The following is a 106,882-nucleotide window of genomic DNA, read 5'->3' as shown; positions in this document are numbered from 1 at the left end:
TCCCCCAAATTACATTTTCTGTTTTATGGCTGGCTTCTTCTTTCATATAGAGAGTTGGAGAATTTCAGAAGTGGAGAAACATTAGAGATTACCTAATGTCTTCATTTTCTCGATGAAGAAACTAAGATCCAAACATTCTGTGGCCAGCCCAAGGTCAACCAGAAATAAAACTCAGATCTGACCTTAACTCTGTTTTTTTCCATCCTAGCACATAGCCAATGAAATAATTTTTTTTTTTCAGATTTTTAAAAGTTTTTTTTTTTAGAGTTTACAGCATGATTCAGATACTTCAGGAAACTGAGCTTCCAAATTTCTAGGGACTGTATTTTCCCCATTCCATAGGAAAATGTGAGTCAGTTTCTCTCCTTCAGTTTTCCTGTACCCCAGTGCTGTTCCCGTTCTCCAGTTTCTGTGGCACTCAGCCCCCATATCTTGCCAGTGTGCATTCGACCATAGCACAAGGATTGTTACGCTCTGCTCATTTCATGAAATTGTCTGCTCTTCTTGGCTCCTTTATCTTTGCCTAGATACATTGTACCACCTAACAGTATTTCAATCAATGTATGAATGAGAACTTGCAGGTTGATTAGTTTGTCAATTGTCTTCGTTTTGCAAGTTAACTTCTGCTTTCAGCACTTCTTGATCCTGCTCTCCATGGCCTCGGGCAGGCTGCCTGTCCACTGTAGCAACCTGCTTAGGCTACAGTCGTGTGTCATTCCCCTTCCAGCTATCTTCCCAACCATCAGAGTTAGCTCACTATTAGTCTCTTAGGCTTAGTTGCTTTGTTAACTTTGATGATCATATTATTAGGTATACATGGAGAGTGTCTGTTTCATATACTTATTGCTGCATCATAAATCACCACAAAATGTTGTGACTTAAAACCACAGGATTTTATTGTTTCTCATGAGTCTACGACTGAGTGGCCCTTCTGATCTGGGTTGAGCATGGCTAATCTTGGCTGGGCTTGCTCATGCATCTGTAGTTAGCTGGCAGATCAGCTGCAGACTTGTTGATCTAGGATAACTTTGCCAAAGATAGCTTGACTTGCCTCTACATAGTCTTTGGTTCTCCAGCAAGCTAGCCCGAGCTTGTTCCCATGGTGGTGAACACGCTCAAATAGAGGAACAGGAAACTCAAAGGTTCTTTTTCTTTCTTTCTTTTTTTTTTTAGACGGAATCTCACTCTGTCACCCAGGCTAGAGTGCAGTGGTGCAATCTCGACTCACTGCAACCTCCGCCTCCCGGGTTCAAGCGATTCTCCTGCCTCAGCCTCCAGAATAGCTGGGACTATAGGTACGTGCCACCACGCCCAACTAATTTTTGTATTTTTAGTAGAGACAGGGTTTCACCATGTTGGGCAGGATAGTCTCAATCTCTTGATCTTGTGATCCTCTCACCTTGGCCTCTCAGAGCAAAGGTTCTTTTTCTAACTTCTGCCTGCGTCAAGTTTGATACTGTCTATTGGTGAAAAGCAAGGCAGAAGCCCACAATCAGTGGAGAGAGTGGAGAAATCAGATTCAGGGGGGTGTGAAAATTGAGGTTTCTAGTGCAATCAATCTAGTACAACATCCATATCAAAATAATTCAAAACTATCCAAGGCCAGGCACAGTGGCTCACACTTGTAATCCTAGCACTTTGGGAGGCTGAGGTGAGTGGATCACCTGAGGTCCAGAGTTCGAGACCAGCCTGACCAATATGGTGAAACCCTGTCTCTACTAAAAATACAAAAATTAGCCAGGCGTGGTGGCAGGTGCCTGTAGTTCCAGCTAATCAGGAGGTCGAGACAGGAGAATTGCTTGAACCCTGGAGGCAGAGGTTGCAGTAGCCTAGATCATGCCACTGCACTCCAGCCTGGGCAATGGATCGAGACTCTGTCTCAAAAACAAACGAACAAAAAACAAAACAATATCCAAGCTGGTTGGTTGTCATATATATGCATATATGTAAGAATGCATATGTAGATAAATAGATGATAGACAGAGAATGTCTATATGTGTGCAATTTTAATCCAAAATAAAAATAATAACCAATGGAGTAGTAATCAACAGAGTAGACATTAGTTGTTTTTTATCACCCTTCTCCAGTGTTCATTTGTCCCACTTCTTCTAAAAGTACCTGATTTATTTAGAGGTGAGTGACTCCTCCTCCTCTCTTCATGTCTGTAGTTTTGGTGGAGTGACACATGACCACAATTAGTCAAAGCACCGCTTTCCCCTAGCAACTGTCATTGTTCAAGAGATGAGTGGATGTCTCAAATTAGGCTACTAAGTGACTCAATTCCAGGTCTTTATTTAACACAGGCTGCCCTTCCAAACTTCTTGCCAGGACCTGAACTTAAAAGTAAATAGCACGGGAGCGGCTTCAGTCACTTTGCCACTGTGGAGCCAAGAGATGGAGACAAACTCAATTCTGGGGACATTTTCTGAGCTGCTAGATTCATCTGTGTCTGAAGCCAGATGTATGATTCATTTATTGATATTTATTGATGGTAATCAGTAAGTCTTTTTATTTTATTTAAATGTTAAAAGATTAATACATATAAAGTACTTAGATCCATTTCTATCAATAATAAGCACTCAATATGTGCTATCACTTGTTTATAGCAATTTGAGTTGGATTTTCTGTTATTTGCAATCAAAGGAATTCTAACTTATGCAACCAATGACAGAACAAGACATTAAAAACAGCCCATTTGTAATAGTAATGGGGAAATTACAAAAAAAAAAAAAAAAAAAAAAAAAAAACCACCAAATCCATAGGCATTAACCTAGCAAGAAATAAGACCTATATGAAGAAAGTGACAAAGCTTTATTGAGAGACCAGAAGAAGATCTGAATATTTGAAAGGAAACAATAACCTAGATGGGAAGACTCCATATTTTAAGTGGGTCAAATATCCATAAGAAAATCTACAACTTTGTCTACTGATTGATTCCTTTTTCTCCATGTCCCACACTGTGATACACCTACCCCAGTCTTTCAAATGCACACTCTTCTTTCTCCTGTAATCGTGTACTCCTGATTTAACCTTCTCAATATTTTCCGAATCTGTTTCTTCATCTATATACTCACTTCCACAATTCCAGTTTGGGCCCCCATAATATGTCACCTGGAATGCACTACCAATCTCCCAACAATCTTGCTGTTTCTTTTTGATGCTTTAAATTCAGCCTCAAGTTCCAGCTTTTTTGTTTGTTTGTTTTTTGTTTTGTTTTTTTGAGACAGTGTCTAGCTCTGTTGCTCAGGCTGGAGTGTGGTGATGCAATCAATAGCTCACTGTAGCTTCAAACTCCTGGGCTCAAGCAATCCTCATGCCTCAGCCTCCCTGGTAGCTAAGTCTACAGGTGTGTACCACCATGCCTGGCTGATTTTTTTTTTTTGTAGAGACAGGGTCTTGCTTTGTTGCCCAGGCTGGCCTCGAACTCCTAAACCCAAGAGATCCTCCTGCTTTGGCCTCCCAAAGTGTTGAGATTACAGGCATAAGCCAACATGCTTAGCCAAGTTCCAGCTCTTTAAGCCATCATCCAAGATCTAGTTGCCATGATATATGATAATGATTTGTGATCCTAATGTCTGAAAATGGAGTCACTCACGTCAAGTGACATTGAGCCCACAGTGAAGTTGTTTACATCTCAAAGTGATAAACATATATGTGATGGACTGAGAGTAAGATAATACCTGCTGTGGCCTAGAACCACTGAGACATGAAACGAACCAATAAAAAGTGAATTCAGAAAGGTGGCTGAGATACTGAGAATGGACATACCTCTGGAGGACCATAAGTATAGCAAGAACCTGACCTTGGACAGGACACCTTTTGACCCTCTGACACTGAGGCCTCCTCCCAACTTGGCTTTTGTCCCCTCCCCACCCACTCCTAAGCCTCTGCCTAAGAGAAGTGGTGACTTCATGGCTGATTGAAGTCAAGGACTTCGGACCCACTCAACCACATGTTGGTCTCCCAACCCATTGCTGTGGTTTGTTACCTCCAATTACTGCTTCTGTGGATGTTATATAAGATATTATTGTTTCGGCCGGGCGCGGTGGCTCAAGCCTGTAATCCCAGCACTTTGGGAGGCCGAGACGGGTGGATCACGAGGTCAGAAGATCGAGACCATCCTGGCTAACACGGTGAAACCCCGTCTCTACTAAAAAATACAAAAAACTAGCCGGGCGAGGTGGCGGGCGCCTGTAGTCCCAGCTACTCGGGAGGCTGAGGCAGGAGAATGGCGTGAACCCGGGAGGCGGGGCTTGCAGTGAGCTGAGATCCGGCCACTGCACTCCAGCCTGGGCGACAGAGCAAGACTCCGTCTCAAAAAAAAAAAAAAAAAAAGAAAAAAAAGATATTGTTTCATTAATCGTATGTGACTCTCTTGCAACAAACTGTGAATTTGAGCACGTTTAATAGGTTATTGAGTCATTGTGAAAGTCAGAGTTAGCATACCTAGACTGCACGAACCTAAGTAACACAACACCATTTTTATCCCATGCTCTCTGCTCTCTGACAACACTGAAGAGCTTGTAATATTCTGTGCTTTTTCTCACCTTAGTGCCTTTATTCATGTTGTCTCCATGCGTGGTCTCTCCCATAACACCTAGGGCTTGGTACCAACCATTGCCCTCAGCTCACTCTAGCATAATGAACTGTTTATATGTCTGTCTCTCAACTCCTGGACCTGCGAGCAAGGAGTGGGTCTTATTAATCTTGTATCCAGGTACCTAGCAGAATGCCTGGCATGTAATAGGCCCTTGACGAAGATTCGTCGAAGCCTGGAAAAAAGAATGCAGGTTCCCCAGCCCTCTGATTATGCCAGAACAGGAAAAATGAACATGTCTTTGAGGGATATTCCTCGCATGTTACAGGACCAAAAGCAAGTCGGCCCCACAGTGCGTGAAGCTGATGAGCGGGAGAAAATAAAGACACAATATTCAGGGGTGAGCAGTGAGATGGAAAATGAATATGGTCACTTGTGCTAAAACTGTCATTCCTTGCAGCAGTGATAATAGCAAGACATAAATATTCATGATGTCATTATTTAGAGAGTTATGAAGTGTCAGCAGAGGATGTACTGTCTGGAATTTTTGCTTCAGTGCCTAAATTTATTACTGGTAAAATTAAGCAAAACAAAACAAAACGTAAATAAAAGCCAGTGGTCTCTGAGAGCCAGCGAGACGATGACAAACTCTCAAGGTCATGGCTAAGCAAAAGGAGGGCCCTGGTCGGTGCCAGCCCAGGGGGCTCCTCTCTGACGAGGCTTTTATCAGGAATATTGCTAGGGTTGGCTATCATTGCTAATGGCAACCTGGCCTGAATACTTAAGAGGGTGTGCTCTTCCCTGCCAAAGAACATGCATAAATTCACTCTCCTGAGGCTGTTCTTTCTTTCTCAGAAGGTTATTTGTGTTATTTAAATAAAAACATTTATTATTTTCTCCAGATTACAGATAGCGTACATATGGAAGAAAATGTGGTAAACATAAATAACATATATAAAATAAAAATAACTTCTAATCTATCACCCAAAGATAATCGTTTTAGTATATTTTCTTTCAGTTCCATTTCTAACAGAATTTAAGTGCTGAACTGGTGGGATATAGCATATGTTGTGTAATAAAGAACCGAGCTGAGCCAGAAAAGCTGGGTTTGCAGCACATCTGTGCTAGTTTCTTAAAGCTGGGAAGCTGTAAGCATGGCACTCAGTTTTCTTATTTGTAAAGAATGGATAATGACAATATACCACAGAATTAGTTTGAGGGTTAAAAGAGAAAATGGAATGAGCTCAGTGGTTCATACTTATAATCCCAGCACTTTGGGAGGCCAAGGCAGGTGGATCACCTGAGGTCAGGAGTTCAAGACCAGCCTGGCCAACATAGTGAAACCCCATCTCTACTAAAAATACAAAAATCAGCCGGGTATGGTGGCACATGCCTATAATCCCATCTACTCAGGAGACTGAGGCAAGAGAATGGCTTGAACCCGGGAGGTGGAGGTTGCAGTGAGCCAAGATCACATCACTGCACTCCATCCTGGGTGACAGAGTGAGACTCTGTCTCAAAAAAAAAAGAGAAAATGAATTGGTCCTGGTATAATAGGACCACAGCAAGTCTGCCCCATGGTGTGTGAAGCTGAAGCTGATGAGTGGGAGAAAACAAAGCCAGAATACACTTGACTCAATGAATAGCATGCACTAGGTGGTCAGTCACTGTGGGCTATCGCTATTATTATTATTACTTTTTTTTTTTTTTGAGACGGAGCCTTGCTCTGTCGCCCAGGCCACAGTGCAGGGGCGCGATCTCAGCTGACGGCAAGCTCCACCTCCCGGGTTCACATCATCCTCCTGCCTCAGCCTCCCGAGTAGCGGGGACTACAGGCGCCCGCCACCACGCCCGGCTAATTTTTTGTATTTTTTTTGTAGAGATGGGGTTTCACCATGTTAGCCAGGATGGTCTCGATCTCCTGACCTCGTGATCTGCCCACCTCGGCTTCCCAAAGTGTTGAGATTACAGGCATGAGCCACCGCGCCCGCCACTATTATTATTATTAATAACTTATGTCATCTAGTCTCAGAATTCATCCTATACCTCCTCTCTATACCTCACCCCTACATCTCGCCAGTTACCAAATCCTGCCGATTTTACTTATTTTGTGCTACACAAATATCTCTGAGGGGATGGGATACTCAAATATATCCCCTCAGTCTCTGCTTCAGTTCAGGCCCTCAGAATTTCTTCCCTGGGCAACCGCAGTTCTATTTGTTTCTTTTTCTGCTGCCTTCCAACCATTCTTCAAGAGGCAGGCAGAGAGAATTTCTTAGATGCAAATGTGACCATATCAAGCCTCTGTGATAGTCACAGGGCTGCCTTATATACGCGTGTATATATGCGTATTTGCGTGAATATATATGTGTGTGCATGCGTGCGCGTGTGTGCGTGTGTGTGTGTGTTTGTGTGTGTGTGTTTGGGAATTCTGAAGCTGAAGGAAGGAGTTTTGTGGTTTGGCCCCAGAAGAAGGATGGAGGGTGTGGAATTGTGTCCAAAATCCCATCTGGGCTTGGGTTCCCCCTCATGGAGGAGGGGAGTTTCTGTGAGCCTGAAGACACTGTTTTTTAGACATCTTTGGTGAGGCTATTGCTGCAGGGACCTAGTGACCAGAGGGGCTTGGAATGATTTGTCATAACATCTGCATGACCCACAGCTGCAGTGTCAGCTGCTGCAGCAGCAAGGAAGCCAGGAGGCGGCAGCCTACTGAGGGCTCTGGCATAGCACAAAAGCCAAGGCCAACGCGCACTCTCTCTCAATCATTTGTAGAAGAGCACATCTGAATGTACGGGTATTCCCGAATCTTCCTCCAGGAAAGATTTCGAAGAAAGGATCTGTGTTCCTGAATACAAGGAGACCTGGTATACCACACCCTTCATGACCTGGCTTCTGCCTTTGTCTCTGGCTCCTGCCTCATTCCTAGTTAGGTACCAACAACACTCATGCTCCAGCCATTCTGCGCTAACGTTGTTCTCTGGATGTGTATGTATATCTTCATGTGTTTGCATCTGGTCTGTTAGTCAACATCAGGTCAGGCTGTAAATAACAGAGATTTAAATAAAAGCTAGCAGCTTAAACAAGATGGCTTATTTCACTTTCACATTCAAGTCTAGAGGAGGACAGACCAAAGCTGGTAGATCTGCTGAGGTTCTCAGGGATCTAGGCTATGTCCAACTCACCACTCTGACATCCCTAGGATGTGGCTCTTGTATTTATGGTCCAAGAAGGCAGATATTGCGTCCAGTTTATAGCAGCAAGAAGAACCTAGAAACAAAGGAGCAGAGAGTAAGTTCTACATATCTTTTAAAAAATTTATTTTTATTTATTTTTTATTTATTTTTATTTTTTTATTGAGACAAGGTCTCACTCTGTCGCCCAGGCTGGAGTGCAGTAGCATGACCTCGGATCCCTGCAGACCTCCACTTCCTGGCTCAAGTGATCCTTTGGCAGCCTCCCAAGTAGCTGGGACCAGAGGTGTGTGCCATTGTGCCCGGCTAATTTTTGCATCTTTTTTTTTTTTTTTTTTAATAGAGATGGGGTTTCACCATGTTGCCCAGGCTGGTCTCGAACTCTTGAGCTCAAAGCAATCCACCTCCCTTGGTCTCCCAAAGTGCCAGGATTACAGGCATGAGCCACTGTGCCTGGCCTCAGTTCCACGTATCTTTAATGGAATAATTTCAGAAGCTTCAAACAATGCTCCCATCTACATGCTATTAATCAGAATTAGTCAAACACCTAGCTGGAAGTAAAGTCAGGAAACGTTAAGTCTTTGTTCTGGAGAACCATGTGCTCCAGTTTAAAATTAAGAGTTTCTGTTACTATGAGAGGAAGTTCCATCAGGTATTGGAGAACAACTTGTAGCCTCTGCTTACCTGGAGATTCCTACTCTTCTTTAAAGACTTGGGTTAAGCAATAGTCTTCCTGGCGAGATCTTTAACCCTTACCCTCAGCCAAGATTGGTGCTTTCAGAGCTCTCTGAGATCAGTCATAACCCTTGTTCCATTATGATGTGTTTGCTTAGATGTTTACTCACTTCCAAGACTGATAATAATTTAAGGGCAGCTATAGTGTGCCTGGCACACAGTCTGCCTCATAGCAGATTAATAAATATTTTCTGAATGAACTGTTATTATCCAGACAAGAAACTGAAGAGCAGAGACGTTCAATGATCTTTTAAAATAGCTACACACCCACAGAAATACATCTAAGTGATTTTTGACAAAGGTGCAAAAACAATTCAATGGAGGAAGGATAGCCTTTCCAACAAATGTGGCAGAGCAATTAAATATCTATAGGCTAAAAAAATGAACCTCAATCTAAACCTTCCACTTCATACAACAGTTAACTCAAGATGGATCAGAGACTTAAATGTAAAATATGAAACTCTAAAGCCTTTAGCAAAAAATCATAGAAAATCTACAGGGCCTAGGACTGAGTGATGAATTCTTAGACTTTGACACCAAAAGTGTCACGATCCACAAGAGGAAAACTGATAAATTGCACCTCATCAAAATTAAAATCTGAGTTTTGTGAAAGACTCTATTAAGGGGATAAAAAGACAAACTAAAGACTGGTAAAAAATATTTGCAAGCCACATACGTGAGAAAGGACTAGTATCCCATATTTATAAAGAACTCTCAAAACTAAACAAACGATTCAACTAGAACATGGGCAAAAGATATGAACAGAAATTTCACTGCAGAGGTTACAAAATAGCAAAAAAACAAAACAAAACAAAACAAAACAACCAACAACATGAAAAGATGTACAACACTGTAGTCATTAGGGACATACCAAATGTAAACTACAATAAGATATAACCATATACCTACGTGAAAGGAAAATATCTTGGGACCCCCAAATCACTAAACTAAAGGGAAAATTCAAGCTGGGAATTGCTTAGGGTAAACCTGCTAAACAAACTGTGGTATGTTCACTCCATGGAATACTACTCAGCAGTAAAAAGGAGTGAATTACTGATGCACATAAAAACTTGGATGAATCTCAAGGGAATTATGCTGAGTGAAAAAGCTGATCCAAAAAAAGGTTATCAACTGTATGATTCTATTTATAACATTCTTGAAATGATCAAATGATAGAGATGAAGAACAGATTAGTGGTTGCCAGGGCTTACGGGGGGCTTGAGGGAGGGAGGTGGCATATTTACGGTGATGGAACTGTTCCAGATACTGATTGTGGTGATGATTTCATGAATCCACCAACATGATAAAGTTGCATGGAAACACACACACATGTAAAACTAATGAAATCTGAGTAAGTGGGTAAATGGTATCAATGGCAATTTCCTGACTGTAATTTTGTATTATGTTATGCAAGATGTTACCATTGGGGGAAACTGAGTGAAGTGTAGATGGAATCTCTTCATATTATTTCTTACAACTTCATGTTGTAAATAAACACGATTATCTTAAGAAGTTTAATAAAAGATGCTTTTGAAAGCTGGAAAAAAGTTCTCCAAATAAATGTACTTAAAATGTATTAATTTATAAAAACAAGTAAACCCATAGCCAGTTAATTGTATTTTAGATAGATCCTGTTTAGATGATCCATGTGTCCTTATGTGAAATAGTAATAATTTTTAAAAAGAGAACTTTTCACATTTGTGTAGCATGTTCATCCATGTTAATTCATTTCTTTTTTTTTTTTTCTTTTGAGACAGCGTCTCGCTCTGTCACCAGGCTGGAGTGCAATGGTGCGATCTCAGCTCACTGCAACCTCCGCCTCCTGGGTTCAAGTGATTCTCTTGCCTCAGCCTCCTGAGTAGCCGGGACTACAGGCGCCCTCACCATGCCCAGCTAATTTTTGTATTTTTGGTAGAGACCGAGTTTCACCATATTGACCAGGATGGTCTCGATCTCTTGACCTCGTGATTGGCCTGCCTTGGCCTCCCAAAGCTCTGGGATTACAGGCATGAGCCACCGCGCCTGGCCCTCATTTCTTACATGGGGTCAGGAATATAAGTTGGGAATGTAAGTTTAAGCAAGGAAAAGGCCTGAAGCCAGGAAATTAGCTATGTGGCTTACGGGAAGAATGCATATAACCCCAAACCTACATTTTCATAGAAACATGTTAAAAGCTTTCTTATAATTGGCTAGTATTTTTAATTGATTTAAATTCCTCATCTTTATTCTAGATCATTCAAAAATATTCAGATGTGTGAGATTCTTTGGTTTATTTAAGAATGGATTCTACCTTGCTCTGCAAAGGTTTTGGTACTCTCTTAAAATAGGATTAGAACAGTTGGGCAGCAGAATTGTACTATTTTGATTGTATTGGTGCTTTCAAGCTCCTGGGTTCATTCTAGGAAGCACAAAGCTCAGACTTCAAATAACTTCTAGAAAGAGTTGGTGCTATGGACTGAATTGTGCCCGCCCCGCCCCACCCCTAGACCGTTTTATATGTTGAAGCTCCAACCCTCAATGTGACTCTACTTGGAGATGAGCATTGGAGGTAATTAAGGTTAAATGAGGCCATAAGGGTAAAGCCCTAATCTAATAAAACTGGTGGCCTTATAAGAAGGGTAAAAGAGGCCAGGTGTGGTAGCTCATCTTGTAATCCCAACATTTTGGGAGGCTAAGGCGAGAGGATCACTTGAGACAAGGAGTTTAAGACTGGCCTGGGCAACATACTGAGACCCCATCTGTAAAAAAGAAAAGAAAAAAGAAAGTTAGCGAGGTGTGGTGGCGAATGCCTGTGGTCCCAGCTGCTCAGAAGGCTGAGGTGGGAAGATTGCTTGAGCACAGGAGTTCGAGGCTGCAGTGAACCCTGATGGCACGACTGCACGTCAGCCTGGATGACAGTGAGACTTTGTCTCCAAAAAAAAAAAGTAAGAGATTCTCGGCCAGGTATGGTGGCTCATGCCTGTAATCCCAGCACTTTGGGAGCCCGAGGCAGGTGGATCACCTGACGTCAGGAGTTTGAGACCAGCCTGACCAACATGATAAAGCCCCACCTCTACTAAAAAGACAAAATTAGCCGGGCATGGTGGTGCATACCTGTAATCCCAGTTACTCGGGAGGCTGAGGCAGGAGAATCGCTTGAACCTGGGAGGCGGAGGTTGCAGTGAGCTGAGACTGTGCCATTGTACTCTAGCCTGGACAACAACAGCAAAACTCCGTCTTAAAAAAAAAAAAAAAAAGATTCTCTCTCTCCCTTTCTCTTAGCACATGCACGGGGGAAAGGCCACGGGGCACACAGTGAGAAGGGGGCCATCTGCAGGCCAGGAAGAAGACCCTCACCAGAACCCGACCACGCTGGCACACTGACCTGGGACTTGTAGCCTCCAGAACTGTGAGACTGTTGTTTAAGCCACTGAGTCTATGGAATTCTGTTAACGGCAGTCAGAACGGACAAATATCGTCACCGAGCAGCATCCAGGTGGTTCTGGTTAGTGAGGAGACAACGAACAAGCTAACAAGCGAAGACTCGACTCATTTGTTTTCTCCAGCATCTAGGAGATTGGCCATCCTGACAGATACCTTGAAAGAAGGACCCTCTGAGAAAGGTCATCTGTGGGGGTCCACATGGGGGCAGGACCAGCTTTGGCTACTGTAGGAAGCGTCCCAAGCAGCATGGCATGGGGGTAGGCCACCCTCTGAGGCCGGTGTCCAGGATGACGCCCTCCTCCTCTCCATGCCAGCTCCTGTTTGCACCTCTGGGTGATGACAACAGAACATGAAGTCCTTTGTTAGAGGTGGGAGCAGGGTCAAGTTATAATGACTGCGTAAATTGAGGGAAAACAAAGGGAATATTTGATTGATTTCTAAACCATCAACAACTGAGACTAAATCTTGTCAGGTTTCAGTGAAAAACCAGATCAATAATCCCTAGAGAAGTGCTTCTCAGCTGAATGTGCACACGCATCACCTGGGGGAGTGTTAAAATGAAGACTATCATTCAGTAGGTCTGGGGACGGGGCTGAGAGGATTCATTTCTAACAGTGCTCTTCATGGCGGTCCAAAGACTGGGCTTTGAGAAGCCAGGCACTAGATTCAGACTGTGAGGTCCCTGAGACCAAGGCCACACTGTCTTGTCTCCCATTTGGTCCCCAGACTTGGCACGATGCCTGGGACTAAAATAAGTTTTCAATAAATATTTGCTGAATTGAATTAGTGAGGAACACTGGCTCCAAGGACAAATTTTGTAGCTGAATTCTTTGTTAGAGGAAGTTCATAGCCAAAAACCAGAGGGATGAAAATTGAACCATGATTAAACCTGTGTTTGACTAGCACTTTGGAGTTTCCCAAACACTTATAGCTAATAATTATTGTTAGCTTATTTGAATTTTACTCCTACAATAATCCTCTGAAGAAGAGTTGTCATTATTATTTTTATGTTACAGATGGTAAAAGCAAAGTCAGAAGGATGAAATCATTGACCTAAGGAAGGAAGCAGCACGTGCACTAGAACGTGGGTCTTTGGATTGCAATTTTTTGCTGCTGTGCTCTGCAGAAAGAGTAAAATCGTCACCCAAAGTGGATGATGTAACTCTTAGTACCATATAGCTTGAGGCTGTTGATGTCCCTATTCCTCTATAATTGTTATACACTTGGTACAGAGAGCTATTATGTCAAAAATGTAAGTATATGGGTGTAATATGAAGAGATTTCTCAAAATATAATTCATGAGCTCACTCTGGGCTGCCTGGACAAACCAGCTATAACTGAAAGCTCCTCTCTCTTCTAGCAAAGAGGTTGCATCCCAGCTTAGCTTCCCTTAGAACCAGAGATTTCCTCCCCCAGGGCAACATCCCACAGACCTCAGGGCCTCCAGGTGCAGGGAACTCGTGCTCCCACTCAGCTCGCAACCGGCTGGCAGCCAAGCCAGACTGCCTGCTGCAATGTGTTCTGATCAGATCTTCACCCCTTGGCCAAGGTTGCTTTCATGCTTTCCCTAAAAGAAAGAACGATAGGGGGTAGGACCCTCTCCAGCTGAACTCAGACCTACACCACCAGGCCTTGGTGTGCCTTGTGAGCATGGGAGGTACTTGAACCTTCTTCACTTGCTGACCCTTGCTTTAGAAAATTTCCTAGTAAAGCTGATTCCAAAACTTATGCCTTGTGATGCTGTGGAAATCCTCTGACCCTTTGTAGGGTAGGTGAAATCACAAAAGGGCCATTTAACTTGTATAACAGAGGGGGTTTACCTGTGGTTTTTCAAGATTAATCTCAGCTATCTCTTCTCTTTGCCACTCTTTTCTAGTGGCCATAAACTCTTTATTTTTATTTTTATTTTTATTTTTTTTCAGACGGAGTTTTGCTTTTCTTGCCCAGGCTGGAGTGCAGTGGCACAATCTCAGCTCACTGTAACCTCTGCCTCCCAGTTTCAAGCGATTCTCCTGCTTCAGCCTCCCAAGTAGGTGGAATTACAGGTGCCCGCCACCACGCCCGGCTAATTTTTGTATTTTTAGTAGAGAGGAGTTTTCACCATGTTGGTAACGATGGTCTCGAACTCCTGACCTCATGATCCACCAACCACAGCCTCCCCAAGTGTTGGGATTACAGGCATGAGTCACCTCCCCCGGCCCATAAACTCTTCTTCTATGGTCTTTCCCAAAGCATTGCACAGTGCTATGATTAAAAAAAAGAAAAGAAAAAAAAAGTAGTCAAGTGTTTGATCTTTGTAACCATGTCCTGACCCTGTCCTGACCATCTCCGTGGGGTTTCCATGAAGCATCCCAGCGATGTTAGCGGACAACATAATTCCTGTTAGTGTCTATGAGTGGCAGCATTCTGAAGGCTATGTCAGGTCAATGAGACACAAGAACCTCAGCTGCGAAAGGAATGTTTTATTTATGAAGCGCACACATGCCCAAAGCCCTGCGTGTTTCTCCTTCCATAGAGATAAATGCTGTGTAGCTTCCGGCCTGAGCTTGCCATCGCACAGGTCCTGCAAACCCACCTTGCTGAGGTTTCCCCTGCAAGGGAACAGGAAGGAGGTTTGCAGCCTCCCCTCCTGGGGGAGACAGGGATCAGGAGAAAGAGCTTACAGTCCTAGAATTGTTCTTTGAGTAGCAAGGGGAAAAAAATCTGACCAAAACTGTGGGCAGTCCTGAGGGATAGTATGGCAGCATTTGAATTCACCCTACAGACATCTGAGCGAGAAATATTTATGAACACATCTGCTATCACTTGGGGGTGGAGTGTGTGTGCACATTTGTGTGTGTTTATAATTCACCAGTGTCCTGGGATGGTAGAGGATTCCAGTTCGGTAGACAGCAGCATAATGATTGAATGTCTGGGGTTAAGGTCTTGGGTTCAAGTCTAGCTATGCCATTTATTAGGCTGGTGCAAAAGCAACTGCAGTTTTTTGCCGTTACTTTCAATGGTGAAACCACAATTACTTTTGCACCAACCTAATACTTCTCTTGAGACCTTTGGCAATGTATTAACTTATCTAAACCTGTTTGTCTAGAAAAACAAGTGTGTTTGTCTAGAAAAACAAGTGCGCAGGCAGACAAAAACCCATCTGATCCTGTGTGTTGTTAAGGAAATGAAATAATGCAAGGTAAGGACTAGCACAGTCCTGGCACATGGCATAAAACCCGGCTAAATGTGAGCTCTTGAAATGGAATCTGTACCAGAATCTCTTTCATCTTCTAGGACTTGATGTTATATTTGGTTCTGCTTTTCTGCCATTTTGTCTCTAGATTAGAGCAGCTACCATTTCTGAGCTCCTTGAAGAGTTAGAGGCATTGCTTTAATAGAGTCTGTGTCAGAAGGCTCAGTGGCTATGGGCCTAGCTGATATTTTCCTTTTTCTCTGCCCCCTTCCTCTTCTCTCCATCATCTCCCATCTCCTATCCTCATATTCCACCAATTCCGCTCCCCTCCGCACTCCCCTTCAATTTGGATCTGGCACCATATGTTTATGGGTCAAGACAGTTTGTTGCCATGGAGTTTGATTGTCAGGTTTTATGTCCCCATTGCCAACTTAGGCCCCATCTATGCAGCTGAATTTCTCAGCTCAAACCAAGCCCATGCCTGTGATAGGTCTCTAAGATTTTGGGTAGTGTCCTGCATATCAAAATGTCTATATCTCTATGATGTACTTCTCCTGCCAGAGGCTTGAAAGTAAAGAAATCGGGCTATATTTGATTAATCACGTTGTGGGTGCACAATCCTTACGTCTGTCTCTTGGTCTCTCTTGGCCACCTAACATCTCAGTTTTCTTAAATTGGCCCAGTTTACTCTGTTGTTCTAAAGAAACTATTAACGACATCCTCTTTCTCTCTCAACAGTGTTCTGTTTTGGAAGATACATTGTAAGGTCACCCTGTCTTTTGGGATTGGTATATATTTAAGCCTCTTTTCAAATATGGAAAAGATGGTATGTTACCAGGCGAAATTTTTTTCAGTACCATAACAAGAACTGTGAGAAGGAAGGTCACAGTCAAGTTTCAGAAACAGTGCTTCGAAAGGTTTTCTTTCTCTAGTGCAAACAGGAATGTGTTTTTATCGTAGCAAGTAGTGTTTTGGAAGACTTGGAAGAGGCTTGCCGCACAATTTACATTTTATGTGGTCAACCCTTATTCAATGGAATAAGTATAAGCTGAAAATACTCAAGGGAAACACACACACACACACACACACACACACACACACTCCACAGGTTGTTGATGCTTTTGAAGCCTCTCCTCTTCTTTTTCTCACCTCACTTTGTGTGACTGGGTGGAATGCATCTTCCACAAAGTGGTGTGAATGAGAAATCTAATAATACTCAGAGCTCAAAGGAGCTGTCAGAGCTTGTTCATCCTAAGATTGTGCAGCCATGCTCAAATACAATAGAAAGAAAGCATCCTAGGAGCCGAGAGCGGAAACTCTTAGCTTTGTTGGCATCAACTCTCTCTATCTGAACAGAAGAGACGCAAGCTGGTGTAAGTGCCGCATGCTGTCAAGCCGTGACAGTGACATGGGACCGCAGTGGATAAAAAGAGACAATGAGCACATGTGGCTGGCAAAGGCTGGACTGCATGTGGAATAACACCTTCATTGACAGCAGCTGCAGCTACGGTGGATATTCAGGGCTCCTCAGGCAGGCCTGAGGAACTAGGTTGACAAGTTCTCTGGAGAGGAATATACATTCTTGTCATTACTCATGGTATCCACCATGTGCTAACCAACTATTTTCCTTCCTCATTCTAAGAAGGGACACAGGGCCATAAGAAAAGGCAATGCAAAATGCTGCCACTTGGTACATGGCTGAAAGGGAAAGGATAATGCAATCCCAGAAGGGAGAGAAAGGACAAGAAAACAATGGGTAGTTAAGGTTTCTGCTTTATCTAGCAACAGCCAAGCCAGGTTTCCTAGGAAGTTATGAACCTGCTGACTCTGAATGATGGCGTGATTTATAGTCAGCTCCAGGTTGTCTGTTTTTGACATTCTATTCACTCACATATTTGCATATTCAGAAGCTGTACGAGCACGAAACTATTAATATGAAATCCACTATACGTTACAGTAGAATGACATGTAATTTATTCATATAACTGACAATTAGGCAGTACTCAAAATTCATTTAAATAAGCAAGTGGTTACACAAACATCTAATAATACTAAAATTGATAGTCAGAAGGTATAAAATACCATGGGTATGAAATGCCATGGTAAATACTATTCAACAGACTACAATCATAATTCCAAACTAAATCACGGTTTTTAAAATGATTTTTAGCAGTTCTGGAACGATTTGACTTTTCCCTTTCTAAGCAATTTACATCTTCCACTGATACAAGACAAGGTCGTTATTTTCAAGAAATATTGCAGAGTGACTTAGCTTAGGTTGCTCTCTTGAAACACATTTTCTTGCAAATTGTTTTTTAATATTGCCTCTTGACATAGAAAACAAACTAGTCAGCACTTAGTTCCCCAAGCAAATATGCTTGGATCAGAACAGTGCCAGGGTGTAACCCAGTTCCGCAAGAGGCAGGCAGTGAAAAACCTTTTGCAGTTTTTGAAATATGCTTATTTCTTTTCTGAGGCTTCAAGCATCATACACTTAGGCATCCAAGCCAGTGGAGTTATGGGAATAAAATAGTTTGATATACAGATGACTATGACACAATTGCAACTGGGGTGAGGGGAAGTTACAATATAATTCTGCAGTGCTTCAAACAAAAACAGCTCCTACCTAAAGTTACTTCTTGTAAGCCTCATTACATTTTCATGAAGCGTAGCTATGTTTGCAGGAACAGTTTGGCTTATCATGTGTCTGTCTGTATTATTTTATTTATTTATTTATTTATTTATTTATTTTTGAGATGGAGTCTTGCTCTGTCACCAGGTTGGAGTGCAGTGGTATGATCTCGGCTCCCTGCAATCTCTGCCTCCCGGGTTCAAGTGATTCTCCTGCCTCAGCCTCCCGAGTAGCTGGGATTACAGGCACCCGCCACCGCACCCAGCTAATTTTTGTTATTTTTAGTAGAGACGGGGTTTCACCGTGTTGGCCAGGATGTCTTGATCTCTTGACCTCGTGATCCGCCCGCCTCAGCTTCCCAAAGTGCTGGGATTACAGGTGGGAGCCACTGCGCCCGGCCCTGTTTGTATTATTTTAAAGTCTTATACTTTATCAGAATGAGGTCCAAGCATGAACCTGGCTTGAAAAGCTAGCAGCAGTAGTCATGAAACATATCAATAAATTAAAAGGCTTTCACAGAACAAGATTCGGCTAAACCTCTTACATACAAAATACAGCGAGAGAAATACAATTCTTTAATGCTGAACTATGAGGGAGAGGAAAAAAAGTCTAAAAAAATAGAAAACTCTCTCCATACCTGGGTGTCAAGGCAAGATGTAACACTGCATAATGCCACAATATGAGCAGTCACTGGATGACAGATACTCCAGAAACAGTGGTCTCTGGGGATCTCGGAATTATGACCAAGAGATGAAAATACTGTACCAAAAGGCATGCATACAATCACTGTGTGCATTCAATGCGTGAGCTGCAACCTAAGCAGAGATCTAACAAGACAATGAGGCAGTGTTCCAGGGTATCCATTAAAACTGGCGTGGGCAACTACATGTTGATTAAACCTTCCGAGGCAGCAAAATGTGGGCACAGCGCCATGTCTGGATTCTGCAGCTGTTTTATGATCCTCTTGCGGAATTTCTCCCTCACACGATTAAATTCCATTATGTCCATGGGGTCCTCTTCAATCCAAAACTTATGAAATTCGTGCATCAAATAGCCTGTTGGAGACAATACAATGATAAAAATGCAGGAGAAAAAAAATTCTTAATCACATTCAAAATCATTCTGAATGCTGAGGGAGATGCTGAACCAAGCCACAGCAACCATGGAGCTCAAAGAAGATGTCAAAATCTAGAAAATACCACTGTTTAAGATTATTCTTTAAAATCAGTGCAGTTGAAGACTACCAATCTGCAAGCTTATTGCAATTGGCTCTGGAATGGTTCTCATTCTTCCCAAGCAGAAAGACAAATTAGTTCTGTCATCTCTTGAATATGAATCGCATCGGGAACATTGTCTGAAAGGCTGACAGTGACTACTTCATCCTTCTCCTCCTAATTAAATTAACCTAACGGTCCAATTTTTCCAAATCACCCCACTCAGTCTTTATTCTCTTGATATTTGATATAACTAAAGTTTTAAATTACCCCAACAAATCAAACAAATGCATTCTGACACTCTATTATGAGACAATAAAAATTGTAAATCAACCCTGAACAACACAGCCTGGTCACAAAACCACATGAAATTGTTAATAAGACTTCCTTGCTCTGAAGCAATAATTTCATATTCAAATCCTTTGGTGTCTCAAAAACGCTACCCACGAGTGATCGGGATTGAAACAATTTGAGGAATAAATGTGAAGTATTTGGTATAAGAACCTATTCATTGTGCTTTGTTCCCCATTATGCCCCCTCCCATTACCACATTTGTTTAATTATTTTTATCTACCACATTTAGTATTGAAATGTGCATAGGCCGGGCGCGGTGGCTCACGCCTGTAATCCCAGCACTTTGGGAGGCCGAGGCAGGCGGATCATGAGGTCAGGAGATCGAGACCTGCCACGATGAAACCCCGTCTCTACTAAAAATACAAAAAAATTAGCCGGGCCTAGTGGCGGGTGCCTGTAGTCCCAGCTACTCAGGAGGCTGAGGCAAGAGAATGGCGTGAACCCGGAAGGCGGTGCTTGCAGATCGTGCCACTGCACTCCAGCCTGGGCGACAGAGCGAGACCCTATCTCAAAAAAAAAAAAAAAAAAAGAAATGTGCATAGTGTTTTGTTTTGTTTTGTTTTTATAATGCTAGATACTTGTAGGTAGTAAACTACTACAAGCTCAGGTGTCTCTATATCTTAGAAAGAAAAGTACTTAAGGAAGTAATCCTAGTTTAAAAAAAAGAAAAACAGCCAGGCATGGTGGCGCAAGCCTGTTGTCCCAGTTGTTTGGGAGGCTGAGGTGGATCACCTGAGCTCAGGAGGTCGAGGCTGCAGTGAGCTGTGATTGCGCCACTGCACTCCAGCCTCAGCAACAGAGTGATACCTGTCTCAAAAAAAAAGAAAAAGAAAAAGAAGACAAAAGAAAAACAAATATTACGCAAAATTTTCTTTGTCTTAACATTAGAAGGAGGTAGAACATAGAAGACAGGATTCTGGAGCCAGAAACCTGGTTTGAATCCTTGCTTTTCCACCTGCATGCATAAATGAAAATGGGGAAGGGGAGGATGAGAAGAGAATTTGGAATAAACATACTCAATACTAACAGTACAAAAAAAATCAATACTTTTTGGTTTTCTGGTAACTAGCTATGTATGGAAAAATGCTTCAACATAATTTCATACATTTTTAAAAATCTTTACTCATATTTTATTTTAATACAAAAATAGGAGTGACCTTCACTGTCCCCAACACACACGGCCGGCTGCTCGTCCACTTCCACAGACCCTTCCCACTGGTTACTTGTCTCATTACATTGTTAAGTATGCTTATACTTGTTTAAGTATGTGGTCTGTCTGTAAACTTAGGAGGAGGGTTGGGTTGACTGTTCCATTTCTTTTTCTTTTTTAAGTTTGTTATTTTTTTTAGAGGCAAGATCATGCGATGTTGCTCAGGCTGTCCTTGAACTCATATGATCCTGCTGCCTCAGCCGCCCAAATAGCTGGGACTACAGGCACATGCCACTGTGCCTGGCTTATACCATTTCTTTTAGGACTAGCCTGCCTTTGGGCCCTTCATACTCTAGAACTGACTGTTTTCAACATTTCTGATGAGGGCACACACCAACCCATCACTCTACTGGCCTTGAGGCTACACAAGCCAGGGTTCCACTATCACTGTCGTGGGAACCTGACCACATCAGAAAAGGCCCAAATCAGAAGGATCAGTCGCCCCAGAAGCCACCTCCTCTGTCTCTTGTCATCTGATGCTTAGATTCCCAGAGGCAGCATTCAGGCTTGAACTTCTCTGGTGACAACACTATTTGTTCCTTGGATGAGGAACCTGATTCTTAAAAGCTTCTTTCTTGCCAGGCACTGTGGCTCACACCTGTAATCCCAACACTTTAGAAAGCTAAGTCAGGAGGATCACTTGAGGCCAGGGGTTTGAGGCCAGCCTGGGCAACACAGGAAGACCCCATTTCTACAAAAAATAGCTTTTTTTGAGACAGGGTTTTGCTCTGTTGCCCAGGCTAGAGCACATGGCGAATCTCAGCTTACTGCAACCTCTACCTCCCAAGTTCAAGCAATTCTCATGCCTTAGCCTCCTAAGTAGCTGGGACTACAGGCATGTGCCACCATGCCTGGCTCATTTTTGTATTTTTGGTAGAGATGGGGTTTCACCATGTTGGCCAGGTTGGTCTTGAACTCCTAACCCCAAGTGATCCACCTGCCTTGGCCACCCAAAGTGCTGGGGTTACAGGTGTGAGCCACCACACCTGGCTTACAAAAAGTTTTTCTTTCTTTTTTTCTTTTTTTGAGACAGAGTTTCGCTCTTGTTGCCCAGGCTGGAGTGCAATGGCACGATCTTGGCTCACCACAACCTCTGCCTCCTGGGTTCAAGCGATTCTCCTGCCTCAGTCTCCCGAGTAGATGGGATTACAGGCATGCGCCACCACGCCTGGCTAATTTTGTATTTTTAGTAGAGACTGGGTTTCTCCATGTTGGTCAGGCTGGTCTCGAACTCCCAACCTCAGGTGATCCGCCCACCTCGGCCTCCCAAAATGGTGGGATTACAGGTGTAAGCCACTGCGCCTGGCCACAAAAAGTTTTTTAGAATAAGCTGGCTATGGTGGCTTGCACCTGTAGCCTCAGCTACTCAGGAGGCTGAGGTGGAAGGATCACTTGAGCCCAGGAGTTTGAGGCTGCAGTGAGCTAGGATGGTGCCACTGCACTCCAGCCTAAGCAAGAGAGAGAGAGACTCTGTCTCTAAAAAACAAACAAACAAATAAAGGTTCTTCCTCATTCTGGGCCTAAATTTGTTGCCCTGTATTTCACAAAACAACTTCAATCCTTCTCCAACTCAAGTGTTTGATGTGTGCTTTATGCGTCGAGCTTTTCTCTTTCCCTGCTTCTCCTCACCATTTCTCATATGCCATGATTGGAGCCTGTTTGTCATCTGGTTGTTTTAGCGCACATCAACAGAAACTTGTTTCCTCTGATCTCAATATCTTCTTCAACCAACCAAAAGAATTCAATCACCTGTCCATTTCAGTGACTGGGCAAACCCCTAAAAGACTCCACAAATGATCTGGGGTACTTGTTAAAAATGCAGATCCTCCTAGATTTAACCAGACTTGTAATTCAATAAGATGAAACTCGTGTCACAAAAGTTGAGAACCTGTGGTCAAGAAGATTCTCTTTCTAAAAAGAAAGTTTCCTTGGCTTCCTTCTAAATATAATTTTTATGGTTCTAAAATAAATCTATGATAATTTATAATTTCTTCTTTCTTTATATAAAATGCATACATAAATTTTCCTGACTGGTCTCTGAGCTCAAATAAACATAGCTATTTTGTATGTAGAGTCAGGTTTCCAATACTATGAATTAAAATCATTGATAATGCATCTCATTAGTATTTCATGAGTGACAGCATCTTTTCTCCTGTTGACAATGATAAACAGGCAATATGAAAAATCATCTTTTCTACAATGTGCAGGAATATTGGCAACTCACTCTAAAGGTGATGTAGTGTGGCACAGTTATAGAAGAATGTGGATTTATTTGGTTTCCCCATTTTCCTACCTTACACACAATTATAGAAAAACATCATGAAAGGTTTAAAGGGCTTGGGTAAAGGTAGAGGAGTGGGTGGCTCCTAATCTGACACCATGCTCAGGATTCTTCCTCTGAAGATTGAAGACTGATTCCCTGAGACTCTCTTTCTCTGTCCCATCAGGAAAATAATTAGAGACCGTGTAACATGATCTTAATCAGAATGCAGAAATGGTGGTCTGGCTTCCAAGGTGCGTATTATAATCATAAAACTCCACTCACTTATACAAATCACAGTGTTCAAAAATTCATTTGGTCTGTCAGTTAACTCATCTGCCGATGAACAAATATGAAACAGACACAGTACTAGGTATTGCGGATGAAGAAAAAGGCAGACTTCCTGTGGTCCCTAATGCTGGGTTTGTTGGAGAGAGGCAAACAGGAGTACAGTTGCAGCTGATGATTTGTTCACTAGGGAAGCTAACAAAGTGGCATGGAAAGGAGAGGGAGAAAACAGAGGCCAGGCTATTTTTCCACCATCTCATTGCATTCTTACAACAGCTTTGTGGGGTAGGTAACACAGATATGACATCTCCATCTTTCAGATGCAGATATTGGGCTTAGATGAGTTCCTCGAATGGTCTACAATAACAGGTACACCTGGAAGCTGGAAACCAGGGCCTGAAACCAGCTGACTTTTCGCCATGGCAATAGGCTGCCTTTTCCAGTGCATTCTGTTCCTCTGGTTCTTATTCCTATGGAATAGTCCCTTCTTTTGGAGGTCAAAGAAAAAGTAGTTTCCTCTTTCTCTTCTGGCCTTCATACTTTCCCTTCTGCTCATTACACCTAACCTCGCTCCATTTCAATGGGGCTGTGTGTTCAGTGGAGCTTTAGACTGAATACAACTTTTGTAACATAGTGCCTTGGCAGCTCAGTGTTCACCGAATAATACTGTAAAGTCAGAAGGATGGAGCTATTATATTCTTACATTTTTCTGCCTAGATGGAATACTTGTTTTGAATATTAATTTGGCTCTCCGATTCCAGCCTGCAGCACATTTGTTGCTGCTTGAATGTCTTTGTTTTGCTTCACTGCATTCAGTTAGTAGAGAGCAGAGACATATACAAGGACACAGGTAATTGCAAGAATATTACAGAGGAGACATGTAGAACTGATCATGTCTGATTGAGGAACAGTGAATCTAGGGCACAGTTTGTTTCCCTTAGAGAGGCCTCAGTCCCTTTGCCTACATACCCCACAATCCATAGGGGGGTTGCTGCTGCTTCTAAAACCTGATGAGGGCCTAAGGAAATATGTAATCCTATTGCATACTTGCTCATCTGGGCTAGGATTCTCTTGAAGCATATCAATCCAGACCAAGACTAATATTGGTTTTTTTTTGTAGAGATGGGGTTTCACCATATTACCCAGGTTGGTCTCAAACTCCTGAGCTCAAGTGATCATCCTGCCTTAGCCTCCCAATGTGCTGGGATTACAGGTGTGAGCCACCGTGCCTGGCCTAGGCTAAAATTTCCCACAGAAACTAGACTCTCCTTTCTCCTGCAAAAAAACATCAGCCAATATTTTAGCCTTCCATCCACCTATGCATCCATCCATCCATCCACCCATCCATCCACCCACCCACCCACCCACCCACCAGTTACTACGCACCTCTGCCCTGTACCAGGCTTTGTGCTGAGGATACAGCAGTGAAACCTGCCCTTAAATGCCAATTCTTTATGATTCTAACTTTGAATCTTTCCTGGGAATGCTCCCCCACTGTGTGGCTCTGATATTCTCCCAGGTGCTCACAAATCACAAATCTGTAGCTTGAGCCTTTCTAATCCTTCAGCACTCCAGAGCCTTACATTATGAGAATGCCCACTCTGGAGCTCCACATGGATTTCCCAAGAGCAGCTCACCCTCAGTATGCCTAAAACTAAACTCACTCTACCTTCCCTCAGAACTACTTCCCTGACTTCCCTAATGAGCATGGTAAATATAGAATAGGGCAAGTATAAGGGGCCAGGGAAACATGGCAAGAGGCTTTCTTTATCTGCATGTTGATGCACTTTGATGAGGCTTACCGAACTCTTCAGGACTGCCCTTCATCCTGCTCTTAGGCTTCCAGTGCCATCTCTCGTCACCGGCAAACCCTATGCTCTACTTCTTAAATCCACATACTCTTTTGCTTTATGGCCTTCACCGGACCACTCAGCCACCATTGCCTTATTTCCTGCCACTCATCCTTTGGTTCTCTTCAAAAGGGGCATTTGCTTTGCAGAAACTTCCCTGACTTCCAGGCTGAATAAATTAAGGCAGCCACAGACTTTTTCTATATATATATATATATATTTATTTATGAGATGGAGTCTCACTCTGTCGCCCCGGCTGGAGTACAGTGGTGCAATCTTGGCTCACTTCAACCTCCACTTCCTGGTTTCAAGAGATTCTTGTGTCTCAGCCTCCCGAGTAGCTGGGATTACAGGCGTGCGCCATCACACCTGGCTAATTTTTCTATTTTTTCATAGAGACAGGGTTTCACCCTGTTGATCAGGCTGGTCTTGAACTCCTGACCTCAAGTGATCTGCCCTCCTTGGCCTCCCAAAATGCTGGGATTACAGGTGTGAGCCACTGCGTCAGCGACTTCCAGTTTTTAGAAGCAGTGTCTTTACTTCCTCAATCACTAAATTCCTCCCACTACATTTTATTTTTTTTAAAGACTTTTTTGTTTCCCTGAAGATAATGCTGGACCCACTACATTTTAAGTATTTGTTTAAATGCCTGTCTTCCTCAGCATAGAACCTAATCCATAGTAAAATCTCAATCATATTTGTTGGAGATGCTCAGAATTTTTATAGGAGTGAATATAATCATCCAATTATCAAAGCAGGAGCTGTGATAATGCATGTAAGGGACTTACATTTTCCATTAACAAGTTGTAAAGTATATGTGTTTTATAATTTACTTTTCATTTTTATCTAAGTTATACATGCACATTGTTCAGAGTCAAATAGTTTAACAAGTCTTGTTACAAAAACAAAAAAAAAATCCCAAAAACAAAAAGAAAAAGCAGTCTCCTGCCCTAATTCCTGCTTTCCTAAAGCAATATTTCAATTCTTTTAGCTGATTATTTTGGTTATCGATCTTCATAGCTCTAATCAACATGCTTTCCATTACTTGATTAAAAAAATTTTTTTTCTTTATAGAAGATTAAGATTTAGCTCCCTCTCACTCACCCCAGCCACATAGTCACTTATTTTCTCACCCTTTTCTTTACTTTGTATGAATAACTGCCTTCTTTGTTTATTTGCCTGGCTTCTCCCTTAATTTAAGCCTAAACTATCTCCTAAATATGCCAATGTTCTCGCAGTGTGTTCAAACATGGTAATATTCTGTCAATTTCAGGTTCTTCAAAGAGTCTCTCCCACAGCCTTCTGACCTTCTAGAATCTAGATTTATTATTTGCAGCCAGTTGCACAGATATCTTGGGCTTTCCCTTCACTGCTCTCCTGGGACAGAGTTCCTATTTTCCAGACCCCATTTATTCCTTTAGGATTATTACTCTCTTATTTTGTGGAAATAAGCTTCCCGATAAAGGTACAGGGAAGTAAAATGCTTAAGACCTTGCATTAAGAAACTGTTTTTATTCTATTCCCATATTTGATTGGTAAGGTAGTAAGTTATACCGGGTGTAAAATTCTAAACTAGAAATCATATTCCCTTAGTTTTAAAAAATATTCTGTTAACTTTGATTGACTTATTGATTGAGATGGGGTCTTGCTCTGTCACCCAGGCTGGAGTGCAGTGGTGCAATCACAGCTCACAGCAGCCTTGACCTCCTTGGGCTCAAATGATCTTCTCACCTCAGCCTCTTGAGTGGCTGGGATTACAGCTGACTAATTTTTTATCTTTTTGTAGAAACAGGGTCTCGCTATGTTGCCTGGGCTGGTCTCAAACTCCTGGGCTCAAGCAATCCTCCCGCCACAGCCTCTCAAACTGCTGGGATTACAGGTGTGATGTGCGGCGCCCAGTCTCTCTTAACTTTTGAAGACAATATTCTATGTTTTAGAATACAATGTAGTGTTGAGAAGTCCAATGTCATCTTGATTCCCAATTCATTATGTGACAGCTTTGGAAGTTTTCGGGGTCATCTCTTTCCAATGTCATTAAATTTCACAATGATTAGGTCCTTGGTGTGGGTCTACATTAATCTGTTGTGTAGGTACTTATTTCTTTAAGTATGAAAACTCATACTTCAGTTCTGAAAATTTTTCTTTCTTTCTTTATTTGATTCCCCTTCCTTAGTTTTCACCACTATTTTTCTGGCACTTCTATTATTCAGCTATAAGACCTCATAGAATGATCCATTAATTTGACAACCTTTTTTATTTTCTATTTTCCATCTATGCCTTTTTGCTCTACTTCCTAGGAGAGTTTCGACTTTATCTTCTAATCCTTCTTGGAGATTTCACTTTTGCTAAAACATAGATCTGAGAATTAACTCAGGCTGTCTTCAGAACCTGCACTCTCGAGTGCTATGCCATGAGGATCAGAGGGAGAGAAACACCCATGACGTCTTTAAGTCAGACCAGAAGTGGATACACTGGAGATTACGCAAGAGCCAGGAAAGAGAAGAATTTACCATGCCTGAAAATGTAAGTGTGGATTTTTGAATGAGAAAACAAAAAAATCAGAACCAAAAGAGGAAGTTCAAAGGCTCCAAAGCAGCCAAATCACAAAGATCTCTCAGCTTCGATCCTTGTCGGGAGTGTTCTATAGAAACCTCTATATATATATATATACCTCTACCTCCTGGGTTCAAGTAATTATCCTGCCTCAGCCTCCCAAGTAGCTGGGATTACAGGTGCGCATCACCATGCCTGGCTAGTTTTTTTATTTTTAGTTCAGATGGGGTTTCACCATGTTGGCCAGGCTGGTCTTAAACTCCTGAGCTTAGGCAATTCACCTGCCTTGGCCTCCCAAAGTACTCGGATTATAGGGGTGAGCCACCGCGTCCAGCATAGAAACCTGTATTGACAATTATACAACAGGATACTTACAGAATGTTTGCTGAAAGTGAGACAATGTTGGAGCTTCTGGGGCGATATTGTAGAAATGGGTTTTTAGAGCTCCACTGATCAGTAGATTATATGCCAGGTCAGTTATATTGATGCCCACAATTGCAAATGAATACCTATAAAGTATAAACCATAAAACCAACTGTGTGTCACATATAAGAAATAAGCATTTCCCATTAGCATGCTAAAAGACACTACTACCAGTGCCATGACAGTGTACAAATGCCATGGTAATGTCAGGAAGTTACCCTATGGTCTAAAAGGGGAAGAACCCTCAGTTCTGGGAATTGCCCACCCCTTTCCCAGAAAACTCATGAATAATCTACCCCTTGTTCAGCAAATAATCAAGAAATAACCATAAAAATAGCCAACCAGCAGCCCTTGGGGCTGCTCTACCCATGGAGTAGCCATTCTTTTCTTTTATTCCTTTACTTTCTTAGTAAACGTGCTTTCACTTGACCAAAAAAAAAAAATAAATAAATAAATAAAAGCATTTCAGTAATTGATAATCTGATATTTAACTTACTATTAAATTATCAGAGTAGCAGGTCACCCTTCCATCTCTACCCTATCAAAACCTTGACTTTTGTAATTTAGCAGAAAATTTCAGTAATGTGTATCAAGAAAATTGGTAGTTCATATACTTTGACCTTTCCATTTCCAAATATATGACAGAAAAAAAATCCGAAGTGGACAAAGCTTTATAGATATATTTCATTATAGCATTTTAAATAATAGAAACGACATGGAAACTATTCAAATTCCTAAAGAAGACAGATAGCAAAATAAATTATGGTTATCTCATATATTACAGTTGATTAAAATTATCTTCTTAAAGATGATTTAAGCAGGATATAAAACATTACGGATAGAGCAAGCCATTTTATTATATAAATGCACACAGATGTGCAAGGAAAAAAACTAAAATAAAATGCCACAAAAGTAACAAGATTGGGGTGATTTTTTGTTTACTTTTCTATAATAAATTGTATATTACTTTTAAGATGAGAAAAATTTAAATAAGTATCTTAACACAGTGTGTATTTTCTAGTTCCTTATTTACATGTTTACCAAAAATTAATGGAACCCGAGTTCTTAAATCTTCTCTGCTAATATAAATCCAGCACAGAAAAAATTCTCTGTTCAGAAATATTTTTGGATAATATGGGGCATTATAAAAAAACTAAAGTAAATTTTTATCAAATAGCCCAATATTTGATGAAATCCTTAAAAGAAAACTACCAAACACAATTCTAAGTGATTTCTGAAAATCATTTCCTTATAATTACAACTTTCTACCTTGTCAGTTGTTCATAGGCAAAGTAATATCATATAACCATACCGATGAATCCACAAAAATATAAAAGGGTGCTTTAAATATTTTAACTAGATTGTATATTTCTATCAGAACAAGTAGAGTTTCACTCTTGTCTTTCATGATACTCTAGTTCTGGTTCTGGTTCAGATGGACCATCTTTCCATGTGAGATCCCATACTCACCCAATTGCCTTATCCATCCTTTTCTTCTCCCATTCTGCTTTGCTGAATTTGCTGAACGGATGAATGAATAAGTAAGTAAATCAGATTTAATCTCTAATTGGTACTTGTTCTCTTTTAATGCTTATGTTAAAACTGTTAACTATATGCAGAGATGTCTGTAGCTCAGTTATCCAACACTTATCAATTTAAATATTATCAATTTTAAAAGCCACAATACAATTTATGTGGAGCTCAGAAATGGAATTATTTAAGGCCATGCTATTTACCTCCTATTCACTTTAGTACAGCCATGGGAGACAGCCCTAAAGGCCAAACATTAAGATATTCTTTTGCACTATCATTAATGATCAAACCCCTCCTTCCTGAAACATTTAGTGAGGTAACTAGATGTCATCTCACTCGCTCATGATTCCCCACTGCATTTTGTTTGGTTTTACCTAGTGGTGTTTATCCTATTCAGTCTTATTTGTGATGCCTGATACATGGTAGATGCCAAATAAATGTTCATCGATAAATAAATGATTGAGTTAGTAAAAGAAAGAAAAGAAGAAAAGAAGCAGGGAGGGAAGTAAGCAAGGTAAGGAAAGGAGGAGAGGAAGGAGAGACAGAGGGAGGGAGGGAGGAAGCAAGGAAGGAAGAAAAGAAGGAAGCAAGGGAGGGAGGGAGAGAGGGAGGGAGGGAGGGGGGAGGGAGCATTTACAGGTTTTAAAAATTCTGTCCCAGTAAGTGCTATGGTGTTTCTTCTGGCTAAGTCAGTAAGCCACAGCAGCTCCATTTTCATCTGTTTTTGTAATTTAAGCTTCTGAATAAGACTGTTTGAAAAAAGATTTCTATCATAGAAGCATTCTGAAAATGCTTGCTTGCTCTCTCTCTCTCTCTCTCTCTCTCGCTCTCTCTCTCTTTCTTGGCCTCGCTCTGTCATCCAGGCTGGAGTGTGGTGGTGCAATCTCGGCTTACTGTGCCCTACATTCTATTACTCTGTGTGCATCTGCCCCACTCCCATGCCCTTCCGTACAGCCAACAGGAGGAGGCAGGACTCATGTTCCATTCTTCCCTGTGACTGATGTAACCTTCATTCAGTATTTTACACTAAGGTCATTTAGCCTTTTCTTATATTTCCAATGCAGATAGATATGTAATTTAACAAATAAGGAGGCACCGTTTATTTATAAAGCTTTGTTGAAGAGAAAAGGGGTGCTTATAAATTCTTATATACAAAGTTTGTATAAATTGTATAAACCGTAGTTGGCATTTGAACTCAATACAGTGTAAAAACTAGTTATTATGAATATTTAATTTCTCTCTATCTGACTAGAAGAAAGGAAATCCAGAACACACAGCAAAGATTTGATTACAAGACGCTCATATAATACACACAACACACAACTACAAAAACATTACACAGAATTGATATTTAACTATGTGTATTTTCTATTCTATAAATGGTTATAATTCAAAATAACTGCTTTTAATTCATGTTAAAATGTGCCACCTGTTTCTAAAGTGTAACTTCTGGCTAACAAACCAAACAGCTGAAGAGGAATCAGGAGATCAGGAGATTTTTTTACCTTAAAGATTCATATCCAAACTAAAATAAGGTATGTGTGCAATTTAAGAAATTATATATATAAGAATTTATAAGCACCTATTTTCTCTTCAGCAAGGCTTTATAACTACACAGTATCTCCATATTCATTAAATCATATATCTATCTGCGTTGGAAATAAAAGAAGAGGCCAAGTGATCTCTACTTATTTGATACTTATAGGATATCCTGACCCAAACAGATTGCATTCCCCTCGTAGGGAGAAAACAAACACACACACAAACTAACAGTCAAAATTTTCTTCTTAAACTTGAATCCGCTTTTATCCCTCAGGTAACTTTAATACTCAACCAATGGATGTTAACAAACGCAGTAATGTGTCATGCTTGCTAAACAATAGACAGGAAAGAGCTTTCCTTAGGACGCACTGACTTTTGAACTTTATTGATTCAATTTTATTGTAGTTTGAGGGATAAAGCATGGTAATTTTATATACATGACTACACATATATGCATGCACACACAAATGCTAGTCTCTTTTTAAGTAAGAGTAGTCACCCCAAACCTCAAATACTTTCTCTTGGATGGCTGACACAGGAGATACAACTATAAACCTTTTTTTCCTTTTCTTTTTTTTTTTTTTGAGAAGGAGTCTCGCTGTGTCGCCCAGGCTGGAGTGCAGTGGTACGATCTCGGCTCACTGCAAGCTCCGCCTCCCAGGTTCATGCTATCGAGTAGCTGGGACTACAGGCGCCCACCACCACGACTGGCTAATTTTTGTATTTTTGATAGAGACGGGGGTTTCACCGTGTTAGCCAGGATGGTCTCGATCTCCTGACCCCGTGATCTGCCTGCCTTGGCCTCCCAAAGTGCTGGGATTACAGGCCTGAACCACCGCGCCCGGCCAAGCTTTTCTTTAAGAAAGACTCATAGACAAAGTCAGTGCCCCTCCAATGGTTAATCAGAAATATTGTGAGCTTATTGTCACTTTCCAAGGACCGTGGAGGACTCGTGTCTTCTGACTGATGTTCCTCCAGGAAATGCCACCTGAGAGCATGGACAGACTCCCCAGCCAATTTTAACTAGAGGGAGTTTAGAGTCTCTACATTACAGAAATATGCAATTCAGAAGATGTAGTTAAAAAATTAAAATAGCTTGATTTTAACCATATAACAAGAAAAAGCTAAACAATTGTAATGTTTTTCTTAAAGGAATGAATTTTTAATCTTATAAAATATTACAAATGTAAATTCGGGAAGTGTAATATGACTTAATGAATCTTAGCCAAATGAAGCTAGAACGAGTAAAATAGTAAGGTGGGGGGGGGGGGGGAAAGCCCAACTCAACGTATCCCTGAATTTTAAGAAGGTTTTGATAAAATTTTGGATTTACTTAGCCAACATGAATACTAACAACTAATCTACCATCATGCTGAGGAGAAAAAAAAGCGATATAAAACTATGATTGCAAAATAATGGAACTCCTTCTAAGAAGAGTGACTAACACACATAGACACACAACTACCATTTATAATAATTAAATTAGATATATTAATAGAGAGTAAAGTTGTTCCGTGCAACAAAATTCCCAAATAAAATGCCCTTCTCTGGGGTAACTGGAGTCAGAACAGGTGTGGTGAGGGGTTCAGCCTTTAGGTGAGTGTTCAAAATGTTTCTCCAACCAGATTTCGTAATGGCTGTAGAAAGACAGTTTGACATTTTCCAAGCGGTCAGTCTCATCTGGTTTTCAGTTCATTAAAACATAGCCCAGCTATAATCAACTATATTAGATTAAAAGTTTGAAAATGTTGGCTTTTAGAAACAAATAAATTCAGAGTTCCTTAAAAAAATTCTTACCCATACTTATTCTAAAACAAAATAAAAGCAATAAAACACAAAAACAAAGAAAAGATACCTTATTTCTTCTTTAGTGATATCCCTTCATGTAATCAAAGAAAAAAAAAGTAGAAAAGCAAATGAAAATGCAAATAATTTAGCATCTAGAATTTTACAAGAAAGAAAGAAAAAAGCCTCAGCAATTCCAGATATTCTCACTTGGTCCCTGACTTCTTAACTTCCATTCTTCCTTCTGTTCCCCCGTCATCTTTCTTGTCTCTGGACCCTTTCCCCCAGACCCTGCCTTTCTTCCATGGCCACCTCCTCAGTCTTCCTGGACACTAGTGACACTATCAGTCCCTTTAAATATAAACACATATCTCACCTGAATAAAATAAAATAAAAATGCATATCTCACCCGAATGGTGCCACTTGATATCCTAAATCTTGGAATGAGTACCTGAAGTTTTAACCCTCCATCTCAGCATTTATTATGAGGGCTTGTTTGAAAAAGCTTTGAGTCTCACTCTCCTGAGAATCTCATCAACAGATACATGTAGGAGATGAAGTTCATTTGATCTAACCCATAAAACCTAATTCATCTTTTACTTTCAACAATTACCTGCATTTGGGATGAAGAGAGTCAGACAGGACCTGCTGAGCTGCTGTGGCATCCCTTTCTGCGAAATACCTGCAGCGGGGGAGGGAAAGAAAACCGTAACTCTGTACTTGCTTACTTGCTGAATATATTCATTTTAATCCAATTCGAGGTCATTCTGAATTCAGAGATGGATACTGGCATAAGGTTATTACTTGTTTCAGCTCCTCCAGGGAACGAACAGTTTTTCACAACAGAGTTTTCGAAACGTAATGACATGGTAGAGTAGCTGTGAAACCCGCACAGATTTAGGAATGTATCCAGTAGATTTTGAAAATTTAATTAAGAACTTTGCCATTACCCAGAGAACCAAAGATTTTATTATAAAGAGGGGTTATAGAAGAGGGGGTCAAATAGTTCGATTTTTGGAGGCCTTCAGAAGGCAGAAGGCTCGGTTAAGGGACATGATGAGAGAAAGAAAAGACTGAAGGAGATGAGAGAGGATATGCTTCGAATACTCACTGGGAATTTGAATTCTGGATGAATGGAAAATATCTTTTGAGTTTAGATATGTTAAAAACAATAACATTTTATTCTAAAGGGAAAAGGGTAGTTAGGTTTCCTAATAAACACAAAAAACTGCACACCCTCAAAAATAATCCGTTAAAAAGTACTTCATAGAGACAATGATAAAACAATAGCATCTATTATTTAATGTGATGTGTGTATATTTCCTGCATAAATCCAAAGGGTAAAAGAAGTTCTTGAATTTCCTCTGAGGAAATTTCAACCCCAAGTCAGCAATTGTAATGCACACATTCACAGTTGTTAATGAAACGGAGTTTCTTTTCATACTTTTGTCGGTTATCTGAGTTTCCTCTTTTATGTCTCATCTGTTCATATTTTTTGGCTCAGTGAGTCTAAAAATGACCTCAAATAAAAAAGACAAATAACCTTATAGACAATAATATACTGAACATAGATCCTTTATCATTTATGTGTCAGTCTTGTCTCTTTTTACTTTGTTTATGGGGCTTATCTTACTGCAGTTTTCAATTTTAATGTGTGAAATTTACTGATTCTTCTTTTCCAGTGGATGCTTTTTTTTGCTTGTGTCTTTAAGAGATCTCTCCTCAGTCAGATATCTTGATTTTCTTCTAAAAGTAGGAAAGACTTGTTTTGGACTTTCAGCTTGTGAACTGAGGTGACGTAGTGATTTAATTTTATTTTATTTTTCTCAGTGGAAGGCCAATTGTCCCAGTTATTCAAAAGCTGACTCTATTCACTTATCTGTAACATTGTCTTTGTCATTAATGTTTACTTTCCGTTCATTAACATTACATTAAAATGTTTCATAAAAGAATGGGTGATTATTAAACTTCTTAAATTTAAAATAAAGGGAAAGATCTAGGGGAAAATGGGATGCCACCAAAATGACTGAGTAAGGCTTAACTTCTTTTAAAAATACATCACTGCCCTAATAGGGTAGCGTCAAAGGACACAAGAATCAACTTGAAAGGACTCTTTGGCTCAAAAAATAATGACTATACATGACTGAATTAAAGCATGAAAAAAATAACAAGTACAATTAGTTGAGTTACAATAAACATATAGAAACACAGGAGTTAACAAATGGTGTTTTAAAAATAGAGAGAGAGAGCAAAAAAAAAAAAAAAATTGATCACTAACAGGGGAACGAGGCAACCAACTCATGACTCTGAGAACTGGCAACCAGATGCAAAAATTGAATATCTGTCCTGCCTATATTTCAGAGAAACCAAATAACTATACTCTATAAGGAAACGAAGTCTTTAAAAATTCCAGCCAAAAATTATAGGAAAAATAACAAAAATAGAAAAGCACTCTTTATACAATTAATTAATCGGTTCAGTAAAGATCATAGAAGGAGGACTTTACACTGGCGGCATCAGAATGGGATTCCTCTGATTTGTTGCAGCACAGGGCTGAGAGTGGAGGGACACGGAAGGCCTCCCGCTGTGATGTCAACCTGAATCTCTTCAGGCCTGTCTGCATACCTCCAATTTTCAGGAAATACAGGGGATGGATACAAGTGTAAACAGGCAAATCCAGACCATGGGACATATTACAGGACAACTGATCTGAAATCCTGACATGGAGAAGGGGGCAAAAGGAAGGGACAGAGCAAGAGAGACCCATCTAATTTAAGAACAACAAAGGGCATAGTTGGAAGTGCATAGGATAAACCAGCCATAAAAAGTATTTTCGAGAGAACTGGGAAATTTGAATATGGACTGGATAAAGATGACATCAAGGAATCACTGTTAATTTTGTTTGATGTGATAATGGCATTGTGGTTAATGTGAGGTAATATTGATATTTTTTAGAACTACATATTAACATATGAAGGGTGAAATGATGGTGTAGAGTTTTCGTTAACACCCTTCTGCCAAAAAAATAATGTTGTGAATATTTCAAAACCTCAACAATTACTGAATCTGCATGATCAATACAAGGGTGTTCTTTACAATCTTCTCTGTTTTTACATATGTGTGAACATTTTAAATAATAAAACAATTTTTAAATATAGTTGAGATTTGCTTTAAAAATCCATGAAATTTGCTGAAATACAAGGAAGGCTACTAGCAGACACTTTTAACATTTTATGAACCTGGCCTCTCAGGGAATTTGAATGTTTTCTTAGAGTCTTATGGGAAGTAGCTTTTGAAGCTAATTACTCAGCTTTTGCCATTTCAATATGAGGAGACCAAAACATCACTCGATCAGTCAGCTGTCCTTCATTTTACTTACTGCAAATTGTACAGTCCCAGAAGTCCCATTCCTCGAAAATCTGTTTTAGGATCATCACCTTGGAAACCAATTTCACACCACTGCTTAGAAATCCGAGATTCCAGTGGAGTATTGGGCTTCAAGAATTTCCATAACTGTAGGAAAAAAGAAGAGAATTACCGTGTTGATATACACTCACAAATACCCTTTCCTATTGGTTCAGATTTTATAAACTACATCATTAGGAGGAGCTTTGCAAAGCTGAATGTATGCAAATACATTACAATTAAAGATGTGGTCATCTTTCAATTATTTATGACAGCATTTCTCAGAGCATGATCTGAAGCCTCCCTGGAGGTTCCCAGGACCTTTCCAGAGGGTCTGAGAGATAAAAACAAAACCAAAAAACTACTATTTTATAATAAAAGAAGAGGTTATTTGCCTCTTCTCTCTCATTGTCTCATGAGTACATAGTGGAATTTTTCCAAAGGATGCATGATGTGCTGTGATATCTTTGCTCTGAAGGCAATGGATTGAGTACTTACATATTTTAATGTTTAAAATCTTTCTATTTTAATTTTGAATAGGAAATTACATAGCAGATAGGTAGGTAGGTAGATAGATTAGATAGATAATCTCTCACAAAAAAGCTCTTTGGTGCTCTCAAAAATATTTAAGAGTATAAAGAAAAGAGAGAAGTGGAAAAATTTCAAGGCCACCTATTATTATTATTCAGATTCTCGGAAAATGCTGTAATATTATATCAAAACTTTTAGCAGCATTATTAACCAAAAAAAAAAAAAAAAAAAGTGAACTGACATGAGTTTCTTTTTGCTTTTTTATTTTGGAGACAGAGTCTCACTCTGTTGCCCAGGCTGTGCTCTTAAAAATATTTAAGAGTATAAAGGAGTGCTGTGGTGTTATTTCGGCTCACTGCAACCTCTGCCTCCTGGGTTCAAGTGATTCTCCTGTCTCCATCTCCACAGTAGCTGGGATTATAGGCATGCACCACCACACCTGGCTGATTTTTGTATTTTTGGTAGAGACGGGGTTTTACCACATTGGCCAGGATGGTCTCAAACTCCTGACCTCAAGTGATGCGCCTGCCTCGGCCTCCCAAAGTGCTCGGATTACAGGCATGAGCCACCACGCCCGGCCGAGTTTCATTTTTTTAGATCTCACCTATAACAGGAGTGAGAGTAAATATTATCGTGTTGCTAGAGGAAGCAACATCAGTAACGTTCATGAATAAACCTCAAAATGTATTATTATCTTTAAGAGTTACCGAAAGTAATTTCAGTTAAAATCAATTTTATTAATATATTACTGAACAATTGTAAATTTTAAGCATTATACTCTTTACTGCTTAATAAGCTGGTTCTATTTCTTAAAGTTTTCTGTAGAAAGATTCAGCACATATTACTTGAGAGAGACTCTGAGAACCATAGTTGTATAAATACGTAATGCTGAAACTCTTAGTTTTTTCTAATAGAGATGGGCATGTAAGTAAGTTTACTTTTTAGACTTACATCTTCATTACCAACAGGGTAAAACACAAATGTAAAATTTCCTTACTACTATTTCAGAAATAATTCAATTTCTAAATTGCTTATTCTACATTACGAAGCTTAAATGAAACAGTAATACACAAAATACCTTGCTAAATCAAATTGTCACATACCTGACACAGTGTAAAACATAATATTCGATGACAGAAAATACTAATAAAAGCTGTTATTCATTTTACTAAAGTTATTTTACACATTAATCTAATATTAATTATTATTCACATTATGCAATATTTTATGTTAGTGCCACAACAGGTAAATTCGATTTGCCTAAAGGGCGAGAGAAAAAGGGTAAAAAGGAGGTAAATCTCTCATGCTTGAAAGCAAAATATCAAGCATGATTTACAAAATCTCTTTTTAAAGAATTCACATAAGAATATGCCAGTGCTCTGCATTCATCACAACGGAAACTGGTCCCGTACGGTGGCTCACGCCTGTAATCCCAGCACTTGGGAAGCCGAGGAAGGTGGATAAATTCAGGTCAGGAGTTCGAGACCACCCTGGCCAACATGGTGAAACCCCATCCCTACTAAAAATACAAAAAATTAGCCGAGTGTGGTGGCGCATGCCTGTAACCCCAGCTACTTGGGAGGCTGAGGCAGGAGCATGGCATGAACCCGGGAGGCGGAGCTTGCGGTGAGCCGAGATCGCGCCTCTGCACTCCAACCTGGGCACAAGAGCAAAACTCCATCTCAAAAAAACAAAAAACAAAAACCAGAAACTGTTTGAGATCATCAGAAAAGACTAAATGAGACCAGGAAATCGTCACTGGGGAAAGGTTTATTTTAAAAAATCCTTTAGAGGGCCGGGCACGGTGGTTCACGCCTGTAATCCCAGCACTTTGGGAGGTAGAGGTGGGCGGATCACGAGGTCAGGAGATCCAGACCATCCTGGTTAACACGGTGAAACCCCGTCTCTACTAAAAAGGCAAAAAAAAAAAAAAAAAAAAAAATTAGCTGGGCGTGGTGGCAGGCGCCTGTAGCCCCAGCTATTTAGGAGGCTGAAGCAGGAGAATGGCGTGAACCCGGGAGGCGGAGCTTGCAGTGAGCCTAGATCGTGCCACTGCACTCCAGCCTGGGCGACAGAGTGAGACTGTCTCAAAAAAACAAAACAAAACAAAACAAACAACAACAACAACAAAAAATGTTGGAACTGATTTTTCACTTTAGGAACTGATTTGGTGACTGACACGAGGGGAAAAAAGGAAAAAAAAATGTAAAACTTGTCACATTCATTTGAATAATAATGTGAAGTCATCTCAGGGCCCTGCACAATTAAAAAATATCTTATTTTATCGAATGAGTGCAGCAAGATGGCAAAAGCAGGTGCTTCATTTCCGTAGGTGGGTGATAAACCTCACTCATTAGGTGAATGCTTAGTGTGGGATGCTTAGTAAATGCTTAGTAAAACATTTGAATAATAAAATGCTTTGGTTTTTGTTTTGTTTTGTTTTGTTTTTCACAGAGACAGGGTCTCACTCTGTCGTCCAGGCTGGAATGTAGTGGCATGATCTCAGCTCACGGCAACCTCTGCTTCCTGGGTACAAGAGATTCTTGTGCCTCAGCCTCCCAAGTAGCTGGGACTACAGGTGTGCAACACCACGCCCAGTCAATTTTCGTGGTTTTTTTTTTTTTTTTTTTTTGGTAGAGACAGGGTTTCGCCATGTTGGCCAGGCTGGTGTGTCAAACTCCTGACCTCAAGTGATCTACCTGCCTCGGCCTCCAAAATTTCTAGGATTACAGATATGAGCCACCATGCCCGGCCTGAATAATAAAATGCTTTAAAAAGAAATTTCATTTTAGTAATTTTATGGATCATGAAAGACTAGAATAATGGCTAAAAAGTGTTGTTAATCTTCAGATGATAGCACTGTGGTCATGGCAGAGGACACGGCAATGCTGAGGTGGACCAGGCTGGGCACCTGGCCTGATGATTCTTTTGATGAAATGACAGTATGCTAGCTGTTCAGCAGTATATGCAACAGAACATAAGAGAAGATTGCTCCAATACTGACAAAAATCTTGAACCACCTGAAGGCCAAGATGCAGGTATATGGAAGTATGAACATTTAAGGCAATTCTTCCTTGAGCTAAATGGACTTGCTGTCAAACTTCAGACGGAATGCCATCCAGACACTTGTATTCAAATGACAGCAACTGAACAATGGATTTTTCCTTGTGCAGCTCATAAAAATCCAAGTGTTCTACTACAGACTAGACTAGACACAGACTTGATGGTGCTGTGTCTTCTGAAAAGCAATAACTATTTCCCTAGCAGGGTTAGTATAAAGGAATCATCTGTAGCAAAACTTGGACCAGCATACGCGGCGGCTCACGCCTGTAATCCCAGCACTTTGGTAGGCCGAGGCGGGTGGATCACGAGGTCGGGAGATCGAGACCATCCTGGCTAACACGATGAAACCTCGTCTCTACTAAAAATACAAAAAATTAGCCGGGCGAGGTGGCGGGCGCCTGTAGTCTCAGCTACTCCGGAGGCTGAGGCAGGAGAATGGCGTGAACCCGGGAGGCGGAGCTTGCAGTGAGCCGAGATCGCACCACTGCACTCCAGCCTGGGCGACAAAGCGAGACTCCGTCTCAAAAAAAAAAAAAAAAAAAAAAAGATTTCCAGAATATTTTCATATGTCTTTTTTTTTTTTTTTTTTTCCCCTAGATGGAGTCTCATTCTGTCGCCCAGGCTGGAGTGCACTGGTGTGATCTCAGCTCACTGCAACTTCTGCCTCCTGGGTTAGAGCGAGTCTCCTTCCTCAGCCTCCTGAGTAGCTGGGATTACAGGTTTCAGCCATAATGCCCAGCTAATTTTTGTGTTTTTAGTGGAGATGGGGTTTCACCATGTTGGCCAGGATGGGGTTTCACCATGTTGACCAGGCTGGTCTTGAACTCCTGACCTCAAGTGATCTGCTGGTCTCGGCCTCCCAAAGTACTGGGACTACAGGTGTGAGCCACTGTGCCTGGCCACGTGCTTCTTTTTATTACTCTAGATATTGGATGAATACGAAAATGAAACATTTTTGTGTCATTTTGTATCACTAAGTTTGTGATAAAAGAAAATTTGATGTCCAAGGATAACCTGATTGTACCAATTTTAGAAGAGGAAGTTCAGAATTCAGTTTCTGAAGAAAGCAGCATGAAGGGGAATCACAAAGAAAAATATACCGATCACATGATTAACATTAATTATGTATGGTACGTATCATCTTAGACCCATCAATCCTGTATCCATATTCTAGCTTCTTTGTTTAGTATAGTTGTCTGCTGTGTTTGCCTTTTAAAACGGGAAATTTTTTTAAGGTTATTCATAAGCTGTATATTCACCACTGTGGCACTCATTATTTTTAAATAAGATTAGTATTATCTGTTTATAATATCTGTTAGTAAAAGAACTTACAGTTTGGTAAAATTGCTGCTAACCAATCATTGGATTACAATCCTCATCAGACAAACCCATGTATTAAAAAATGGGTGAGGCGACATGGGTGGCTCAGGCCTGTAATCCCAGCATTTTGGGAGGCCAAAGCAGGTGGATCATGAGGTCAGGAGTTCAAGACCAGCCTGGCTAAGACGGTGAAACCCCGTCTCTACTCAAAATACAAAAATTAGCCAGGCATGGTGGTAGGAGCCCGTAATCCTAGCTACTTGGGAGGCTGAGGCAGAGAATTGCTTGAACCCAGGAGGCAGAGGTTGCCGTGAGCCGAGATGGCGCCACCGCACTCCAGCCTGAATGACAGAGTGAGACTCCATCTAAAAAAAAAAAAAAAAAAAAAGAAGAGTAAGCTCATATGATCCATTTACTAAAAAGGTAGTAATGTTTTCCTTTGATTTTACCTCTTAGTTTAGATATTCTAAATTCTATAGTACATAGTTCCATCTTCCCTGAAACTCTTTAACTCATTTAGGGAAATGAGTTTTTAATATGCATATAGGATTATGTATAATCTAAGTGCAAATGAAGCATTAGTAATACTTAAATAATCTTACTATGCTACATAAAGTATATTCTAGGCTAGCATACTTGAACAGGATTTACCTTCCTGCATCAGTGGATTGTTACATATAAGAGGGTGATGATAAGGCATGTAAATGATGTTTCCACTGAAAACCTGCCCTGTCTGCCCTTTCTCATTTCCCTTAACTCTCTTCTCCAACTAGCTTAGCTGAAAAGCTTTTCACCAGACTGTGATTTCGTGGTGGCTTATGCCTGTTTATATTTGTATTAATTGCTTACCGATTATACCTCATATTAGCAATTACATTACACTATAGGAAAAACGTATTGGCATACTCTGCCTATCTTGGTTTTACTAAATTGTGGTAACTACTTAGAAAACAAGTTATTAAACTACTTTGATTCCTCCTGTTAGCTATATATACATATATATATGTGTGTGTATATATGTGTGTGTATATATATGTGTGTATATATATTTTATATATATATATATATATATATATCTTTTTTCTTTTTTGAGACAGAGTCTTTCTCCATCACCCAGATAGGAGTGCAGTGGCACCATCTTGGTTCACTGCAACCTCTGCCTCCCAGGCTCAAGCAATTCTAGTGCCTCAGACTCCCAAGTAGCTGGGACTACAGGTGTGTGCCACCACGCCTGGCTAATTTTTGTATTTTTAGTAGAGACAGTGTTTCACCATGTTGGCCAGGCTGGTCTCGAATGCCTGGCCTCAGGTGATCTACCTGCCTCGGCTTCCCAAAGTGCCTGTTAGTAATATTAACCTTTTCACCTAACCATCTAGGCAGCATTAAATAGGACTGAAGAAATATTGTAGTATTTATTTTATATCCCCTCTCCACAAAGTTTATGTTTGAATTATATGCACACATGAGATTCACGGCAATGATTCACAGGTTTTAAGGGTGTTGATGAATGGTCATACATTTACTGGACTTTGTTATAATTCAGTGTCCTAATAATGATTCAAATGCAGATTGAATAATTTTGTAATCTATTGAATGCTGTTTTTGATAAAGCACAGAAGGTTTTATTGCTAAACTGATTTTAATGAGGCACTAGGGTCAAAAAATTGTACATGTTGTGAACAAAGTATTTAAATCCTTCTTTTAAACAGATTTCACATGAGGAACTTCTTTTTCATTAAAAAGGTTATTTTGAAATTCAGATGAAAATGTATTCATCTTGTTTTTTTTTTCAGACTTAGGGAATAATTTGTACCATATTATGAAACAAGAATGTACAGCAAAAATGTGGGACTAGTAGTATACTGAGAGTATGTATAAATAGTTTATGCCTTTCTGAGCCTGCCAGTCCTTTTGGCTTTTAACAGTACCCAGCAGCCACAGTCATTATTGTACCCCTTAAGAATTCTTATGTCCACAGTGAAAGGAATGTTGACTTTGAAGTTATACATTTATATGAATGGTACTGTAGACCAATGGGAATAGTAATTTTTAAAATAAACTTGCTAAATATTGAGAGGCTAAACCAGTAGGTTAATAAATACATGTAGCAAATAAAATAGTCAAACTTATTTTGGAAGATGAAAGCCCATTATGCTAAAATACTTACATGAAGTACAATTATCTGTATATTTCCTATTTTAAAAAAATCTTGAGCCAGGTGCCGTGGCTCATGCCTATAATCCCAGCTACTCAGGAGGCTAAGGTTGGAGAATTGCTTGAACCCGCGAGGTGGAGGTTGCGGTGAGCCAAAGTTGCACCACTGCACTCCAGCCTGCATGACAGAGTGAGACCCTGTCTCAAAATAAATACATATAAAATAAAATAACCTTGAGCTATTTCGATTCTCTTCCAATAGGTAAGCTCTTCCCTGAAAAAATAAGAGTAGGGGATGGGGTGCTCCTGAAGGATGAGGTCATGCACCAGGAAGCCAACTTCAGATCTGAGAAACGGTGGTGGCTTATGGTGGGGACTCTGAGGAATCCTCTCATCTAGGACTGTGCTACTGGGAGTAGTTATTACAAAGCCACCTGCCAAGCGGAGGAGACTAGGGGCTAGGAAAAGTGATTCCTATAGCAGAAGACAAGAAACAGATGTGGAGACTGCACTCTGAGTCAGATTGTTACCCTCACAGACTGCCCTCTCTACTGAACTCTCTTCATTTCGAACTGAAGCTTTACACAAGTTTATTTGAACACTTCTGCCTGGTCATGAACTCTCTGCAGAACAGAAAGGGAAGGTGATTCGTCTACCCTTGAGCTAGAGCATTCAAGGAGAAGCAGCTTCTCACCAAGGTCACCATGGGATTGCTCTTTCCATCAGGAGAGGGTCTTTAATTCTGGACTTTATGTTTCTCATTAAATGCATGAATCCACCTAGAATTTTGTCTTCATTATTAATTTGGTTGGAACACTTTTAATAGAAATGTCTATATAAGTGATTCATATGGACAGTGATATTATTCAATTTCATCCCAGGCTATGTTCAAATGATCATAAAATCTGGACTTTGAAAATAATTTAGAACTCTAGTAGCACTGATAACACTCTCCTATGCTTAAAAAGCCAAGCGCTTAAACATGTGGCATTACTATATATGACCTGTGCTTAGAAACTAGAGGTCAGCAAACATGTTTTTACATTTAACTTAATTTAATTATTATTATTATTATTATTATTATTATTATTTTTAGAGCTAGGGTCACACTCTGTTGCCCATGCTAAGTGCAGTGGTACAACCATAGCTCACTGTAGGCTTGACCTCCTGGGCATAAGTGATCCTCCTGCCTCAGCCTCCCAAGTAACTGGTACTACAGGTGGACATCACCATGCCCAGCTATTTATTAAATTTTTTTTGTGTGTGGAGATGGGGTCTTGCTATGTTGCTCAGGCTGGTCTTGAACTCCTGGGCTCAAGTGACCCTCCTGCCTCAGCTTCCCAGAGTGGTGGGATTACAGGTGTGAGCCACTGTGCCTGGGCACAAACTTTGTAAAAGACCACTTGACAAATATTTTAGGCTTTATGAGCTGTATGGTCTCTGTTGTAACTACTTAACTTTGCCTTTAAACTAGGACAGCAGCCATAGCAGCTATAAATGCCACACACAAATGCATGTGGCTGTACTGCAAATATTACTTGTAAAATGGGTGGTATGCCAAATTTGGTTTGCAGGCCTTGGTTTGCTGACTTTTGCTCTAAACGGTTCTGTGAAGTAGCTAACAAGGGTATTATGACCCATTTTAAAGATGAAGAAGCTTAAGCTCAGGCAGTGAAACACAAACCATGGGTCAGACCTGGAAAGACAAATGTGAACAAGATGTGGTTTGTCTCTCAAGACCTAGTGCAGTGTGGTAGCTCAGAGCGCTTAGCTACCACGCTATGTGAGCTCGCACAGCCACTTCACTGCTCAGCTTCAGTTTCCTCATCTGAAAAATGAAGATAAGAGCAGTGTAGCACCACAAGGCTACTGTGATAATGAAATGAAATAATGCCAGAAAACACTGACTGTAACAATTGGCACATACTGAACACTCAATTAATGTTTTATTATTTCTGATTTTATTATCATACTTGAAACTTGAACAAACTGAAGAAGAGAACAAAGATTCCCACTCCTAAGTTTGCTTGGGGAGCTAGTGAAGATTTCAAAATTCTGTGAGTAAGGATTTAAAAAACAAGCTGGCTTCTGCAGTGACAGTAATAGGTAACAGAGGGAACAGCATGAACAAATTCCTGGGCATATGGGATGGCACGGCTTATTCTGGGTCATGGTGAATGGCAGAGCATGGCAGAAATGTACTATATGTGATGAGGATACAGGAGCTGTAGCTTCAAGAAATACATTGGAAAGCCTCCAAAATGACATGCTAAGATGCGTGGGCTTTCTACTATAGGACATAGCCTGAAATTTCTAGTCTAGGGAATAACAATGAATATATCTGTGTTTTGAGAAAAAAAAAATCCCTCCAACAGTATTTCGGATGATGTGAGGGAAGAATCTAACAGTTACTGGCATAATTAAAAGGCTGTCACAGCCCAAGTTGGAGATGATGGCTAGAATAAGGCATTGGGCATGGAAAACATTTCAAAGATACCTTAGGGTGCTGTATGGATAAGATTTAGTGATTTTTGTTTGTTTGTTTTTTGAGATGGCATCTTGCTCTGTCACCCAAGCTGGAGTGCAGTGGTGCGATCTGGGCTCATTGCAACCTCTGCCTCTTGGGTTCAAGCAATTCTCCTGCCTTAGCCTCCTGAGTACCTGGGATTACAGGCATCTGCTACTGTGCCTGGCTAATTTTCGTATTTTTAGTAGAGACAGGGTTTCACCATGTAGGCCAGGCTGGTCTCAAACTCCTGACCTCAAGTGATCCAGCCACCTCAGCCTCCCAAAGTGCTGGGATTACAGGCGTGAGCCACCACATCTGGCCAGATTTAGTGATGTTTTTTTGAAGATGTAGAATATGCCCCAATTGGATTGTAAGCCACTTGAGGGCAGAAATGATGCCTTTCCCCAAAGTACCTAATGCAGTAATGAACAGCCCTGACTTTATAATTTACCAGACATGTGAATGAGAACCTGAGCTAAAATGCTTACAGTTTTCTCATCTCTAAAATAAAGATAGCCACCATTTCCTTGCCTACCTCATATAGCTGACAGTTTAAATAACACATAATCTAATCATAGCCACAGATGAAAGTCATATACAAGTTCTTGAGATGTAGCTAATGAACTATAATAATTCATGCATTCACTCATATTTGTTGAAAACCTACTATGTGCCAGCCCACATACAAGAGATCAGCTAAAGATGGTGCCTAGCAGGCACCTGGATGTCACTCATTCTGAGGGAACCTCAGCTATTCTAATACATTGTTCAGGCTCTTGTGACTATTGGTTAATTACAACACCTTTTTTCTCTGTCACCTCTTATTTCCTATGTTTGGGTAATTTTGTTGAACTACCTCCATCAGAAAATGGTCAGAAAAAAAAAAAGGCAATACAAAGAGATAAAATTCAGTCAGCAGGTTAGCTAAACTTCAGCAGGGAGAAAAGGAAGAAGAAAAACTATTGCCAAGAATGAGGTATCTTTAATTTTTAATGATTTACATCAGATCCAGCACTAATTAACAGAGACAAATGAGTCATTTGCTTAAGTACTTACATACATAAAAACACACTCCTTCACACAAAAACACAACAGGATACATTTTTGAAATTACATGTTCTGTTGACATTTTTCAATAAAATAAAGGCAGCTAAACAAATGTTTTCTTACAGTTTTGTTACTGCCTTTTTGAATTCTAAGAAAAGGCAAGGAAGTACCCTAATGCACTCTAATTCTAAAGAAGCATCTGTTTTCAGAAATGAATTTATAAAACATTTCTGGTAAGTATGTAGTTCTTAAGGGTAGTCTTAATTATTGGGGGGTCTTAATTTCTTTAGCCCCAAACTCAGTGTTTTGAGGGAAAGTATTACTGATGTTTTTTAATACACCATCAGATCCTGTAAGATTTTTAAGCTTTTGCTTTGACAGCCAGCAGTATTCATAACTTCATATTATTTCTCCAGAAGTTCTAGTGTGCCAAATATAAACCTTTACCTCTTCTAATACTCTCTAAGTTGCATGCATAAATAATCAGCATTAAGATCTTGGGTAATTTCCCAAGAGGGCCGTTGCTGAGGCAGAAACCGACTTTATCTTCTCTGATGTGTATTAAAAGTCATAAATGGGAATCCCAAGTCACTCTTTGACAAATGCTATTTCTCCTGTTGGCTTTCAATGCATGTTAAACAATCTAAACTGAAGCCAAATGCGAGAGCCCACAGAAATCACCTCTGATGCTTTCTCAGATTACAAAAGAAAATTGGCTTTGGACTTAACTTCTCACAGGAATTTTCTGATGAAAAATTTACTTCCAACACCTGAACCAGCAAGAAAACTTGACCTTACCAACCAGTCAGGGGCCCGTGTCTCATCCATCTTTGTACCCCTGATGTACAGAGCAGTGCCTGGCACATAGCAGGTGCCTGGCAAATGTCAGCTGACTTAGATGAAGAACTGAAATGTGTTCAAGCACTAACCTTCAAAAGCATTTCTTCATGTTGGGGATTATCAGAATCATAGGGCTCTCTACGCAGTTTTTCCACATCTGCAATAAGGTTCCTGTACCCAACGATTTGCAGAAGGCAAGCCTGAAGAGAGATTCCCAGCCTAGGATGTTCAAAAACAGAGGAGACACACAAGGAAGAACAGGGCATCACTTTGGCATTTGTTCACTTGATGTATGCATGATAGAACTTTTCATATTAATGTAATATTCAGGGAAAATTGCTCAAAGATGATCTATTTAATAGAAGCACAATTCTTATTAAATCTCCACATGGACAACTGTAGAACCTGGCTAAAATTTGCCTCAAAGTCTGACTTTTTCTACAGCTAAATTGCAATGGTATGGCTTAAAAATAAGGAATTTCTGAGGCCAAGATGGGAGGATTGCTTGAAGCCAGGAGTTCAAAACCAGCCCAGGCAACAAAGCAACATCCTATCTCTACCAAAACCAAACCAAACCAAACCAAACAAAAACCCACAAGGGATTTCTTTATGCAGGTTACTTGAAATTATAGGTAATACTGGACTCTTAGGGATTATATAGCACCCCCCTAGGCGGTCATATCAGAATTACTTTAGAAAGATGTGTGGAAGAGAACGAGGGTGAGGACAACTGAAAAAACCCTTAGGGGCTTCAAGGAAAAAAAATCAGAACAAAATGAAGAGAAACAAAGTAACAATAACACCACCACCTCCACTTGGGAATGTCCTCCTCAGGGGAGACAGTGCTAAGAGGGTAGTTACAACTTTACAAGATGTTCTATTACATTCTGACCAGCTGTAGTTGTCTGAACACCTTTTCTTGTGCTGAAACAAAATCTGCTTTGCTTATGATCAAACGGTTCAAATTCTTTTCTCTGAGCAAATTTATTTCCACCTTTCCCCTGCCATGACTATTTAAGATAGTGATTCTTCTAATCTCTAGGGAAAACAGAAATCTTATTTCTTCAATTGCCTCTCATGGGACATGGTTTTCAGATGTTTTATTTTATTTTTATTTTTTAGGTTTTGAGACAGAGGCTCACTCTGTCGCCCAGGCTGGAGTGCAGTGGTACAATCTTGGCTCACTGCAACCTCCGCCTCCTGAGTTCTAGCGATTCTCCTGCCCTAGCCTCCCGAGTGGCTGGGATTACAGGTGCCCACCACTACACCCAGTTAATTTTTATATTTTTTTAATAAAGATGGGGTTTCGCCATGTGTGGCCAGGCCGGTCTCAAACTCCTGACCTCGGGTGACCTCCCTCTGCCTCCCAAAGTGCTGGGATTACAGGCATGAGCCACCGTGCCCAGCCGGTTTTCAGATGTTTTATGATCGCTCTCAGTTCTCTCTGAATGTACACTATTTGAATAATAGTACCGTTAAAGCATATCACTAGAACAGAAAACAATCTGGCAACTATAACACACAGAGGATCATTACTTTCTGTGATCAGAATGCTGTTTTCCCTTTCTACAGCCTCTAAAGTAAGGTAGAATCTGAAGGTCTAAAAGTAGTACTTCATGTTTATCTTTTCCTCCTAAATTCTTTAGAGTCATGTATTTTCTGTGGCTCAAAAATGGCTGAACATTGGCAATTGATACTCTCCAATCTAGTCTTTTGTCTTGTTCACTCACGGACTTTGAGCATGTTGCTGTGGTGTGGTGGTGGTCATTATAATCACTGTACATCATCATATTTTTTTCAGGGGTAAATGACATGCACAGATGTTAAATCTCAAGTTGAAGGCAACAGAACTTAGAACTGTGTACCTGCTCTAAACTTACAGGACAGTCAGACAGCCTAGGAGTACTGAACTTTAATAAAGTCGTATTCAATGAGTGGCTTTCATCATTACTTGTTACCATAGCACCAAACAACTAGGTCAGATATTAAAATTTAGGAAAGGGCACCATAGCACTACTCACCCAGAAAGTCTATGTAGGATGGAGAAGAGAGTTAATTTTGAGGGAAAGAGGAGAATGGAAGGAATGCAAGAGGCAGGAATAAGGAAAGTCAATTAAATTTTCTCAGGTCGGGCGCGGTGTCTCACGCCTGTAATCCCAGCACTTTGGGAGGCAGAGGCAGGCGGATCACAAGGTCTGGGATTTGAGACAAGCGTGGCCAACATGGTAAAACCCCATCTTTACTAAAAATACAAAAATTAGCCAGATGTGATGGCACGTGCCTCTAGTCCCAGCCACTTGGGAGGCTGAGGCAGGAGAATCACTTGAACCCAGGAGACAGAGGTTGCAGTGAGCCTAAACTACACCATTGCACTCCAGCCTGGGTGACAGAGCAAGACTCTTGTCTCAAAAAAAAAAAAAAAAAAAAAAAAAAAAAATTAAAATAAATAAATAAATTTTCTCTTTCGTAATTTTTAGTGCCACCATAAGCAGCACTTAAAAAAAATGTAATTAAAACAAGCGAGGTTAATAGTAGTAACAGTCTGGTAAGTTACAAAGTGTTTCCCCATCTCTAAGCTATTTGTTTTCTCAGGAAAGTATTTAATTTTTTTATATCAAGCTTATCAATGTTACCCTGGAAAAAAAGGCATTAGAATCCACATGGAGATTAAAAAAAAAATACGACAGGTTGAGTAACCCTTATCTGACATGCTTGGGATCAGACGTGTTTCAGATTTTGGAATATTTGCATATACATAATGAGATATCTCGGGGATGGGACACAAGTCTAAGCATGAAATTCATTTGTGTTTCATATACACCTTATACACATAGTCTGAAGGTAATTTTATACAACATTTTAAATAACAGATGCAATCTATCATACAAGGTCACCTATGGAATCTTCCACTTGGGGCATCCTGTCAATGCCCAAAAGTTTCAGATTTTGGATTTTCAGATTCGGGATCCTCAACCTGAACCTAAAAGGGTCTTTTAAAAAAATGAGAACAAGAGAATGGATGGCAAAGAAATGCTCTTGAATGCACCTTATATAACTTTCATAGAAAAGATATGCTACTAAATCTAATCCAATCTCTAAACATGATTATTACAGGACTCATATGTCCCTCTTGCCCAGTTGTAGTCTTAAATTTTTCGTTCAATCTTATTTATAATGAATTGCCTTCTTATCACCTTCCCAGAGGAATAAAATATATGTTAGAAGGTTTCAAAAAGACATTTACTATATAAGTAAATCAACCTTTGGTAGCGGAATAGGCAAAAGGCAGCTAATGAACTGAAGTGGCTGCCGAAGAACGCTATGGAGACCAGGTGAAAATGGAGTTTTTGTGACGAGCCCCTGGATAGCTAATATCTAAAATCCTTCCAAGACGGAGACCTATGCAAGTATGCTCTGAAATTCCCTTCAGCTACAGTTCCTGTAATTATTAATAAAAGCCTTTCTCAAAGGTAACATCTGAAGTTCTCAGACACGAACATCTAAAAGACAGTTTGATTATTACCAACCGAAAACCTTCTCTAAATATATCTGCGTTTGGAATTTATTCTACTCAGTGTCTTTAGTGTAAAATTTTACTGAAAAATTGCTGTACCCAGTGGAAAATATGAAGCTAATTTTAAATGTCACGAACATTGCCAAATGCATTTTAATACTTCCAAGATGAGAGGAATAAATTAGGAAGTTCTAAAGTCTTCATATAAAAACCATTTCTCCCTCCCACACATGCCTGTCTTCTTGACAAGCAGGTAGAAATGGTCTCCAAGATTCTCAGTCTGTCATAAAGTAATATTCATGAAGGAAGTGAAGGACTATTCTAGATGAAACAGAATCAGCTTAAGCACATTTACAATTTGAACATTTACTGTTAGTGTAAAACACAGGCATCAGATGGAGTGATTGCTGATGAATGGACTCATCTTTCTCTATCGGGGCACCCATCACATTTCTTACATTCATTGCATCTGAGAAGCATAAGCCACAAAGGAAGTACAAAGTTGCTGCCATTTACAAACATGAAAAAGGTACTTTTTTTCTCTATTCTTTATCTGAAAGTCAAAAAATGGCAGATGATTATTTTAGGGAGAGAGGGAGGGGAAAAAAGAGAGGAGACAGAGAAACACTAAATTTGTGGCCATATGACTTGTGTTCTGTACTTCTGACATAAGAAACATATTCTTACTGTGGATTTATGTCAGGATTAATTTTTTTCAGTTCCATGATATCTTCTATAGTTTTTTCAATAGCGTCAGGGTGAACACTCACAGAAGTCTGCAACAGCTGGAAAACATGTTTCAATCAGTTTTCTTTTCATTAACACCAGAGGCTTAATCAGTATCTACTGGGATACAGGCTTCAAGCATTCGCTTAAGCTTCTATATGAAGATTTAAGTTAAAAGCAAAAATTGATTTAGTGTACTTGAATTCTAATAAATTTGACGTTTTCACAATGGGGGTGGCAGTGCAATTTTCCTGATTACTTTAATCAGGAAAACACATACAATTTTTTTGGTTTTGTTCTTACCATTTTCCTGTTTCAAGCTACCTATATTGAAATGTAATATTTTCATTTCCTTGCCCAACATAGTTTCTATTGTTAATGGGCATTAAGTTTATGACTAAAGAGTGAGGCACATGGGGGAGATAGTCTTCAGGATGCCAAAATTAATAAGATCAAATTATCAAGAACCTTGAAAAAGAAAACAGGTTTTCTTTCTTATGTGGATGCTCCACTATGCTATAAAAGCTAGCGTAGTAGCTTCTTTGATATTATTGAAAAATCTTCAGTATAATGTTAAATGATTTCAATATTGAGGAAATAGTAGGGAGTTAATATTGTTCCCATGTTCAAGGAATATTTATTTTATGATGTGGGAAGAGGTATAAGAAAGGGTTCATTTGACAATAAAGTAATAAGTAGTTCACAAACCTGCCTAGAAATTCACATACAGTGGCTGTTCTCATGTAAATAGTACAGTGGTTTGTAATGGGCAAATGATTATTTCTTCTCAGTTGGCAGTTTTCCTAGCCAATGCTGTATTTTGGTTTCTTAGAATTTTCACTTCTTAGGATAGAGGTAAGCCTCCAAGTGAAAAAAAAAGCTGCTGAAAAATAATTTTACTTACCTTACTTTTAGAATCCCTCAGTGATGTTTCTGTGAAAGCAGTAACAAAAACAGTCACTCAAAGATTATCCTTTACACATGGTTTAGAATTACTACACTGAAAGATAACATTGTATCCTCTATCCTACCAACTCTACCTTTTGCTTACTTCTTTGTCTCAGGCTTACCGATTTTCATGGTTCTAGAAGCTCCTGGCTTGGTATTGTAACAGATCCGCTGTAGTTCACATCTTCCAGTTAGCTTCCTCATTACAAATTTCAGGCAGCGCCACAGAAATTTACAGTAAAAATACAGGCATACCTGGATCAACATTCTGTGAAAAACAAAAGACAGCACCCTTCCAATAGAACTCTGGAAGAAAAGAGAAAGCAGCCACCACCAGCAAGAAAAGAAGCCCGGGAGAAAATCGGGGTTAGAAAAATCACCTTATACTTAACATATGTTTCTAGTCCCATGCTACTTTATTTTGCAGTAGCTACACTTACTATGGCTGTAAGAAACTCCAGAATTTTCTATTCTAGTAAATTTGATATTCCAACAAACGGAGGATGAAGCATTAGAATCTTTTCTTTTCCCTCCTTTGCCTAAAAACATCTTGGAAATAAATGAGTGCCTTGAAAACAGAATCCTTTAATACTGCTTGTGTTTTAGGAGTCGCCCCTCCCTTTGATGGGGGGAAGAACATGCTTTACTCTTTTGCCTCCATGAACAGCCTCTCAGCTTGCCCTTCTCCATTTCCAGCCCCTCTCTAGTGCCCTCCTTACCCTCCACCAAACCCACTATTTGATTCTTCCCTTGCTGTCTCCCTCTGCTTTCCCTTAGGCATTGCAGACCTCCTTGAGGACTTGGTTGTGGCCACCTGCCTTTTCTGCCGACCTATCCTAACATTCCCTGACCTTGTCAGAAGCCCTTCTCATCAATTCACTGAACAAGCACCATTGACCTTTGATTTTCCTAGAGGTGACAACTTTCTGTGATTTAAATGTTTCAAAAACTCCTCTTGAGAAGTTTGTTCTTGGCTCTTGCTGAAGAAAGTTTTCTTTACTGTACACCATACCTCATTCCAGCAATACCTCAACAAATGACGAACTATATTGTCACCAGTCATGTCCTTATTCACACATCTATGGCCCATGTAAGTCCATCTTTAATGATGACTTTTAATTTTAAAAATGTGAGTGCCTACTATTTCATGGTATGGTTCAGAATTTCAAAAATGACTCAAGCTTTAGTGGTAAAGAGGACTTATTATCTGGGAACTTATATATTCAACCTATCTTCTCTTTGTACTGTACATTCCCAGGAGGCAGAATTATTTATATTACTTCCTTTTGGTGTTATTTGGAAAAGATTTTTCTTTATTATCAAAAGTTCACTAATTCCTTCCAGTTCTAAAATAAGGTGATGCGTGGTCACTCAGATATACTGGAGTAGTTAACTAGTAGCCTCCACAATGTGATCCACCCCTGAAAAAGAATCAAAACCTTGGCTGTATTCCTTTCCTCAAATTGCTCTGGTTCCAATATCTTCAACAGCCTTGTGTTAAAAATAAAAACTCGAACAATCTGATTTGCACAAAGGCATGGGGTTTATACCTTATAAAGGAAATGGAAAGAAACAGTACAAAACAACCAAGCTGCTATACTGAGATAACATAATGGAATGTTTTGCAGGCAACAAGATTATGTCCTAGAATATCTAATAACATGAAAATGTCCATGATATGTTTATCAAGTAGAAAAAAAGTTAAAAAGAAATATGTATGGGATAATCTGCTTTTCCTTTAAAAAATAAAACAAAAAATTTTAATAGTATCCTATAAAGCAGGATATACAACAAAAATGTTAACAGTGGTATTCATTGGTAATAAAATAATCAGTAATTTTTATTTTCTTTTTTAAGAACATTTTTGTAACAAATATGTATTATTTTATTTAAAAAATGAAAATTATAACTAAAATTACGATACATAAAATGATCACCAAAAGCCATTATAAAAGTGCATATAAAATTTCCATGTATAGTCAGTACAAAGTCAACCAGATTCTGCTGAAAGACAAAAATGGATTTACCATATTGTAAAGCCTAACATTCAACTGTTCTAGTCAAATATATTCTAAGATTGGTTAGGATTTAGTTTAACAGCTTCCAAAAAAAAAAAAAAACACCCCAAACAACAACAACAACAAAACCCAGTAGCCCTAAAAATAAATTTAGTGGGATATTTTAATTAAACAAGTGAGAAGATTTATAAAACCTCAGGGCTGGGCGTGGTGGCTCACGCCTGTAATCTCAGCACTTTGGGAGGCCGAGGTGGGTGGATCACGAGGTCACGAGGTCAAGACCATCCCGGCCAACATGGTAAAACCTCTCTACTAAAAATACAAAAATTAGCTGGGTAGGTGGTGCATGCCTGTAGTCCCAGCTACTCGGGAGGCTGAGGCTGGAGAATTGCTTGAACCCAGGAGGTGGAGGTTGCAGTGAGCCCAGATCGCACCACTGTACTCCAGCCTGGCGACAGAGAGTCTCTGTTTCAAAAACAAGCAAATAAAAAAACCTCAGCTTGCTGTCTTGGAAAATGTTTTTCATTTTCTAACTACTGGATAGCTATGCCAAAAAAAAAAAAAAAAAAATTGAGCAATACCTTGTTAACTGGTCCCCAGCCAAATGGTAATGATATTCAGTACTGGGATATATATGTATATACATTCACATATTAATATATACTATTAATTACTAAGTCAAAGATAAAAGCTTTCCCTAATATCTGTTCCATGTGCAATTTTCAGGGAAGTCCACCCCATCTGTGGGCTTGCAGCTCAACAGAAGCTACCTTTTCGTGTGGCAGAACTCTAGCACAAGTGAAACTATGTGATAATCCAGTTCTGTTTGTACTAAATCTTCCTAGAGAAGAGGACCCTTATGATTGTTCCTGGAGTGTCTCCGTATTCTTCCTATTCAGGTTCCAAGGCATCAAATACAGCTTCAATTAAGCTACAAAATGTTTTCCCTGTGACCTCTGTATCAGGTCTACACAAAAAGGAGGCTTGAGACCTAGAAGTGTCATCCTAAGTGGCAGGAAGTGTCCATATATAGAGTTACCTACGGCCCAACTCTAATTTCTCCCACTGGCCTCCTTGTGTATGAGGAAAATGGCTGTGTTACTGTTTTGCATCAAGACAGTCTTACATCAAAAGGAAGAAAAGACACCACATTCTGTTTGCTTTTATCTTTTTAAAAAACTTCCTTGACGATGCTCATACTGTCAAAGACATGAAAGCCAGGAGAAATCCACAGTGGGGGTTAGGGATGAAGCATCATTTCTTAGGGTTCACCACTCTGAGGTAAATCACATCTCTCTCACATAGTCATAAACAATTTCAATTATGAAATGATATCTATATGCTGCTTGCTCTTTCATAATTCCTGGGCCAACAGGACCTGATAATGCTACTTACTACCCAAGAAATATTCTATTTTCTCCCCTTATTTTTCTAATAGACCAATAAGCCCACAAATATTTAATTAAAACCTCAGCTTGCTATGCCAGGTACCATATTTTCTTGCTATGCTAGTTACTATATTCTTTTTAATCCAGATCATCAGATCAAATTATGTTTTGACAGGTGTAATTTATTTTGTGTGTAGGTTATAAACCTGGCCCAGGCACATCATGGTCAGAGACGGAAACACCAGGGTGATCCCTTACTCTGGAAACAATAGACAACTTGCTTCCTTATAAAAGGACCAACTCCTCAAAACCTCCACTTGAGCAACTCAGGCTGCCATCAAATACTGCCAGGAGCTCACTTCTTAAATTATGTGGACCTATTTAAGTCCCTAAATCACAAAGTTTATGGAAAAAAACTGCTGAGCATCAAAAGCAGAACAATAAAAATGATTAACTATTTTTAGAGAATGTTTTATTGGCTTGACATGTTTACCTTTAAAAGGAAGCAATTAAGAAATAGATCTGTAAATGCTCTTGAGCTAATCCGTGGTTGTTTAGGAAAGAAAGGAAGAAAGAGAGAAAGAGAGAAAGAAAGAAAGAAAGAAAGGAAAAAAGAAAAGAAAGAAAGAAAGAAAAAGAAAGAAAGGAAGAAAGGAAGGAAGGAGAGAAGGAAGGAAAGAAGGAAGGAAGGAAGTAAAAAGGGGAAGGGGAAGGGGAAGGGGAGAGGGAAGGGAAGGTAGAGACAAGAGGGAAGGGAGGAACAGGAGGGAGGAACAGGAGGGAGAGAGGAAGGAAGAGAACAAGGAAGGGAGAGAGAAAAGGTGTATCTGTTTCTTATTTGAGTTTAAGGCTTTGGGGATTCATTGTATCCTTTCCTCTTTTCAATTACATTTGTTTTATGCCCCCTTTTTTTTTTCATGACTGCATGCTTTGGGAGGAGGCATTTCAAATGCACCTGTGAGACAGAACCCACGTACTCTCTCTTGCACCAGCACTAATCTCCACCTCCTGTTTCACCCCCTCTTCACCTCCTGAACCCTCTGCTCAGGGGGTTTATGATTCTGCTCCTTTTCCTTCCAGGCTGAATCAGGAAACCAATGAGATTAGTTTTAATTGGGCAATATTGGCTTTTCTTCTTCATAACGTTAGACTTAGTTTTCTTCATTTTGATGGAAGATTCTTGACTCACTACTACAAAAATCTGTTAAGATTTTGTAGGAACAACAATTAAATCCTCAAGACTAGATGGAGAAAATACTGATCACCACCTCCTCTTTCTAACAACTACATGCATAGGCAGCAGTTTTTTGTTTATTTCTGTTTTTTAACCACAGCTTTTTGATAGTGTTCCAAAAAGAGCTACTGTAGCTTCCTAAGACAAATGCCTTGCTTCAACACTGGGAGAATCTGATTCAATAATAAGAGCTACTACACATGCTCCATTTCCAATCTTTTCTGTTACTACCTTTTATTAATATGCTGCAGAGTGATGTTTATGGCTGAGTTCACAGCGGTGTTCTTCCATAAAGCAATCATGATCACGTTTATTATTTAACATTCATTCTCTAGTTTGAACCAGAATAGCCACCCAATGTAAATTATTCAAAATGGATCATATCTCTGCTACCAAATAAAAACAACCTCCTGTCTTGTGGCACTTTGTTAGAGGAATCCATTCAGGAGGGATGGGGCCTCCGAAACAGGAAATGCACCTAAAACCATGTAGCCCCTTGCCTGTGGGGTGAGGGGGTGTGGGTACCTGTAATGCAACACTACTCCATCATCTTAAATTTGTGACTCTGACGTCTTCTTTTGGAACAATAAGAGAAAAGTGGCTTATTTTGAACAGTTTCAATGAATGTGCTAATGAAAGTTAATTCTTGCTTGAAGAAATCCTGTAATAAATAAAAAGTACACTATTGTTGATGAAAGATACGTACAAAAATAATCATGGTTCTTGGTTCAAACCACACTTTCCCAAATGAAACACTTTTCATCTAAACACCATAGAGAAGAGCAAGTGGCTCAATGTCCCCAGCAGTTCATTTAGTTGCTCCATTGAAGTTCCTAAGCAGGGGCACTGACAATCAGCTGAGAATTAACTTATCAGTAGGTACTTTGCCGAGTAAATAGGACCATCTCTCTAAGAGCTCTCTGCTAGGAAGAGAGGCAGCAGAGGACTTGGTACATGAACTGGAAATGTGAAATCACACAAACAAACCATCCGTGGGTCTCTAGGAAAACAAGAGTGCTTCCTTCCTATAGAGCAGGTGAGAGGTTCCAAGATCCCATGCCCAGATAGCGTGGGGCCCTATGGTTTTTTTCCATTATTCTTTTTCTGAAGAGATGACACTAACTTCCGAACCGTAAAAATTAAGGGGATTGGGGGGTATATATCTATCATGGATCAATGTGATTCAAAACTATACTGCTGTAGCAAAGGGCACTCTTTTTATAATACATTCCAGGGAAATGGTATCTGAGGCCTTACAGAGCACTAGCTGATTGTGTAACAATTAAAATAAATAAATTATAGTGTAACCCTTTCCTTTCAAAGAAAAGGAGGTACAGGTTTCTCTTAATTTATTAACGACATCATTATTCAACTAAAATTTTGATGCATAAATACACTTTATAAGATTTATTTCTATTTATTTATTTTTCAAGACACAGTCTTACTCTGTTGCCTAGGCTGAAGCAGTCTCAACCTCTCTGGGCTCAGGTGGTCCTCCTACCTCAGCCTCCTGAGTAGCTGGGACTACAGGTGTGCGCCACCATGCTCGGCTAATTTTTGTATTTTGTATAAAGACAGGGTCTTGCTGTGTTGCCCAAGTTGGTCTTGAACTCATGGGCTCAAGCAATCTGCCCACCTCAGCCTCCCAAAGTGCCAGGATTACAGGGATGAGCCACTGTGCCTGGCTACAAGATTTATTTTTTAAAATCAGGTTATTTTTTACTCTTTGGATAATATTTTTATTGACTTATTTATAAGGAGAAGCAATGAACACATTATAACACATTATACTTTGACATTTTAAAAGTATTTAAATGCAACCTCAAATATAAACTTTTATTGGTAATTATTTTTAAGGCAACTCAAATTAAGTAAATATATAAATAAAGGAAAGTCATCAAAGGTATTATTCATGCTCCATCATCCATTATAGGGTTCAAAATATTCTATAGGGGATAAGAAATAGGCCCGTTATTATTATAAATTTGCTACATAATATAATTCAAAAAAATTTAAACAACCCAGTTAGAGGACATGCTCAGTATTGTGAACAAATTCATTTTTGTTAAAGATCTAAAGCAGCTGAAAGAAAGAGATTTGAAATGAGTTGGGGGAAAATGAAAAATGATAATTGAAAGGTATTTCAATTTATTTTATTTATTCCTTCATAGAACCAAACACAAAATTAGACTGACTATGCAGTACAGAAGAAACGAGAGTGGGAAATATGGCGGTGGAAAAAGTGAACATGAGTTAAGAACTGATTTTCGCAGCAAGCCATATGACCTCCCTGTCCACAAGGAGCTTATAGTCTAGCAAGGAAAAGGACAATAAAAACAAAACATTGAAAAACAGTGTGACAGTTCTATAAAAGAAAAACACCCAAGGTGTTGGAGAGGCAGAGGAGAGAGAGAGAGAGTACATTCCTCTGAGGTTGGACAGGAAAGTCAACTTCGCCATCCCACAAGGACAGCCAGAAACAGTCTGGAAAATCAGCGTGCCTTCCTTGCTTCAGAACAAAAGTGAATATTCCAGTGAGCATGTTCTCACTCATAGGTGGGAACTGAACAATGAGATCACTTGGACACAGGAAGGGGAACATCACACACTGGGGCGTGTTGTGGGGTGGGGGGAGGGGGAGGGATAGCATTAGGAGATATACCTAATGTAAATGACGAGTTAACGGGTGCAGCACACCAACATGGCACATGTATACATATGTAACAAACCTGTACGTTGTGCACATGTATCCTAGAACACAAAGTTAAAAAAAAAAAATTCCAATGAGTAAATGAATGAAATTCAAACTAACATTTATTGAGTGCCCATGGCTTTCGGTTATATTGCTCATGCTCTGTGGGAAGAGCTTAACAAACAGCGAAGTGGCCAAAGAGTTGGCCCTGAAAAGCTGAGAGAAAGCCAAGGGGTGGGAGAGCTGGAATGTACGTGATCCAGCTCCCAGAAGATCTCCGACAACAGCTTGAGGGCAATGGGCAGACTTTGGGAAGGTCACCTACAGGAGATTGCCTAGAAAAAGATGCAGGTTAACATATTTCAGTGAGAGTGTGGACACAGCTTTTGTTTGTTTTAATGTAGGGAGCAAAATAATTTAAAATATATGTGTGTGTATATATGTACATATTTGTGTTTATATATATGTATGTGTCATATATAAGCACACATACATGTACAAATATACATGCATACATGTACGTACCATAAAAAAGAGAACACTACAGCTGAAAGTACCAGTCTACAGTGAGAGAGGTATTTGGATGCATAGGCCATAAGCGTTCCCCTTTTTAGGACTTAGCTTCTATATCTTATAAGCTCAGTCAATGCCTCAAGCAATGCTAATCAAATTCTGGAACAACTACATGTTCCCGCACCTTCTGCTCTTCAAAAACAATGGAAAGTGGGTCATGCTGAATAAAAAGTTTGACTAACTTGTCTGGAAGTCAGACTTGGAGTCTAGTCCCAATTTGCCTCTATGAACTATGAGACTTTGGAAAGGTTACTTTGCTTCTCTGGGTTTCTTCTTTCTCACACATAAGGTGAAGGGATTGGAGTAGATTTCTGGTTCTAAGAGAAGGCCAGACGTATTACAAGGGGAAAAGATTTTTTTATCCAATTTTCCTTTCTCTTTGAGGTGCTCTTTAAGTCAGGGTGAAAACGTTGCCATGCCCTGGGCTGCTTTATGCTGTGCTTGCAAAGGTGACCAAGAACTGCTCCTAACTTGATTTTTGCAACTCGTCTTCTACTCACCCCAAACAGGGTCTACATCTAACAAACTTGGACCTAGTGCTTATGGCATCAGTCATGCCTTCTTGGCCTTGTTTATAGCATCCCACATCTTCCATCTTTATTTTAAAATATTAAAATCCTAGTCCTTCCTTTCTCTCTCTTTTTTTTTTTTTTTTTTTTTTTTTTTTGAGACAGAGTCTCGCTCTGTCACCCAGGCTGGAGTACAGTGGCCGGATCTCAGCTCACTACAAGCTCTGCCTCCCAGGTTTATGCCATTCTCCTGCCTCAGCCTCCCAAATAGCTGGGACTACAGGCGCCCGCCACCTCGCCCGGCTAGTTTTTTGTATTTTTAGTAGAGACGGGGTTTCACCGTGTTAGCCAGGCTGGTCTCGATCTCCTGACCTCGTGATCCGCCCGTCTCGGCCTCCCAAAGTGCTGGGATTACAGGCTTGAGCCACCGTGCCCGGCCCCTTTCTCTTAACATTGTCTCAAGGAAGTGTTTTGTGAATATTCCTTCACAAAATGTCTGTAACCTGTCACTGATCGCATTCCTTTATATATCTTAGTTTTGTATGCATACGCCTCGGCTCTTACCAGGTGGTGTGTTACTTTGGAACAAAGACATCTCACATTCATTTATTTTTGAGATGGAGTTTTGCTCTGGTTGCCCAGGCTGGAGTACAGTGGTGTGATCTCGGCTCACGACAACCTCCGCCTCCCGGGTTCAAGAGATTCTCCTGCCTCAGCATCCCTAGTAGCTAGGATTACAGGCACCTGCCACCATGACCAACCAATTTTTGTATTTTTAGTAGAGATGGGGTTTCACCTTGTTGGTCAGGCTGGTCTTGAACTCCTGACCTCAGGTGATCCGCCTGCCTCAGCCTCCCAAAGTGCTGGGATTACAGGCATGAGCCACCATGCCTGGCCCTCACATTCATTTTTGAATCACCCACAATACCTCACAGTAGGCTCACAGTAATGGGGTAATGTGATACAAACATGAGAAACAGCTCGGAAGTCAAAAAGGCCTGCATTCAAACATCTGTGTGCCTTTGTTTAAGTCACTTAACTTTACTAAGCCTCCTTGTCCTCCTTTGTAAAATGGGATATTATGTCTTACTAATTACATTTGCTATGAAGAGAGAATAAAAGTGGCATAAATACTTGCATTATTAGCTACGAATGCACACTAAATGAATTAGTGGACCAAGATATTAATCAAGTATGAATGACTTAAAAATCCAATTTGTAGTTATTTTTGCTGATTGTAAGCCTTTATTTACCTAATCATACTAGAAAAATAGGTTTTTCCCTCGATTGCCTCAAAGTTGGGACATGGGATAAGTGTGCTGTATTGCTCAGTTCCTCCCACAGAGGTTTGAGCTTGGCAGATATTTTCCTTTCCTCTTTTCTGCTGGAGGAAGGAAAATATGAGGTGAGATCCAGGGCCAAGAAACAGATTCTGAGACTGGAACAGTTGGAAGCAATGATTTATATGGGGGACTTTAAAATTTTCCTTTATTAATTTCCAGAATTAATCATGTTCCGGTAACTTTAAAAAATATACCCTCAATAACTAAATCCCAATGAGGGAAAAGATCTTCAGCACAAGTCTTCAGACTTCTCTGTAATACACATTAACTGAATTAAAGTTAGTAAAATATATTACAAAAATGAAACCCTAAGCTTTTGTTCTAGCTGGGACTTAAAAAATGTTCCTTCTTTTTCTGATCACATGTAGGTATGTTTTGTTATCCATGTTATTCCATGTTTTCTTTTTATTTTCTTTTTTTGTTTTTGTTTTTGTTTTTGAGATGGAGTCTCACTCTCTCGCCAGGCTGGAATGCAATGGTACGATCTTTGCCCACTGCAACTTCCGCCTCTGTGGTTCAAGTGATTCTCCTACCTCAGCCTCCTGAGTAGCTGGGATTACAGGCATGTGTCACCACACCCAGTTAATTTCTGTATTTTTAGTAGAGACAGTTTCACTATGTTGGCCAGGATGGTCTCAATCTCTTGACTTCGTGATCCACCTGCCTAGGCCTCTCAAAATGCTGGGATTACAGGCATGAGCCACCACGCCCAGCTTCATGTTTTCTTTTCATGCACATCATGGCTAAAGTCAGATTGGATGATTTGGGGATATATATCCAAGATCCCATTTCTATCCTCAATTTAAAATACACACTTTAGACCATCCTGGCTAACACGGTGAAACCCCGTCTCTACTAAAAAATACAAAAAACTAGCCGGGCGAGGTGGCGGGCGCCTGTAGTCCCAGCTACTCGGGAGGCTGAGGCAGGAGAATGGCGTAAACCCGGGAGGCGGAGCTTGCAGTGAGCTGAGATCCGGCCACTGCACTCCAGCCTGGGCGGCAGAGCGAGACTCCGTCTCAAAAAAAAAAAAAAAAAATACACACTTTAGCCAGGTGTACTAATCGAATAGCATTTGTTCCTTATATTTCATGTAATTTTTGACATAGATTGAATATTTTCTCTATTCCTTTATGCTCTGAATATTTATACCATTAATATATCTGATGGTAGCAATTGGGTATCATGTATCTTAAATGTGGATCAAAATCCATTTTTTCCCACAACCTGGTTTCTCTAAGGTTAACCTAATTTCTTCTGGAACTGTGCATGGAGCATTTCATTCTAGAGCATCTCAGAAGTTGACAGATTAATCACTGCGTGGGCTTTTAAACAATGCTGAATTCTTCCCTGTGAAAATCAGCTCCTCATTCTCCATAATACATTTGCTGAGCTCAGGAACTAACACCTGATTCATTCAGGCTTTGCTTACATAACCTTCTCTTTGGTTCAAATGAAAAGATCGCCAAAATCGTCCAACATCTGTGGAAATGGACTACAGAAAATAAATCAACTAAAGAAGGGAAATGATCAAGTTTCCTTTTATTATTTCTAAACCAACGGTCAATGAAAATCCTCAAGTTTCTGTTTTAATGTACAATCTGTTATCCTAGCTTTAGTTTCACATAGATAATCAATGCCATATAATATTTATAAAATATACACTCCAAGTTACATGAAAAAAATGTTTATCAGAACACGTAACTAATAGGGATGTGTTGGTTCTGTAACCCTTGGTGCTAGTCTATGCAAAATTATAGTGGTATATTTTCACTGTACCAGTTCCAAATCATCATACACAAATTAATTTAAAAATATACTCTCTACTAAACATGTTGCACCTATTCAGTTTAACAATAAAACTAACAGAACCAAAAGCTACTATTTTTCCTAAAATGACTGGTTTTGAGGTGGCTCAAGTTTTTCTAAAACAAATGAGACACTGAGGAAGAAACTGAGTAGCACAAGGCTTGGCAACCTCACCACCATCATCACCACTTTTACAAAGGAAGCTCCTAAATTCTAAGCTTCATCTCACACTAAAGCTTTCTGTTAACAGGATTCCACAGCTGAAAGACCCCATGTTTACATTCAGGAGGTGTGCACAAATGCCAAATTTTCATGAATAGAGATAGGTCAGTTAATTACCATGACAACCAAGAACATATTAGGTCAAATACTTGGCTGGCAAATGTCCTCGTGATTTTCAAATACTATATTTTTACACAACTGAGATCAATACTATTCTGTACAATAAAACAAATGCTGATGCCTGTAAATTGTTCACAGTAATCTCCTGAGAGGTTTTCACAATTCTAAGATCCAGTAAACTACCAGTAGCTGCCTCAAAACCCAGTGAATCCTACACAAGCTGATCTGGGTGCTCCGGAAACAACAATGGAACCAAAACCACTGGAGGGGGGCGGGGGGTATCTTAAATTATGGCCATTGAAGGAGTCAAACCATTTCTTAAAAGATGCAAGTCTATTAATTTGCTTAGAAAACACAAGCCCGAGTGAAAGACAAGAACGTGTAACAGAGGAAAGTCACCATCTTGAGGAAAAGGAGCCCGATCTTCTGGAAAGTGGGCTGTATTTTCTCACATTCAGGACCTAAGTTTATTTTGCCGTATTTTAATACTATGCAAAATTTATCTGGGAATTCCATTAATAGACAACTGAATGGCAGTCAATACTCTTGAAAATAATTATAACTTTAGGTCCAGCCAAATGGTTTTCAAAACTAAAAAAAGATCACCCCAAACATACCAATGTATGGCAAACTCTGTCCAGCACAGTCTTCAGGGAACCAACAATTGATACAAATTTCAGAGACATCACTGAGGTAAGAAGAGTGGAAGCTTAGAACATATAGTTTGACCCCCACAAAATTTTCAAATGCCCGTATGGATTGGCCAGCCACCCAAAATCTAAATTAAAGGATATTTAAAAGGACACTTATTTCCAGAAAATGATTTTGCACAAATTGTATCAAGTGATTCATTGACAGCTATTTCCTTAAACCTTTCAGGCCAGCGGTGTACCATTGTGCAGAGACAGGGCACCAGGGCTGTCTCAAGTGCTTTTGTGCCCACACTCTCTCACTATCTACAAGTGCTCTGTCTTGTCATCAACACATACATAGAGTTAGCAGAGGAATTTTGTGGCCAAGTTATTCTTGGCAAAAATGCAATGCTATTTCACAGACTCTTAGGAGAGCTGGTCACAGGATCACAAATGATGACTGGTAATACTACCCTAACCAGTGAGGAGGTTTCTCCACTGCAGAGGGCCTGGCCAGGGAACCGCAAACACATACCTCAGGAAGTGCTTCATGGTGCCCGTGTTGACTGTCCAGATACTATACGAACTGTCCTCAAGTAATTGCTTCCAAATTTGCCTTTGTCAAAGTAAGCGTCAACTGTGGGAAGAAATTAGATATTAGGTATATTTACTAATAAGGCTGGAAGCTGCAAAGCAAAAATTTCTGCTTACTGAGGTAAGCAGGTAACATGCCAGCCACCCAGAACATTATCAACGGAACTGTCCACAGAGCAATGCAATTCAATGGATGGAGATTACAGTTATAGACTTTGACTTTATAATTATATTAATACAATTAGCCTTTCATTTTAAGTCACTTGCTGGAATAATTATGAATTTCATGAGCAATCTCTGCAATATTAAGCTTTTCCTTTATTTTGAGTATTGTTCCTATATCTTTAGGAATAGTATTCATAAGAAAATAAAAATGAAGAACAATAAAATTAACCATCTGGATTTCCAGATATCCAATAGTCCAAAATCTGGCGGCCCCAACTTTGTAGAAGTACAACTCAAAAATAACTGGAACCAACTAATTTTAAGATAAAAGATAACTGTTAAAGAGCTCAAGCTCAAGAATAACTTAAAGAGCAAGATACTACAAAGAAATGAATGATGCCCCAGGCCCCGTTGTCTTTTGGCACAGTGAACAGAGCAGTGGGATTTGATATTTGCATGGCACTTTTTGGTTTATGATTTGCTTTCACAAAGTGTATATCAGGTTATCAGCCTTCTTCCTTTTGATAAGGAGGACACTAGGAGCAGCCTACAAAGCAGTAAGTTAGGATGAGAGGGGATAAAACAGACTATAGAAGAGAGAGTGTCTGCAAGTGGAGAGAAGTTATCTCATGAGAAAAGAGACAAATGGAACATCCACTGCAGCAGCAATGCAAGGAAACGAATCTATATTCGAAAAAGAGCTGCAGGCAGAGACACATTGCCAACTAGAACAGCCCAGAGTGTGGGAACTCATACTTAGCTCGAATAAAAGCTGGTCTCTTATTTAACACATTTATTTCTGTAAATATTCCATACATGCTTGAAAAAACTGTCTATACACCAATTTAAGACTGTGGTTGCTTTTGGGAAGAGAGGTGGGGTTTAGGATTGGAAGGAGAAAAACGATCTTCTTAACTTTGTGTGTTTTATTTCTTAAAATATATCTGAGGAGAAATAAAAGGAAAAATAACGTTTATTCATTTTGAGTGGTGGGAACATATATTATCCTTTGTACTTTTGTGGCTTTTATAAATGAATCCAAATTTTAATTTAATTTAGTTAGTTCCCACCAACACTCAGATCATAGTTTCTAATATATTCAACAATAAAAGCATCTAGGGGACGTTAGGGAAATGGTTGATTCTAAAGCTGGGTTAGGGCAAGGTGAACCCGAAGCATCTTGCAGCACAAGAAAGTCAAGAAGTGCTCAAGGTAAACAAAATAGATGTGTGTCAAATAAACACAGCAGCCAACTGAAAGAACTCCCAATGGTCAAATAATTGATGTAGCTACTCTGCCCTCAAGTAGGTTGAGCAGGCGAGGTGCCCTGGCTCACGCCTGTAATCCCAGCATGTGCACATGCAAAGCCCTAAAGGCAAAAGAACGCACAATATCTATAAGAGATAAAGTTCCAATATGACTTAGTGTGGTGCTCAGTGAGAGGGATGGGAAAAATAGTGATGGCAAGATGTGGAAAAGCAAGTAGGGTCAGATCAAGAAGGCTTAGTAAGTAATGTTGAAGTTTGAACCTTATCTCAAGAGCAATAAGGAACTATTGAAAGTGTTCAAGCTGAGATGTGACGAGATCAGATCTCTAGTTTAAAAAATATACTCTGACTCCAGCCTGGGCGACAGAGCGAGACTACGTCTCAAAAAAAAAAAAATACTCTGGGCCAGGCACGGTGGTTCATGCCTGTAATCCCAGCATTTTGGGAGGCCGAGGCAGGTGGATCACGAGGTCAGGAGATCGAGACCATCCTGGCCAACATGGTGAAACCCCATCTCTACTAAAAATACAAAAATTAGCCGAGTGTGGTGGTGTGCACCTGTAGCCCCAGCAACTCAGGAGGCTGAGGCAGAAGAATTGCTTGAACCCAGGAGGTGGAGGTTGCAGTGACCCGAGATCGCATCATTGCACTCCAGCCTGGGCAACAGAGACTCCGATTCAAAACAAAACAAAACAAAACACTCTGATTGTAATATGAAGAATAAATTGTAATATGAGGAATAAATCCTATGCCTAAAATTATAGGTATAGGATACCATCTACAAACTTGTTGCAATAACCCAGGCAAAGGTAATAATGGCTAAGGCAATGGACAGACAGAGGTGTGAAAGATATTAGAGAGAGTTAAAAGGTAGACTTGATAGGACCTTTGTTAATTGATTGATTGGGGGATGGTTGGTAAAGGAAAAGGGGGAGTTGAACATTATGCCCATGTTTGTGGCCAGCAACTGGATAGACAGCAGAATTATTCATTAAGATATGATATTTTGGAGAAGCACATTTGGGGATTTGGGTGTACAAAAGGTCTTTGGAACATTTTTAGTTTTCAGGACAAAGTGGTAGAGTAAAGATTCATGGATCTGAAGGTCAGGAAGACAGGTCGGAAACAAAGATTTGGGCTTCCTCAGCATGTAGATGGTAATTAAAACCATAGTTCAGAAGGAATTACTAAATAAGTAGCATATATGACACTTGTTCATAACAAAAGCTCTTTATCATTAGAATACAATTGAAAAAGAATTCTCATGCAACTAAGGTAGTAAAGAATGGATTGCATTTTAAAAATAGTTTTTCTAAATTTTTAAGAAGTCTGTCCCCTTAAGTGGTTTGATTTCAGTTAGCTATACAATTGGTTTACCTAAAAAAAATTTTATTTCTTAATGATGTGAGATAAGTGAAATAATACTTCAACTCCCCACTCTTTACATAATAGTTCTTGAATTTATCCCTTGTAAAAACTTCTTGAATGCTTATGTGTCCAACATTGTGCTGAGTAATGCAGCACAGTTTAATACAGTAAAAGAGCCTTACAATTAAGAGAAAATTTGGCAAATATGGCAGGGAGTGTGCATGGTGGTTAAGAGCACAAGTTTTGGAGACAAAGTTCTGGTCTGGGATCTACCACTAGCCAAGCGGCAGCCTTAGACAAGTTGCTTGACCTCCCTAGGATTAAATGGGGTAAGTAATTAAATGAGCTTGTAGGACTGTTCTAAGGATTAAATGAACCAAAGCATGTAAGGCACTCAGCATAGTTACAGGTATTTAATATACATTCAGTGAGTAGCATTTATTATTAGTATTATTATTTTGTCATTCTTACTGTGTTCTCCTCTAAAGTAAAAGATCATTTTGTCAAGTGAAGAATCACTTAGGAGAACAGTTAAAATAAAGTCTCGCAAGTTGATGTGACCTGAACTGGGATGATGACTGTTGGGAGGGAGAGAATTGAACAGAAGTAAAAAAATATTTAGATGGTAGAATCAATTGGACTTACTGATTGAATGGGAAAAGTGAAGGGAAGGAAAATAACCATTAGTTCTAATTGTCTGTCCCCCAAACAGGAAACAAAGATAACAATTAGATCTCATTATCTGTCCCCCAAAAAGGAAACACTAAAAATGGCTTTGGGTGGCAGAAGAAGCCTGTGCGAATGCTATTTAACTCATTATTCACAGGATATTCATTAAATAATTATGCTAAATGTTTTATATAGAAAACAAAAACTTACTGTTCATTTTTAAAGTCAAATAGCTTTGTTTTAAAGGAGACCCACTTGTTAATGGTCCATTTACTATTAATTAGACAATCTGTGTTTAGCAAATCATGGCTGTGTGTGTGATATTCTGAGCCCACTATTGATAAGAAATGCCCTTCGCATTATTATTTTTCCATGAGTGGTACTGAGTTCATCTATTTCTTTCTACTAAGCCTCCACTATAGCCAAACCAGCATTTCTCAAGTGGTTCAGTAGGACCTAAGTATGGGGAGAATGTTTTCAAAATAATTTCAGCTTTTATTTTAAATTCAGGGAGTTTATTTGCAAGTTTGTTACATGTGTATGTTGTGTGATGCTGAGGTTTAGGTACAATTGATCCTGTCACCCAGGTAGTGGGCATAGTAGCCAATAGTTTTTCAACCTTTGCTCCCCTCCTCCCTCCCAACTCTAGTAGTCCCCATTGTCTATTGTTGCCATCTTTATGTCCATAAGTACCCAATGTTTAGCTCCCACCTATAAGTGAGAACATCTGGTATTTTGTTTTCTGTTTGTGTGTTGATTTGCTTAGGATAATGGCATCCAGCTACATCCATGTTGTTTCAAAGGACATGATTTCATTCCATTTTATGGCTATGTAGTATTCTATGGTATATACATAACACATATTCTTTATCTAGTTCACTGTTAATGGGCACCTTGGTTGATCCCATGTCTTTGTTATTGTGAACAGTGCTGTGATGAACACATGCATGTGTCTTTTTAGTCGAATGATTTATTTTCTTTTGGATATATACCCAACAGTGGGATTGCTGGGTCAAATGGTAGATCGTTTTAAGGTCTTTGAGATATTGCCAAACTGCTTTCCACAGTGGCTGAACTAATTTACCTTCCCACCAGCTGTGTATAACATTCCCTTTTCTCCTAGCTTTGCTAGCATCTGCTGTTTTTGGACTTCTTAATAATAGCCATTCTTGCTAATGTGAGATGGTATCTCATTGTGGTTTTGATTTGCATTTTCTTCATGTCTGTTGGCTGCTTGTATGTCTTCTGTTGAGAAGTGTCTGTTCATGTCTTTTGCCCACTTTTCTTTTTTCTTTTTTTTTTGAGATGGAATCTTGCTCCGTCGCCCAGGCTGGAGTGTAGTGGCTCAATCTCTGCTCACTGCAAGCTCCGCCTCCTGGGTTTGCGTCATTCTCCGGCCTAAGCCTCCCAAGTAGCTGGGACTACAGGTGCCCGCCACCACACCTGGCTATTTTTTAAAAAATATTTTTAGTAGAGACGGGGTTTCACTGTTTAGCCAGGATGGTCTCGATCTCCTGACCTTGTGGTCTGCCCGCCTCGGCCTCCCAAAGTGCTGGGATTACAGGCATGAGCCACTGCTCCTGGCCTTGCCCACTTTTTAATGAGGTGCTTTGGTTTTTGGATGTTGAATTGTTCAAGTGCCTTATAGACTCTGGGTTTAGACCCTTGTCAGATGCATAGTTCATGACTATTTTCTCCCATTCTGTCTGTTGTCTGTTTACTTTGTCAATAATTTCTTTTGCCATGCAGAAGTTCTTTACTTTAATCAAGTCTGGTTTTAGACCCTTGTCAGATGCATAGTTTGTGAATATCTTCTCCCATTCTGTCAGTTGTCTGTTTACTCTGTTGATAGTTTCTTTTGTTGTGTAGAAGTTCTTTAGTTTAATTAAGTCACACATATCGATTTTTGTTTTTTGTTGCAATTGCTTTTGAAGAGTTAGTCATAAATTCTTTCCCAAGGCTGATATCCAGAATGGTGTTCCCTAGGTTTTCTTTTTTGTTTTTTTGTTTTGGATTCTTATAGTTTGAGGTTTAACATTTAAATCTTTAATCCATCTTGAGTTCATTTTTGTAGATAGTGACAGGTTGGGTTCCAATTCCATTCTTCTGCATATGGCTAGCATGGTATCCCAGCATCATTTATGGAATAGGGAGCCCTTTCAGGATAGGGAGAATTTGAGTTCACTCTTCATCTGCATAGAGTTCTAACAATGAGGCGGCCATGATACACTTCTCCTGTGTTTTTATACATCAGCCTATTGACTTTAATACAGTTACATGTAAGCTTGGTAAGCTTGGTTTATATCTGTTTAATTGAAAAATACAGATACATTTTTTTTTTTTTTTTTTTTTTTTTTTTAGACAGGGTCTCACCCTGTCACCCAGGCTGGAGTGCAGAGGCCCGATCTTGGCTCACTGCAACCTCCACCTCCTGGGTTCAAGCAATTCTTGTGTGTCAGCCTCCCGAGTAGCTTGGATTACAGGCATACACCACCACATACAGCTAATTTTTGTATTTTTAGTACAGACGGGGTTTTGACATGTTAGCCAGGCTGGTCTCAAACTCCTGGACTCAAGTGATCTGCCCACCTTGGCCTCCCAAAGTACTGTGATCACTTTACCACCAGGCCTGGCCCAGATATTGACGTTTTGTTTGTTTAATTCAGCTTTACTCAGTTATTAGTTACATATAGAAACATTCACCCGTTTTGTTCATACAGAAACTTTAATGCCATCTGTTTCACAAAAATCAGGATGAACATAAAAATCACTCTCTGTGCTATACCTTCCCAAAGACTTCCTCTCTAGAGGTGTTTTTCACCTGAGGGGGACATTAGAATTACCTGCTCTGTGTTACTAATAAATCGCTAATATTGTTCCAAAATGATCTGTTTCATGTCTCTTTCCGCTCTGCACTGTATGCTTTTCTAGGACACCCGTGGATGGGTATATTGCCTGACACACTGCTTGCTTAATATATACTTGTCAAAATGAACTTTGCACTCTTTTAGAAAAGTACTTTTTTTAAACCAGCATTATTCAATCACAGTACTAATAAAACAAACTGAAAACCTCCCAACTGGAAGAAAACAGATCTGTAGATTTATTTTTAACTAAAATAAAGAATATGATTATAATCCTGGGTTCACTAACGTGTTCCCCTGATCTGTAGTAATTTCTCTCAGTGTGTACACAGACATTGCCCTGAACTCATCCAAAGGGAAGGATCAAATGATTGTGCTTTTCATATCAAACGCCCCTAGAGAGCAGTTGATACTTCAGTGCTATGCTATGAGGTTATCTGCCTCTTGTCCTTTTTTTTTTTTTTTTTTTTTTTCCCAGCTGGGAGAAAAGGGGCAGTAATGAGTGTGGTCTGCTACTTCTGAAAGCTCATCCTCTCACCTGGCATCAAGAAACCTGCCTTGCTTCCTTTGAGCAAGAAGCCCCCTGAGGCTCTTTGTAAAGTGCTACGGGGCAACCCTAACTCTTAGAAGTCGATCTCTCTATTAAGCACCCCAGGGAATGAATTAGAGACTCAACTAGAAGGAACGGAACTCCTTTCTTTAAAATCTTGAAATCCCTACAGGAGACAAAGAAAGTTACTTTCTGTGTCGCCCTTCATATCCTAAGTTTAGCCCCTGTAACAACCAAAAGACCTGTGGACTCATACTGTTTATACATAAATAAAACGTAATCTACAAAGTCAATACTATTTCATTTTTATAATCTTCCTAATTTGAGATTACCCTAGTTTAATAAAAAGTTGTGGAGAGCACATTTACAAACAAAATTTAATTTTAAAAATTACGTCTTAGCTTAAAGTTTTGTAAAATTAATAATAATAGCTAATATTCACAAAGTGCTTATTATGTGTCAGGCAATATGCTATAAGCTTTACTCATATTAACTCACTTAATCTTAACTGTCATCTTATGAAGTAAATAATAACAATTATCTCCATTTTGCAGCTGAAGAAATTGAAACACAGAGAGGGTAAGGAAACTTCCAAGGTCACACAGCTAGGATGAGGCGCAGATTCAAACCCTTTCAGTGATTAATAGTGCTATTAATCACTTTCCTATGCAGCCTCTGGAAACCAAAGGTAAACTTCTGGACTGACATGAGAATGAAGAGAATACATAACATATTCATTTCAAACTAAACTGCAAAGCTGGGGATAATCAAAGCCAGGATGTACATACGCATCTAAATAACAGTGTTCCACTGGGAGCTACCTGCAGGACTCCCAAATAAAAACAGTTACCCTGCCACTGAAAACTAACCTCTTTCCTTTCCTGGAGCAAATTATATTACAGATCTAGAAGTTTCTAAACCAGAAAATTTTATGGGAAGAAATTATACAACGGAGCGAAAATACATGAGTTTTATATTATTCTTTATTGAGGCTACATTTCCAAGGCAATAAAAACTGTTGGCAGTATAATTCTGAAATAACTAGAAGTAAAAATATCCCCCACCCAAAATGTAAATCAAGGCTTTCTAAACCTTGGGTTTAGAAAATTCGATGAAATTCAAGCTTCCGGTCCACACTGTAATTTACGTGGTGATTTCGGTCTCCAGTCTTCAGCTTTTTTCTTCATTTCTCTGCATGCTTCAGTCTTCATAATATATCACACCTTTCCCTTTATAGGTGAAAATATGTTATTTTTTTTACGATACATAAAATATATCTAGTGGCTGGTAAAATATTTCAAATCACCTAAGAGATATAAACTAACTTGAATGAGTTCTTGAATTCATTGGAAAGCAGAAGTTCTACGGTCCTTTAGGTTTCCCTAATTGCTTCTTCTCGTTTACTTTTCATGCTATAACACCAGTAGGAGAAAAAAATCACAAGGGTCACCCTCAAAACACAATTACTGTAATTAGTAATAACTAGAAGATGAAAACATGTTCCATGTTCCACTCTCCTAGATTTAGATAAAAAAGAGAAAGGTTAGGCAAAGTTTTTTTTTTTGTTGTTTTGTTTTGGTTTGGTTTTTTTTTTTTTAGCAGTAATGAAAAACAAAAACAAAAAACATTCCATTTAACAATAAGGTTGTGGGCGGGGGGGCGGTGCTGGGAGTTCACACACAATTTGACTTTGCCAATGATACATTCAAGATCAGCAATATCTAAATTATTTGCCACTGATTAATTGCCAAAGCTTGGGCTATTCTCATTTCAGGTGAAAGAAGAAAGAAAACAATGACATGTAGAACCATAGCCTCATAAATAATAATGTTTGTAGTTTTCTCTCCTAAAAATAAGATTGATCCAAAGCTGATCTGGGTATCAGAAGGAAGCCTGTAGCTAGTTTGGTTCAATACCATTTGTCCTATATCTTTTTTGTTTGTTTTTGTTTTTTTTTGAGGCAGAGTCTCAGTCTGTCGCCCAGGCTGGAGTGCAGTGGTGCAAGTGCAGCTCACTGTAGCCTAGACCCCTAGGCTCAAGCGATCCTCCCACCTCAGGCCCCCAAGTAGCTGGGACCACAAGTGCATGCCACCATGCCTGGCTAATTTTTGTATTTTTCATAGAGACAGGGGTCTCACAATGTTGCCCAGGCTAGTCTTGAACTCCTGAGCTAAAGTGATCCGCCTGCCTCAGCCTCCCAAAGTGCTGGGATTACAGGCATGAGCCACTGCACCTGGCCTGCCCTATTTCTTTATTATACTGTGTCACTTTAAAGCTTTTCTAAAAGTAATTGAGAAAGTTTCAATGACAATTAAAAACTACTAGTAAATTCTCTTTAATCTATGTGAAAATTTTTAGTTTCTCTCTTGAATGGTCTGACAGTATGTACATGTGGCCTGTCTAGAGTCTGATGAAATCAAAACAGTGACATCCCTCAATCAGCCCATCAAGTGGAGATTTTGGAATCAAACAGAAACAGATACAGGCTTCTCTTTTTCCACTCCTTCTTCAGTGATGGCTACGTCTGCGTGAGGTAAAAGGACGCTATTCTGTATTTATATGATTTTTAATTGACAAACCATAATTGTATCACACTATGATTAGTATGTATATATATATATAGAAAGTGGAGAGATTAAGTCAAGCTAATTAACATATCTATCATCTCATTACTTTACATTTTTTATGGTGAGACACTTGAAATGTACACTGTTAGAAAGGCAACTGAAAAAGTTGAAAAAGGTTAAAACTAACAGATAACTGAGCCAATGTAGGTTTTTTTGTTGTTGTTTTTTTGAGACAGAGTCTTGCTTTAACGCCCAGGCTGGTGTGCAGCGGTGCAATCTCTGCCTCCTAGGATCAAGCAATTTTTCTGCCTCAGTCTCCTGAGTAGCTGGGATTACAGGCGCATGCCACCACACCCGGCTAATTTTTGTATTTTTAGTAGAGATGGGGTTTTACCATGCTGGCCAGGCTGATCTCAAACTCCTGACCTCAAACGATCCACCTACTTTGGCCTCCCAAAATGCTGGGATTACAAGCGTGAGCCACTGCGCCCTGCTGCCAATGTAGTTTTAAGATGTAATTAATTCCTGTCATGGCTCCCATGACTTCTTTATTATGTTCTGCACGTATGCATGTCTGTGGATGGTTTTCAAGAAATCAGAGAAAGTTCTCCAAAACAAGCCTGCCCTCCTAGCAGAAGCACGTCTCTGAGGGAACATCAGGCAAGAGCACAGATGGTTTGTAGATGAGTAGATGGTAAGCCACCTGCCATGTGAGGGCTGGGTTCTCGCTGAGCCAACCCACAAACACAAGGGGTCATTCTTCTGAAATCAGATGGGCCAAGTATCAGATTCACTAAAGTCTGAATTAGCAAATTCAGATAATGGCTAAGTTTGCATCTTGCTTCATATGTCGTCAGATCCTAAGAGGCACTATGTCTGTGCAAGGAAGACCTAGACAGGTGAGGGACTCATAGATTTCAAAGGATATAATTCAGTAAGACTCTACTACGTGAAACAAAATGAGAGAGAAGAGAAGGAATGGGCAAGGAAAGGAAGAGAAGAGAAGGAAAGAAAAGAAAAATAAAATTTTCTTAGGTTATTTGTGAGCATTTGAAACATGAATAAAATGCAATTTTTGACTTTATACAGCTATGCACACGATGAGAGAAAGAAGCAATATGAAAAATTACTATCACATACAAATGAAAAATCTTTCAAATTACCCATTTACATTTCACACAGGCTATGCAGCATCTCATATTAGAGGTACAATGCTCATGCATAAAGATCTCCCTGAGGCCACATTCCAGAATTTTCCTTTCCTCCTCCAGTGACTAGCCTGAAAAACACTGCTGACGCTCATTAAAATGACAACAAAGAAGGTTTTTTCCCCTTCATGAATAAAACACTCACCTAGAGTTAATTTTTGTGATTTATAGCAAGGGAGGTCCATGCCAGCCGCAGAATTCAGGGCTGCCTGCAAATGTACTTATGATCTGTTTTAAAGTCAGTAACTTTCAGGATTTCACTGTGGTTGCCTACATCTTATGCACTGTTTTCATGGAGGCAGCAAAGTAGGAGGATGCAGGATTGATGAAATTCATTCTCAAGGCTGGGCATCCTGGCTCATGCCCATAATCCCAGCACTTTTGAAGGCCGAAGTGGGTGGATCATTTGAGGTCACGAGTTCAAGACCAGCCTGGGCAACATGGTGAATACCCATCTCTACTAAAAGTACAAAAACTTAGCCAGGTATGGTGGCATGCGCCTGTAGTCTCAGCTACTAGGGAGGCTGAGGTGGGAGAATCACCTGAGCCCAGGACGTCAAGGCTGCAGTGGGTCGAGATCACGCTACTGTACTCCAGCCTGGGACACTGGAGGGAGATCCTGTCTCAAAAAGAAAAAAAAAAAAAAGAAAATTTCATCTCTCAGCTAAAAAAAGAATAAGGAGATTTCAGAATATATATATTAATCTGTTTTGCCCCCAAAATCATCTGAATTTTGGAAATTCTCAATTTTATATTTTAGTTTTAAAATTAAATTTCTCAATAAAATCATGATAAAAGAATGATAAACTTATGTTTGCATGAAAATTAAATGGTTATAATTTTGCCAATATAATCTAATGCTTTTGGCAACATTTTTGCTTTCATACAATCAGAACATAGTGAAAGCATTTATCTAGAAATATTTGACAGGAAAGTTCAAGCAAATTGGGGCATTTCCAGCAGCTTGGAGGCAAGCAGGGTACTCTGCTCTTAAGGCAATGCTAACCCTGATCATGCAGAAGAGGTAATAGCATTCACTAAAGGAATTCGACCATTTAGACTGGACTTCTGCAATAATTCATAAGGTAAAACAAAAAAGTAGCTTTTAACACACTTTAGAGCTATGATTATGCATGGTTTGACAGATGTTTGCCGAGTGAATATTATTTTATTCTTTCCAATGGTATTTCATCAGTGCCATCAATGGTAGAATTCACCATTATTTTATGTGCCCTTAACGAAAAATAAAATGCTGCTAATTAAACTACAATGCATCTAATTTTAGTGATGTGGGGGAAAAAAGTATCTTAGAATCCATGTAACCGTAAGACTGAAGCCTACTTACTTCCAAATTCTGGGCTGTGATGCTTCTACATAAGAATTTATCGGTTGGTGACAAAGAGTACTAATGACCTGCAGCAAATCACACTTACAGGACTCTCATTTCCTGACTCTGACATTTTTATTCAGGTTAAGCCAGGTTAAGTAATTCCAGAATATGTTATATGTTGTTGATAGAGCAACTCATATCCTTCTTAGCCTCACTGGAGAGCCTCCCAATGCTCTTACTCCACAGTCTCTGAGTCCTGGTTCCCTTGCCCTATCACAATCCCTCCAGTGTATGTAGCCATGCATACACTTCTCACACATACACAGTGCTCAAGACAACTTCCTTTTGACACACACACAGCTCAGATCATAAACATCTCTGGAGTGATTAGCACTCCTTACCGCAACACAAAGGGTGGGTGAGTAAGTATGTGCTTGGTCGAAGGCAGGCTGTATTCTACTCTAAGCTCCATTTTCCTGTCCTGTCTCATTCACAGCTAACACATGTGAAGCTGCTTCTTAAAAGGCCTTTTTTGTGGCTTCTGTGATCTCATGTTCTCCTGGTTCTCCAGCTACCTCACAATCATCATTGCTGATGTATTTAACACTGTTTTTTTGTTTTTTTTTTTTTAATCTTTAATTCCTTTTTTTTTTCTTTAGACAAGGTCTCACTTTGTCGCCCAGGCTGGAGTGCAGTGGTGCAATCTTGGTTCACTGCAACCTCTGCCTTCCAGGTTCAAGTGATTCTCCTGCCTCAGCCTCCGAGTCACTGGGATCACAAGGCGTGTGCTACCATGTCCAGCTAATTTTTGTATTTTTAGTAGAGACAGGGTTTTGCCATGTTGGCCAGGCTGGTCTCGAACTCCTGAGTGAGAACCTCAGCCATGTTCAGGAGTTAGAGGTGCCCAGTTCCTCTAAAAGTGGATGTGTAAGAAGAAGCCCAAAATAGAGGCTTGGTTGAAAGGTTTTTTGTTGTTGTTTGGTTTGGTTTTTAAATTTAGGGTCTCACTCTATCACCCAGGCTGGAGTGCAGTGGCATGATCTTGGCTCACTGCAACCTCTACTCCCTGGGTTTAAGCGATCCTCCCGCCTCAGCCTCCCTGGTAATTGGGACTGCAGGTATGCGCCACCACACCCAGCTATTTTTTGTATTTTTAGTAGAGATGTGGTTTTGCCATGTTGGCCAGGCTGGTCTCGAACTCCTGAGCCCAAGCGATGTGCCCACCTTGGCCTCCCAAAGTGTTGGGATCACAGACATGAGCCACTATGCCCAGCCTGGTTGAAAGTTTTCATAGGAGTAGTTAGGACCTACGGCTCCTTCTCCAGCTTTTGAAATTAGGCATAACCCTTCTCCATTCTATCAGCAGAGATGAAATTTACTTGTAAAGAGGTTGAGCTAGAGAGGCTCTGAACTTGGTGATGTAGGAAAATGAGATTGAGTTGACATATGAAATACAAGGAGTTTGCATGAAAATCTACTGGTAAATGTGAGATCCCTGCCATCCTTCTTCTCCCACTCAACTCCCAGAACAGAGGCAGCCAGCATAATACTTCTCAGGTAGGATATTAGAGGAGTTATCTCTCAGGAAATTAACCAGAGACACATAAAGCTCTCCCCTAAAGAAGCATTAGCCCCCAACTGGGCTACTGTGAAACAGATGGTCAACAAGGCCCACCTGTGCACAGAGAGCATTTTAGTGCCTCAATCTTAAATATGAACAGATAGCCAAGGATTATCAATTAAGGGACATTTCTGACATGAATTACAGAGCCCCAAAGCAAAGAAAGAGGAAAAAAAGGGAATCTGAAAGCAAAAGAAACAATGCAATTGTTTATTAAAATTAAAATTAAAATGTCATAATTTTCATAGATAAAAGAAAAATATTATACTCATTAAATAGGAACAGGAATCAATAAAAGGGAACTTTAAGAGAATTAGAAAATGTTCTTGGAAATTTTATAAAAGTGAAATGAAAGACAAAGTTGAAAATATCTATCAAATTTGAGGGAATCTGCCAGAAGAATTTAACAAAAAGATGAAAAATGGTGAGAAAAAGATTCAACATCCAAGTAATAGATATTCTAGAGAGAAAGAAAAGCGAGAATGTTGGTGAAGAAATCATCAAAGAAATAATACAGGAAACTCTCCAAGAGCTGAAGAACGTGAGTCTCCGGATCAAAAAGACCCACAAGGTACCCAGCTCCTTGAATAACAAAAGGTCCTCACTGAAGCACATTATGATGAAATTTCACAACACAGAAGTTTCCAGAGGGGGAACAAAAACAAACAGTTCACATAGAAAGCACCAAATCTTCACGAGCATTCAATTTGTCAACAGGAACACAGAAGCAAAAAGAAAAATTCCAAGAAAAAATTCTTTCTAATCTAGATTTCTACACTGAGCCAAAATATTCAGCATGAGGAGAAAATGAAGACAATTTCAGACATACAAGACCTTCTATGTATCTTTCAAGTATGTGTTTTCTGGAAGTTTCTGAAGAAAGCATTCCACCAAAATGAAGATGGAGAATGAGAAAGACATTGGATCCAGGAACCAGAAAATCCCATATTGGAGAAAGGTGAAAGGATTTCTTAGAATGATGGTGAATGTAAGGCCCTTAACAACCAGTTCAGAGTGCATTAGAGCTTAAGGAAAGAGGTCTTCATAAAAAAACTGGAACTGACAGATTATTTGACATGTATGAATGTATGCAGAAAATATTCACAACTCTGTTGGTTTGGGGATAAATTTGGGATATGCATTAACAGATAACAAGAACATTAATAGAAAATAAGATTAATAGGCTGGGCTTGATGGCTCACACCTGTAATCCCAGCAGTTTCGAAGGCCGAGGCAGGTGGATCGTTTGAGCCCAGGAGTTCAAGACTAGATTGGGCAATGTGGCGAAACCCCGTCTCTACTAAAAATACAAAAATTAGCTGGGCATGGTGGTGTGCACCTGTAATCCCAGCTACTCAGGAGGCTGAGGCAGGAGAATTGCTTGAACTTAGCTGACAGAAGTTGCAGTAAGCCAAGATCACGCCACTGCACTCCAGCGTGGGCAACAAAACAAGACTCTGTCTCAAAAAAAAAAAAAAAAAAAAAAAAGATTAATAGACATCAATAAAAAATAAGAAAAACAAAATTAGAATTACTAATTCTTGAGAAAACAGAAAGTTGTGCAAAAAATATAACAAGCTATAAATAAAATTTACATTGTCAAAATAAACACTGAATATTTAATCAAAAATAGTGATATTGGGAGAATTGAGAAAGGAGAAATATATGTGTATAAGAGAGCGGGATTAGATATGAAAGTTAAATTTTCACTTCTGTAGTGGAAAATCAATAGATCTGATACTTTTAATATACTGAGAAACAGCAGTATAAAGTCAAAATAATTAAAATGGCATTGCTGAGAAACACGAATCTGGAGTAGAGATGGATTAGCGAATGAGTTTTTCCATTAAAAGTCTTGTAGCAATACAATATTTTAAATGATGTGTAAGTGCTCCTTTGATATACACAAAAACTTACATTTTAAGAAGGTTCCATGGGGCTATGATTTCAGCCCAGATGGAGGCACCAGTCACCTCTTGAGATCCAGTGCCATTAAACCTTGACTTAAACCACACTTAAAAAACAAGAAGAAGAAGAAGAAGAAGAAACTAAGGCTTGAGGAACCAGAGCATTGCCTGCAACAAGTGGAGGAATTCCCAAAACCTAAGCCACTTCTAGCACAGTATCCATCAGGCCACACATTACAGATGTGTGTATTGGTTTTGACATTAGATGAAGATGTGTGGGAAATATTTAATAGGAATGTGGAAGAGCTTGAGTAAACAAATGTTGACATGGTTCAATGTGATGTATGCTCATTAGCTAACTGATTGTCCAAATCATTTGATGTGGTATTATGAATCCTTCGTTTAGGACCAAAAATAATTAAGGGACAGATATGGCTTTTCTGAACACTGCATTGGAAATGGCAAGAATATTTTTATACACAAATCCTCAGCTAGAGCATATATTCAAAAGAAAGCTGCAGGATGAAAAATCAGAAGAGATACTGTTGCAGAACAATATCACAATGCTAATGTGACGTGTTAGCATCATACAAATTTCATAAAAAGAATTCAGTGGACATCGAAGTGGACCTAATTTGTTGTTACTGTTTTTTAAAAAACCTTCAAAGACAAAAGTAGCTTAAAACTTAAATTAAGTAAAAAAAAAAATAATGCATTTACTAAAAAAAAAAAGATGCCACAAATTACAGATTTTTTTCCAGGGGTATATTTTTGAAAAGTCATTTTCTTTTAGAGATACTTACTGAAGTATTTATAAATGAAATCATATGGTATCTGGGATTTGCTTCAAAATAATATGGATGGATATAGAGTAGGGTTAGAGATCAAACAGCATTGGTCATGATTTGATGATTTTTAATTACTGGGATTCACACTATCCTATGTACTTCTGGATGTATATGAAATTTAAAGAAAAGGTATCAAAAAAAAGGTGCCATCCACATAATTGAGAATCATCACAGGTATGCTAGGTATTTTTTTACAGTCAAGCAAGGCTATAATAATTAGCACCTGAATTGGTTTATAACAGAAGTTAGAGGTAAATCCATTACTCTTTAACAGTTTTGGAACACTATGAAACAACAATGAAAAGGACTTTGGTACCTAACCCATATCATTTCCATAACTGACTTAGTTCTCTTACGGTCTCTTTGAATCCTCTAGTCTGGAGAGTCCCCAGTATGCTGTTAGGATATAGTCTTTTTTTTTTTTCTTTTCTTTTTTTTTTTTGGAGACAGGTCTCGCTCTGTCACCCAGGCTGGAGTGCAGGAGCACAATCTCGGTTCATTGCAACCTCTGCCTCCTGGGTTCAAGTGATTCTCTCACCTCAGCCTCCCGAGTGGCTTGGATTACAAGCACATGCCACCATACCAGGCTAATTTTTGTATTTTTAGTGGAGATCGGGTTTCGCCATGTTGGCTAGGCGGGTCTTGAACTTCTGGCCTCAAGTGATCCACCCGCCTCAGCCTTCCAAAGTGCGGGGATTACAGGTATGAGCCACCGCACCTGGCCGAAGCATTTTTAAAATAATTATTTATTGAGCTTTTTCCTTAAAGGTATAAAATATAATAGTACATGTCAATGACATTTTAGATTCAGTAAAATATGGTAGACGAGTTGAGCAGAAAAAAGTAACAATTAAAACATGGCACACTCTAACAATGCTTCCTAATTTCATAAATGTTAAACTGAAGGAAAAAAATTTTCTCTTGGAATGGATGAAATGCAGTATTTATTTTCCTGAAAAGTATCCTTTCTTATCTCAACACTTCCTCTCTGTACTAAATCAATTTTTAAAATTAGCATAGCCATGGAATTACATCTACCCTCCCTTTAAGTTTGCCAGTAGTATTCCCACCTCCTCCTACTTGTCCTCATAGCACTAGTTCGAAAATACCAGCTTTGTATGTCTTTCCTTCTGGCCAATGCCAAGCAAGATGCCTTATTCCATAAATACTCAGAGAATGAAAAAGCATTTCCTTTTGTGCCTTTCACAGTGCTGTGTGCTCAATAGGTCCCATGTAAACATGGACTCGCACCCTGTTTATCACTGCAAGAAACGAATCTAGCTCTGCCAACTGAAGCAGAAACGGAATGTGTTCTGAAGGCAACTCACAGAATCTCCAGGTGGGCTAGAGAACTGGGGATGGAGGCTATGTAGCAAAAAATAACACTTGAAATGCTGACACAGAACTGGCTCAGTAAAGACACTTCTACTGTCACCACCAGGCACAGACTGGCGTGGCCCCACTGACCCTCCAGCACTGGTCAAGGGGCACTGCCGAGTGGAAAATCTGCCACTGGGACAGAGTTTGGATCACGGGCCCAGGCCCAGATGCAAGGAGGTTTGGGGAAAGGAAGCATCTGGCACTTTCAGCTCCTAGAGGGGGAGTGGGCTCTGCCTCATCATGCAAAAGAGCCCCTGTGATGGTGAATTCTCTGTGTCTACTTGACTGGTCAAAGACTGCCGAGATTAAACATTATTTCTGGGTGCACCTATGAGGGTGTTTCTGAATGAGATAAGCATTTGAATTGGTGGCCTCAGTAAGTCATTTCCCCTTCCCAGTGTGGGTGGGCACTGTCAATCCATCGAGGGCCTGAATAGAACAAAAAGGCAGAAGAAAGAAGAATTCACCCGCTTTTGCCTCCTGCTTGCCTGCTAAGCTGGGGCATTAGTCTTTTCTTTCCCTTGGACTGGAATTACACCACCAGCTTTCCTGGGTCTCTAGTTTGCAGACAGCAGATTGCAGGACTTCTCAGCCTCCATAGTCAAGTAGGCCAATTCCTCATGATAAGTCTCTTAATATAAATATATTTCCTTTTCTCTGGAGAGCCTTCACTAATACAACCCTCGACATGGAAAAGAGATTCAGATGGCGTTGTTGAAAAAGAATGACAGTTGTCCACTGTATGCTATAAACAAATACTTTCAAAAGTCAAAACACAATGCAGAGTAATGAGAGTACACACAGAGTACACTCAGAACAAACACATGTTCATCTTCCATCGTTGTCTAATTTGATTAGGTGTGCTGTGCAATTTTATTTTAGGACTTGGACACAAGCCTATTTTATGGCTACTCAAAATACATATCATTTTGAACTAGAATTTCAAATATGAGATTAGATAATTAAAGAATACCTGGAAACAGGCTGTTTAATTTAACCTAGTGCTAGTTACAGAGCAGATGCACCTATTTTTAGTTAGATTGATTAATTACCTAGGGAAGAACTAACACATGGAAAAGAATAAGATCATATATTCATTATAAGTCAAAGGAATGATGTACAATAGCTATCTATCACATACATGCTGCTAAGCTGAATTAGACATTGACAGATTCGTGGATAAGTGCCTGGGATCTCAATTTAAACTGCAGGATAAGATTTAGGAGGTGTTTTTAAGGTCATCAGAATCAACGTCCTCCCCAATAAAAGCATTTCTCTCTCTGATAGGTGGCCCAAAATGCATCACTTTCAGCACAGTATGTTATACTTTTTGTTTCTGACCTTCTTAGATCTGGGCTCTATTTATCTGTGAATCCAACCAAAGTATAGCATTAATTTCTTCTGTACTGTTTGCTAACGCTCAAGTGAATTAAAACTATTTTTTGAAAACCAAACTGTTGGTAAACTAGGACTTCTACACTATGTCCTTAGCAAGTGATTTTAGAACCTACATGAACTTCACATCCATCCTTTTAAAACATAATCTTAGTTCCACTGCTTGTTCTGGGCTAAGAGATTTCAAATTTAATCCTGATTGTCATCCAAATTCTCTATTGCTTTGAGCTTTGCATTATGATCTATGTACATCTGAGTCCTTGAGAACATTGTAGAAATGTCACGGTCAAATAAAGACCTGTAAGGTAGACCAACAGAAACCAGCTTCTATGTTGGCTTACAGACCTATGAACATTCTTTGGATGTAGCTGATCAACCCAGCTATGACACTACCTTTCAGACCTGATTTCTGCCTGTCACCCATAAAGATTACTCAATATTCTAGTTGATAAATGTGTGCTAGAGGGATTGTGTATATATAAAAATTTGATAACTCTGCCTCTATTTTAAATACTCCAGGTTATCTACAATTTAAAGGGATAGTAGAGGAAATTTTTGGTACGGCAGAAAACTCTTTAGTGAAGCAAAAACTATAACTCAATCCATCTGTTTCATAAGTCTTGATTTTAATATATTGGATTCACGTAGTGGGCTACATATACATTATCCATGAGACAGAATATGAAAGTCAAAATTCTATGTAAAGTATTTTAATAAAGGCTTTTAAAATTATGACTAATGATGTACATAATAGGCACTTTAATTTAAATAGCCTTGATAAATGTTTACCATTTTAAGAGAATGTACAATTGAACTTCTCAACTAAAAGCAATTATTGAAATTTTTGCTCATTTAAGTGGATCATAAAGCAAAGGAAATCTGAAATTAATATGTCAGTGTTTATGGAATATGGAACCTTCAGAAAATCTGGCTTCCAAGTTCTGAAGAGTGGAATATTCCTATTCTTTTAAAGGAAAAAGTAAGAAATGTACAGTAAATTCATTCCAAAGATTGATTCACATTTTAAATATTTATAATGCCAAGTGGTAAAGTAAAAAAGATTTAGGGAACAGGGTTTCTGATGTCACTGATGATATCTGTTAAGCCAAAAAACAGCTGTGAGATAAATAATTAGTTTCATTATGAATGAAACCTTCAAAACATATGGTAGCCTTTCACCAACTACCTGCACAAAAAAATAGAGAGTTATAACAGCTGAAATGAGCTCTTATAACCAGCATGCTAATTACCCAAGTCCTCCAATAATTAAAATGGAAACATTTAAAAGTTATATAAAGACTTTTGAATCTGCAGTTACTGACTTTCATGAGACTGATTTTTAAAAGAGGCTTAATGAGCTCTCCTTAGGCATTTCCCACAATTATTTTGCTTTGCACCAAAAAAGCAAAAAAATCAAATTGTGAATTATTTTGATGGCATCTGAAATATCATATAGAGTACCCAGACATTGTACAAATCATCTACTTTCATTGAGAATAAAGTTATTCATCCCTTGGAACCATAGCAACACTTAGAGTTTATTTTATACATACTGAGATTAGGGTTGGTACAATATTATTTTTTTAATGTGCGTATCTTCCATTTTACAGCATAGAAACTGATATAAAATATGACTTGCTCATGGTCAGCATAAGTGAGTTGGAAGGTTAAAAGCTCCCAGGATGAAAGAACATACTGTCTTCAGAATCTTTAAATTCAGAGTATCCACTGAGGACTTAGAATATAAAATGTAAATTGGGCACACAATTTCAGTTAAGGCTCTCTCTGGGTGATATTCCACATAAACTGTCATTGAGGATTACTGCAGTAAGCCTTTCTTTAATAAGCCATGTTCATGCGAAGTCTTGCTGGAAACAAAACCTATGGTCTAATTGCCTTGAAATTTTAGCAGCATCAACACATTCTTGATCATGTATTTTTTTTTCATATACTATCAGAATTACAAGGCAGAATGTGTTTGGCAAACATTGCAAAGAGGAACAGTAGAAAAACCTGAAGTAGGACTGTTTTCTGCTCTTTTGAAAGGATAATCATTTGATAAGAAAGATCCTAATGAGCTACTTAGTTATAAGTTTTAGTATAGGGTAATTTTTATAATTTTAAGATCTTATTATAAAAGTTGAAGTGGAATTTTTTTTTTTTTTTTTTTTTTTTTTTTTTTTTTGAGACGGAGTCTCGCTCTGTCGCCCGGGCTGGAGTACAGTGGCCGGATCTCAGCTCACTGCAAGCTCCGCCTCCCGGGTTCACGCCATTCTCCTGCCTCAGCCTCCCAAGTAGCTGGGACTACAGGCGCCCGCCACCTCGCCCGGCTAGTTTCTTTTGTATTTTTTTAGTAGAGACGGGGTTTCACTGTGTTAGCCAGGATGGTCTCGATCTCCTGACCTCGTGATCCGCCCGTCTCGGCCTCCCAAAGTGCTGGGATTACAGGCTTGAGCCACCGCGCCCGGCTGAAGTGGAAATTTAACCACACATATGGACACTCAAACACATGAGGCTCTTCTGAAGGATGGTTCCAAAAACAAACAAACAAACAAACAGATTTGTTGACAGAAGGGCAATCTAGAATGGCATTCTATTATCAGTTGCTGGAGTTTGCAAATTGGAATCTTCAAGAAATGAGTAACTATTCTCTACCTGGACTGCAGTGGTTTGATCATCAACTTCCCTGGAAATTTACCATGTTACTCAATAATGAAAGTAGCTTCTGGGTCTTCAAAGACACACATGTATGTGGTGTGCCAGTTTTTTTGGAATTAACTGCATTTGGAACATTCTGACTAGGTCCTCTGGTGGTACTACAAGCATATAGTCATTTCACATAGTGCTATTTCTGTAAAATGTACACTCTTTCCATCATCAGAATCTAGTTTTTTAAAGATAGCTGGATCAAATCAGAAATGATCTCAATTTAATGTCTTTTCCTACTTGAAGCAACAGATTTGCTAAAACCAAGACATCTGCTTATCTTATTTCAGAAATTTGTGCCAAGAAGCAACTGACTATTGGATCTAGAACTAGAAATACCATTTGACCCAGCCATCCCATCACTGGGTATATACCCAAAGGATTATAAATCATGCCGCTACAAAGACACATGCACATGTATGTTTATTGCGGCACTATTCACAATAGCAAAGACTTGCAACCAACCCAAATGTCCATCAATGACAGACTGGATTAAGAAAATGTGGCACATATACACCATGGAATACTATGCAGCCATAAAAAAGGATGAGTTCATGTCCTTTGTAGGGACATGGATGCAGCTGGAAACCATCATTCTCAGCAAACTGTTGCAAGAACCGAAAACCAAACACTGCATGTTCTCACTCATAGGTGGGAATTGAACAATGAGAACACCTGAACACAGGAAGGGGAACATCACACACCGGGGCCTGTTGTGAGGTGGGGGGAGGGGAGAGGGATAGCATTAGGACATATACCTAATGTAAATGACGAGTTAATGGGTGCAGCACACCCACATGGCACATGTATACATATGTAACAAACCTGTATGTTGTGCACATGTACACTAGAACTTAAAGTATAATAAAAGAGAGAAAAAAAGAAGAGAAATAAATAAAACATTACGAATTAAAAATAAAAAAAGAAGCAACTGACTATTGATCGGCATCTCAAATATTATATTTAATTACCTACTTTTATATAAATGTAATAAAACATTTAAATGATATATTCCAGTATTGTGTGATGATGACTTTTTACCTGAGACCAGGATGGTAATAGAATAGTAAACTAGCACTTAGGGTATGAGTCAACAGCAGATCAATTGCTATTTTAAATGCACTGAGGTCCATTCACCTAAGTACCATTTGCCAATTCCTGCCCTTGTCCCTTTTCAGCTCTCTTTTCCATTCCCATTGGCGACTATTTAAAATCTTTCTTTCAGAATCCCCCTCCCTTCCCTCATTCTCAGCAGGCCACTCTGTCCTCTCACTGAGGCTATCAGATCAAATCCTTCAACTTCTAGCACTACTCTACTAGCTATTAACACAGAGATTTTTTTCCCTCATTTTCTCCCAGGATAAGATCTTGCTCTTTTATTCAAGGCCAGTCCTGTCAAAACTGCTAGGCATCTCACTCCCTGACTACAGCTGCCCAGCATAGTTCAGTGCCTCTCCTAGGCTCCTACAGTAGACACGCCCCTCCACCACCATCATAAACACACACTCCTGGCACAACAAATCCTAGAAATTATGATGCAGATCCCTCCCCCTGCCCCATTTCCCCTTGTCGTCTTTGCATTCTTGGCACCTTCCACTAAGTCTAGCAAGCAGAGATACCCAACCAATATGTGTTCAAGTGAAACTGTTCACTTTTAAGCATGAGTTATTTTCAAAAGCTTGAACCAGAACTGAGCTTGTCCCAGATTGTCTGCAGAAGAGCATATGATTTCTGCTCCACTTTATTTTTTCAACCCACAAATGACCCAAAAAGGAGGAATGAAACATTTCCAGTAACTAGGGTTGCCAGAAAAATACAGGCTGCCCAGTCAAAACTGAATTTGGGATAAACAACTAATAATATTTTGTAGTATAAGTACGTACCAAATATTACATGGGACATAGGTAAAAACAATAATTCACTATTTATCTGAAATTCAAATTTAACTGGGCAGCCCACAATTGTATTTGCTAAATCTGGACACCCTAACAGTGATTTGTTAAACATTCTCAGAGGACTCGGAGAACACTTCCTTTAAGTCACCTGGAGATTTGTGTGCAAGCTCTGCAAACTTCTCAATCATCCAGATTTCATATCTGTTAATGTAACTGGGTTTCTTTCTGAACCTCTCAGTAACATGCTTTAAGAAATGCTGCTTGATTTATTATATGACATTTTCACTTATTTTGCCAATTTCATAGAATTTTTATTCTAATGCAATTTATCAAAGATTTTACAAAGAATACTGTAATTTTGCTTAAGATCTCTTGGAAAGCTAACATTTATAGAGTTATTATCACGCCTCAGTTAAGTCCTGGCTGCAAGTATTAATTTTTGAAATTTTCATATTTTTCAATTAAATCAGCAGAACGCAAAAAGAGAAATAAATAAATCTTTGATTTGGAGATTTCTTTTCTTCATTAATCAAGCACAGCAATACATAGTATCCTAACTAACAGGCTTGCAGAAGCAGGCTGGCAGGCGGAGGTGGAGCCTGTGATGTAACTGCAGTAGGTCTTTGTTGGAAAAGCCTTCCTAAATGTAAAACATCTGTAAATTGAAGCACTTCAGCTTCACTGTGTATGGGCTGGCAAGATTAAAGCGTTGCTTCTTTTAGCATCCTGCACTGGAGGCTTAAAATTTTGTTCCACAGAGGAATTCCTTATAGGTCCTTATGAAGATTACATATCTATCTCACCAAAGCTGGGAGAAAAGCAGGCTTTTTCTGCAAAAGAGGACCATTTCGAGTACTGATTGCTGTGTGTGCTGGTTTACCGGTAAATGGTGGTGATGCAATGGAAGTTATAACCTGAAGTGTAGGAAAGATGCCCTACAGCCTGTTCCAGTTCTCAACGTTCCCTACATTAATGGGTTCTTCTTTCAGTGTTCTTGACAGTGATATCTTAGAGAGAAGACATTTATTTCTTCTTCCTATGAAAAAGATTAAGATGAGAGAAATACCTCCCAATGTAGATAGATACAAGAGTGTGCCTTTGGCAAAATACCAACTAAACTGACCTCAGAGAAAACTTCTGGGGGAGGGAATGACTAAGTCTGCTATAACTACGTGTTGTCATAATATGTTAATGAATTAAGACATTTATCCCAATACACGCATACTACCTGCTTTCCACCATATTGGCACCACCAGTTAGGGACGGTTGTCAGGCTACCAGCACAACACGTATACACTGCAGAGATGCAGAACAATGCCTGGATGCCTGCCCAAAATTGGTCTCTCCAAATGACAGACTCAATTTATAGTACCAATATATGGCCCACTGGGGGTTAGCAGCATCTTTTTCCTAGTTGGTGAGGGAAAAGGGATGAAATAATGTAGAATGCTCAGAGCACTGGTTGGGGCTTCCACCTGCCTGTGCACAGCGGAAAGGCAGACAAACATATTCATTAAACTTGATCTGAAGCAAGTGAGCCCGTGAGGTCGTTCCTGAAATATTCATAAGGTGTGTTACCGGACTCGCCGCTTAGAGGTTGAGCAGAAACACTGAGTCAGAGCAGTCCGTACCCACACTTAGAAAAAAAAAAAAAAGCACCCACAACAGCTCACCCCACCACCACACTCCACTGCCCTGCTTTTAACAGCCCCGTCAGCACTCAGCTGTCACTCTCCACTAGGCTGTCCAATTCTACCTGCCCAGGAAAGAGATGCTCTAATACTGAAGTGCGGAGTTTCCCAGCAGTTGGAGGAGGCGCAGCGCAACAGCCCAGGCGACCGCTCCTCCCGTCTCTCTGCCAGGAGGACCCCACAGTCCGGCGGCCCCGCAGCCCGGCTGCCTTTCTCCTCCCTGGAGACCGAAGCCCACAGGCCAAGGGGTCCCCAAGGACCCAGACCAGCCCCTCGCCCCAGCCAGGCCGCCCTTGTCCCGCCTTCCATTTTGGCTCTGCCTGGGATCCCTTCCCCGAGCCCTCGGCGTTAGGTCGCTAGGCGACCTACGCCCGGGCCGAGATGCAAACAGCCTCTCGCGCCGACCTGCAGTCTCTCGGGTGTTAATTGGGAGGACAGGATAGGAGGGGAAATCACTGTCCTGGGTGACCCCGGAGCCCCTGCACCGAGGCAGAGTGCACTTTCATTCACGTTCCCTCTCTGCCCCCAATGCTTAGCATTTCTGCTGCGTCCCAGGCACTGCGTGATGCCTCGCGTCCTCGCCGCACCTCTCTCCTCCCCAAAAGGGCATTCGCCCCTCGTCCCTAGGCTCCTCTGGGGTCGCCAGTCACCTGGACTCTGGCGGCGGCAGGCTCAGCAGCTCCCGTTGCGCGGCGGCGTGGTCTTCATCTCCGCCTTCCCCAGGCACTTCGGCTACGCGCTCCGCGGCGGCGATCGACGCGCTCGGTCCCGGGCGCCGAGGCTGGACAGGGGCGGCCGCGGCTGCCGCACTGGCTGCGGGCGCGGAAGGGGCGGGGGCGGGGCAGGAATCTGGGTCGCGTGGAGCGGAGCAAGCCGGGATGCACCCGGGGCGGCTGGCGGCGGGGAGGCGACCGAGAGCAGCTGGGGAGGGCGTGCAGAGGCTTCCCTGAGAGCACGAAGCGGGCGGCTACTGAGCATGCCCAGTCCGGGAGCCGGGGGCGCGGGCGCAGTGCTGTGGGAGGGAGCGCGGCCCCCAGCGCCCGAGTCTGCGGGGAAAGGGTTAAATCTGCGGACCCCGCTGCTGTGGGAGGTGGCTGGTGTGGCCCAGTTTAATTGCTCCCGGGTGGACTCCCCGGAGGAGCCCACGACGGGAAGATGGTGAACCTGAGATGACCTGTCAATGGGATTCCCAGGCAGTCCCGGGAAAGGTGTGTTCCCCGCCCTCTCCCTGGATAAAGGTCCAGAAGTCAAACTTTGTTTTAGTTCAGTTCCAACCTTCCCCATCTCACCGAGCACCCAGTGACTCTCCCAATCCTGATCCCCACCCCTCATCTGCCTTCCTGGGCCCGCAGAACCCTACCCCTCACCCCCACCAGCAGCCCCCGCCTTTCCCACTCCTGGCCCAGTCGGGTCAGATTCTCAAAGAGCCAGCTCTTTAATTAGGTGTAATTGAGAGGTCGTGTCAATCCTGCCAGGTCCATATCTGCATTTCAACAAGGGCTTCAGAAACAATACCGTAACCCCGGGGTTAATTATAACAGGATGAATTATAGACACCCTGGTCTGGGGCTATTTGGGGGAACATTGCTTCGTGGGGCCCCAGAAGCCACTTCATACACACACACACACACACACACGCATGCACACACACACACACACACACACACACACACAGAGAGAGAGAGAGAGAGAGAGAGAGCGAGCGAGCGAGAGAAAAGATAGAGAGACCTGTGCCTTCAGGATTGCATTTCATGTTTGATGAAGAACGTTTTCTCCATAGCTAATCAAAAAAGTCTCTTTAATGAGGCCGCATGGGGTTGGGGAAGGACCAAATGAGCTTCGAGGTCGGTGCTTATTTTAGTTTCATTTATCACTCCAAGTCGGTTACCTGGCCGTCCTGCGCCTCTGTTTCCTCACCTGTAAAACAAAGGGTGGTTATACCTACCTCTGTGGGCTGTTGTGAGGGTTACTCCGGCAGCCGGCAGCGCAGAGCAGCCTGGATACCAAAGCATCAGGCTGTCCCGCAGTGGGTGTTCCCTGAATAAAGTCTCTGCAGGTTCCACCTCCACTATTCTGCGTTTATGAAAAGTTGGGTTAGTGATAATCCTTCAATGCTGAACATTTATCTTATTTCCTCTTCACATTAAATGACATTAAAGCCTTGACCTTTCTGATTTTTTTTATCATTGTTAAAAGCATTAGCCACTATTTACTTTTCTTTCTTTTCAGGGAGATATGAAGGATACCTCCCAGAATAAATGTCTTGGAAAAAGCTAGACCTTTGGAGGGAAAAGCTTCTCGGGAGATATTCATTAGGGATAGATTTATCCAACTGACAAAAGAAATTTACTCCCTAGTCTTTTAAAAGTAATTTACTTGCATCTCCCTGTGGTCCTTGTTTCACAACTATTGCATGAAGTATGCCTGTATGGAAGGAAATTTGCTTCACACACATACTGTTGACTGCTTAAGTATGAGCGTTCAAAAGATAAACTTTTTATTATCCCCCAAACACACTATTTTTTTCATAACACATTGCTTTATTCATGATAGTCCACCCTTTCTGAAATACCATTCTCTCTCATTCTGTTTTGTGAAGTGCTACTCACTCTTCAAGCTCAAATGTCACCTTCTCTCTGAAGCCTACCCTGAACCTCAAGGCAGAGTGAATGCTCTGCTGTCATAGCACCAGGGTATACTGCTATCACAGCACTCATCTCAGCCTATCGCTGTGGTTCAAGCAATGTAAAACTATTTACTCAGCAACTGTTATGTGCAGGCACCATTCTACATGTTAGAAAAATAAGAACAAACAAGACAAGGTTCCTGCCCTCATGAAACTTACAGTCTAGTTGAAAAAGACAGAAAATAAACACCTAAACTATAAATAATCAGTAAGGACAGAAGTCTAGTAATTCTGGTAATTTTTGTCTTTTGTGTTATTCATCAAATTACATTATAGAGTCTTGACTCATCCTTCCAAAAAACATCAGTAAAAATATTAATATTGGCTCTAGGCCAAACAAATGACATGGACATGGATCTCTGCCAGTTTGTTGCTGAACCAATGACTTTTACTCCTTTCAGTTGATTCCCTCAGCTAAAACTTTCCTAAACTCGAGCCACTCAAGGTAGGTAGCTGCAATCCCGTATGATGAATGGAAAATTGTCGGAGAGGGCCAGAGAGTTTAACCTCCACAACAAATTATATCCTTTATCTAACCTTTGGGAATGGCATTTCTAAAATGTCCAGAATCAACCTGGATCCCCAGATCTCCTGCATCCCAAACATCTCTTCCAGGGTCTTGCATACCACTCCCAACCTCTCACTTTTTCACCATGTTTGGCCTCTATTTATGTCAATAGTTATTCTCTGTCATACATCATCTGTTTGAATCTACCTACTGTCTGAATGACAAGCTTTTCTCTCTGATTCTCTTGCTGTCTGAGTGTGAGGCAGCCTTGGTATCACTTAGAACTGACTTCTTCAAAGTGCGTTTGTACACATGTATTCCATAGCAGTTAGAGACAATCTTGCCACTGTTTAATGCGAGCAATTCAAGGGGAGGGTCTCATTCATCTTTGTATTACAGAACTTAGCAGATGACCAATATGTAATAGATCCTCAATGAAAAGTGTGAAAGGAATGAATGAATGTAAGCAGGTTCTTAACTCTCTGTGTCTCCTTAGACTATAGTTCTTTTCTAATTGGTTATCCTGCTAACCCTAGACTTGCTTCACCAGGGTTTGGCCCAGTTTTTCTTTTCATAATTTCTCTTCCATCACAAATCCACAGATTTCTCCATTTCTGGGTCCTGCACACGAGGATTATACTATTTGACTTAATCTTTTGGCTATTTATCTCACAATAAACATAAACACTAAGGCTTATTTGTGTCTGTGAAACAGAAGTTTATTTTTATTTCAAAACTGAAGAATTCTGTCACTTTGTCACTCAGGCTGGAGTGCAATGGCACAATCTCGGCTCACTGCAACTTTTGCCTCCCGGGTTCAAGCGATTCTTGTGCCTCAACCTCCCAAGTAGCTGAGATTACAGGCATGCACCACCACGCCCAGCTGATTTTGTATTTTTTAGTAGAGACGGTTTTGCCATGTTGTCCAAGCTGGTCTTGAACTCCTGATCTCAGATGATCTACCCACCTTGCCCTCCCAAAGTGCTGGGATTACAGGCCTGAGCCACTGTGGCCAGCCCTCTTCAGAATCTGCCAGCTTGTGGTAAAAATATTTTAAAAAGTAATAAAATGTGTTCTTTTCCTTGACAGTTATGCAGTAGAGAAGAATTTGATTTAGGTTTTTGTTTAAATTTTGAAAAAAGGTTTAAAATATTTTTACAAATTTTTATAAAATCCTATATTATATGGGCTGTTAGCAACACATTCTGTACTAAAGCAAAGAAAGGTAATCTTGCCACTTTGCAGTTACTTTAGTAAGTCTAAAGCAACACATTTCCTCCCTATTTTTGAAAATGTGAGTTGGTGGTGTCCTTTAAATAAGTCATGGATGAATGGATGGACGGATGGATGATGAGGGACAGATAGGCAAGTGAATGGCTGGATAGATGGAGAGAGAAAGGGAAGAATAAATGAGTAATGTAACTCGCACATGGATAGGGCATTCATCTGTTCAGAATTTTCTGAGACCATCTAGATTTCAAATATTTTCTCTCACTGTCAGATTGTGTTTCAGATGATGGGTCTTAATTTTTGGTTTGTAAAATATAATATACAAAATATATATGGAGACATTTCTCCTGCTTATTTACTATGGAAACTGAAAAAGATGAAGATGACTGTGACATCCTGTCTTCAAAAGTGAACATTTGTTGAGTGCTGCGTGCTAGGTTCTGGTGAGCACTGGAGATATGAAGATAAATAACGTGAAGACTGCCCTCAGGAAGCTCACAGCTTGACAGTAGAAGTGATGGAAGCAGATAAACAATGCCAAGGAGTACATGGTGGACTGGAGATATGAACAGCTTTCTGACAGGAACCCATTGGAAAGAGCGTTTATGATCTATTTTTCTTTAGTAGGTCCCAGAATTTCCTACGCACAATAAAAATATTCCACCAAGGAGCATGCCTACTCTTAGCTCGGTGACACATCATGACGGTGCCCTGTTACTCATGCAGTACAGGTATGTAGGTCACATAAAAGTCTGTGGCTTTACATTTCATGGCATCACGTATTGAAGCGTATTAATCACAATATAGAGCAGCCTGGAGCGATGTGCCCATGAAAGTTTTGACTTTTCAGCTCTTGAAATTCCACATAAGAGCTGTGCTTAGAGCACCTGTTCTTTCCTTTGTTACTCTCAAAAGGACATTTCTTCTATGAAGCATCTCTGAAACTCGAAAACGTTATTTATGTATTCACCAGGATTATTTTCCTTTACTTCAATTCAATAAGATTTCTTGAGTGCCTGCTATAAATAAGACACATATCTAGAGAGATTCCACATGTTTAGGTCCTAAAAATTGGTTGTAGCCCAAATATAATAATAAAATTACCTGAAGGTAATAAAAAGGGATAAAAATAACTAGCACACATGCATTTACTATGTGTCAGGCACCATCCTAAGCACTTTACATATTAACTCAATGGAAATGACATAGGGGGCTCCCACAAGCCTCTGACTTGATTGTTCTTGATGGTCCCAGGAATAAAGGAGATGAGAGATTATGTTGAATGTACAGAGAAATAAAGTCCCCTTTTAAAATCCCTTTTTTACTTGTCAGATCACTTTACCTGGTATTTCCTTAGAGCCAGTATAGAAGGGACTACTGTAGATGGTAGAATTATCAATAATTTTTTTTTTTTTTTTGAGACGGAGTCTCGCTCTGTCACCCAGGCTGGAGTGACATACCTGTATGGGGGGGGTAGGTTTGAAAACTTCCCCAGGTGATTCTAATGCACAGAGCTGATTAAGAACCACACACTTAGCAGATGAGCCAAGTAAAAGCAACAATTGGAGTTCATTTGTTTTTTTCTTATTTTATTATAGTCTTGCAATAAAATAATAAAACATATATGCTGCCCCAGGCTGAATCTTCTCAACAGGCCTGTTGTGAATAGACTACAATGTGGTTAGTTCCTTTCTTTGACTAACTGAAATTACTGCATTACTAGCACAATAGAGCGTTTAATAAGCTCTCCACAGAGAGAAGCAAGAGCATTGAGTGCCCCAAAGCTTGCCATCCTTTACCATCAACATTTATTAGGCTGTGACAGGCATGGTAAGGCCAAACGGGACTGGGCCAGTTCACTTGCAAGGAAACATAATGTTGCACTCAAGGATGGAGGAAGAGACTTAAAGCAAACCGTTTTTTGTTTCTGTGGTTTTTTTTTTAGAATAACAGCCAACATGTATAGCGCCTAGTGCCTTACTTTGTACCAGGTCTTATTCAGAACACTGTACCCATATCATCTAATTTCATCCTCATAATGACCTTAAAATATTATTACCCCCACTTTTCCTACAGATGAAGAACCTGAGGCATAACAAGGTCAAGGTCACAAAGTTAGCAATGACGGTGGCTGCCAAGTTTCCAGGCAGTCTAACCAAGAGCCCACACTTTAACTTCGTGTGATATTATCTTGCAAAATCATACTAGTTGACGGCTATTTGATGAGAAGGAATGGAGAGTGCAAGTTTTATTCTGTTTTTGTTCTTTACTAGATTGTTAGTCATAAGCAGACTCACACATAGCGGAAATTGGGATGTATTTTGGAGAAGGAGTGAGGAAGAGTGCATATCACCCATGCCAAGAGACACACACCTTCTTTCATTCCTCTTGCCTTCCTTATCTCCTTTTATCTTTTCTTTTTTTGTCTTTTTTTCTTCTCCATTGGTTAGGCTGTTAGTCTATAGATATCACCTACAAAATTTTTTTAGTGTTCATGGGAATCCTTTTCAGTGATTACAGGCCAGGGCTGGAGTTTGGGTTGGGGAAGCCAAATACTATGCCAGGCAAAAGAGAAATACTAAGAAGCACAAGGTAAGAATGCAATGGAGAGCAAACGCGGAAAGAACAAGGAATGCAATCAAGCTGAGGGAAGGGAGGGAGGTGTCCCAGGTGGCTCTCCCAACAATTAGGACACCAATTAACTTCACACGAAGGTTGGAGGGAAGGGAGGAGGTTACATGTTTGAGATGACTAAGATTAGGAGCACAAAAGAGGAATGCAGTTAGACACAAACAACATCCATGCAAAAGTGGGAGATGTCCCCAGAGGAAGGTGAGGGTATGGGGAAGCACAGTTCTTAGATTGGGATGGACCAATACCGGTTAAGACCACTATCATTTAAATGTCAATGAAACAACAAAATCAAAGGTTACAGTCAAAGGGACCTTTGAAATAATCAATTCGGGTTAAGATTTTACAGTTTTAGCAACTGAACCCTTATAAATGACTTTCTACCGTGAACCCCAAAATGTTAAACTGACCAAAGCAGATCCACTCTCAATAAAGTTGGGGTGGACCAGTGCCCCAGTCCTCTGTGCTTGGTGGCTACTGAGGCATCTCTAAGAAGCTCTAATAAGGCTCAAAGGAGCAGAGTTTGAAAATCAATGGTTTTGTCCAACTACCCCATTTTACAGGGACACAATTGAGATGTGGGAAGGTGGCAGGACTTCCACCCCCATGCGGTGTGCTCTGTCCTATGACTCTGCTTTTAAACCAGCACACAAATACATATTGAGCACCACCTGTGTGCAGCACTGAGTCCTGGATGCTACAGTAGGATACAAAGGTCAACAATGGCCTTCTTTGAAGGCCATTGTTTCTAGCTGGGTGCAGTGCTCACGCCTGTAATCCCAGCACTTTGGGAGGCTGAGGCAGGTGGATCATGAGGTCAGGAGTTCGAGACCAGCCTGACCAATATGGTGAAACCCTGTCTCTACTAAAAATACAAAAATTAGCTGGGTGTGGTGGCGTGCGCCTTGCACCTGTAATCCCAGCTACTCGGGAAGCTGAGGCAGAGGAATTGCTTGAACTTAGGAGGCGGAGGTTGCAGTGAGCCGAGATCATGCCACTGCACTCCAGCCTGGATGACAGAGTGGCACTCCATCTCAAAAAAATAAAAAATAAAAAAATATATATAAAATAAAGAATTTCGGCCGGGCGCGGTGGCTCACGCCTGTAATCCCAGCACTTTGGGAGGCCGAGGCGGGCGGATCACAAGGTCAGGAGATCGAGACCACGGTGAAACCCCGTCTCTACTAAAAATACAAAAAAATTAGCCGGGCGCGGTTGTGGGCGCCTGTAGTCCCAGCTACTCGGGAGGCTGAGGCAGGAGAATGGCGTGAACCCGGGAGGCGGAGCTTGCAGTGAGCCGAGATCGCGCCACTGCACTCCAGCCTGGGCGACAGAGCCAGACTCCGTCTCAAAAAAAATAAATAAATAAATAAAATAAATAAATAAAATAAAATAAAATAAAGAATTTCTAGCCTAATTAGGGAAAACTGAATAATAATGTCAAAGTTAAATGGTTGTGAATAATAACGTAAAAGTTAAATGGTTGAAAGAGCCCAGCTGGGTGCCGGAACTCATTCCTATAATCTCAGCACTGTGGAAGGCTGAGGTGGGAGGATCTCTTGAGCAGAGTTCGAGGCCAGCCTGGGCAACACAGGGAGACCCTGTGTCTACACAAAAATAAAAGATTAGCTGGGCATGGTGGTGCGCACCTATGGTCCCAGCTACTCAGGAGGCTGAGGTGGGAGGATTTTTTTTTAATTTTTAATTTTTGTGGGTACATAGTAAGTGTATGTATTTATGGGTTACATGAGATATTTTGACACAAGGGTGCAATGAGAAATAATCACATCATGGTAAATAGGGTACCTATCACCTCAAACATTTATGTTTTTATGTTTCAAACAACCCAATTATATGCTCTTTTATTTTAACATGAACACTTATTTTTTTTTTTTTTTTTTTTTTACTATAGTCACCCTGTTTTGCTAGCAAATACTAGGTCTTATTTATTCCTTCTAATTATTTTTTTGTGCCCCTTAACCACCTGCTCCCTACTACTCTTCCCTCTACTCTCTAACTCCATGAATTCAATTGTTTTAATTTTTAACTCCCACAAATAAGTGAGAACAGGTGATGTTTGTCTGTCTGTGCCTGACTTATTTCACTTAATATAATGACCTCCAGTTCCATCTATGTTGTTGCAAATGACAGAATCTCACTCTTTTTTATGGCTGCATAGTACTCCATAGTGTATATGTACCACATTTTCTTTGTTCCTTCATGTCTTGATCACACTTAGGTTGTTTCCAAATCTTGGCTATTGTAAACAGTACTGTAACAAACACGGGAGTGCAGATATCTCTTCGATATACTGATTGGAGTTTTGGAGTTTCAGTCTCCAGGTCTGCATAGGAACCTCGCCTGTAGGCACTTGCTTCTTGAATGTGCACGCTTCTCTTAGTACTTCTTATTTGGTGTGGCAGAGCCCAACTCTAACCTGGTACACCTGAGAGTTGGGCCTTCCTTTGAAGCCTGTCACCTCCATGGACTGTGGCTTTTCTATGTCCTTTGAAGGCTATTACTTCTATGGCTTTCAGTTTGGCGATCCGTCCCCGCTTCAGTGTTTTGAGAGCAAAAGGTGTTCTCATCATGTATTCCATGGCTTTAGGGCCTTCTGGGTGATCAAAGTCTGAAGCCCAAATCCTTCAGGAATTTCCATATATCAGACTTCCTTGGAGGCTTTCTTGTCCCATTTGTATAAGAAACAGAACTGGAGTACCCTGGTGTTGCTTGCCTATCATCCTCTACCTCAGGACCATCTCTGCTAAGCATTTGTTCCAAATCTGACCTCAACAGGAGAGTATGAGCTTGGATCCTGATATAAAAGAGGACTGTCTGGACCTAGCAGGGCTGCCCTGAGGCACTGCTGTGTATCTCATGCTGACCACCATCTCCCATAACTTAAAAGAAGGATGACTGAGTCTCGCTTGATCCTGGACTCTGGCCTAGATGGACAACCCAATACATTTTGATCTTAACCCTGCTTATGAAATCCAAAAAGTACAGCTAATGGAAGTAATGCTCCTGGAGCACATTTCCCCTCAGGAAATGCAAATAGATCTCTCAAATCTAAATGTTTTTGTTTAGAAATGCAAACAAAAGTTCTCAGCTTTTTCTTCCATGAGTACAGTTTGACCTCATTTCTCCACTTTCACTGTTCCTAGGTACTTAGGGCTCCAACCCCCATCCCTGGTATAGATTTGTCTAGAACTACAGGCAGTTCTAGATAGTCTTGAGATCAAGCCATGTTTTGTTTTTTGTTTTTTGTTTTTTTTTTTTTTTAAAAAGCACAACCAAGGGTATAAGGCATCGTATTAGAAGTGAATTTCTTACTGCAGTATCTCTCCCTCTTGTGGTGATGAAGTCTTTCCCAACTCTTCGAGATACTGGGAAGATCATTCTTGGGCCTAACTGACACCCCTGTTTCAGTCCTTATTACTATTTACTTAAATAGCTAATTGGCAAGGAAGGGGACATTTGCGAACAATACCATTAGATTTAAACTACTCCACAGACACCTTCGTATGGCCCAGGAAAGTAGACTACCCTCTGAATACCTGATGGTTTTCCATTGCTAGACCACTGGCACTATCCTTTGTATCAACACCTTTGGTTCCCAGTTAGATTTGCTTTTTTATCTGTTCTGTGACTTGTGGCTTAAATCCTAGTTCATCTTTCAGTTGTTATTATGGTGGTTCAGTGTCTCTGTTAGTTCTTGTTGATTTTTTTTTTTGGTATCAACTGGGCTGACTTTTGAGAGATTCTTTGTTACTAAGGCTTAGTAACATCTGCTTAAAACTCCTAACCTTTGATTTTGGTACTTGGACTCCTCTTTTTGATGCTAAATGGGAGGAGCCTGGCATCACTTCAGGGAAGTGGCACCTTCTAAAGGCCTCCTTATCAGCCAGAAGCCTTTGGTGATTCAGGAGCTTTTGAGACAGTGTAACTATCCAATGGATTCACCTTTCCCTCTGCCTAGGCAGAGCCGATTTATCAAGATGGGGGAATTGCAATGGAGAAAGAGTAATTCACCAGAGCCGGCTGTGCTGGAGACCAGAGTTTTATTACTACTCAAATCAGTCTCCATGAGCATTCAGGGATCAGAGTTTTTAAAGATTCTTTGGTGGGTAAGGGCTTGGGAAGTGGGGAGTGCTGATTGGTCAAGGTGGAGATGGAATCACAGGGGGTTGAAGTGAGTTTTTCTTGCTGTCTTCTGCTCCTGGGTGTGATGGCAGAACTGGTTGAGACAGATTACCAGTCTGGGTGGTGTCAGCTGATCCATCTAGTGCAGGGTCTGCAAAATGTCTCAAGCACTGAACTTAGGTTTTATAATAGTGATGCTATCTCCAGGAGCAATTTGGGGAGGTTCAGACTCTTGGAACCAGAGATTGACCCCTAAACTGCAATTTCTAATCTTGTAGCTAAGTTAGTCCAGCAAAGGCCGACTGGTCAGCAGGCAAGAAGGTGGTCTTTTTGGGAAACGGCTCTTATAAATTTTGTTTTGGAGTCAAACCATGAACTGAAATCCTTCTCAAAGTTAGTTTGGCTTGTGCCCAGAAATGAATAAGGACAGCTTAAAGGTTAGAAGCAAGATAGAGATGGTTAGGTCTGATTTCTTTCACTGTCATTATTTCCTCAGTTATAATTTTGCAAAGGTGGTTTCAGCAGTGTTGTTATTTGCCCCAAGATACTTTGTTTCTAGAAGTTCTTGCTTCCACTGCTGCCACCTCCTGGTCAAAGGTGCCTGCTACACTGAAAAGAACTTGTATTTATTTTGGGTCCTAGATTTTTGTCTTTAACAATTTGTCCCTAATTTTTTGTTTCCTGAATTCTTTGCCACGGCTTGTCTAACCACTTCACCTCACCTCACCCCAATTTCCTTGGGTTAGATTAAAACCAATTAATGTGAAATCACTGCTAACCACCTCACCTCACCTCATAATATTTATTTATATTCATTTGCCTGAAAGACCATCTAAAACTGTGGAGGAATGGGTAACATGAGGGATAACATAAGAAATAAGTCATAAACTCACAAGCCCCAAATAATAATGACAGGCATGAAAAATATTTGTTAATATGAGATCATGGTCCACCTATATTACCAGGTCAAACAGTCAACTTCACTAAACTTTTTGTTTCAAGTAATTTTTTCAAAACTTTTCTCGATGTGATATGTTTCTTAGTCCATTCCTGCTATTATGTCAAAATGCCTTATAAATTACCTAGTCTAAGTAACAGAAATGTATTTGAAACAGTTCTGGAGATGGGGAAGTCCTAGATCAGGGCAGAAGCAGATTCAGCCTCTGGTAAAGATCTGTTCCTCATAGATGGCACCTTCTTGCTATATCTTTGCATGGCAGAAGGACAGAAGGAGCAAACGTACTTCTTTCTCTCCTTTATAAGGGTATTAGTCCCATTCATGAGGGTGGAGACCTCGTGACTTAATCACTTTCAAAAGACCAACCTCCTGTTTTTTTTTTTTTTTGTTTTTTTTTTTTGAGACTAAGTATCTTTCTTGTCCCCCAGGCTAGAGTGCGATGGTGCGATCTTGGCTTACTGCAACCTCTGCCTCCCAGGTTCAAGCGATTCTCCTGCCTCAGCCTCCCGAGTAGCTGGCACTACAGGCGCCTGCCACCATGCCCGGCTGATTTTTGTACTTTTAATAGAGACGGAGTTTCACCATGTTGGCCAGGCTGGTCTCGAACTTCTGACCTCAGGTGATCCGCCCACCTTGGCTTCCCAAAGTGTGGGATTACAGGCGTGGGCCACCAAGCCCGGTAAGACCCACCTCTTAATACTATTGCACTAGGGACTAAATTTAAGCTTATGAATTTTGTGGGGGAGTGGAAGACTCCAACATTCAGGACATAGCAATGTGTTGTTTTCTGAAGAGGGCCATAATCAATGCTAATTAATTATTAATTCATCATCCTGATTATGTCAACAGGCCTCCTAGAGATATTGAAAAGTAGATTCTAGGTCTGGTTAACTTTCCGTTGACCACATGGTCCCCTAAGCCATATTTTAAATAGGTGAGAAAATAATGATACGCAATCTTATTTCTGACTTTGAAAGCAGGGGCAAGAGAAGAAAACAAGACAATTAATGCTGTTTGTCCTTTAGAAATATTATCACATCTAAACTTTCAATTAAGACTCTGTATACACTATCGTTCTTAAAGATTTTAAAAGTTATACTATGTAAACTACCCTGTATGTGTTTGCGTAACAGATGCACCCACTTTAACAAAACATTTTTCACCTTTTTATGTCTATATTTTTGTCTCATTATACTTGGAATACTTCAAAATATAAAAAAGGACACGTCCTCTCTGCAATGGTGTCCCTCAGCAATAATGCATGCAGTTGGTAAGAAGAAACCTTTGGGTTAGACTGCTGGCTTCATCACTAACTATGTCATCTTGGGAAAGTTGCTTAAACTCTCTGAACCTCAGAGCTCATTTGTAAAATTGGGAGAATAAAACTTGTACGGTTATTGAAGAATTCAGGAATAGTGTATGTTAAACACTTTGTGCTTGTAAGTGTGCTTGTAATAAAAGGTGGATGTAAAGAGGTACATGTTTTAACATATAAAATTTGGCCCTAGGCTGTGCGCAGTGGCTCGCATCTGTAATCCCAGCACTTTGGGAAGTCAAAGCGGGAGGATCACTTGAGGCCAGGAGTTAGAGACCAGTTTGGCCAACATGGTGAAACTCTGTCTCTACTAAAAATACAAAAATTAGCCTGGTATGGTGGCCGGCACCTGTAATCACAACTGCTTGGGAGACTGAGGCAGGAGAATTGCTTGAACCTGGGAGGCTGAGGTTGCAGTGAACTGAGATTGCGCCACTGTACTCCAGCCTGGGTGACAGAGTGAGACTCCGTCTCAAAAAATAAAAAATAAAATAAAATAAAAGCTAGCTCTTTTATTCATGTGATAACAGATATGGATGTAAATCGCTCTTTAAAATATTTTATTTTTAAATCTCAGCACTTCGGGAGGCTGAGGCAGGTGGATCATGACGTCAGGAGATCAAGACCACCCTGGCCAATATGGTGAAACCCCGTCTCTGCTAAAAATTACAAAAAAATTAGTTGGGCATGGTGGCGCACGCCTGTAGTCCCAGCTACTCGGGAGGCTGAGGTAGGAGAATCACTTGAACCTGGGAGGCAGAGGTTGCAGTGAGCCGAGATCGCATCACTGCACTCCAGCCTGGCGACAGAGCAAGACTCCATCTCAAAAAAATAAAAATAAAATAAAAAATTTATATTTAAACAGCACATAAATTTTTTCTTTAAGTCTCAGTTGTTACATTTGTAAAATGGGATATAGAGATGCCAATCATTAGAGTTTTTATTTTTTATTAAAAAACTTTTTTAAAACTTTTGTCAAATTATAAAACATAATCTATTATTCTTTAATAATTTAATAATCTGAACTTTGAATCATCTGCTTCTTGGTCCTTTGTACCTTATAAAATTAAAATACTTCCCTTAAAATGAGAATTGCAAATATACGAAATCTGGCAGCTTCTCACTCTGGGGATGATTTTTAAAGAGGTCTATGCTGACAAATAAATACAATCTTTTTCCTCAGTGGTTGAACCGTTGCAAAAGTAGCAAAATTGCTTGTTAAACATGCAGGTTACTGGGTCCTGCTCCAGAGATTTTGGAGCACACACTGTAACCCACTGGGGTTCAGATAATTAAAATTTATATTTGCTTTTAGTTGACTTGTTATGTCTAGCGGGGTTGGAGACCACTTAACCAAGCACTTCAGTGATTCTGATGCGAGTAGTCTAAGAACCAGCCTTTGAGAAACATGCCCTGGTGCAGTGACCTCTAAGGTGAAATGTGTATGGCTTGTGGGATTTAGAGGAATATTCTAGAAATTCCATTTATATATGTATCTAAAACAAATTAATCTCTATTCACATTTAATATCCTGGAAGCTTCATTAGGTGTGAATGTTTGATGTTACATGTCACAGACTTTATGAGAGGTACTTTAGAAGAGGAGAGGAGTGAGAGCTCACAGGCAGGGGAGCTGCCTCTGGCATCTTCCCTCTTTTAATTTAGGCGAGACATTGCTTTTCGGATTATATAATCCAAAAACTATTTTTTGCAAAATGGACAAGTGGGTTAGAAAACTAAATTTCCTACAGGGAAGATGAATAAGGACAAGAATTCAAGCACGAATAACCAACAGAAAATAGCAACATTAATGCTTCTAGTATGAGATCTCGGTCCCAACCTAACAGCTAAGACCATCTAACCAGATCTGACAAGAAGTCTACTCTCCAAATTAAAAGCAATCACAAATATAGTTAATAATGAAGCTTGCCCTCTCTGGGCAAATTATTTGGGTCTTTGAGAAATTAATGGTAGAATGAAGCCATCAAAGTGACAAGACATTTTCAAATGAAATGTTTATACATTTTTAAAAGACATTTTTCTCTTGTAGATTTAAGGAAAACATTTTTAGAAGATTGTGTTTT

The 106,882-nt window shown here is 40.0% G+C and overlaps 2 protein-coding genes across 7 annotated transcripts; both read right to left on the bottom strand.

Annotated features, from left to right (window-relative positions):
* Positions 1-17,012: 17,012 nt before the first annotated feature.
* On the bottom strand, positions 17,013-92,241 carry ELMOD1 (ELMO domain containing 1). 6 transcript variants are annotated; one of them, XM_005579523.4, is made up of 13 exons: positions 91,979-92,241; positions 65,838-65,939; positions 57,928-58,063; positions 52,885-53,068; positions 52,719-52,747; positions 51,776-51,873; positions 47,664-47,793; positions 36,085-36,218; positions 33,319-33,387; positions 32,776-32,799; positions 29,316-29,366; positions 27,798-27,931; positions 17,013-18,748 (listed from the first exon to the last, which is right to left on the bottom strand). In XM_005579523.4, the coding sequence occupies exons 4-13, from the start codon at positions 53,027-53,029 to the stop codon at positions 18,576-18,578; spliced, it is 987 nt and encodes a 328-aa protein (XP_005579580.1). In that variant the 5' UTR covers positions 53,030-53,068; positions 57,928-58,063; positions 65,838-65,939; positions 91,979-92,241; the 3' UTR covers positions 17,013-18,575. The 6 variants fall into 6 exon arrangements, with proteins under 6 accessions (XP_005579580.1, XP_065385012.1, XP_073871255.1 ...); XM_065528940.1 differs by having other exon boundaries at positions 52,885-53,030; XM_074015154.1 differs by lacking the exon at positions 32,776-32,799.
* LOC123568696 (uncharacterized) lies at positions 90,907-91,717 on the bottom strand. Its single transcript, XM_045371091.3, has 2 exons — positions 91,376-91,717; positions 90,907-91,040 (listed from the first exon to the last, which is right to left on the bottom strand). The coding sequence occupies exons 1-2, from the start codon at positions 91,635-91,637 to the stop codon at positions 90,907-90,909; spliced, it is 396 nt and encodes a 131-aa protein (XP_045227026.2). The 5' UTR covers positions 91,638-91,717.
* Positions 92,242-106,882: the final 14,641 nt, after the last annotated feature.

This window comes from Macaca fascicularis, chromosome 14 (genome assembly GCF_037993035.2).
Source record: "Macaca fascicularis isolate 582-1 chromosome 14, T2T-MFA8v1.1".
NCBI lineage: Eukaryota > Metazoa > Chordata > Mammalia > Primates > Cercopithecidae > Macaca > Macaca fascicularis.
The sequence above is the reverse complement of the archived record's forward strand: the minus strand, read 5'-3'. Positions and strand labels throughout refer to the sequence as shown.

Excerpts from the sequence above, each read along its gene's own strand:
- LOC123568696 (XM_045371091.3), bottom strand. The coding sequence starts at position 91,637 with ATGGAAGGCGGGACAAGGGCGGCCTGGCTGGGGCGAGGGGCTGGTCTG. Across the intron at positions 91,041-91,375 it reads AGGTAGAATTGGACAGCCTA|ATGCTGCTAACCCCCAGTGG; the intron begins GTGGAGAGTGAC and ends ACTAGGAAAAAG.
- ELMOD1 (XM_005579522.4), bottom strand. Across the intron at positions 29,367-32,775 it reads ATCACTAAAGAAGAAATAAG|CAAATTCAGCAAAGCAGAAT; the intron begins GTATCTTTTCTT and ends TCATCCGTTCAG. Across the intron at positions 18,749-27,797 it reads TCACTTTCAGCAAACATTCT|GCTATTTGATGCACGAATTT; the intron begins GTAAGTATCCTG and ends TGTCTCCAACAG.